General features: G+C 44.8%; 2 protein-coding genes across 11 annotated transcripts; both read left to right on the top strand.

Annotated features, from left to right (window-relative positions):
- The first annotated feature begins 74,398 nt into the window (after positions 1–74,398).
- Positions 74,399–113,910, top strand: LOC128351561 (uncharacterized). 10 transcript variants are annotated; one of them, XM_053311228.1, is made up of 12 exons: positions 81,860–81,978; positions 84,659–84,732; positions 89,015–89,179; positions 90,872–90,989; positions 91,586–91,636; positions 95,645–95,722; positions 97,561–97,617; positions 100,564–100,623; positions 103,039–103,103; positions 108,995–109,073; positions 111,167–111,222; positions 113,610–113,910. In XM_053311228.1, the coding sequence occupies exons 1-12, from the start codon at positions 81,964–81,966 to the stop codon at positions 113,824–113,826; spliced, it is 1,035 nt and encodes a 344-aa protein (XP_053167203.1). In that variant the 5' UTR covers positions 81,860–81,963; the 3' UTR covers positions 113,827–113,910. The 10 variants fall into 10 exon arrangements, with proteins under 10 accessions (XP_053167205.1, XP_053167203.1, XP_053167202.1 ...); XM_053311227.1 differs by having other exon boundaries at positions 88,931–89,179; positions 108,995–109,014; positions 111,167–111,218; XM_053311225.1 differs by having other exon boundaries at positions 88,931–89,179.
- An 18,678-nt stretch (positions 113,911–132,588) lies between these two features.
- A4GNT (alpha-1,4-N-acetylglucosaminyltransferase) lies at positions 132,589–136,205 on the top strand. The gene is made up of 3 exons (XM_053311658.1): positions 132,589–132,708; positions 134,183–134,604; positions 135,184–136,205. The coding sequence occupies exons 2-3, from the start codon at positions 134,200–134,202 to the stop codon at positions 135,793–135,795; spliced, it is 1,017 nt and encodes a 338-aa protein (XP_053167633.1). The 5' UTR covers positions 132,589–132,708; positions 134,183–134,199; the 3' UTR covers positions 135,796–136,205.
- The last annotated feature ends 7,974 nt before the right edge of the window (positions 136,206–144,179 follow it).

The following is a 144,179-nucleotide window of genomic DNA, read 5'->3' as shown; positions in this document are numbered from 1 at the left end:
CAGTCCTACAGAGTGGATAACTTGTCAGGGTCTGGTTTTATTCCCTCTTAGAAGATGACATATCCTAAATATTTGACAGAGAGTTGGAGAAACCTGTCCTTACGAGCTGCCAGCTTCAAACAGACGTGCTGCAGAATTTTAATTTGCCTCTCTTCAATATTTCTCCAGTGCTGCTGAGAATATGTGGATACCTTATAGGAAGCTAAAGGCAGAAAGTACTTCATTAAAGTGACCTAAGGGTACTAGTTGGTATCTCTCTGCTTCCAGGCAGCTAAATGGGAGAGCTGGGTCTGGGTGTAGGACTAGGCCCTGCCAGAGAAAGTCTGAGATGTTCAACATTTTCCAAGGGGGCTTGTTTGAGATATTCTTGGCTCCCCCAAACAGCAGCCTTCTGGGCTACTGGACTGATATTCAGACAACCTCTTCCTGTTTCCCCCATTCATCATCAATAGCAACAACCATTTTTCAAACAAAGAAAAAGTTCCCAAAGGAGTCTTTCCCTGGAAGACACTTTGGATCAAGGATATCAGCAAGAAAGCATAGGGAAGCCACAGTGTCCAGAAAGCGGCCAATCCTATCAGCTGGCAAGAACTAGAAGATAGAAACTTGGGATTTGATTGTTTTCTGTCATAAAAAATAGGTCCATCTGAACTTTAAACCAGTTGCCTGCGGGCCTTGGGGTTCAGTACTACATGCCTATATATTTATTGCCCACCAGCATTTACTATTGTATCTGAGCACAAAGGCACCAGTGAAGTATCATGGATAATATCTGCTGAATGTCTGAGCTGAGCTGCAGGCAGCCATGGAGTAGGAGCCAAGAGGTTAAGCAGAGAGATCATGCCTGGGTAGGTGGAGCCACTCCAATACCCTGGAAGCCTGCAAGAATTATCATGCTTATGTCTCTGGATTTTGTGGGCCTTTGACCATTGTGGTTGGGGATGATGGGAGCTGTAATCCAACAATATCTGGGACCCAAGTTTGAGAACCCTTGCTTTACTCTCTGAGGAGCTGCTCCAGCCTTTACACCTCGTGGCCCACTATGGAAGGCAGCTGTGCACACAATTCTGGGCTCCAGGTTTTAGCCCTTGGAGCTCCTACCAACATCAGATCAGACCACTCCTTCACGAATGCATCTAATTTTTAAAAGTCTTATAAGTTAGTGGCCATCACATAAGTTAAGGACTAAGTGAAAAAGTACTTCTGTCTGTTGGCCCTAAACTGCTACATGAGCAGCTGGTTTAAGAATTTTCCTATGTTGGGAATATATTTGGTGAACCAATGGGAATTTTTTCTCCATTGGGGACTACAGATAACCAGCTCCTCAATAAGTTACTGTTTGACAAATGTCTGTCTGCATTCACCTTGTGTTGTGCATTTTTCCTAATACAATAAAGTTGCTAAACAATGGCAAAGAAGACCCTCTGGGCATTTCTGCATTGCATACTGTTCTATGGCTATAATGATCTGATTGCGCATGCAGGCTGTTCAGTGAATGAGGACGTTGTTCATTAAATATTTTTAACCTCACTGTTCAGTCACTCAGTGCCTTGCCTCATTCGTTGCATCCCATCCAACTTGCAAAATGGATTTTTATATTGAATATTATCAGGCAGCAGCCATATGTGATTTCCCTTTTCTTAATGCTAATGAAACTAATAGTGTGCTATTATCAGGATTCCTTTATAATGTACATTTTATGGATTGGCTGTTGGGCAAATCTTTGTTAATGAAAACCAGGAGATAGGTGTGATAGATATGCCAACCGATGATCTAGCTTAATGTAGCCTTTAATTGTTGGTCAGTAATTAGATAGATGTAATGGAATTGGATGGAATTAAGTTAGCTAGATAAGAGGCGTAAAGCCTCCTTTCTCTAACAGAGCCGGTGAAATGTGGAAATATTTTTGATTCCTTCCCATGCATAACCTTATGCAGCTCTGTGTAAGAATGCAGGTGACATTTTGATCTGCCGATCATTAATGTCACAGGTATTCTCAAGGTTTCACATTGATCCAGGGGTGTGGCAACAAAAGTCACTGGGGCCTAAGAGTTCCAGTTCTATGTGCATTGATTCTTGTTACTGAAGCATCTGTAGGTAAATGCCAACACTTATTTAGAACAAAACTGCATCACACAAAGACTACAAGAAACTCTAGGGTGCAGAAAAAAATGTACACCTGGAATAAAGATGCAACATTCAGACCAGGCCACACCTTTACATCCTCATCTTATTTGTGTTCACAACCGCCATTTGAGGCAGATCATCCCATTACAAATGGAGAAACCAAGAGTGAGAGACAGGGACTTGCCACAGCCTTCTAATGCACTGATCGCTCGCTGCTGAGGTATGAAATGAATGGTGTTCTTCTAGGTCAAACTCTAATAAGCACTGTGCCCTGATCATGATCATCCTCTGCATTGCCTTCTGATGCTTCTGAAGTGCAGCTTTTATTGCGCTCAGTAGACCATTATCAATGCAAATACAGTGCATTTGGGAGGGAGACCCTAAACACCCTCTTGTCATTTTTGTCTTATAAGCAGGGGTGTAGTGGGGGGGATGCACAAGGTCGGAGCAGTGGTACTTCTTAGCTTCTCTGGCTGTTGGGGTGGGCATGGCCATGGGGGCTGTCATGGAGAGCACCTGCACATCTGGATTTGAAACTACATCACTGCTTATATGGTTATGTGAGGCTATATGAAGGCCCCTCTTTGCCCTAATTTTCAAAGAAGAAGTACAGTATTTCTCATCTGTATCAGGATGCCTTCAGCATGGTGGGGTAAGATTCACTCTCCCCAACTGGTCAATTCAACTCCTTGGACAGGGAACGGCTCCTTCTTTTCCTTAGGTGGAAATCCATCTTATTGGCTAGGGACCAAAGGCCCGTGGGTGTGTGCGCCCAGGCAAAGAGCGTATACACATGCACAGGGAAGCATCCAAGGCTCTCTTCTAGTGGCAGCCCTTCATGCTACATCCTTACCTTCCAGAGCAGCCTGGGGGGACACTCAAGTGAGTGTGTTGGGAAAGGGGTCCCTGAAATGTGTCTGTATGCCTTCACTGTTCTGTATACAGTCCTTTGACGCTCAGTCCTTTGTGTACAGTGACCGTATAATAAACCTGCCTGAGATGTATTGTGAAGGCTTCATCATTCATTTGCATTTGTGCTCACTTGCCATCTCAAACAGAATATTTGAGCCATTTTCATTTGGGACCTTGTATATTGACATGGTTCTATCCTACAGTACTCATTAACTCATCTTAAAATTAATTCCTGGTCTTTGTTCAGTATTTCTGAGAACCTGCTAGATCTATCCAACATCTCTCACCTGATGGTGAGGCCATCAAATTCAGAATTCTCAGCCAGCTGCCCTTCTTTCCAGCAGTAGTGAAGTCCCTGCTGTAATCCTGTTTTGTTTCAGAGCTTTGGCAATAAGCAGTCCTATTGCTTCAACGCTGTGCTTTTTTGTGTAAAGGCTGAAATTGCTGGAATGAGGCACCCTGATGCCCCCTATAACCGAGCAGTCACTGCCCTCTTCCATGTCTCTCCCTCTCTCGCTTGCCGTTCAGAAGCTCAACAGCAGTCTTGGATTGGAGAGGTAAAAAATCTAAGTGCAAGAAACGACCCTTTCCCCAAATTTAATCAGTAAGGGTCACCTAAGTGACAAGCCAAAAATAACAATGACAGCCAGTCAGACTGTAACACCTTACAATGGAGCAATGCTGCCATCTAGAGATAAAATAAAGACAGACTTCCCTCACTCCGATCAACTCTTTCACAAGCCACATTAAAAAGACCTAGTCCTGCTATAGCCAGCCTCACAGAAATGATTTTACACATACATGGGTTTGTTTTCTGATTTGCTATTCTTGGTCTAATCCTAACTGAATTCCTTTGTTGTATTCCAAATTTCTTTCAACTTTCTGCCATTCCTGTGATACCAACTGTGACGGATACGTAGCCTCAAATATATTTGTTGCATTTTGCGATTGCTACTTAAATCAGCTTGCTTATGGATTTTTTTGTTCTAGCGATTTCTGCAGAAGTAAGAATTCCCTTGGTTTTCAGTATAGTAGCGCTGTTCTTTGAATGCTGTTCTACTGTAGGATGGTCTTCAAAGCCTCATTGGCTGCTTGATGGATGTACTAGGATTTTACAGGTTCCTTTTAAAGATTTCCCTGAATACTTATGCTTACCTGTATTTACACAAATTGAAGACAACTCTGAATTTAAGACAACCTCTTTTAAAAAAAAGCTTATATCTGTATTTATCTGAAAGGAAGAGGATTCTAAATTTAAGACTATAGTACTCCCCAATTTCTAGCATCAAAAATTTGGAGAAAAACACACCTAGAGGCGGGTCTCACGATCAGTGAGACCCGCTTTTGCCGCCATTGCAGGAGAGCGAGCTAAGCCCACTCTCCCTGCAGACGATTGCGGTGGGAGCCCTGGGTGGCTGGATCGGCCGCTCACACAATTGCTGGCTCTGCGACGGAGCCGGTGGGGGCTGGGGAGCCTGGGGGCCACACGGCCGCTGGAAGTTCCAGTATACCCTGCGCGAGCACGCAGGGCATACTAGGGAGACCCCTGGATCCGGGAGTGGCTTTTCACCTCCTCTCCAGGGGTCTACTCACGAGTAGCCGCAGCGTGGAGCTGTGCCGCGGCTACTCATGACCAGATAGCCCAGGCTAAGGGGAGGACTACAGAAGCGGGTGACCCGCTTGTAAATCACCAAGCTCGCCTGCGAGCCTGGTGGTTTACACGACTGGCAAAAATTGGGCTAGACTCTCCTAGCCTGATTTTTGCTGATCATGAGAATAGCCCCCCTGTCTTGGAGTCAGGTAAAATGGTATAATCTAGTTTATACTTTAAAAAAGAAAGAAAGAAAGAAAACTGAATGGAGTTTAACATTTATTTCTGGATGTATTTTTGGCTAATGTTTCTACTGTCTTTTAATTCAGAGAGTTCTGTAAAGAATACATTGGCCATATCTAGACATAACACAACAAACCATGGTTTATTGTTACAAGAACTTAGGCTTGCATATTACACCCCCCCCCCAAAAAAAAACCCCTTATCTGTGTGCAATGGGAGAAAATTGGAAGCTTCCATTCACAGTTTGTAACAAGTCAGGATTTCCCATATTTGTGGGGAAATAGAGCCAAAATGCAGGACAAAATAGAAGGTTAATATAAGAACATAGGAAGCTACCTTATGCCAAGTCAGACCATTGGTCCATCTAGCTCAGTATTGTCTATACTGACTGGCAGAGACTCTCCATGTTTTCAGGCAGGAGTCTCTAACCTGGAGATGCCAGGGAGCATCTGGGACCTGGGACCTTCTGGGTCCTTGGGACCTTCTGCTCTTTAACCTGGGACCTTCTTCTCTTTAACTGAGCTATGGCCCTCTCACATGTATTTTCCAATACAAATGCTAGGTACCACAAGACCAGCTCTTGTCCTGCCTGTAACGAAATCCTTGTAGCTTTAGCTCCTAGGGTTTGTAACTTCCCTGAGTTTGTGTCTACCAAAAAGTTGCTATCAAAACAGTGGATGCCCTACAGAGCAGAGACACTTTGCAGTGATTGGCTGGGCCTTGCCTCCAAGAGTGCCCATGTCCCATGGAAGTAACTCCAGAGAGTAGTTGTCAGTCTGCCTAGTGGAAGATGGAGACTAAACATGCAGTCAGACTCCTAACTCGCTGCAAGGATCTGCTAGTTATTATTATATATTATTTCAAGCTATTAAGCTGCTTTGTGATGTTACAACTCGCCCCTCCTCCCCCCCACACCTGTTCAAATCCAGGCCCTTATTCCTCCAATAAAACAAAACACCTTTTGATCTCGTAACTGCTGGCGTGTGTTTGGTGTGAGTAGTTGGAAGGCTACTCTACATAAGAGGTGAAGGCCCGTGAGCATAGCGAACAGAGCATAGTGAACAGGGATAGCAAACAGGATGTAGGAGTTTTGCAGGAGTTTAGTGGGAAGTGTGCGGGGGAACCTGGAACAAACCCCTGTGATCACAAGAAGACTGGTGGAGAAGAGAACGTAAGTACAAATCCCTCCCTCATATCCCTCATATTCTTGGGAAAGGCTGTTGGACAGATAAATAGCTGACCATTACAGCTGGGACCTATCCTTCTAATAAACTCTCTAATAAACAGATAATAAACTACTTCTAATAAAATACCTCTAAATACTGTAAACAGCCAACAAAAACAGTATGAAGATAGAAAGTCAGCAGGGGAAGGGGCACTTCCCAGCGTATTGCACAGAGTGCCACATGTATGACTATTTGCCCCATGGGCAGAAGTCATGGGTGTGTGCTCGGTGCAAGGAGCTCCTGGCCCTCAGGGAACAAATTCATTCCCTTTGAGACCAAGGTGGTGGATCTGGAGAAGTTCAGAGAGACAGAGAGGAATGTGGATGAGACCTTCAGGGATGTGACAGAGGCATCCCACTCCAGGGCTAGTAGCTCCTCTGCTGTCAGGGAGAATGAAGGTCTTGGGCAAGGAGGACATCGGTCTGAGGAAGAGGGAAATGCTCTTTTAGAAGGGACCCCTTCCGTGGATGATGAGCCCATATCCTCTCACACAGGGGATACCCCTCTGGAGGGTGGGGGCCTCCTTGTAGTGGGTGATTCAATCATTAGAGGTATAGAGAGATGGGTTTGTGACCCGCGTGTTGACCGCACGGTGACTTGCCTGCCTGGTGCAAAGGTTGTGGACATCATGCAGTGTCTACATAGGCTCTTAGGCAGTGCTGGGGAGGAGACAGATGTCGTGGTACACGTCAGCACCAACAATTTGAGAAACATAGTCAGGAGGTCCTGGAAGCCAAATTTAGGCTGATAGGTAGCATTTTGAAGTCCAGGACCCCCAAGGCAGCATTCTCAGAAATGCTACCTGTTCCACGTGCAGGTACAGTGAGACAGGCAGAGTGGAGGGCTTTCAGTGCGTAGATGAGACGTTGGTGCCGGGAGGATGGGTTTAGATTTGTTAGGCACCGGGATACATTTTGGGACAAGCAAGGCCTGTACAAAAGGGATGGGCTGCACTTGAACCAAGATGGAACCAGACTGCTGGTGGTTAAAATCAAAAAAGTTGCAGAGCAGCTTTTAAAATGATGCCTGGGGAACAGCCGATGGGAGCTGGGCAGTATCCCGTGTGGCAAAAGCCATCCTTTAAAGTGTGAGGGTGCAAAGAATTCAGATAAAACAGAAGGGGACAGAGCAGAACCTCATAAAGAGCAGATGGGAGCCGGTGCCAGCAGGTCAAAGAGTCAAAAGAATAGCATACATAAGGGGAGAGATTCAGCATATAGGTGCTTATATGCCAATGCCAGAAGCCTCCGAGCCAAGATGGGTGAGCTGGAGTGCTTGGTTGCTAATGCAGAAATAGATATAGTGGGCATAACAGAACCATGGTGGAACAGTGAGAACCAGTGGGACACTGTTATCCCTGGGTATAAACTCTACAGAAATGACAGGGAGGGGCGCCTTGGAGGAGGGGTAGTAATGTATGCTAAAGAAGGGATAGAATCTAACAAGCTGAGAAAATCTAGGTGGACTGGAGTCCTCCACAGAAACCGTGTGGGTGACAATACAAGGCCCGAAAGGGAACGTGCTACTGGGGACATGCTATTGCCCTCAGGATCAAAATGCCAACAGTGACTGGGAGTTGCAGGAGGAAATCAGGGAGGCATCAAGGAGAGGCAGGGCTGTAATAATGGGTGACTTCAATTACCCACACATAGACTGGGTAAATTCACAGTCAGGTCATGACAAAGAGGTCAAAATACTAGATATGCTAAATGACTGTGCCCTAGAACAGTTGGTCTTGGAACCAAGCAGAGAGAAGGCGACCTTGGACTTAATTCTGAGGGGCACCCAGGACATGGTGTGTGATGTCAGTGTCATCGACCCTTTAGGGGACAGTGACCATAGTGCCATCAAATTCAGCATACATGCAGGGAGAGAATCACCAAGGAAGTCTAACAGAAGTTTTGAATTTCAGAAGAGGAAACTTCTCCAAAATGAGGAGTATGGTGAAAAGAAGGCTGAAAGGGAAAATCAGGAGAGTCACTTCACTCCAGAATGAATGGAGTTTACTCAAAACCACAATACTAGAAGCCCAGTTAGACTGTATACCCCAAAGGAGGAAAGGTACCACTAAGTCCAGGAAGATGCCAGCATGGCTAATGGGTACCATCAAGGAAGCCATAAAAGGGAAGAAGACTTCCTTCCAAAATTGGAAGGCCTGTCCAAATGAAGAGAACAGAAAGGAACACAAACTCTGCCAAAAGAAATGCAAGGTGACAATAAGGGAGGCAAAAGGAGACTTTAAAGAACATTTAGCCAAAAGTATCAAGGGGAATAACAAAAACTTCTTTAAATGCATCAGAAGCAGGAAACCTGCCAAGGAGGTGGTTGGACCATTAGACAATGAGGGAGTGAAAGGGATTATTAAGGAGGATATGGAGGTTGCAGAGAAGATGAATGAGTTCTTTGCGTCTGTCTTCATGGCAGAGGATACTGAGTACATACCTGTTCCTGCCAGGGATGGAGGCTAGAGAGCTGAGTCAGATAGAAGTGACAAGAGATGATGTTCTAAACTCTCTGGAAAAACTGAAAGCTAACAAATCACCAGGGCTGGATGGCATCCATCCAAGAGTCCTCAAAGAACTCAAATGTGAAATTGCCGACCTCCTTGCTAAACTATATAACTTATCCCTGATATTGGGCTCTGTACCAGAGGACTGGAGGTTAGCAAATGTAACACCGATTTTCAAAAAGGGATCCAGGGGCGATCTGGGAAATGACAGCCCAGTTTGCCTAACGTTCGTTCCAGGCAAATTGATGGAAAGCATCCTCAAGGATAAAATTGTAAAGCACCTAGAAGAACAGGCCCTGAACCAGCATGGCTTCTGCAAAGGTAAATCTTGCCTCACAAACCTTTTCGAGTTCTTTGAGAGAGAGTGTCAACAAGTGTGTGGATCAAGGTGATCCAGTTGACATAGTATACCTGGACTTCCAAAAAGCTTTTGACAAAGTTCCTCATCAAAGACTCCTGAGGAAATTAGCAGTCATGAGATAAGGGGACAAGTACATGTGTGGACTGCTAACTGGTTGAAAGACAGGATATAGAGGGTAGGGATAAATGGAGTTTTCACAATGGAGGGAAGTAAGCAGTGGGGTTCTCCAGGGATCTGTATTGGGACCGGTGCTTTGTAATTTATTCATAAATGATCTAGAAGCAGGGGTAAGCAGCAAGGTGGCCAGATTTGCAGATGATACCAAACTCTTCCTGGTAGTGAAATCCAAAATGGATTGTGAGGAGCTCCAAAAGGATCTCTCCAGACTAGGGGAGTGAGTAACAAAGTGGCAAATGCGGTTCAGTGTTAGCAAGTGTAAGGTGATGTACATTGGGACAAAAACCCCTAACTTCATGCTGATGGGATCTGAGCTGTCGGTGACTGACCGGGAGACGGATCTTGGGGTCGTAGTGGACAGCTCGTTGAAAGTGTCGACTCAATGTGCGGCAGCTGTGAAAAGGGTCAATTCCATGCTAGGGATCATTAGGAAGGGGATTGAAAATAAAACTGCTAATATTATAATGCCCTTATACAAAACTATGGTGCGACCACACTTGGAGTACTGTGTACAATTCTGGTCACCACATCTTAAAAAGGACATTGTCGAACTGGAGAAGGTACAGAAGAGGGCAACCAAGATGATCAGGGGCCTAGAGCACCTTTCTTATGAGGCAAGACTACAACACCTGGGGCTTTTTAGTTTAGAAAAAAGACGACTGCGGGGAGACATGATAGAGGTCTATAAAATCATGCATGGTGTGGAGAAAGTGGAGAGAGAGAAATTCTTTTCCCTCTCACACAACACTAGAACCAGGGGTCACTCCATGAAATTGATTTCCAGGAGGTCAAGGACCAACAAACGGAAGTACTTTTTCCACACAATGTGTGATCCACTTGTGGAACTCTCTGCCACAGGATGTGGTGACAGTCAACAGCCTGGATTGCTTTAAAAGGGGTTTGGATGACTTCATGGAGGAGAGGTCTATCAATGGCTACAAGCTGGAAGGCTGTCGGCCACCTCCAGCCTCAAAGGCAGGGTTCCTCTGAGTACTAGTTGCAGGGGAGTAATGGCAGGAGAGAGGGCAGACCCTGAACTCCTGCCTGTGGTTTCCAGAGGCATCTGGTGGGCCACTGTGCGGAACAGGATGCTGGACTAGATGGGCCTTGGGCCTGATCCAGCAGGGCTCTTCTTATGTTCTTATGTTCAGTGTTAGTCTCCATTTTGTCTCTACAGTGATGGCTGTTTGTTTTGGTTTCTCTCTTCAGCCATAAGCTACAGCTGAAATTAAGCTGCAGGCTTTTTCGCATTTGTTTATAACCTTTTCTTTAAATAAGTCCTTGTAGTTCTTCAATACTAAAGAACTGTCTCAAGACCTCTTGCTTTGCTGCTTTCACACCAAACTGGTTTTGCTTTGCTATTTGGGGACTGAACTGCCATTTGTCCCCTACAAAGGGTCACAAGACCCAGAAGCCCGTAAATAAAAGAGAAAAGCCTAAAGAATTAAATAAAAGCAAAGCAAAAAAGAAAAGCTTTGAAAATGGAGATAGCACAAGGATTCCAGATGACTGAAAAGTTGCAAGTCCTAAGTACGACATCTGGTCTTTCAAGATGAAGTTGCTCCTCAAGAGTCATGGACCTGGCAGTGTTCTCTGAACACCCAGAGTCCTGCAGATGCAGGAAAGGAGAAGAAAGAATGGGACAGAGCAGATGAAAAGGTATCAGGGATGATTTGCTTGGTGGTGAGTGACCCAATCTTAGTGCATCTAAGAGACAAAGAAAATGAAAAGGGTATGTGGGAAACTCTGAAGGGGTTATATAAAAAAAGAATTTTATGGTTTCCAAAGTGCATCTAGTAAGAAAACTGAGCAAGACTCTGAGAAGGAGAACTGAGAAGGAGAAAGTCTGTCCAAGCACATAAACAAAACGTTAGAAATATCTAGGCAACTGCAAGCTCAAGAAGTAATCATGCCAGATGCAGTTCTGATAGGATTGCGGTTGAATAGTTTGCCACATTACTTTGATAGTGTAACCCTTGGAAGTCAAGGAGGATGCAGACATAATTTGTAATTAACCATCTAAAGAGCTATGATTTGCGCATAAGGGATAATAGGCAACCAAAGGAAAGTGAAGAAAATGCATTTAGAACCTTGCAGAGAAATGAGAAATGCTTTATTTGTGGAAGCCCCAAACACTTGCAGAATAACAATAAATAAAATAAAAAAGTGTCCCCAGACAAAAGGCAAGCAAAACAAAGTTGCAAAGAGAGTGAGTCATCTGGGAATACAGAGTGCAGAACTTAGAAGCAATCAGGGACTAAAGCTAATACGCAAAGGATATACCTTGCAAGAACAGGTAAAGTTTTGGAATCTAAGTCTGAGAAGTGCAGCAATGGCATTTGCATTGACTCAGGTGCTACAAGAAACCTGATTAGAGAAAGGGAGAGATTTATAAACCTAGATACAAATTGTAAAATCCCTATATATTTGGCAGATGGAAAACTGATGTATGCAGAAGGGAAAGGATCTGCACAGTTGCTCTGCAAACTGGAGAAAGTAGAAGCCATTGGATGAACAGTTGAAGAAGCTTTGTATGTGCCTACTCTAGAAACAAGTTTGATATTTGTAAAATATGCTACAAAAAGGGGCTAAAAAGTAAAATTTACAAAGGGGGCACTGTTTCATTACTCATAAAGAGGAATTGTTTATGAAAGCAGTTTTACAAGAGAATGATTTGTTTGAAGTAGAATGTGTGACTGAAAAGGCCAAAACTGTGAAGCAATGTACACACAAAGGAAGTCTGAATTTGTGGCAGAGATGTCAAAATGATATGTCAGGCTGAAAAGTTGGATTTGGTAAAGGGTCTAAAAATAGCCCCCTGAAGCACTGAATCAGAGTGTGCATGCTGTATAAGAGCAAAGGCAACACAGCCTGCTTTCCTTCCATGCAAAGAAAAAAAAACCAGCATCCTTTGCATCTGATTCATAGTGATGTTTGTGGACCTATGCAAGTTAATATATCAGGAGGGAATAAATATGTTCTTACTTTCATTGATGACTATTCTAGATACAGATGCGTAACTATAGGGGGGCAGGCAGGGCACGTGCCCTGGGCGCCACTTGGTGGGTCACGTGGGGGGGAGCCAAAAAGTGCCATGACCCCAACCCCCGCTCCCCCCCAGGGCGGCAGCCGGACGCCCTTGCCAGCTCATGCCGCCGCTACCTGCGCCCTGGCCAGCAGCCCGACGGAGTCGTGTGCCCCCTGGGATGGCTTGTGGGGAGTGAGCACCAAGGTCATCAGCCCCCCTATCCTGTAGCGACCGTGCGGCGGTGGCGGGCGGCAGCAGATCGCCGAGTACAGAGTGATGCCGAGGCCTGCCGTCTGGCCCGGCGTCGCTTCCCAACTGCGAGGTGCGCCTGCGCAGTTCATTCTATGAACTGCACAGGCACGCCTGTGCAGTTGGGAAGCGATGCCGGGCCAGACGGCAGGCCTCGGCGTCGCTCTGTACTTGGCGATCTGCCGCCGCCCGCCACCCCCTATCCTTTAGCGACCGCGCGGCGGTGGTGTGCGGTGGTGGCGTGCGGTGGCGGATCGCCGAGTACAGAGCAACGCCGAGGCCTGCCGTCTGGCCTGGTGTCACTTCCCAACTGCACAGGCGCACCTGCGCAGAACTGTGCTTGCCCTAGGTGCTATTTTCCCTAGATATGCCTCTGCTCCTGAATTCTCTTTAAAGTGAATGGGATTTGAGGCTGCCCTCAAAGGGACCCCTGTGTCCTGCTGCATCATCCCATGGAACAATGTAGAACTTGATGCTTCCATGTTCAGAGCTTCAGTGTAGGAGATGATAATATATACACATCAGATGTACAGGTTGCATCAGCCAAAAGGTATTTGCTACCTAAACAAGCAGAAACACTAGAGTCAATTCCTCTACTGTAGATTCTGAGGCACAAAAGACATCCTTCCTGTTGCTCCTTTTAGCAGGGGTGTGGCTATAATTGAGCAGATGGGTTCAAAGAACCCGGGCTCCCCAGCTCCTGTGGGGCCCTCAGCTCCACCCCTCCCTATTTTCTTCATTATCTCCCTCACTCCAAGCGGCCACTGGGGAGAGGGGTGAACATGGGCCCTCTCTCCCTTAGCTACACTCAGTCAGTTTGGGGTGTGTGTGTGTATTTGTGTGTAAGAGAGATTTTCCTCTACCACTACCCAAGACCATCTCAAGGAACCAACTCCTCTGTAATGAGCATGCAATGGAAGTGGCAACACTGGTGGTAGGTTAGTCTGAGAAATACAGACTTGTCCAAGACCAACTGATAGACTTCACAGACGTGTGAGCAATGTTTTATTCACTACCCCACACAGACTTACACACTCTCAATCTGGTGCTCTGGTCCTCTCCTTTTCTGGCCCTCGAGATAGATCTGAAACTGATTAAAATTTAGATGTTAACGTATGCATTTGCAATCAAATTGAAGCTGGGAATTTGGCTGAAGAAAGGTCATTTTCATTATGAAACTTAATCCAAAATCTGTCTCTGAAAGGGACAGGCTGAACTCAGGCCTTTAAATTTAAATTTCTACTCTTTCAGTAGTTTTTAGGACTTTAACACATTGGCATTTTAATTCCAGAAGCACCAGACATGCAACACTTCCATACTGATTAAACTAATCTGAAACATTAAATACTTAACCCCCAACTACTGATGACATAATTTTTGCCTTTGTATGGTTTCATGCAGCAGTACCTGAACATGGCTGAACTGATCAAGGGTAGGGCTAGTGTGAGGTGCTGGGGGATTGTGGGGGCAAAGTGTCAGACTGGGCTCTCAGGCAACTGGAGATGGACTCTCACACTAGGGATTCCAGCAGCCAGATTCCAGCATCTTTCCTCTTGAGCTACTAGAATCACATTTCTCTCACAAATCTTGCATTCTAAACTGTGTTCCTCAAAGTGGCCATCAAGGCTTCAATCCAGACTGAATTAGACAGTGATCCCAGGTCCAATCTGACTCTACCTAGCCTTATAAAGCCCCAGCCTAAGAGCATGATCTTCCTTCTGAGCAACTTGTCCTCTCACTAGAAAGGTTCCTGCTTGGCTTCCTCCACTCTGTTGTCCATAAGCTGAACCATCTTCCTTACAGCATTAAAAATAATAATAATAATCCTGTCTCTAAGAGGCTCTTAAAAACAAACAAACAAAATGAGCTCAGTTCCAACTGTACTGCTGGTGGTGACAGTGTCTCTTGAACTCTCCGCAGAAGAGAGGTTGCCTCTCAGCTCCTAGAATCCTCTTCCTCATCTGTAGCAGCAACACCAACTGCCAATGGCAATGGCTGAAAAATATGTTGCAAAGAGATTGGGCTAGAAAGGGCCAGAGCTCAGTCCTAGGGATGATGGTGAACTCTGCTTCTGATCGTTCTGGCCTTCAGTTGCTACTTAGAGAACTTATCCCCTGCATGCCCTGGACTGTGTAGTATATATGTCCTGTCTCTTTAAGATTAGGTTGTGTTTGGTTGGGTGTGGCTTAGCTTTCTGTTTTCTAGTGCAAAAACTGCTCAGAATTTGTTGCAGTCTTCTCTGAATAAAGAAGGCTTCTAAACCTACTTTGTCTCCTGCTCCTTTAGACAGACTCAAGGTCAGGCCAACAAAGTGATTGGTTGTGAGAATGCTTAACAACCTTACCTAGGGGAAGGTACTACAGACTGTACCATTTGCCTCTGGTCTCATTTCACCATTCTTACTAGCAATTTGAACTGGCATTCTCAGTGTCCATACCCAAACAAATTTGGCGGGAGTGTTTTATTTATTTATTATTTATTTATTGAATTTATATACCACCTCAACCTTTCAAAGAGGAAAAGCCTTTCCCCCCTCTGCTTCCAAAGTATTTTGAGGACTGCATCACACGCATACGTGCATGTGTAATATAAACACACACAAGCACAACTGATTGATGTTAGTTGTGATTGATGTAAGAGAAAGAAAGAAGATACTTGGGGAAATTAAATGCAGCTCATAATGAAATGGAAATAGTGAAATGAGACCTTCTGTTTGTTATCAAAATAGTTTAATAATTATATACATACTATTACTATTGTGCTCCAAACCATTTCAATGCACATTCTGCTCTTGAACTTCTTCAGAGAGTTTCAGTGAATACACTGATTTTCATTTTCAGACAGAACCAGGGGTTTAGTGGAGGGGGGATGTGCAGGGATGGAGTGCCGGTACTTCTCAGCTTCTCTGGCTGTTTGGGGTGACATGGCTGTGGGGGCTGTCATGGAGAGCACTTGCACTTCTGAATTTGCAACTGCATCACTGGACAGGACTCTCAAGATTCATATCTTTCAGTTGGCTCCATAGTTTGTGTTTTTATGGAATTCATGTCAGAAAACACAAGTAGTAAGCTTTGCTACCAACAAACTTTCCAGCTGCTTTTCTTGTAAAGCAGCCTTCTCTCACACAGACACACACACTCACTCACTCTCTTCCCTGGAGTTTCCTTCATAGCACCCTCTGCAGCTGTGTCTGGCAGTGCAGAGTTCTGCTTCTATCATTGATTGTTTGATTAAGTGCCGTCAAGTCGGTGTCTACTCTTAGCGACCACATAGATAGATTCTCTCCAGGATGATCTGTCTTCAACTTGGCCTTTAAGGTCTCTCAGTGGTGCATTCATTGCTGCTGTAATCGAGTGCACCAACCTTGCTGCTGCTTGTCCTCTTCTTCTCTTTCCTTCAACTTTTCCCAGCATTATAGACTTCTCAAGGGAGCTGGGTCTTCGCATAAAGTAAGTAAAGTAAAGTGTGCCATCAAGTCGATTTCGACTCCTGCCACCCACAGAGCCCTGTGGTTTTCTTTTGGTAGAATACAGGAGTAGTTTATCATTGCCTCTTCCCGCGCAGTATGAGATGATGCCTTTCAGCATCTTCCTATATCACTGCTGCCCGATATGTGTTTCCCATAGTCTGGGAAACATCCCAGTGGGGATTAAAACTGGCAACCTTCTGCTTGTTAGTCCAACATTTCCCCGCTGCGCCACTTAAAGTGACTGTGTACAAATCTGTATCTGAGAATTCTGATTTCCTGTGTGCAGCAGGGGTTTTTTTCAAATAGGAAAGTATTCAAAAATGTGATTTTGCATTCGAAGTGGTACTCTCTGAAGCTCTATTCAGGTGCTCAGTCACTCATGGATGCTGTACTCTGGTGCTGGTAAGTCCCGCCCCCTTGCACTGACATGCTGAAACCCAATCTGCCCCCCTTGCTTACCACAAGGACAGCATATTTCTGAAGAGACAAACACTGTAACTGAAAAGAGACCCCATAATTTCAAGCACTGGTGACCTAGCATTCCTCATTGTGGGGAGTCTCTCTCCACACATACAGTGTTTGTCCCTTCAGACAAACTGTCTTCATGATTAGTGGAGGCATGAGGTCTGAAAGCACATCAGTGTGAATGTGAGGCTTACAGGCATGCTCTGTTCTTATGGATGCTTTACCAGGGTACAGTGTCTGAACAGGGCTTCAGAAAGGGCTGTCTCATGTGATAGTGTGTAGTTATTCCATTTGGAATGGTCTACACCACTTTGCAGAGGAAATTTTCAGTGTCAGGCCACTGACATGCCACACTACTACTACTAAAAATATTTATATACCACTTTTCAACAAAAGTTCCCAAAGTGGTTTACAAAGATAGATAGACAGATAGATAGATAAGATGGATCACTATCCCCAAAGGAGACACAATCTAAAAAGAAACATAACTTGTCTCCTTAAGCTAAGCAGGGTTCACCCTGGTTGCATTTGAATGGGAGACCATATGTGAGCACTGTAAGATATTCCCCTCTGGCGATGGAGCCGCTCTGGGAAGAGCAGAAGGTTCCAAGTTCCCTCCCTGGCTTCTCCAAGATAGGGCTGAGAGAGATTCCTGCCTGTAACCTTGGAGAAGCTGCTGCCAGTCTGTGAAGACAATACTGAGCGAGATGGACCTATGGTCTGACTCAGGATATGGCAGCTTCCTATGTGTCTATCTTATGTTTATGGTAACAGTCACTTTAGGGATACTGTGTTTGGTGGATAGGGCCAGTTGCTCTCCCCCTGCTAAATAAAGAGAGTCACCGCTTTTAAAAGGTGCCTCTTTACCCAGTTAGTAGGGAACTTTGCCCGGTTAGCAGGTAACTGGGCACACTACCTTTCTTTTACCCATCTGAAACGATGGTAAAACTATCTTCACCCACCAAAGTATGAATGCTTGTAGCATTAGAATGTGTCCTCACAACCCAAATCAAACTGACATAAACTATCCATTTGGCTGTGTAACTAAATGCAGTCCAAACTGGTCTGCACTGCCAGCATTCCCCTCCGACAGCAGAATATTATTAGTGTTTATTTTCTCTTTTATCTATGGCTCCCAAAATTTCTATCTTTCAAAAGCTATTCCTTGTGTGAAATTTGCACTGGTAAATTATTAAAATGTTATCAAGGCAAGGCAGACATGCTCAGCTTCCTCCCACATCTCCCCCACTGCTGAATAAACTGTTGTATAATTCAGTTTTTGTTCCACTTTCCTCATTGACACTAAGAAAAACCCCATTTTCACTTTTTTGGGAATGGTATTTTTAGGGAGAGTTTGGTTGATCTCTCTTTCTCTGCATTTAGCATAACAAATTAGGTATTTTAAACAAGAGAGAATCATAAATAAGCCCAGGACTCTTATTTTAGAAATATATCTCCTTAGCAAATTATACTGTGACCAGCGCTCTTTAACTTGTTCACAAATGATCTAGAAGTTGGGGTAAGCAGTGAGGTGGCCAAATTTGCAGATGACACTAAACTTTTTAGGGTAGTGAAATCTAAAACAGATTATGAGGAGCTCCAAAAGGATTTATCCAAAATGGGTGAGTCAGTGACAAAATGGCAAATGCAGTTCAATGTAAGCAAGTGTAAAGTGATGCATACTGGGGCAAAAAACCCCAGCATCACATATAAACTGATAGGGTTTGAGCTGTTGGTAATTGACCAGGAGAGAGATCTTGGGGTCATGGTGGAAAGCTCGTTGAAAGTGTCAACTCAGTGTGTGGCAGCTGTGAAAAAGGCAAATTCCATGCTAGGGATCATTAGGAAGGAAATCAAAAATCAAAATGCTAATATCATGATGCCCTTGTACAAATCTATGGTGCAGCCGCATTTGGAGTACTGCGTACAGTTCTGGACACCATATCTTAAGAAAGACATTGTAGAACTGGAAAAGGTGTGGAAGAGGGCGACCAAGATGATCAGGGGCCTGGATCATCTTCCTTATGAGGCAAGGCCACAGCTTCTGGGGCTCTTTAGTTTGGAAAAGAGGCGATTACAGGGAGACATGATAGATGTGTATAAAATTATGCATCATGTAGGAAGAGTGGCCAGAGAGAAATTTTTTCTCCTTCTCTCACAACACTAAGAAACATCCCATGAAACTGATGGCCAGGAAACTGATAGAAGGATGTACTTTTTCACACAGCATGTAATTAATCTATGGAATTCTCTGCCACAGGATGTGGTGATGGTCACTAGCTTGGATGGCTTTAAAAGCTACCCAAGCTTATACACATTCATGGAGGATAGGTCTCTATCAGTGGCTACCAGTCTGGTGGCTGTAGGCCATCTCCATCCTCAAGGACAAGATTCCTCTATACAATTTGCAGGGGAGCAACTGAAGAGGGGCCATGCCCTAATCTCTTGCCAATTGACTTTTCAGAGGCATCAGGTGGGCTACTGTGTGAAACAGGATGCTGGACTAGATAGGCCTTGTGCCTCATCCAGCTGTTCTAGTCTTATGTAAGTAGTTGAATTTGTACAGCATTAGAATTGCTGATTTCGCATCCACTGGATTCTATACCTTGAAGAGCTTATACTGTTGCTCAATAACACTTTGAATCCACAGTCAGGCATAGGATCTTGATGCTATATTGGTAAGGAAGCTATATTGCAGGGGTGTAGCTAGGCAGAGGTGAGGACAAATGTCCCTGGGCCCATGAGGTGAAGCCCTGGCAGAGGTGTAGCAGACCACCTATCCACTCCTCAATTTGGCGACAAGTGTTGTATGGCTGACACCTCCTCCTTGATGTGCTTAACATCCAAGGTCTCTACATGCAAGATGGCCTACCTGGGCTGAAATGTGGTGTGGGACATGCTGGAGCCAGAGGCCACACCACTGGAGGCCCCCTCTCTCTCCAGGCCCCACCAGTGAGCAGTCAGGACCAGGAAAGCAGTGTGCATTCCACTCACACTGTTCCAGGGATCAGTGGTGAAATGCATGCTGGTGCCAGGCAACACTGCATGCAGAGAGGCTGGCACTAGCTCCCTGCACCTTGCATACAGGGAGGGAACCATGGTCCGTCTGAACATAGTTTGCAATGTAGTTACCACCGGTACGTCTGGTGGCGACTCGGAACTGGGCCTTTTCTGTAGCTGCTCCTGGTCTATGGAATACCCGGCAGATATTTGCAGTTTAGGCTCGCTGTCAGCCTTTAAGAGAGCCCTAAAAACCTATTTATTTGGCCTGGCCTTCCAAGGCTTGTAAAGTGGTGTTGTTTTTAAAAGTATTTTAATTGGTTTTAAATAGTTTTAATCATTTTTTGAATTGTTTTTATATTGTTTTTAACATTGTGTTTGCATTGTGGGTTTTATGGCTTTTTAATGCCTCTGGATGGGGCAGTTTATAAATGTAAATAAATAAATAAATAATGGGATCGTGTAGCTGGGTGTGAGCATTTGGATAATCCAGCGGAAGCCAGGGTTCTCAACCACCTGAAAAGGTTGGTCGTCAGTGGCCATCATCTTTCCTGAGGCAGGTGAGGAGATGTGGGTCCACATGACCAGGACACCTCCTGCCCAATGACTGTGTCCACTGCTTGACCAGCAGTGTGCCCTACTTCAAGGAAAACGTCACACAGCCCTTGTTAGTGCTAGTCGCAGGCACACTAGTGCTACCAGCAGAGAAAAGGAGATCCAGGTGACAATACATGTGTCACCACATGGAAGTCATCCCCAGATGCTTAGCATCTTTTCCCCAACTGACCTGTGCCATGAACACAGCAAGCAGTGGCAGGGGCATTTTGAGGGATGTCAAAAAGTCACCAAACACCACTGCTCTGGGTGGGCTCCAACATCGTCGACGCCATCTTGGGCCTCTGGTGATGGTGGCTCTATGGGGACAATCACCCATCCACCATCACCCACCCACCCTTCATCAGCAGGGGCCCACTGAATGGTGAGAGGAGCACTGGGGGGCCAAAAGAGAGAAGGAGGACAGTCTGGCTGCACTCCCAGACATTGAGCCCCTGGCCTCCACCCCCACCATGGAAGCAGATTCCCTGGCAGGAGAACCCCTCACTCAGTGGCAGCAGACTGCACCGGACAGAAGAGCCTTTGTGCCACCACCTTAATTCACCAATGGGGACCTGTGGGACCCCGTGACATCATCTTCTCTACCCCCACCCCGGCCTCCCACACCCTCTGGGACACCCCTCCCACCTCTACCTGCCACCTTGCTACGAGCCTTGCTTGCCACATGGCACTCAGACATCTTCCCAATCCTTGGGGGCTTTAAAAAATAGATTTTTTTTTTAATTGGAGGGGGGATCTAAAACTTTAAAACCTTGATCCAAAACAACCTTAATTACCCACCCACTCCAACAACAACACAATACAATCAGGGGCAACTAAGGGGGACTTGCAGAAACAAGAGACAACCTGTAAGAAAAAAAGGACAGAAAATACCTCCCCCAAACCCAATCAAAGGAGGCCCTATTTAATAAAAACTAAGGACAAAGGAGGCACCAAAAAGCAATGACTTATTCCTCCTCATCATCCTGAAGAGGCTTCTGCCCCACACACTGGTTGGGGGGGGTAATCCTGACTCGTGGCAGGCTGGCAGCACACTCAGCTGTTTGGGGGGGGGCAGATGGGCAAACTTCCAGCTACTTACCTACCCCCCAAAACAAAAGAGAAACACTGATTAAAATAAAATAAAATGCTGGTGGGAAAACAACCAGCAAAAAGGGGGTGTTGGGGAGGATCAAACAAATTGGGCCAGAGGGGCCTCAGACCAAAGGCCTGTGTGCCCCCCCCCCTTACTGGCACTGGCTAGCTGGGCTAAAGAAGGAGGAGACACTCAACTCTGACTGCAGGGGGGCAGGGGAATCCAAAAGATACAGTAGCAAACAGCAGCCAGCCAAATATAGCCAGGAAAATAACATTGGAAAGGAGGGGAGTTTGCTATGGGAAGCCAAAACAGGCATGGCAGGAGCAAGACAGAGACCTCACCACCAGCAAAGACCAGAGGCAGCACCACAAACCACCACAGCCAGAAAAGCAGCAACAGCAGCAATCAGCTGTCTCAGCAAAGAGTGATTTTTCAAGTCCAGAGGCTGGCTTTAAGTAGAAGTTGAATCTTCCTCCTTTGGGAGCCCCCACCCTTGCCAGGACCAATAGGGTGCCGGTTCTGCAGGACTGGCAGCACTGCAGAGCCTACCAGAGAGCCAGGCACATTCAGCCAATCAGGGAAGCAGAATCTCAGCAAGTGACACAGTGTCACAAAATGACCACCAGCACCTAAAATGGAGGTTCAATAGAATCAGGCACTTTTTGGTTCAAACTCAGACTGGCATTGCCATAGGAATACCCCGTTGGGTCCGAGTTCAAAGCTTCGAACCGAACCAGTTCGAATTCAGACCAGGTCGAATTTGAACCTGTTTGCACATCCCTAACTGAAAATGGTTTGTTTTTCACCATTTAGTTCTTTTGATCAAAAATGATGGTGGGGGTGGGGAGGAGATAGAAGACCAGGGGGTTCAGGGACCCATCTTCAGTTCTTGTCCCAGGGCCCACTTCAGTCTTGATAGGCCCCTGCTATTTTCCCACTGCACTAAGCCACCTCCCTCACATGGGACTTGGTGAGGAGCTGATTAAATGAAATTACAATAATGAAGAATTATCAGAATAACATCACACAAATGTGCCAAGAAGAAGAAATCCAAACGAATGGACACAGATTATATACAGTGAACTATCTAGTTCCTTTAAAATATTTATATCTCACATCTTAAGGCAGGTCAGAAAGTCAATAAAACACTACAAATATCATGACCTCCTGAAAGACCAGGCGGAGCAATGGGATAGCTGATTCTGGAACATTTCTCAATAGTGCTTGCTTTGACCTGTGTGCCTGCCCTGGCATGGGAGGGAGAGGCCTTCCTGGAGGAAGGGCTGGCTGGACAAAGAAGGAAACAAGGAGAAAGAGACAAAACACGGAAAGGGAGGGAAAGAAGGAAACTAGGAAAAAGATGCAGAGACTTCAGCTTGAGTGCCAATCTAGGGATGTGCGAACCGGTTCGGATCCGAACCGGTTCGGGTCCGAACCGGTTCCGGTTCGGAGGTTCGGATCGAACCGAACCACCCCTGGTTCGGTTCGAATCCGAACCGAACTGGGGGTGGTTCGTTTCGAACCGGTTCGGACCGGTTCGGATCGGTTCGGAAAGCTGAAAATTGGTCAGATGGTAGCTGGCACCCAGGGGTACCTGTCACCCAAACCCCAAAGCAATCGGACACTCGTACGATTTTTTATGAATTTTTGAAAAATATTTTTATTTTTCTCTCATAGGATATAATGGGACCCAAACCAGGCCATTATTTCTTATTGTGGAGCACTCATGGGTGCCAACAACCATGCAAACCCTGAAGCAATCAGACACCCCTATGATTTTTTATGAATATTTGAAATATTTTTAATTATTTTTCTCATTGAGTATAATGGGACCCAAACCAGTCCATATCCCCTGTTGTGGAGGACCTAGGAGCACAAAAGCAGGGTGGGTGGTAGACAGGCATGGGTGCCTACCACCCAAAAAATCTCAAGGCAATTGGACACTCCTCTGATTATTGGTGAATTGTTAAGTGTTTTTGAATTCCTCATAGAGAATAATTAGGATTGCAGCAAATGTATAGCTTCACGTCGGGGGGAAAGGGGTGTCGTAGAGTGCAGTGTGGTGGGTGGTAGTTCCTAGGGTGGGCAAGGAAGCTATCAGAATTATTTGAAAGGAATTGGGCAAAGAGGTGATTTTTAAGTGATTTTTGAAGTTTACGCGTCTTTAAGGTTTTTCCTCATAATAAGTTATAATGGAGCTTTCAGCAGCCCTATAAGTGCACATGGGGGTGCTGGGGTGGCCCAGAGCAAGTGGTGGTGTAGTGCACATAGGGTGCCAACCACCCCCATGGGTTTCTAACCCATGGGGTACAGGGATCTCTGGTAGGGGCACCCCCATGGGTACAGGGTTCTCTTGTTTCTGAGGTATTGAGTGTGGATTCTATGATAGCAAATGAGATTTTCAATGAGACACCATCAATCCACTCTAATATGCTATCATAGAATCCACACTCCGCCTCCTGCTTCTTCTCTGTGTGTGTGCTTAGTAGGGGTGTGCAATTTGGGATTTCGGGTGATTTGGCTCGGACCCGAACCGAATCACCCCTGTTCTGTTTTGTGCCCGAATCTGGGTCACCCGAATCACCCTTGATTTGGTTCGGATTTGGATTTAATCTGAATCTGAATCCGAATCGATTCGGGGGGGTAAAAAGGGGCCCAGGGGCAAAATTTTGGGGTGGGGTGCTAGTGCCCAATGGGTAGAGTCTACCACCCCAATTTCAGGGGGATTGGGCAAAGGGCTGATTTTTGGTGAATTTTTAAAGTTTTAGTGACTTTGGGGCAGTTCGGGGGCATAGCATGGGATCTGGGCAAAAGGAGTGGGGTGGGGTGGTAGTGCCTAATGGGTGCAGGCTACCACCCCAATTTCAGGGGGATTGGGCAAAGGGCTGATTTTTGGTAAATTTCTGAAAATTTCATATCTTTGGGGCATATTGGGGCATATTGGGGCAGAAAGTGGGGCCTGGGGCAGAATAGTGGGGTGTGATGGTAGTGCCTAATGGGTGGAGGCTACCACCCCAATTTCAGGGGGTTTGGACAAAGGGGTGATTTTTTGAGAATTTTTGAAGTTTTAGTGACTTTGGGGCAGTTTGAGGGCAGAAAGTGGATCTGCCCCAAAAGAGTGGGGTGGGGTGGTAGTGCCTAATGGGTGGAGGCTACCACCCCAATTTCAGAGGGATTGGGCAGAGGGCTGATTTTTTGAGAATTTTTGAAGTTTGGGTGTCTTTGGGGCAGATTGGGGGCAGAAAGTGGATCTGCCCCAAAGGAGTGGGGTGGGCTGGTAGATAGTGCCTAATGGGTGGAGGCTACCACCCATCCCCAATTTAAGAGTGATTGGGCAGAGGGGTGAATTATGGTGAATTTATTTGTATGAGGTTTGTCTTCATAAGGTGAAGTGTGCTAAATTGATTACTTCCTCATATTATTCATAGTAAAGGAAAGTGTGAAAAAGTGAAAGTGGGGTCATGAGAGTTGTTTAATTGAAAAATATCTCATTTGCTATGATAGAATGAGAATTCACACCTTTTCTATTCACCATAATTCACCCCTCTGCCCAATCACTCTTAAATTGGGGATGGGTGGTAGCCTCCACCCATTAGGCACTATCTACCAGCCCACCCCACTCCTTTGGGGCAGATCCACTTTCTGCCCCCAATCTGCCCCAAAGACACCCAAACTTCAAAAATTCTCAAAAAATCAGCCCTCTGCCCAATCCCCCTGAAATTGGGGTGGTAGCCTCCACCCATTAGGCACTACCACCCCACCCCACTATTTTGGGGCAGATCCACTTTCTGCCCCCAAACTGCCCCAAAGTCACTAAAACTTCAAAAATTCTCAAAAAATCAGCCCTTTGTCCAAACCCCCTGAAATTGGGGTGGTAGCCTCCACCCATTAGGCACTACCACCACACCCCACTATTCTGCCCCAGCCCCCACTTTCTGCCCCAATATGCCCCAATCTGCCCCAAAGACATGAAATTTTCAGAAATTTACCAAAAATCAGCCCTTTGCCCAATCCCCCTGAAATTGGGGTGGTAGCCTGCACCCATTAGGCACTACCACCCCACCCCACTCCTTTTGCCCAGATCCCATGCTATGCCCCCGAACTGCCCCAAAGTCACTAAAACTTTAAAAAATCGCCAAAAATCAGAGGAAGGTCCAATCGACTTGAAATTTGGGTGGCAGGTAGAACACAAGGTCCCCTTTCAAACCAGCTATTTTTTGAGATCCGAACCGGTTCGGTTCGGATCCGAACCGGTTCGGATCCGAACCGAACCGGGGGGGTGGTTCGGCAAAACCAAAACCGAACCACCCTGGTCCGGTTCGGACCCGGTTCGGATCCGAACCGAACCGGGAGAACCGGTTTTATGCACATCCCTATGCCAATCTGTGAGGGCTGGTGAAGATCTAATGAGGAGAAGCTGGAGTTGGAGACCCAGAGTAGCAGATCTGAAACAGGTATTTTGGGACTGTTTCTGCATAAGCTGACTGCTGGTTAAGCACTTGAAAAGAGGACCAAATATTTTGCTGAAGCTATGCAGGCCTACTGTTAACTGGCAAGAAGCCTGGTTAAAGACTGAACTGATTACACTTTGAATACAATTCTTAGGTTCCATTCTGAGGTGCTGTCTGCAGGCTTCCCTGTTTTGCCTGTCTATTAAATCATCTGTTGTTATTAGCCACAATGGCTGACTTCCAGAGCAGCCATTTTGGGGCACAGCTGAGCTGCATCCCAGCACAAAGAGGCTGCTCTGAGCTCAACCACAGAGTGTGGGGGTAGCGATTTCTGCTGATCTCCCCTGCCCTGAAAAGTGTTCTTTGCCTTCCAACGAAGTGTCCTTGGCCTTCCACAATCAGCCCTCCCTGGGCAGGGCAGTGCTAGCTCAGGTAGGGCTGGTCCTGAGAAGTGCTGGGATCACTCCCGATCCTGGTGCTCCTCTACTGAGTAGCCCGGGTTTGAAACCTGTGCTAAAATTGAGGTAGGAGGAGGTGTGTGTGCCTCCTACTTCACTCTCTGGTCGTGTGAGTGCTCAGTCTTCTGGCAGCTCCTTTGGGGCTGCCGGCAGCAATCAAGACCATAGAACCAGGGGAAAGGAGCAATCCGGCAGCAAGAAGTTCCCAAATGCTCTGCTCTGCAGTGCATGGCATTGTGGGATTTGTGGTGGCCAGGCTCTGCCTATGGGTCACCGTGCTGCTTTCTGCTTGCCAATCATGTGAACACACAGTGCAGTGGAGCCCAGGAACAGCAGGGGTCCTGTGGGGGTAGGTTGGTAGGCTCCTGCCTTCTCCCCAGTCCCTGTGCTGATGGTCATGTGAATGACCTCAATATGTCCCTGAGGGTTGTGCAGCCCTCACACAAACCCACTGCTGTTCTTGCAGTCCCTTTCTGGTTCCAGCTGCTGTAAAACTTCTTGAGTAGTGCTGAAATGAAGCGTTCTGTCAAAAAGCACTGCTCAGGAAAATGCAGTAAAACACAAGTTTTGCACATCAATAAATTTGCCCCATTCCAACTAGGGGGGTGCATTCCCAGAGCTTGTGTGTCTCTACCTGGATGAGAAACTTCTCTCATCCACTGGCAAAGCACATGTGGCTCTTTCCTGGATCCAGTTCTTAGGCTTACACACACATAGCCCTGGTAGAAAATTAGCAATTGCTGCAAACAGCTTGTAGGGGAGCAGGACTGGATTTAATCCTTGTTGCCTCTGAACAGCTGGTTGGCGTTTTTCCAGTTTACTGACAGGGCCATAAATAAGCAGTCCAGGCTGTATGGACAGAGTTGATTGTAGCTTTTAAACTTTATTGATGGTTCAGGATTGTATCTCAGTGGCAGAGCACATGATTTCCGTATAGGAGGACCCGGGTTCAGTCCCTGGCATCTCTTAGAGCACTCTCTGAAACCCTGGAGAGCTGCTGTCAGTCATTGAACCTCTTCTCACAATCCGAGAGAAGAGCTTCTGTCGGGTCTGTGGGGAGAACTGGCTTAGCCCGCTCTCCCAGCAGACAAACGAGCTCGTAGTCTTGGGCGGCCGGATCAGCCGCCCACATGACTGCTGGCTCCATCACAGACCCAGTGATGGCTGCGGGGGGTTTGGCTCACGTGTTGCCACGCACCGCGGCAACATACGAACAACAAAATGAGGTTAATGGAGCACACACTCCGTTAACCTCATTTAAGGGGAGGGTGTTTTAGGTGGGCTAGCCACCTTGGGAGTGAGCCTGGTGATTCCCACGATCAACAGAAAGCGGGCTAAGGGAGCTTAGCTCGCTTTCTGTTGATTGTGGGAGTAGCCTCATTATCGTTATTTAAGCCAGAGAGCTGACTCAATATAAGGCAGGTTTGTGTGTTTGTACAATGAATTTTAAAGCAATAATAGTCATTTTTACACATTATCTGTATGTACAATGAATCTGCAAGGCGGTTCAGCAATGTACCCCCAGTGAACATATATTAATTATAAGGTCTGAAAAGACCCATAAATGTACAACTGGACACAAAGACTCTTCTCTGTGTATTCAAGATGCTTGCTTTTCCAGGGTTGCCAAATGCATGAAAAGAGTCCTTTGCATATGTTGTTGAACATGCTATGTACATGAATAGTTGAACTACTAATGTACATAGGTTGGGGCGGAGCTGGCTGCTGCAATGCCACCCCCTATGAACGTTGCTTATATAGGAAGTTCTCAGACTTATGACACAACTGGATCCCAAAAGCTGTGACTTAATTTGAAGTGTCAGCTCAGAACTGGATCCTGAAAACTGTGACTTAAATTGAAATGTCAGCTCGGAACCTATTTTTCCCATAGGAAACAATGTTAAAAATGTGGATTTTTCTCGTTGAAATGTGGGGATTTCTTGCAGTCAAATTCAGAGTAGGGGAATTCACTTGAGAATTCCTTGTCTTCCCCTCTTTGATTTCAGAAGGACAAACAAAGTTTGTTGTGTCTCACTGCATGGTAAGTTAGATGGACTGTTCTTCTGAACCAGGAACCCCAGTTGTTTACCCAGAGGTGTGAAGGGACAGAGAGTCCCCCTGGAATGAAGAAAGATATGCCATTCTCTGTTTCAGTGGCCTTGTAAAATACACCCCACAGGAGCCTTCCTCTTCTTTGTCACTAAGCCACCTCTCCTTTAGGAACAAAGCTGTTACACTGAGGCCTGTCATTCTATTCGCTGATCAGACCAATGTTGATTTATTGCTCTGGTCTCCCCCACCTGTAAATCATCGTTTTGTTTACTCTGATGGCTGCTTGGATAAATTGGATAAATGCAGGGGTTCTTCTATATGCAAAGAAAGCCTTGTCAGTAACATTCATTATCGCTGTGATTAACTCAAGGAATCATATACATTTTTCATGGTTCTCTGCTCCTACAGCTCTCCTAATTCACTCTTAAAAGCCCATCTTTTAGAAATGCACTTATAAGGTTTACTGATCAATAGTTTTTATTCCAAGGCTACTGGCAGACTTTGTGTAAGGCAGGCAGTAGGAAGCTGCATGGGAGGCTGGAAGAGAGAAGGAGCACTGGTACTTGGGAGCTGGTCGACAACCTCTGTGCTCATTGGTGAGGGTGCCTCATCTGTGAAGATAAAGGCTTTGACCCTGGGATTGAGCAGGGAGACGGTGGTGTGCAAAATGAGATGCTACAGGCATATGAACAGACTCCTTAAACAGCACTTCATGGCATGGCTCTTTGTGGATTCCTGAGATGGCTGTCCTCACATGGATTGCTCAAACTGCATCCCTCTTTATCCCAGCTGAATATTGTCAGAAGACTGCTGTGCTCAGAGTCAGGCTTGAGAGGAGATAGGAAACTTGTTGCTGCATAGCCAGTGGAAACGAACATAAGGAGTGCTGAAAGCACTTAGCACAAAGTATGTTTTTCCACTGCAAATGGTTCCTTCACCATAACAGACACTCAGCAGCAAGCACAGGTGCTCTAGCAAGAAAGTGTTTACAAAACCAAGCCCCTTTTAAACAGATCACAAGCCGCTAGCACTTACAGTCAAGGAGAGTTTTGTTCTTGGTCATTCAAATGTCTTTATGGATTCAGATGCTCCTGTGTGTCCTTGTCTGTCCTTTAGGAGAGAATCTGAGTGCTATTTGGAGATGCATTGTTTGAATTTCACCTGAGCCAAGGCAACAGAGATTGGACTGTATTTTCTTGGCATTTGAGAGTGTGCTTTGAAGTCTTTTTATTTCCCCTGGAGAAGCTGTCATCCCGATAGCAGCTTATGGTATCTATCTACTTCCCAAGTCCTGGCTGACTCCGTAATCACATTTTGCCTGTGCAACTACTTCCCTGAACAAGGCAAGCTTCTTAGTGGAGAGAGAATGCTAATTTCTAGCCCTGTTTCCCCCTTTTTTAAAGCACCTGACCCTGCAGATCTGACACAGAGATCAGGCCTCTTTCTTTCTCTCTCTCTCTCCCTCACTGAAATGCTTCAAACTGCTTATTGTAATTTAAATTTGATCACTGAGCTGGATTCCTTATGCTGGAGGGTGAGGGTTATTGCTGCAATTCACAACTTCTGAGGCATGTGGATGAAAAAGTCTGTTTGAACTTGCAAAAGAGGCAAGAATTAATCTAATGTGACTACATTTGTAATGAAAACTCACTTATTTTGCCACCCGAAATCTGGGTCTCGTAATAATGTGGGTATTTGAACAGATGTAATTAAATGCCCCTGTAGATAATTCTTTTTTGGCAAAGAAAATCTACATTTTGCAAGAATTTACTTTAAATGATATGAACTTTTTTAAAACTTGGAATGAGAGGAAAGTCTTTTATGCAAATTACCCTACATAATGTTTGGCTAATTTGTTAACTGTTTGGTTTATTTGTCCATTCTAGACCATCATTGTAAATATTTTGCCTTTTCCTCCTGAATTTATTCATTAATGTTGATTTTATTTAGGCTGTCTTTGTGTATTCCGTACTTGTGATTTATGCCTACATTTCTTCTTGAGTTCAGCTTTCCCTTCATTAATTTTGTAAGAATTAATCAGCTTTTCAAAGTAGTGTTTATGTGTTCATGAGAGGTTGTTTTACTCCTTTGTTTGTTTTGTTTGTGCACTGACATGTAAGTACATTCTATCCATGTGCTAATGTGTGTCAAGAGGTTAAGTCGAATGAAAAAAACACCAGAGTGCTGTGACTGACAAATAGATTGTGGCATATGTTCTGGTGAACCATAGTCTTCTTTGGCAAATGTGCTGCACAGTTATGTAACTTATACGTACAATGATGTCCTGTGTTACCTTTTGATCTCACTATGTAAAAACACTCTGCAAACAAGATCCATTTACCTATCTACCTGCCTACTACTTAGCTACTGAGGTGACATCTTTATGTATCTAAACAGGCCTCTGGCCCATGAAAACTTATGATTATATTTGTTAATCTTTCAAGTGCCACAAAACACTTTGGCCGCATTCACATGTAATGTGAAACTGCTGTTAAATGGGGCAGAGGTTGGAATTTATTAACATCCATATACGTGAAACTATGGTTTCACAGCAAAAGCAACTCAAATTTGAACCTTTGGCTTGTAGTGAGTTTTGCCTCCCCAACCTGAGATGTGGGGGTGGCAGTGTCAAGTGTGGATAAGATGCTGCCATAACCATGGGTTCATGCTGTTTCTGGGACTGTATTCATAGAGAGGGCAGCCCAGACCCACCCAGGATCATGCCCTGTGGTGCTTCTTGCTGGCCGCTTCTCTGAGCACTTTCCCTGGCCCCTCTGTCTTCAGTCTACTCAAGCCACTGCCTGGCAACAGCCTCCCATTCTAAGCTTGTAAGACTGTCAAATGGAAAAGTCACATGGGGAGGCATGCCCTCTTCCAACTTTGTCCCTTGTTTGCACCCCCCACCCCAGCAATCAGGAGAGAAAGAGGACAGGGTGGCAAGACAGGCACTATGTACTTTGCTCTCCAAAAATAAAGTGACAGATAAGTATGTTCACAAGCACATGCAGTCACAGTGGCACCATAAACCAGGCAACCCAATTAGATCACTACAAAGATAACATATGGTAGGGCAGCAATACTGGAGTCGGGTTTAAAAGGCAAACCCACCCAGGAACTCTTGAATGGCTGAGCTCTATTTGTTTTATAATAAAGTTGGGAAAGGGGGGGGGCAGCCCCTTCCCCTTTGGTTAACGTGTGTGGTCCCTCGGCTTGCTCATGATGAGAACGGTCCAGCAGGATCAGCATTGCCTCAAGTGAAAGGGGAGATTCCTCCTCTGTGATGGCAATGGATGCTGCTTCGAGTGGACCACTCTCTTTTGGGAGTAGAAGGTCATGAGGATACCCTTTCACAACTCACGAAAAGAAACATCTGGGTGGATAGGAGGATCGGGCTGAATCAAGATGTGGTGACAGTCCTTCTCTCACAGACCTCTCTCTCACAAGAGTGTTAGGCCATGGAAACACATGCCTGGTTGCTTGGCACAAGCAAACCGCAGGGATGGGTACCTTGGCAGCTCCTCTCCGAGTCTTGTCAACTGCTATGAGGAAACAGTCCAAGAGGGCCTTCTGACATTCTGGTGGCCCATTGGGACATATCAATTTTAAGTTTTGCCTGGCGCAGTGACCTCACTCTCCTGGGGTTGCTGGAAATCGGGGCTCCCCTCTCCCACGATTCCCCACAACAGCCAATCTGCATACGGCACAATGCTAGTCCAAACCTGGGAAATTTGAATGAGAGTTGAGATCTGTCTCTGGTCCCAGTGTTTACCCAGTCAGCCCACCTGGTAACACTTGGGCATATGGAGCATCAAATTCTCCTTTGGGTATGTCAAAGGCTTCCCTGGAAAGGAGGGAGTCACTGTGCAAACACTCTATCATTAATACTCCCTTTTTGGATGGCTCAGCTCATGAGAGCTCAGTCCAACAAAGGACTGAAGGTTTTTGATCCTAAGGTCCTCCCCAGTGGACTGGCCCTCTCATGAGAGGGCTAATCCCTGGGTGGCAAGCCAACACAGGGCATGAGTGTGGTTTGGTCTTGATGGACTGCTTTGCCAGGGTGAGCCATCACAAGAATATCCTTAGTCACAGTGGGCCAGACCCCAGGATCCTTTGCCCTCCTTCTTATATATATCCCCTCCTAGGAAGTTATCATGTTCCCTTCTTGGAATAATAGTACCCCTCAGCTCCCCCCACCACCATGCTGCTGCCAAAAATTATGCTTGTATAAGACTATTTTGTTGTGACGCTTCTATGAAGATGGCAGTGTGCTCGCTGTCAGAAGAAGGGCTTGCATGGCATTTAAAGGGATTTAAATACACTTTCCCTGCTGAGGACAGGCGGACTATTCTGAAAAGGAACAGTTGTGCTTGGCACCCCCCCTTGAAGATCATGGTCAATGGTTGCCTCCCTACTTGTGTTCTAACACTTTGCCCACAGTCTGATAATGTGAATGCTATGGAGTTTTCTGGGATGCAGCCTTGGCAGACCAAGAAGAGAGAGTGGCTCTGCTGCTCTGAAACTGGAGGTTGCCATGCTGTGGTTGGACAAATGCCTGTGATGTGATTCACAGTTAGGAAAATTAACCACGGGTTCAGCAACTTCCGTTTTCATGCTGTGTGTGAATGCGGCCTTTGTTTTCACTGCAAGTGACTGTCACAGCTTCCCCCTCTGGTAGAATCCAGTGAAAGATATTTGCACCTGTGTCTCAGTTAAGTAAACTAAAGTACATGGTTAAATTCTTCAGACATGTTGCTTGCTCATAATGGGGTGTCCAAGCTGTCTGATGTCGAACCGAACACTCCCCAGTTTGGTTCGGCACCAGACCAACCAACCCCCACCCCAGCCATTTGGGGGGGTTGCAAACAAATATCCCCCCCCTTTTAGTACTTACACTATCCGGGAGGCCATGGGTGGGGGTCTCTAGAGGTTCCACCTCTCCCTGTTGGCCTCCATTATGCTGCCAATTGCCCTGTTTGGGTGGTCTTCGGCCTGTTCCGGGCCTCACCCCCATCACAGTGGCCATTTGGGGGGCTGCCACACATGTCCAATGGGCCAAACCAAACCAAACCAGGCCAACTGGTTTTGTGCACAACCCTAGCTCATAATGCACCCACTGGAATTCAATTTATTTGGGCATACCTATGACTCAAAGAACGGATCCCACCCACCCCCTCTCCTGCTTGTGTCCTTAAGTCCCTCCCTCCACTTTCAGGAAGTCCTTTATGGAGAGAAGTCAAGGATCAAGCCGAGTTGGGAATTATAGGTTCTGCTGCGAAGCTTTCCTCCAATGAATTGCTGGTGGTTGTGATTACTTGGTGGTGAAGGAAAACCACCCTGCTTATGCTCACAGCCATTCTTCCTCTTATTGCTGCTACATATCTTCCAGTCTCAGAGCTGAGCCCTAGTATTGATAGAAGTGCTGTGCTCCAAGAAACCCTGACAAATGAACCTTCACCTGAATAGTGGGCTCACTCGGACCCGATGAAGCAGGGGGTCCATATTCTGTGTATTCTCAATTATAATGAGATCAATTGCCCTGTGATACTTTATGCCCTCACTCTTTTGAAACTTTTTGTAACTTGCAGTGCACATTCTGATGGTGTTGGGGTCATTTTTACTCCAGTTGCATAGAATGTGAAACTGAAATGGACAGGTGCAAATCAGTTTCAGTTTTGTATGTACCCCCCCCCAAAAAAATCACTATTATTGACCAATTTTTGTTGCTCTTTTATTCCTGAACTGCCAGAGTGAAGTGCATAATGAAGGGTTTATTGCTACTGCCCCCTGCCCCCCACTTTGCAGCTGGCATTATGCTCCAGTTATTGTTTTTATGAATTATTCATATATCTTCAACCCTGACACTGAATTTAGTAAGAGTAAGTGTACATTTTCTCTGGGCAAGATTTAAAACTTTCTTCCAAGGAAGAGTATTGGAGGCGGGGGGGAGGTGGAAAGGGACAATACTCAGAAGAAAAGCAAAAGTGAAAAGCTTAAAATGAGGGAGGAAAGAAAGTGGAGAAAAGGGAAGCACAGAGGAAAGAGGAGGGTTGAAGGACAAGAACATTGTGGGGATAGTAAGAATGGTGAACTGCGAAGGACAGGATGACAAAAGGAACAATTGTGTGGGGGAAAGATACTTGTATTCCAAAGGGATAGAAATGTTGACAGAATAATTGATTGGGGAGTGGGATATTGTCATCTCCTAGCCACTGGGCCCTCTCCAGTTGCCGCTGCTGGTGCTGGGACCCAACTAAGCTAAGAAGTTGTGAGAGAGAAAATGGACAGGCAGTAACTGAGCTCCCACCTCTGCTGCTAGCCAACCTCTACTTCAGCTTGAGAGTGCCATATGTCAAGCTCCACTGAAAGCATGGCAACGCTGGGGGAACTAATTCAGCTCAGAAAAGCATGGAGTTAGGAATAAAGAAGGCAACATAGGAGCATACAGTAGGAAGCTGCCTTATAGTGAGTCAGACCACTGGTCCATCTAGCTCAGTATTGTCTACATTGCCTGGCAGCAGCTTCTCCCAGGTTTCTGGCAGGAGTTTTCCCCAGCCCTACCTGGATATGCCAGGGAGTGGACCTGGGACCCTCTGCATGCAAGCATGCAGGTGCCCCTCCACTGAGCTATGGTCCTATCCCCTAAGGGGGATATCGTATAATGCTCACATGTATCACCCATCCAAATGTGACCCAAGGTGGACCTTGCTTAGCAACGCAGACATTTCATGCTCCTTACTGCAAGACCAGCTCTCCTTCCTAACAGTCACGTCCCACAAACCGAAGCACTCATAGAAGGATAAATCTAAGTTGGGAGCTTATGTTCCAGTCGAGGGTTATGCTGGCACAAGAAGATTAGGGTTGCCATATTCAAGCTTCCCAAATCCGGGTGGCCTAATCTGCATATTATGCAAATTGTGCTGAAACTAATATGCACTTTATTTATTTATTTGAGAGATTTGTATACTCTCCCCTCCTTCTCTGCCCTCCCATGTGATCAGATCCAGGGTAAAATCCGGGCAGCGCATTTGAAATCCATGTAAATCCGGGTGGAATTTAGAAGCCGGGTGTAGGAGCCAAAATCTGGAGGCTATCCTAAATTCCGGGGGACATGGCAACTCTAAACAAGATGCACTTGTGCAACCTGTAGCAGGGAATGATGCAATGCTATCCACTCTCCTTGTTGCACAAGTGCAGCCCTTGCACAAGCAGACCAAGAGTGTAGAGACTGAGCAACTCTGCGTATCTGCCCAGCTACATGATCATGGGTGCATTTTTATCAGCGGCACTAGCGCAGCATTAGTCTGGTTGTCAGGCACCTCGTACCGTTCTAATCCCTTTGGAACAGGAATTGTCCTTTGCTGCTCCAATATAAGTTAAAATGACCTATAGGCCTTTGCCAACCTGGTCCATGAATCATGGATGGGGTGCGAAACCATGCTGGCAGGATAGGCTGACCTTCTAAGATCATTGTGAAGGCGATGTTGTGTATGCGCAATAGATCCCTGCATCTCCCTGTGCATATATCTTTCCATTAAACATAGCCATTTGCATTTGCTTTGCTAGTTCTGTTTGCATCACTCCTCTTGGTTTGATCACAAGGATCGCTCTCCCATGGGGCCTCAAGGCTGCAGTTGCTCTAATTGCTTCTGGTTCCATAGAAGCAGGATAATGGGCTATTGATGTTCACTGTGTTCTCATTCTTTCTGTGCCACCTTTATGTATCCTGTCACCCATTGGCAGCCAATCCTCAAGTGACCTTTTGGAGAAGTACATCTATAGAAACTACTTGATATGCAGAAGCTCCAGAAGTGCATCTAGAATTAGCAACTCCTCCAGGTTGTTCTGATCACTTTGCAATGTGCCACTTCACATCTCTTTAAAGTGTCTGATTTGGGAAGTAAATGGGCTTTGGAGCAGGTGAAACATTAAGTAATTACAAATTATTGGGACACTTCATGGTGTGAGGACTCTTCAAATAATTTTAAATTGCACTGCACTAATTGTGATCAGTACTATATTCACTTCCAAAGCCTCTTCAGATTGATAGCAATGTTATATTTTAGGGTCTGACATACAGGGCCTAGGCTTTTTTTTTTTTTAAGTCTGATTTTCTTCTTTAGTTTTAAAAAGTAAATACTTCTCTTCAAACACAGTGAAAATCATTTCAAAGTTTTAACACACTAACTTTAGTTTTTCCAACAGAATGGTATACGGTCACATTATGTGATTCCAGAAAATCTGTGGTGACTTACTGTGGTGCGCATGACACCATGTGAAAAAGGAACGGATTATCTGTCATGTCTGCAAGTGTGGTGAGGAGATTTATTTACATGTTCCCACCACAGTTTGGAAAGGTGGCGAAGAAGGTGTATGGTAAGAGTCTCCTCTCACTATGCTGGTAGATACTACTGAGGTCTGGCTCTGCGTGTTCGTGTGTGTACCATATGGAAAGTTGCCACAATATGGTAAGATGGTTAAACCATTTCATAACACTAGAACCAGGGGTCATCCCCTGGAAATTTAGGAAGTATTTCTTCACACAGCACGTAATTAACTTATGGAATACTTATGAATAACTTACGGAACTTATGGGATGTGGTGGCAGCCACTAGCTTGGATGGCTTTAAAGGGGACTTAGACAAAGTCATGGAGGACAGGTCTATCAGTGACTACTAGTATGGTGGCTATGGGCCATCTCCAGCCTCAGAGGCATGATTCCGCTAAATACCAGTTGCAGGGGAGCAGCAGCAAGAGAGGGGGCATGTCCTCACCTCTTGCCTGTGGGCTGCTCGGAGGCATCTGGTGGGCCATTTTGTGAAACAGTGCTGGACTAGATGGGCCTTGAGCCTGATCCAGCAGGGCTGTTCTTATGTTCTTAAGTAATGATCTTATCATTTGTATTCACTAATTTTTTTCTAATCCGAAGGGCAGAATGTAATTATTTAAAGGAGAATCGAAAAATGACGTAGATTCACAGAATTTTCATGTTGGAAGGAACCTTAGAGCTCTTCTACAACAAACCCCTGCTCTGTAGAGGAATCTGCTAGGGTTGTCCTGACAGATGGCCACTCAATCTCTGAAATCCTCCCACAAGCGAGAGCCCAACACTGTACGAGGCAAATTGTTCCACTGTCAGACAGCTCATACCATTGGGAAATTGTTCCTAATGTCAAGCCTGGATCTGCTTTCTTTAGATAGCAGTGAAGAACAAGCCTGCTCCATCTTCTGTATGAGAACCTGTCAGAGATTTGCAGATGGCTATCAGATCTTCCGCCTTCTCTTCTTCAGACAAAACATACCCAGCTCCTTTCACTGTTAGGCATAGAACTTAGTTTCCAGACCCCTCACTATCTTTGTTCAGTTGCCCTCCTCTGAACTAGTTCCAGTTTATCAATGTTCTCCTTCAGATGCAAACTGGACAAAGTATTTTGCCTGAGATCTGTCTAAGTCAAACATCCTGAAACACTTACTGTGGAATATGCCCCATTGAACATAGTGGCTGGCATGCTCTTGTGCAGTATGTTGCATTTGTGCAATTTGCATAAATTGGGCATGTTGCGCAAATGCAGCATTTGTACAAATTGTGTTATGCAAGAGTAAGCCTGTTGGAAATAATGGGCTTATTCCTGTGTAACACAATGTGTGCAAATTCTGCATTTGGCCAAATTGTGCAACGGCAGAGTTACTAAGCTGAACTACTCCTGCACAGTATGTCAGACACTGTGATGTAAGCCCTTTTGAGGCATTTGTTGATGTGGAATGAACATATAGTATGTGGGGAGTCTTGACAGACTCCATCTCTGACCTACCTGGGTTCATTAGGAGGTCTGTAGGGAACTCTCACATGTGTAAGGAACTCTCACAAGTATGTGTGAAGGGCTCTCTACACAGTCAGGAACTCTGCAAAGGTGCCTAGGTCAGGGAATAGAACCTGCCCCTACAGCCCATGCTCCCCATTCATTTAATGTAAATCATTGCCAGAAAAAGGATTTTACTTCTGAGTAAGCATGCATAACATTGCTCTCCAAGCGGCACAGCTGGGAGTCTCTGAGAAAATGTGTCAGATTTACAATGGAAGATTCTGACACAGCTGAGATCCATCTATTGTATTTTGCATTGTTTTAGCTTTAAAACATGAGTAGCAGCTTATGTGCTGCACTCTGCACTACGGTTCCCAGCCATTACCACAGATCAGTGGCTGAGGATGGATAGACACATGCATTGATGGCCACCTCTACAGAATGGTGACTGAGGAGAGATGAGGGTATGGTTTATGATGTTCTGTCATTGCCATACTAGTGATGAGGAAAACTTCTCCTTTTATACTCAGAAAAACCTGGTGGCCAACTGCCATCTTGCACAAGATTATCAGAGAAATTTTAAAAACCAAGTGAAATATCCTCCCTGTCTATAATATTTTATTAAAAATCAACCAATTGACCAATCAGCTTCAAATTTAGTTCAAAGAGTACCACTATCCTGTAATAGAACTGTGCCTGGTTTCAAAGCTCCATTGCTAGCCCTTCCAAATTTGCGATGATTTTTTTTCAAATTTTTCATTGACATCTTTGTTATAAAACCTTTGAAACATTTTTCAAGAGACATGTGACAGCCTTGCACAAGACCCATGGAAAATGTTTTGGTTTTTTTAAATGAGTCAAACCTGTAAGATTTTTTTTTTTTAATAGCGAAAGTTTAAAAGAATGCAGGTTCTCCACCACATGTGTTCACATACCTGCTCCTTCTCTACCAGTGCACTTGAACAGGAAGGAGGAGGTGGGACACCCACCTCTTCTGCAACCCCATTGGCCAAAAAAGGATGAGAAGGACAGCAGGGAGAGCATGAGGTATAAACAATCCCTGCTTGGAAAAAGATGTAAGGAACCTTAGCCAAACTTCATAAGATGTAGGAATATGAACAGCCCTAGCTTTACTCTGAATTATGCCTGAAAACATTTATTTCCATTTATTTCCTACATAGGACTACTCTCGTCCTATGCTATCCAGTGTTAGACCACTTCCTCCCACACTCAAGTTGGCAGTCTGGAAAAGCTCCCATCATCCTCAGCCATGGTAGCCTTTGGTAGGGATGATGGGAGTTGTAGTTTAACAGCATCGGGTGACCCAGGTTTGAGAACTTCTGGAGTAAATTATGCATTTGGATTTGCTTTCCAACAAAAATAAAATTGTCTTTTGTGAACTGAGCTTTGTGGACTGCCATTGGCTCCCACTTTCTGAGCTGAAATTTGTGATAATTTTCGATTTCTTTAAAAGACATAAGTATTTATAGTAAAATAGCAGGGTTTGGAGGGGGATGGAATCTGAATGCCATGAATATAAACCATTATGGGTACTTTCATGATATGAAGTGTAAATTTCCCCAACCTGTGATTTAGGTCACCGCCACCATTTTATCTGTATGACTGTAATAATTCATCATGGATTACTATTATTTTCATTGCGTATATTTCACCAGAAAGCAAATCGGTAGCATGAGCGACAGTTTTCTAGGTCCATTCACAGCAGGAGGTGCACTTCATCATCAGTGTTTCCTTTCCCCTTTTTTTGTTTAGATGAATATTGCTCCGTCTTCATTTCTCCATCACTGTCATTCTTGAAAATAGAAAACCACATGTGTGATCCCTGTTGGGTCCATATGTTTGACTTCGAGATACTGACAGCCCATAAGGTCAACAGACAGATGGCTGACGGGCTGAAAAATTGACAGAGCAGAAATTCAGCCGTGATATCCATCATTCAAGCTGACAGGCAAGATAATTATTAACCTTAAAAATCCAAGCAATATCATGCTGCTTTTTGTGCTGCCGGTTTTATTCTCTCTAAGACTGCTCCAAGGGAAGTTGGGGACATGCTTAGTGACAAAAGGCCTTTATTAATTATTTTTATTGTTTTTGTTGTTGTTATTTTGAAAGGCTGATTGTAAGAATCTAAGAAGCTTGGTCTCTCAGATGTCCAGTGAAGAATACTTGTTCTTTATACCCTGAGGAAATCCACCACAAGGAAGCATGATTTGGCTTGGCATGTTTAACATTCATAATTAACCTTCTGTCAACTTCAGCCAGAAGCAATGCCTGTTGCTTGTCTGGCTTGTCCTTTTCCCAGTCTTTAACCATTTCCATGACCTCATTTACACCCAGGTCTTTGGCTGCTTGTTTCCAGATACACCCTCAGAGTACCTGCTGGGAAATTGTTTCCTTATTGAGGGAGGGATATTAATGAATCCTTGATTTCCTGGTTGCCTTGCCACCAGATGTCTTTAATCCAAGCAATTGCGCTTTTTTAATCTACTAGTGTGGTTCTTCAAGGTTGAGTGTTCTTTGTGTTGTATTGCGATCAGCCATTGACTACAGCCCAACTATACACTGATCAGAGGATTCAGCCCATCAGAAGGACCTTCCATTGGGTTGCAGCTGTTGCAGATGGTGGTGTGTTGAGATGACAGCTGCTGCCTAGAATCACAGCCTTGGGAAACAGAACCAAAAGCCAGAGAAATCCTATTCAGATGTTATAAATTAAAAGAATTTGTACTCACATACGCCCTCTGAAAGCATGCCAGAAGTCCCACCTGGCATGTCACTAATTTAGTTTCCCTGGTGCATCACTCATGATTACAGGCGTTCATCTGAAAAGATTTATGCTGTAAGCGTGGTGGTGGGCACTTCCCATGATTGGTGGTGGGCACTTCCCGGAAGTGGTGGTGGGCACTCGAGCCTGCCAATCACTGGAGTGCCCACAATCATGTTATAGCATTCATCCCTTCAGACGAATGCTGCAACCATGAGTGATCCATCAGGCGAGTGAGTGTCGCACCAGGTGGGACTTCTAGCATGCTTTTGGAGGTTGTATGCATTCAGTCTCTTTCTTAGAATGTCCAAATAGGGCTACTGAAAAGTTGGCCTCTGAAAATGGTGGAATTAGATTTTTCTTTCATGCCTTATGCTTGGGTGAGGCAAGATAGGGGGAGGCTAGAAGAGAGTATATAAACAGCCAAGTGGGTAAGAAGACAAATAGAAATGGTAATGGGATGGGTGGATGAGGATCATGAAATAGGTCCATTCAGTTTGTGTCTATGTTGTTGCCTAACTCTCCCACCAACCCACCCCATATAGCAATAGCAATAGCACTTACATTTATATACCGCTCTATAGCCGGAGCTCTCTGAGCGGTTTACAATGATCTAGCATATTGCCCCCAACATTCTGGGTACTCATTTTACCGACCTCGGAAGGATGGAAGGCTGAGTCAACCTTGAGCCCCTGGTCAGGATCGAACTTGTAACCTTCTGGTTACAGGGCGGCAGTTTTACCACTGCGCCACCAGGTGCTCTTCATGCAAGTCCCTGGGCAGTTCACAATCTAAAAACACAACAATGAAAACATTAAGACAAATCAACACAATTTAAAATACTTAACTTTAAGTGAAAAGGTTAAACGTATAACTTTAAAACTATAAACTAAAAGCTTGACTAAACACATATGTTTTCAGGTCTTTCATTAAAACATCCAGAGAAGGGGAGGCTCTAAGCTGGTGGCAACTGCAACTGGACCTCCCCAGTTGATTTTAATAGGTGGCAGGGTTCATGAAGAAGGCATTCTCTTAAATACCTTGGATCCAAGCCATTTAGGGCTTTATAGGTAACAAGTGAATTTTAGCCCGTTGAAAAACGGGCGCTAGTAATGCTTTCGGCCCCCGCCTCCGAACCTCCCAGCTGCCCGATCCCACCATTTGTACAGGAAAGAGGAGCTCGCCAGCAGAGCTCCTCTTTCTGCAAAGGCTCTTCTCAAACTGGTGCTTTGAGCGGAAAGGACGCCCTTTCCGCTCAAAGCGCCTGTTTGAGAAGAGCCTTTGCAGAAAGAGGAGCTCTGCTAGCGAGCTCCTCTTTCCTGTACAAATGGTGGGATCGGGCAGCTGGGAGGGCGGTTCGGCGGCGGCATTTTTCAGGGCCAATTTGGCCCTTAGTAATTTGGCGGGGGGACGGGAATGGTGGGATCGGGCCCCAAGGTTCCCCCCCCGCCCGGCTTTACTGGCGACGCCAGGCCTCGGCGGCGGCTTCGCCGCCACCTCGGCCAGCTTCCCCACCGCCTCTTCCCCCGGTGCCTCTCTCCTTTATTTGTGGCGGCCGCTTCTGGCCCCGCCGCCGCCTCACCCGCACTCCCGCCGCCAGTTGCCCCGTCGCGGCCACCGCCACCTCTGGCCGTGGCCACGGCTGCGCCGCCGCCTCTCCCACACTCTCCTCCTGGCGTAGGCGGCGGCCACTTCTCCTTCTCCCGGCCCCAACATGGCCGCCGGGTCCTGCCGTTCGTGCCTCCCTTGCCCTGTTCTGGGCATGCCCAGAACAGGCCAGGCACGAACGCACGCTTGGTGTCCATCCACGGACGGACACCTAGCGTTTTATTAGAGAGGATAATCAGCACTTTGTATTTTCCCCAGAAACTTATTGGCAGCCAGTGTAGTTCTTTTAAAATGGGTGTAATATGATCTCTTCAGGTATCTCCGGAGACCAGTCTGGCAGTTGCATTCGATACCAGTTGCAGTTTCCAGACTACTTACAAAGGCAGCCCAGCATAGAGCACATTGCAATAGTCAAGTCTGGATGTTACCAGGATATGCACCACTGTTTTAATGTCATTTATCTTCAGAAATTGACATAGCTGGCATATCAGACAAAGCCAATAGAAAGCCCTCCTGGCCACTACCTCAACTAGAGAAACCAGGAAGAGGTTTGGATCCAGAAGTACTCCCAGACTACGTACCTGCTCTTTCCAGGGGAGTGTAACCGCATCAGAACAGGCAGATCTAAGCAGCTTCCTAAGTTCCATCCTCCCACAATGAGTACCTATGTCTTGCTTGAATTTAGCCTCAGTTTGTTCTCCTTCATCCAGCCCATTACCACCTCCAGGCATTTATTTTTTTATTTTTTTATTGTTAAATTTATATACCGCCTTTCATTAAAGCAATCCCAAGGCAGTTTACAGCAAAAAATTTAAACACAAGATGGTAAAAAAGACATAATTGAAATATTAAGTGAAAAAAATATTAAACAAATCTGATTAAAAATTTTAAATCAAAGGCATACAAGCAGTACAGACTATAAAGAGCAGCAGCAGAGAATCAAATAAATTTCTGGGCAAAAAACCAAGATTTTACACTTTTTCTAAAAGCTGTGATGGAGACAGAGGAGCAAATAGCCACTGAGAGAGCATTCCAGAGTCTGGGGGCAGCAACAGAGAAGGCCCTGTCCCACGTGCACAACAATCGAGCCTCCCTTATTGTCGGCACCTGGAGCAGAGCCCCCTCAGATGACCTCGTCAAGCGGGCAGCAACCCTTGGGAGCAGGCGGTCCCTCAGGTATCCCGGCAGAGGCGTATCTAGGGAAAATAGCACCTAGGGCAAGCACTGATATTGCGCCCCCTGTCCAAACATCTGACACACATCTTTCAGATAACTTTACCATAATATCAGCTGAAAAATACAAGTCAATCTCGCTAATCTTTTAATATTTCAAAAACTATTTAGCAGTGGATGTAGCCAGACCAAGAAAATGCTGGGAAACTACAAATTTCAGTATGCTGGAGCTCATGAAATACCCAAATACTATGTGGAGGTGTACTTGGAAAACTAAACACTAAACACTAAAACTAAACTAAATTTCAGTATGCTGGAGCTCATGAAATACCCAAATACTATGTGGAGGTGTACTTGGAAAACTAAACACAAGTGCCTGTCTAATTCTCTGCTATGCATTGTAGCATCACTATTCCATAAGTTTTAAAAATAAATGGAGAATTTGACTTTCCCCAGATACTCTGAACATAATTAAAGGATATGCAGAGTAAACTGTGTCTCTGCTTGGAATATATTCTAGTATTTCAGAAAAAAAATGAGAGAAAGAGAGCAAGAAACTTCCAGTGGGCCTTAATACTAAGGATTTCACACCAATTCAAAGACAAACTCACCATTAATAGCCATATTATTAAGACATCACATTTAACTCACTTATAACAAGAAGCAAAGTAAGAACAAATGAATACAATTCTAGCACATAAGCTTCAGCTCAGTATTCACAAGCCCTGACTCTCTGTACATAGTGCCAAACTGAATATGTGTACAATGACTTCTATTATATTAATTTTTTTTAAAAAAAAATTACCTGCAGCCCCTTCTGGGGGCTTCCTGAAGGCCGTGGGGGGCAAGAAAAGGCTCCCCCTCCCCCTGCGGGCCTCTAGGGCCTCACAGGGACCATTTGAGCATGTGCGATGGCCATTTTTTAAAATATTTTTTTTAAAAAAATGGCAGCTGAAAACAAAATGGCTGCCGCACATGCTCAAATAGCCTGTATGGCCTGGCCTGGCCTAGGGCCTCACAAAGGCCATTTGAGCATGCACAGTGACCATTTTGTTTTCAGCAGCCTTTAAAAAAATTTTTTTTAAAAATTTTAGAAAAATGGCGACCCCTTCAAGTGTCGCCCGGGGCATGTGCCCTGCCTGTCCTACCCTAGATATGCCCCTGTATCCCGGGCCCAAACCGTTAAGGGCTTTAAAGGTCAAAACCAGCACCTTGAATTGGACCCGGAAACAAACTGGCAGCCAGTGCAGCTCTTTCAAAATGGGTGTGATGTGCTCCCACCGGGCAGCTCCAGATAAAACCCTAGCTGCCGCATTTTGCACTAGCTGCAGTTTAGGGAAGTTAAGGAAGTTAGGCTATTTTCTGATAAGTTGACATGAAGAAATAGATTTGGGTGTAATCAGCATATTAATAACATCCTGCACCAAATCCCCTGATCATCTCTCCCACTGGTTTCATGTAGATGTTAAAAAGTACTGGAGATAGAATGGACCCCTGTGGGACCCCATACAATAGATCTCATTTTGAAGAGCAACAATCTCCAAGCGACACCATCTGGAACCTACCTGAGAGGTAGGAGCGGAACCACTGCAAAGCAGTGCCTCCCACTCCCAACCCCTTTAGGTATTGTCAATGGTATCGAAAGCCACCAATAGGGATGTGTGAACTGGCTTGAGGTTGAGCCAGTTTGCCATCAAACTGGTCTGGCTCAAGGGCTCGCCCTTGAGCTGGACAAGGCCCAGTTCAACTTGACCTCGAGCCAAACCCCTTCGGCTGAGTCAGGGTTAGTTCAGGGGTTCTAATGTTTATATACACATAATGACTCACTGGTGGGTCCGGTGGCCTTGAGGGGGTGCTGCTGCAGCCATGGTGGGGTCTTCACAGTCTCACCCCCCCCCCAATTCTCTAAGGGCTGTTATGGACCATTTCCAGGTCCTTCTTGCCCTTTCCTTGGTGGCAGCGGTCATTTTGGAGGCCACCACACATGAGCCCTGGCCATTTGCATGGCTGGATCATGACCCAGGCCACGCAAATGGCCAGGGTGCATGTGTGGCGGCCTCCAAAATGACCGCTGCCACCAAGGAAAGGGCCAAAAGGACCTGGAAATGGGCCATAACAGCCTTTAGAGGACCAGGGGAGGCCAGCGGGGGGAGAGGCAGTCTGTGGAGAACCCCCCATGGCTGCATTAGAACCCCCGCAGTCTTTGTACCTCTAGTGAGTCATTTTAAAATATGGGGTTTTAACATTATAACTCCCAAACCGGCTCAAATTCAGGCTGAACCCTGTGGGGGAGGGGGACGTTGTTTGGTGGCACAAAACTGAACATGCTCGGTTCTGTTCAAGTCCAGTTCGGACTTAAAATGAACTGGGCAAACCGGTTTTGTGCACACCCCTAGCCACCAAGAGATCCAAAAGGATCAATGGAGTCACACTCCCCCTGTCAATTCCTAATTGAAGATCATCTAACAGGCTGACCAAGGCCATCTCAAAATAATGTCAGACAATTGGTCCATCTAGAGTAGCACTGTCTACTCTAGCGGCAACTCTCCAATGCCTCAAACAGGGCTTTCTCAGTCAGTTCTGCTACTTTTAAAGCAGAGATGCAGCCCATGGACTGAACCTGGAACTTTGTGCATGGAAAGCAAGTGCTATTCTGAAGCTGAGCTACAGCTCCTCCCCTATGCCATAGGACTTACTGACCTTTTATTTGGTACAGTATCTGTCTAAGATTAGGAGAAAATGGTCAGATTTGGGGAGTGGTGATCTCAAAAAACCCCAAAACAGTCTCATGGAGGTTTCCAATATATAGGCCATATCAAGTACGGGAGTTTGATTTTAAAACAAACATTATTATAGGGTTGAGTAGAGGAAATGCTTTCCCTGCCCTAAATTCATGACTCAATTTTTCATACCTTGTTGCTAATTGCATGCCGATTGTATTGTACTATGTTATGGATCTGTTTTTTAATGTTGCAATGTAATATATTGATTTTACATGCTGTTCTTAATTGTATTAATGAAAATCTCAAATTCTGTATAGCATAGAAATCTCAAAAATATTTCCCCCTTAAAAGAGCATTCTCTTTTTGTGTGCTCATAAATGTCTGTGCCCATTAATAAACCTGTAGGATGCATGGCTGAGGTATATTGGTTGGACCATAAGATATTTATGGCAGAGCAATACACTTTTTCAAATGGCTTTTTAGAAAGACCAAACATTTTTATAGACCACATTTCTTTGTTTCTAATAGGTAACCAGTACAACACACAGGGAGTATATAAATTCAGATTAATGGTTAACAAGCAGGCTGTAAGTTTCTTCTGACTTCCAAGCAAGGCTGACATTGTTAAGTAACTGCTTGAGCTGATGACAGTGAGAATGCTCAGTGATTGCAGTTTTCACATGTTGACCTTATTACAGTGATTGCTGCAGTTAATAATACTACTTAGCATTTGTATAGTGCTTTTTGGTTATACAAGCATGAGAGGTGAGCGAATTTTCCCAGGATCACCTCACATAGACTAGGAAATGAATAGAACGATTTGCCCCCACCTCAGAAATCACTTGGTTCCTCATCCAAGCTAATCCAAACCTTGAAAAATAAGCCTCCTAGTAAATCAAGGGAGAAACATCACTCTTGCATAGCTGGGAGGCTTGGGCTTTGCTTTAAAAGGAGAAGTAGAGCCAGCATGGTGTAGTGGTTAGAGTGCTGGACTAGGGCCAGGGAGACCCGAGTTCAAATCCCCATTCAGCCATGATACTTGCTGGGTGACTCTGGACCAGTCACTTCTCTCTCAGCCTAACCTACTTCACAGGGTTGTTGTGAGGAGGAACTTGAGTATGTAGTACTTCGCTCTGGGCTCTGGAGGAAGAGTAAGATGTGTTTTAAAAAATTCCCATGGAGGACTCTCTGACCATGTGGAACCTCCATGAGAGGTTGACTTTATTTCCCCTCCGGGGTACAAGCCCTTCAAAACTAATCTCAGAGTCAAGCAGCAGAGATTTTCTCTGATGTTTAGCTCCTAAGCTTATAAAATGCCCTTCCTCGAGTTGGGTTCAGTTACAGCTTTCCTCAGCCTAGTCCTGTACTTAATCCTCCTCTTCCAAGGGTTTCCCTAAGCTTTGTTTCCTAATACGCATATGGCTGGTGCAGCCCACTCCCATCTAGGAGCATCCTCTTACTCCAGAATTTTCTAAGGGAAAAATGAGAAAGACAAAGATAGAAAGGAAGCAGGAAAACTGAGGTGCTTTGTATAGAATGGAAGAAACTAAAGGAAGTTTCTTTTTGTCTGTTTGAGGTTATAAAGATTAAAAGGAAACAGTAAGGTCATTCACACAATGATCAGCACTTGGGGGCTGGTGGGGAGGCAGGAGCCTACCTGTCTTCCCCCACATGATTGTGGGCTGCAAATGTGAGTGGGAAGAGTGGATTTCAATGGCCTGTACTGCCTCTGAAATACAGTGTCACCCAAAAATGTGTCCCTGAGGGCTGTGCAACCCTCAGAGACATATTTTTGAGTGACACAGTGCACTTCTGGAGGAAGCTCAGATATCAAAATCCACCTTCCTCTGCTACATATGCAGGCACAGCAGTAATGGGAAAGCTTTCTGCAGAGCAGACGTGTCTTCCTGGTGCATCTGTGGAGCACTGCTCTAGATATCTGCCAGTATTTATCCCTATTTTCTCCTTCTTTTTTCTTTTCTTCCTCTGTTTCTTTTTAAGAAACAACCTACCTCCTTATTAAACCATATAGGCCCCACTATACAAAAACATAGTTTCCATTGCACAATTACTTTTGCACTGCACAACATGTGTCCAGCGGCATGTTAGAAGAAACCTTGCCATTGTCCTCCTATTTAGCCTTAGGCAGAAAGTGGCTTCCCCATGAGGCAAAGTGAGGCAAGAGCCTCAGTTGGTACCTGCACCATTGTACAATGAGTGTGTGTACTCTGTCCCTCCATGGGCATCACCTCACCTGCCTTCTGCCACTTCCCTGGCTCTTCACCACCCCAGCACCCTCCCTTTGGGTTCCCCCCTCCTTGTATCCTCACCCCGACCCTGATGTGGACACTGGCCTCGCCTCCTTCACCGACACTGCCCTCGTCCCCATTGCCCAGCTGTTTTACCTTCTGGGTGTACCACAGTTTTATATTGTGGCAGAGAAGAGGATGAAGCTTGTAGCAAGGAATGATTGTTGCTCTGCTTTACTAGGGGTGTGTGAGCCGGCTCGAGGTTCAAGGCGAACTGAACTGAGGTTTCCTGTTTTGTGCACACCCCTATGCTTTACTAGGTCGAGTACCTGAATCTCTTTCTCTCTCACTTTCTTCCCCTTACTCCTTCTACCAACAGATGTGTGTCTTGTCTGCTCCATTTTGGGAGCAATGTGCAGTGCACAAGTCTGTTGGTAGAAGACGTGGGGGGAAGACCAAGAGAGAAAGTGGTCCAGCTACCGGAACTAGCAAAACAGTGGCAATGAGCAGAGGCTGCCGCTCTATGCTAGAAGCTCCATTCTTGCGGCCTGCACCACTGATCTGCAAGTTAAAACAGAAGTGCACTTAGAAGGTAAGGCAACTGGGCAGTGGAGAAGAGGACGGCTCCAGTGAGGGAGGTGGGACTGGCATCAGCTTTAGTCTTCTTGGCTTTTGCCTGTAGCAGTGGAAGGACTCGAGCTGGTGCTGCCTAGGGTTGTCATTTCATTGCCAGAATGAGGGACACAAATTGGGGGGGGGGTCTGGGGGCCTGGCTGGGGGGCAGGTATATGCAGTGGTAATCAAGAGCCTGAGTAACATTGACGCATATGTAATCGAATTATATGTTATTGAATAGTTCCAGCAGCATTATTATTTAGAACATATTCAAGTTATACCACTTTTCAACCAAAGCTTCTCAAAATAAGAAACTACTCACCCCGCCACCAAAATGAGCAACAAATGCTGTCCCTATAGGGACCAACATTTCATCCCTGAATGAGGGACATCCCGTGTAATGAGGGACAGTTAGCAACCCTAACACTGCCCCCAGGATAGCCATCCCTTCTACTGATTAATTGATGACATAAGCCCCTTCCTCCAAGGAATTCAGAATTGTACACATGGGGCTTCCAGGTGATCTCCCATGCTATTACTGACCAGAGCCAACTCTGCTTAGCTTCAGAAATTGAATGACATCGGGCAGCTGCGGACCATTCTCTGCGATTTCACAACAGTCCTCTTTTTGCTCGATATGTCCAGCGTCCTCTAACTTGGAGCTCATTTCCATGTTAATTGACTTTCACAAAGCACTTCAATAAAAAATCATGAAGGCCTTTTACCTTTATCTGTTCACAAATGAATAACTATTGAATTCTCAGCCTATCTATGTCTTACTTTCAAGTAGGTACAGGTATAAATCCTCCCTGTGTTATGGTTTTTGTCATTCAAGTGACTTAAGGGAGCACTCTCAGAATGAAAATTGTGAGATAGGTAATACCCCTGAACTGAAACATAAGAGTAGTCCCATTGACTTAAACGGAACTAGTCCCATGCTTAACATTAAATTTAAAGTGCCTGCCTGGATTGAGATTAGAAGGAGAATGTGCTTCACATCAGATTCTCATTGAGTTTGTAATTAAAGGCTCCTGCCACCCGTTATTCTTTCAAGATCAATTTTAATAAGGTACCCATCCAACGCAATGCCCTTGTGGTTTGCAAAGCAATATGAAAATCATGCATGCGCATATTCAATGTACAATCTGATAAATACGTTCGCTCATATGCATGCAGAGTGGTCCCACAAATCAACCATGTTATACTCCTTACTTACTATGAGAATTGGAGATGGTATATGATTCTCAAGTAACCCGACAATAATTACAACTCCACAATATAAAAACATCCACAAATATTTAAGTAGCAAAAATCAGAATAAATTATGAGTCTAATTCTTCCTGCATCAGTACTGGCTTTGTGAAGTTATTTGTATTTGAAAAGGAGTCTTTCAGTTTGTTTTCTGAGCAGGTAGTCTTTGCTCCTTCAAGCTAGCCCGCTGAGCGGGGCACCTCCAAGTCTGTGATATCCTTGCCCCCGCTATAAGGAAAGGTGGGAGGCAAAGTTCCTAATTAAGTCACAGTGGCCACAGAACTGGCCATAACTCAGGGGTAAAGCACATGCAGACAGTCCCAGGTTCAATTACGAGCATTTCCAGGTAGGTCTAAAAAAGACCATTCTCTGAAACCCTGGAGAGTTGCTGCTAGTCCGTGTAGACTATACTGAGCTAGATGGTCCAAAGGACTGATACGGTAGAGGGCAGCTTCATCTATCCATTCAAATATCCCTGGCGAAGACATTCCGTAAGATGGGGGCAATAGCTGAGAAGGCCCTGTTTTATGTGCATGGCAGCCAAGTTTCAGCTGGCACTGGCACACAAAGAATGATTGCCCTCCAACCACCACCCCAAGATGACCTTGTAGAGTGGGTAGAGTCAGCTGGGAGCTGACTCTCCCCTGAGGATAGAGGACCTAGTCTTATGTCACCTATGTTGTACCTATCCAGGGGCACATACTTGTCACAAATCCAGAATACATCTGTTCAACATTTACAGTAGAAGATACTGCCGTTCATCTAAGTTTTCTACGATTGATTAAATTTTTGCTTCCAAGCAGACGTTCCGATTTTTTCATTTTGTCTCCTACTGAAGTGAAGGTTTTGTTGTTGTTTTACCATGAACTGGGATTTTGTCCAAGATTTACACTTTTTATTTTGTTTTATTTGAAAGTCTTGAGAACTTGTACAGAATTTACAGCAGAGTTAGACAGGCAAAAGAACAGCAAATGTAGGAATGGAATATATCATCAGGTTAATAACATATCCTAACACTAGCATAATGAAACATCAATAATTGTTTTGGGGAAACTATTTTCTTGCAGCTTTATAGATTCAAGCTATTTGGATGTCTGCCTATTGAACTGCTTAGTCTGAGAGTGATGAAAGTGTGTTACTCACTTAGAAGATCTAACTAGCTACAGTTAAACAAGTCCTAGACTTGACTGCCAGCGTGGTGTAGTGGTTAGAGTGCTGGACTAGGACCGGGGAGACCTGAGTTCAAATCCCCATTCAGCCATAAAACTAGCTGGGTGACTCTGGGCCAGTCACTTCTCTCAGCCTAACCTACTTCACAGGGTTGTTGTGAAAGAGAAACTCAAATATGTTGTACACCGCTCTGGGCTCCTTGGAGGAAGAGCGGGATATAAATGTAAAATAATAATAATAATAATAATAATAATAATAATAATAATAATATAATAGAGGCTCTACACATGAGTGGTGTGTAGAGCTTGGGAGGGTTCGGTGGGGAGAGCAGGCCCACTCTCCCCGCAGACGATCACCTGCGGAGCCCTGGGTGGCCGGATCGGCTGCCCACACAACTACCGACTCCGTCATGGAGCCGGTAGGGGCTGCAGGAATTGGGGGCCGCCTGGCCCCCGAAGTCCCAGGCTGCCCCGTGCAAGTGTGCGCAGCATCCTGGGGAGACCCCTGAAACCAGGAAGCTTGTTTTAGCCTCCCAGCGGGGATCTTCTCATGAGTCGCCATGGTGCGAAGCCGCTCTGTGGTGACCCACGATCACCAAAATGGGGTTAGAAGAGCACTCACTCCACTAACCTCATTTAAGGGGAGGGCTATTTTGGCGGGCGAGCCCGGTGGTTCTCACAATGGGGGAAAACCAGGCTGGGCTCCTTTAGCCTGGTTCCCCTCCCCCCGCCATTGTGTGAATAGTTTCCTAGTGTGAAAGCAATGGGCATGTGCCAAAGGGGGAAGACGGGTTGGTTTACTTTGCTTTTGTGTTGGGCTGTTGTAGAAGGCAGCCTTCTGCAAAAGCCCAGCAGGGAAAGAAATCACCCCCCCCCCTCAGTCCTGACTGAGTTATCTGCAGCTCACAGAGAATGTAGGGGAGGGGAACTTTGGGCTGACGTGGGACAGGAGCGCCTTCCACAGGAAGGGGGACCAGTTGCTGCAGATAGGCTGCTGACTGGATTTAAGCCAGTCATATTAAATTGTTCCATTGGTCTACAGGAGGAGAGGATGGGGAGGCGGCAGTGTGGGAAGTCCGAGATACCCACACCCAGCACCCAACCATGCCCTCTAGCCTCATCACCCAGAAGGAAATTGCAGCAGACATGCCAGCCCTCGGCTCTAGGCTGGGAGGCTGGCATCATTCATTTTGCAGATAAGAAAAAATACAGCACCCCTTAATCCCATCTCCAGTCCTGTCCTTCCTTGTTACCTGCAGGCAGCAGCAGCTGCTGCTCTACTGCTCCTCCTTTCACTCTGTGTTTTGAAAAGACAGAGGGTGGGAATAGAGTGACAGCAACAACTTCTACTCTGACTTCACCTCCTGCATTTTCAAAGGGCAGAATGGGAGGAGGAGCAGGTGTCTGACAGTCAGGACAAGCCAGATGAGGGGAGGCAGCAGGCCAGAATTGGTGGTTAATTTGCCTCCTGTGTTCATCTGAAGCCTGAGGCAGTTGTCTCACCAGGCCTGATTAGTGGACTCGCCCTGACACACATACATATATTACTGGTGAACATGTGTGCATTGGTGAAAGGCTGCGAAGAAGCAATATTTATGTGAATGTACATACTGTAGACCTGGGGTTTCCAGGTCCAGGTGGTAAAAATAAGAATATAAGAACAGCCCTGCTAGATTAGGCACAAGGCCCATCTAGTCCAGCATCCTATTTCACACAGCGGCCCACTAGATGCCTCTGGGGAGCCCACAGGGAAGAGGTATGTGCATGCCCTCTCTCCTGCTGTTGCTCCCCTGCAACGGGTATTGAGAGGCATCGTGCCTCTGAGGCTGGAGATGGCCCACAACCACCGGACAAGTAGCCATTGATAGACCTGTCCGCCATGAATCTGTCTAAACCCCTTTTAAAGCCATCCAAGCTGATGGCCATCGCCACATCCCGTGGCAAGGAATTCCATAGATTAATTATGTGCTGTGTGAAAAAGTGCTTTCTCTTGTCAGTCCTAAATTTCCCAACCTTCCGTTTCATGGGGTGACCCCTGGTTCCAGTGTTGTGAAAGAGGGAGAAAAATTTATCTCTGTCCACCCTCTCCACTCGATGCGTAATTTTATATACCTTGATCATGTCTCCCCTTAGTTGCCTCTTTTCCAAGGTAAAGAGCCCAAGATGCTGTAGCCTAGCCTCATAAGGAAGGCCCCTGGTCATCTTGGTTGCCCTCTTCCAGTTCTACAATATCCTTCTTAAGGTACGGTGACCAAAGCTGTACACAGTACTCCAGATGTGGCCGCACCATTGATTTGTATAAGGGCATTATAATATTAGCATTTTTATTTTCAACCCCCTTCCTAATGATTCCTATCATGGAATTAGCCTTTTTCACAGCTGCCATGCACTGAGACAACACTTTCAGTGAGCTATCCACCATGACCCTAAGATCTCTCTCTTGGTCAGTCACCAACAGCCCAGATCCCATCAGCGTATTTGTGAAGTTGGTGTTTTTTGCCCCAATGTGCATCACTTTACACTTGCTTACATTGAACCACATTTGCCATTTTGTTGCCTAGTCCCCCAGTTTGGAGATATCTTTTTGGAGTTCCTCAAAATCCATTGTGGGTTTCACTACCCTCAATAGTTTAGTGTCATCTGCAAATTTGGCCACTTCACTGGTCACCCCAACTTCTAGATTGTTTATGAACAAGTTAAAGAGCACTGATCCCAGTACCAATCCCTGGGGGACCCTAGTTCCTACATCCCTCCATTGTGAAAACTGTCCATGTATTCCTACTCTCTGTTTCCTGTCCTTCAACCAGTTACTGATCCACACATGAACCTGTCCCCAGGTTAAATCGTCAAAATCTGTCACCAAAAAAGTGGAAATAGTTTGTGCTGTTCACCAAATGTCTCTAAAAAGTCTCCATTTCGCATTAAACAATTGCATAAAATTTACATAAGCTAATTGGTATAATATATTCATGCTTTGCTAAAAACAAGATAATTTGAGAGTAAATACAACTCACACACCCCTTTCCCCACACAGTTCCATACAGTTATGAACAAGTTAAAGAGCACTGATCCCAGTACCAATCCCGGGGGGACCCCAATGACTCGATCACTCTGGGCCAGGTGTGATGTGCAGAGGTTCAGCTAAAGCTGAATCTTTGCTCAGCCCTACCGCTCATCTGTTTAGGGCCACAGGTGTTGGATCTCAACATTTTCCTCTGCCTCCAGGGTCATGCACAGAACGCCCTTTTTGATGTTGGATCCCTTTTTGATGTTGGATCCCTTTTTGATGTTGGATCCGGGTGGCAGTAAATGGCACTGATGCAGGAGTCTTGGGACTTGTTTTGCTGCTCTGTGGCCCTGATGGTTTCCTGATAAGGTTGGTGCTGTATTCTCCACTGTATTCCTCTCCCCATCCCATTTTTAAGGTTAATGAAATTTCAAAGAATGCACTGAAGACCAAGTCCTGCTCACAATAGGAACCACAGTATATAATGAACATTCTACTGCTGTATGGCAAACAGAGCTCATTAGTATTGAAATTGTCTCATACATAGTTCACTTGCAATTTAGGGTCCAATAAGCTTTCTATTTAGAGCCAGCAATGCTATGAATTTATGTCTTTCTTGACTGAAAGCTGGTGTAGTACTACTGCATAGACATGCAATTTCATACAGAGATAAGATACTGATCGGCTGTACTCTGATGATTCAGAACATAATTTGATATGCTTTTACCATCTCTCTAGGATAAAAAAAAACACCCTTTAATTCAAAGAAGAAAAACACATTTTCACTTCTCTGTTCTATGAAGGCACAAATAGTAAAATGGGTAGATTATACTAGGAAATGGGAGATAGAACCATAGATGAAGGGTGCTTCCAGGGGAATTTTATTCCTTCATGTGACTTGCGGGGTGGGGTGGGGGTAGCCCACTGTCAAAGATGATCTGGAGGGACAACTGGCAGCCTGCACCCCCAGGGTCCTTTTGGACTGCCATCACCTCCTCCCAGGAGGGATCTCTTTTTAGCCCCAAAAGGGGGTAACGGCAAAAATATTTTCAAAAATGGCCTCTTTGGTAGCATGTAGCCTGAGCAGCATGTGAGTAGGGCAGACTGAGTAATCCCAATATAGGTTAGAGCAGGCTTAAAGAGAGAAACAAAACATCTAATTTGTTTAGGTCAGAATTAAAGGAAGAATTTACAGGCAATTAAACATGTAAAGAACAAGGATTCAAGAAGCAAAAGCATTTTACCTATCTTTCTGGCTTGGCGTTGTTAGCCAGGAGGCTGGTTAGTCTTTGTCACAGAGTTGGTTTTTAAAAGTTCTGCCTTGGAGGAACAAAATAACAAACGAACTCTTCATGGTCTCTTCATGGGGAAACAAACTAACTCTTCATGGTCACAGAAACTATGGAGACTGTGAGTTGGACCCTGGAGTCCCCACCCAAGAACCATCAGTATGATTTTGTTTATTATTTATTTAACAGTTTACAATTTATTTAAAAGTTACAGTTACTTTATTTATGGTCATTGACCAAAACAAATTTAACTTATTTATATATCACCCACTACCAAAGTCTCTAGGCAGTTTTCAATAACGAAACAACACAAAAGATTAAACATTTAAAACATATATAAAATTTCAAATTAAAACAATCAATACAATTCAACAAAAAAATCAACTAAAACCATCAAAACTTCAACTAGAAAGTTGAAGTTTCAACGTATAATGTCTCTCTTACTTGTATAAAGAAAGATTTGTGTTTTCTTTTCAAACTCAAAACAAAATGCAAAATGCTTAAAACATTCAGTCGAAACAGAGGCCAAGCTGGTTATTTCAATGAAGCAGACTCGATGTCTGTTGTGAGTGATATCATGCACAAAAATGGCATGGCCCGGGCTTCGTAAAGCCTGTGTGAGCCCTCCAGAGTTCATTTCCAGCCATTGTTTGCTAGCTGGCTCCATTTATTTCCCAATGAGAGAGAGAGAGAGAGAGAGAGAGAGAGAGAAAATAAATGAACCCAGCCAGCAAACACAGGCTCTGGCAATTGGATCATTCCCCTCTTGCACGTGGTGCAATGAACCAGGAAGGCTTGCACGGCCCTTTTGATTGGTGGCCCGGGTTCTCTGAACCCTCCTGCTCAATGGTGGCTCTGCAGAAGCACACAGTAAAAGGGAATCTGTCCCTCCCAACACAGTACACACATTTCAATTAGGATCTAAAAATGGCCAAAAAAGAATCACTGACCCAAAATCCACTGCCAGCCACAGTGCCTGTGCTGCAGTAACATCATTTGCACAAGTTGATCTCTCACACAATTATGACTCCTTATATCCCTAGCTTTGCAACAACTGCCACAGCAGCACCCTTAGCAGCAAGCATAGCCATACACTCAACTAAAACAACTTCAATCACATTTTGACTGAGCACACCATGCACTGTAGACTGCAGAGCAGACCAGTGCAGTGAATGAAACACAAGTTAGAACATACGAACAGCCCTGCTGGATCAGGCCCAAGGCCTATCCAGTCCAGTATCCTGTTTCACAAAGTGGTCCACCAGATGCCTCTGAAAAGCCCACAAGCAAGAGGTGTGAGGGCATGCCCTCTCTCTTACTGTTGATTCCCTGCAACTGGTAGTTGCTCCTCTGCAACTGGTATCTTGCCTCTGAAGCTGGCCTATAGCCAGCAGACCTGAAGCCATTGATTGACTTGTCCTTCATGAATTTGTCTAAGCCCCTTTTAAAGCTATCCAAGCGAGTGGCCATCATCACTTCCCATGGCGGAGAATTCCATAGATTAATAACATGCTGTGTGAAAAAGTACTTCCTTTTGTTGGTTCTAAAATTCTAGGCCTTCAGTTTAATGGGATGACCCCTGGTTCTAGTCTTGTGTGAGAGAGAAAAGAATTTCTCTCTGTCCTCTCTCTCTACTCCATGCATAATTCTATACACCTTTACCATGTCCGTAGTCACTTATTTTCCAAACTAAAAAGCCCTAGATGCTGTAGCCTTGCCTCATAAGGAAGGTGCTCCAGGCCCCTGATCATCTTGGTTGCCCTCTTGTGCACCTTTTCTAGTTCTACAATGTCCTTCTTAAGTTACGGTGACCAGAACTGCACACAATACTCTAAATATGACCGCGCCATATTAATTAGTCTCAAGGCCAGACATGGAGCTCATCAGAGCAATCACCAAGAAACACACACACACACACACACACACACACACAGAGTCCATTTCCCACCAGAACACTATCTCACAAACAAAACAAACCACAACTCAAGAAAGGCAGGCAGGCACCCAAGTTGTGCTTTTGTCAATCAGAGTTCCATCAAAACCAGATAGTTATAGCAGCAATAGCACAGCTATAAACAACTAGCTGACCCAGGCGCAGAGCATCTGTGCCCCTAGTTCTCTCTTCCTCCCCCTCCAATTCAGAGCTCAGCCAGTTCTCCTCCCATCCCTTCAGCCATTCCCCCTCACTGCCCTTTCCGCTGGTAGCTCACATCCTCCTTGCAAGGAGGCCAGCCTAGCGGTCCCATTTTTGCTGCCTGCTCGGTTGCTCGTAGTGGAAGTGGCGCCACTAGCTCCTTGACCTCCCTCCCCCTTCAGCTCTCATCCTCATCATGAGCAGCTCAGAAGCCCATCGTGGCTGTCCTGCACATGAAACTGGGCCTTCTAAGTTGTTGCCCCCAGATTGTGAAATGTGGAGGGCAACAACTCGCTCCCCTCACTCCTAGCCTTTTGTAGGCACTTGAAAGTTTCCTTTTTACATGGGCCTTTGGACATATTAGAGCATTTCCCATCAGAAATCTTTCCCATGAAAAATGTCCCCAGTACTGAAAATAGACTCAATGCAATGTCACATCATTTCAGTATTGCACTGAGCCTATCAGAGGATTGTGGGGTGTGGCATACCTGCAGTGAAGATCTGACATTCCTTCAAGTAAGTAGCTTCCCATAATGGTTCTTATCATTACTTCCTAACATGCAGAGGTGGACCTAGGTGATTTTGGAGCCTAGACCTAAAGGCCTTTGGAGGCCCCCCATCACTGGAGCCCCCCCCCCCCCGTTAAACATCATCACCTAAAGGTCTTTGGAAGCCTAGCCCCAGCTGCAAGTTAAGCATCATCCCCCTACACTCACTTTCTCTCTCTCTCTCTCTCTCTCTCTCTCTCTCTCTCTCTCTCTCTCACACACACACACACACACACACACACACTCACACACACACACACACACCATGACACACACAATATTTTTAACATGGATTCTTTAAGGCACAAACAGCAACTGAACTCACAAGAATGTAAGAATTTAAAACAAGTATATTTATACAAATATGCATTATCAGAAAGAAATAATTCAACACACAAGCTAACATATTCCCATCCAAAGGAAAACATTACCTCCAGTAATGTACAGACAAGGCAGCAAAGTGCAGCCCCTGAGAAACAGTCATCTCACTCCAATCAAGGGTGGGGGGATTAATGCAACTCCAGAGAGAAAACTAAAGGTGTCGCATGGATTGACTACAAGAAAGCCTTCAACTTATTGCCTCACACAAGGATACTAAAATGTTTAGAAACAACTGGTGTCAGCAAAAACATTCAGATTTTTTTTTTTTAAGCAGTGAGCATGTGGAGTACACAGTTAACAATCAATGGCGAGACACTTGGACAGGTTAGCATTAGAAGAGGCATTTTCCAGGGGACTCACTATCCCCTCTGTTCTTTGAAATCACCATGACACAATTTTCACAAATACTAAACAAAACAGGCTTCGGATACCAAACATCAACAGCAAGTAAAATAAACCATCTGCTGTACATGGATGATCTGAAGTTGTATGGAAAGTCCCAGTCAGAAATCGAATCACTGCTAAACACTGTCCGTATATTCAGTAGCGATATAGCAATGGAGTTTGGACTAGACAAGTGTGCTGCATTAATAATGAACAGAGGGAAAATAACAAAAACAGAAGGAATAGAACTGCCCAATTCAATATCAATAACAACATCAAGAACCTGGAAGAGAAAGAACATTACAAATACTTGGGCATTCTCCAGGCGGATAACATCGCACACACTGAAGTTAAAAGAAAAATTGGAAGTGAATACATCAGGAGAGTCGAAAACTCCTCAAGTGCAAACTCAATGGCGGGAACACCACACAAGCCATAAACACCTGGGCTATACCTGTTATCAGATACACTGCAGGAATAATAGACTGGACCTAGGCAGAGCTAGAGATGCTAGATCGTAAGACCAGGAAAATAATGACCATCAATCATGCACTACACCCCCACAGTGATGTAGATAGGCTATACCTCCCTCGTAGCTCAGGTGGAAGAGGAATGCTGCAAGTCCATCAAACAGTACAGGAGGAGAAAAGAGGCCTTGAAGAATATATCAAGGACAGTGAAGAAGGTGCACTTCAAATGCTCAACAACGAGAAACTATTCAACACCAAAGAAACAAAGCAGGTCTACAAGAAAGAACAAGTCAAGAACCGAGCAGAAAAATGGAGAAATAAGGTCAATATTTGCACAATATAAGTGAAAAATCAGACATCACCAAGACCTGGCAATGGCTTAAGAATGGCAACTTGAAGAAAGAAACAGAGGGTTTAATACTGGCTGCACAAGAACAGGCACTAAGAACAAATGCAATAAGAGCAAAAGTAGAAAAGTCAACCACAAACAGCAAGTGCCGCCTTTGTAAAAAAGCAGATGAAACAGTGGACCACCTAATCAGCTGTTGTAAAAAGATCACACAGACTGACTACAAACAAAGGCATGACAAGAGAGCAGGGATGATACACTGGAACATCTGCAAAAAATACAAGTTACCTGTAGCTAAAGATTGGTGGGACCATAAAATTGAAAACGTTGTAGGAAATGAAGATGCAAAAATATTATGGGACTTCCGACTACAAACAGACAAACATCTGCCTCACAATACACCAGATATAACTGTAGTCAAGAAGAAAGAAAAACAAGTTAAAATAATCCGACATAGCAGAATAGAAGAAAAAGAAATAGAAAAAATCACAAAATACAAAGATCTATAAATTGAAATTGAAAGGCTGTGGCAGAAAAAGACCAAAATAATCCCAGTGGTAATTGGCACCCTGGGTGCAATTCCAAAACCACTTGAAGAGCACAGAAATCACCATCGGCCAATTATAAAAAGCAACATTACTAGGAACAGCGTATATTCTGCGACAATATCTATATCAACAGCAACAACATTGACAATAAAATTCAGCCATCCCAGGTCCTTGGGAAGGACTCGATGTCTGGATAAAACAAACCAGTTAATAACACCTGTCTGACTGTGTAAACAACATCAATAATAATAATAATAATATGTAAATATCCTAGTAGACTAGTGCCTCGAGTGCAGCTCAGCGGCTTCAGCTCCCTTATCCATGGAATGAGCAGAGGAGCTTCCTCTCCTAAGCCTTGATTTACAGACTAGCTTGCTCCCCCTCCCTACAGTGCACCTCATCCCTATAGCACTCCATCGTCAGCCCTCGGCACTCCATCAACCAGCCCACTTCTGTCCTCCTAGCTCTCTTGACCTTTCAGTGCCCAGCACAGCCCCACCTCCTCTCCCCTTTGCACCCATTTATTTTCTCTATGGAAAGAGAGCATTCTCTTTCTCCTTCGGAGCCCATCCCTGCCCACCCCATCCATCTCACGCTTTGGTGCTCTGTCTTGATGCCTGGCACTACTCAGCAGGCACACCACATGCTCCTGCCATCATGAAGGGAGGTCCTAAGAGCGCCTCTGCCATCATGAATACTGGGGTGAGAAGATGTAGGGAAAGGCAGCAGTTTGAATTGTTGCCACTGCAGTTGCCTTTTGGGCAGCTGCTTGCTTCAGGGAACGCTGGATCTTCAGAAAAGATAAGCCTCCTCCCCCCATCTCCCTGCTTCATGTATCAAGCCGATACCAAGGTACTGGCCCAGTGTGATCCAGGGGCCCTGCACGAACAGATCAATCCCATCCCACTGATGAGCGCCATGCACAGCTCTACTAGGCAGAACCATTGTAAGTTGTTACTGTTGGTTTACTAAGACACCCTGCTTTACAAGTCAGTGCAGGACATGCTGCTTGAGAGGAAATGAATACAGTGAAGATCTCCACACGAGCAGTGTGGAGAGCCTTAAGGGGTTTGGTGGTGAGAGCGGGCTTGACCTGCTCTCCCCTCAGACAATCAGGCAGCTAGCCCTGGGCAGCCAGATGGGCTGCCCACAAGATTATCGGCTCTCTCACAGAGCTGGTTGGAGTGGCAGGGATCGGGGGCCTCCTGGCCCCCAGAAGTCCCAGAATGTGTGGTCCATTCTGGGGAGCCCCCCAACACCAGGAGACTTGTTGCCTCCCCTTCGGGGGTCTCCTCGTTAGTCGCCATGGAGCTGTACTGTGGTGACACATGGGATTAGCGAACTCCATTAACCTCATTTAAAGGTGTGTGGGGGGGGATTACACGGGCTTGCTGCCAGGAGCTGTGCAGTTCCCGTTGCAGCACACGACCCGCAGAAACTGGGCTGGGCTCCCTTAACCCGGTTTCTGTGGGCCGTGAGAATAGCCGTACTGTGTAATAAATGAAGAAGAGCCTACAGCAGTGTGTAAGTGGAGATGGCAATCTATGGTGTAAGAAGAGGGATATTTCAAGTATATATGGTTTTCCTATTTCCATCAGTGAAATATTGGGAGGGTATGAAACCTCAAGACATAGCCATTCTTACAATCAGCCCTACCCAGGCTAACATTGCCAAACCTGGGTAGGCTTGGTTGTGCGAATTGCTGGGATCGAGCCTGATCCCAGTGCTCCTCCACTGGGTAGGCTGGATTTTCTACTCAGGCTAAAAGTGAGGTAGGAGGGTACACATGTGCCCTTCTACCTCATTGCCCAGTTATGTGGGCACATGGGCTGCTGGCAGCTCCTTTCTGACTGTCATCAGCCATTAATATCATAGAGGCGGGAGGGGAAAGGAGTGGCCACAGTCTCAGGAATTTCCAATGCTCATGCAGTGTATTGTGGGATATCTGGAGGCTGGGTGTCCTTCCCCCAGGCTCTGGATCGATACATCGCTCTCCACAGCACAACTCATGTGGGCACACGAGTGGTGGCACCTGAAGCTGAAAAGATTGGTTGGGGTGGGAGCTAGGTAGGATCCTGCCTTCCCCACAGCCTCCCCAAGCCCAGCCCAAGTGGTCGAGTGAACAACCTTATAGTTTAGTAGTATTCCTGTAATACCATACACTATCTCAACTTCATTTTAGTGTACAGAAACTCTGTTAAAAATTTTAATGAGTATAATGGCAGTGAAATTCACAGATGAAATGCACTGATTGTTAGAAAAATATAATATTGACCAAGAAAGTGCCTAATAGTGCAGTTCTGAGTGGATACAGAATACAAATCACAATTCAGTAGCACATTCAGTTGCTGCTAAAGCAGATGCAAACTCTTGGGTTGGCAAAGAAAGAAAGCAAAGCCAGAGTCTGCAGATTGCTGTGTGCTGTGCGGACTCCCATGGTGCATACTTACAAGCTTGCCTAACGAAGAGCTTTCTATCTGCAGCATCTCAAATGCATGCAAATGTGTAAAAATGCCCTTCTAGCAGTAAAACAATTCTCTCAGTTAGAAAAAAAATAAAGCTCCATTCATTGTTATAAAAGATCATCTCATGCTGCAATTGTCTGAGGCTGTATTTTGCTCCAGGCTACGGCACACTGAAGGGAGGTGAAGATACATAGAAGATGCATATTTGTTGCTGCAAAACTACATGTGACTTTTAAAGCATTATAACTGGCTAGCTTTGTTTTTCTTTAGTCAATGGCATTTTTTGCCAGAACAGCTCTATTTTGTGGTGATACAGAAAGCACCCCGCTGTACAACTGGAATTGTGGGCTCACAGCCTCAATTTTGGACACATCAGTTCATGGGATCATGAACTCTTCACATGCCTACTATTTTGTAAAGACTCACTTCTGGGCACTTGGCATTAGCAAATTATGGGGTAGGGCGCCTGAGATCACAATAGCTAATACTTCAAAGGGCCATCCCCAGCCTTTCTCTCTTTATCTCAAACGACAGCTACGGGCCAGCAAGTAGACCTAATTCAAAAGGTACTCCTCAAGGGCAGAGAATACTCCCTTTTCGCAAGAGAGATAGAATGACCAACACTCTCTGCCGCAACTCAGATAAGAGCATTTCCCAACCTGTCATCAATCCCTTAATTGGCTGTCAGTGCCCAGAACTGAGGCAGCCCATTAAAATCATATTCATTCATATATTTATATTTATATTTATATTTATATTTATATTTATATTTATATTTATATTTATATTTACACCTGGAATGACATCTCCATCTCAAGGTAAGCCTCAAGCCCAGCTATTCACATTTACACATACACTTCCACAAGCTACCCTTGCCTTTTGTTTGGCAAGTCATACCCAAGATGGGCCAGTTCATGCAATTATGAATGTTATTGTTTTATTCAAGTTTACACTCCTACGGAGAGGGAGCATGGATTGGAAATTGCTTCCAGGCATGTTTTGGAGTATAAGTATCCCTGGCCAAGCCACATGGCCTCAGAGTCTGTATAGATCTTTACCCTGCTGGCTCTCAAGCATTCGAATGCTAGCCAATCACTCTTCACCCTTTCTTTTCCCTGCTTTTCTGCCTTTTTCCTGTGAGAAAACCTGCCAGGGCACTAACCCGCCAGGGTACCGAATGCACCACCGGACTAAGGACAGGTAAAAGTAACCTCCTGCATCTCTGAGTCACCTCGCCCCCTTTTCTTCCCTCTACTCCTGCCTTTAAGCATTTCCTACAGCAAGCCTTAACCTGCAATTTGGACCCTAAGATAAATTACCTTCAATAAGGTTCTTGCTGATACTATCAGTTAAGATTTTATTTCCTTGCCTAACTTACCATTGCCTTTCTGTACCCCCATTTATCCTAAATAAATCTGTTGAATCACATTTCTGCCTCCTCTTCATTTCCAATTACCAAAACCTACACAAATTTGATACTGAAGCCAAACTGCTCCCTCTAGCCAAGCTAATTCAGCATGCTAAGCCAGAAGCCCAGTTGGAGTGACTAGCCAGCACTCTGGAGCAGGTCTGGTAACAAATCAGTACTGCCCCCTCCATCAGTCATGGTCATAATGGGCTATGGAGGCTTTAAAGGCCAAGATAAAAATGGGGGGAAGGGTTTTCCTCAAAAATGCTGAATGGATATTAATCAAGTATTTATTCAAATATTGCCTTACATGTTTTGAGCTTGAGGGCTTTCCTCAGAGGCAATTCTATATGCAACATTTTTCTTTGGGCATTGCATCCCACATCAGCAGGAATATCTGTATTCTCATATTTGTGTCTATCCAGTGTTTGACTGACATTGAGGCTGTTCCCACATGCAGCCTAGTCCAAGCTAGGGCAGTCTAGCCTGGCATAGGCTGCTCATGTGGAGCACCAGCACAGAACCTGGCACAGAACCCAGAGCTCCCGCGCCTCCTAACCATACTCCCAAGCTTGGCTCTTAGCTGAGGTTAAGGAAGAAAGCACTCCCTTAACCCAACTGCCAGGATTGTAGCTCAAAGAGACACAGAGATGGGAGCCTAGAGTGCCCATCTGATGGGGAATCCTTCCAATGCACCATGCTCTGGACATCGTGAGATATCTAGAGGCAGCCTCTGGAGAGCCATGCTGCATGGTGTGTTGTGGATCATCTAGGAGCCCATTAAGTGCTCCCAGCAGGATCTATGTGCTCAACTGGGGGGAAAGTGAGTTTGAGCAGCTTCCCACCCCTCACCCACCTGCCTGATTGTGGGAATGGCCCAACTGAATAAAGAACTGAATAATAAACATTCAGCATCTTTGGTAATTCCCCACCCTTTTAATCTAGGAAGGCGTTAACCTTACCCCTTACCACAGTAGTCCCAATCCATGGGGGGATCCCAATATGACTGCTGTTTAGTTTACATTAGAATCAAGCTCCCACAGATGCAAAACTACAAGTGTCGTCTAAAGCGATAGTGATCTTAATCCAGCCCTGCCTTTGACCACAGTTCACCCGTTAAAGGACATGGTAAAGGATCCTGCATTTGCTTAATTTTATTTTATTTATTTAATTTCCACATGTATATCCTGGGGCAGGGAGTGGGGTAGGATGTATTTTTAAAAGTTCAAAATGTGATGTGTTAGGGGTCAGTGTGATATCACAAAGACACAGGTTAGAGCCAGTGTGGTATAGTGGTTAGTGCTGGACTAGGACCGGGGAGACCTGAGTTCAAATCCCCATGCAGCCATGAACTTCACTGGGTGATTCTGGGCCAGTCACTTAGCCTAACCTACTTCACAGGGTTCTTGTGAGGATAAACCTAACCATGGACACTACTCTTCCTCCATGGACACTACTCTTCCTCCATGGTTATGTTTATCCTCACGAGAATCTTGTGAAGTAGGTTAGGCTAAGTGACTGGCCCAGAATCACCCAGTGAAGTTCATGGCTGCATGGGGATTTGAACTCAGGTCTCCCTGGTCCTAGTCCAACACTAACCACTATACCACACTGGCTCTAACCTGTGTCTTTGTGATATCACACTGACCCCTAACACATCACATTTTGAACTTTTAAAAATACACCCTACCCCACTCCCTGCCCCTACACTTTTTTAGTGGACCATTGCTGGAACATAGGAATGGCTTTATGCCAAGTCAGATCATTGGTCCATCTAGCTTAGTATTGTCTACGCTAACTGGCAGCGGCTCTCCAAAGTTTCAGGCAGGAGATGCCAGGGATTGAACCTGGGACCATCTGTATGCAAGTAGATGCACTACCACTGAGCTACACCCCATCCCCTAAGGGGAATATCTTGCCGCAGACAGTGCTCACATGTAGTCACCCATTCAAATGAGATGACGACATGTGATTCAAATAAATGATGCAAATTAGCAAAGAGGCAATAGGCTGTGGAATGCACTCCCATCAGAAATCTGTAGCATGAGTTCATTGTTGGCCTTCAAGAGAGCCCTTAAAACCTATCTGTTTGGCCTGGCCTTCCAGGGTTTTTTAACTGTTTAAAATGTTTTAATTGTTAATAGTTTTTAACTGTTTTCAAGATCAGTTTGTATTGATCATTGTGAGAATGACCAATTTGTGGGTTTTTTTAATTGTTATTGTGCACCACCCAGAGCTGTCTGGATGGGACGGTATAGAAATGAAATGAAATGAAAATAAATGAATGAATGAATGAATGAATGAATGAATGAATGAATGAATGAATAAATAAATAAATAAATGTAAGATAAATGCTTGCTCGCTACAGTAAGGACCGGGTCTCACGATCAGTGAAACCCGGTTTTGTCTGGTGAGCGGGAAGGGAGCCCTGGGCGGCCAGATCGGCTGCCCACACGATGGCCAGCTCTGAGCCGGAGCCGGCGGGGGCTGGGGAGCTCGGGGGCCGCGTGGCCCCCGGAAGCCCCAGTATGCCCTGCGCGAGCACGCAGGGCATACTGGGCAGACCCCCGAGCCAGGACGCTGCTTTTAAGCCTCCCGACTGGGGGTCTACTCATGAGTAGGCATGATGCAAAGGCGTGCCATGGCTACTCACGATCACAAAAAGCAGGTTTGCAGGAGCGCTCGCACCACAAACCTGCTTTTTGCCAGGGGTTCTTGAACGGGTTAGCCGCTCCAGAACCACCAGGCTCAGCTGCGAGCCCGGTGGTTCTGACGACCAACAAAAATCGGGCTAGCCTCTGCTAGCCCGATTTTTGTTGGTCTTCAGAATAGCCCCTAAGACTCACTCCCCACTGATGGAGATGGTACTGTTGAATTGTGAGGGACCTATGGTCCAATACAGAATGTTCATTGGCACCCCAACTTCAATGAACTAAACTGGCTTTAAATCTAAAATCTAAGTATCAGATTTTAAATCTAAGTATTTAGATTTAACTGTGTTGAAATTTGAGCTATGATTTATTTATGTGGAGTTCAACTTGGATTCTCAGCTATTTGATTCAGCTCTACAGATTTAATTTGACCTGTTGTATTTGACACCCATGAGTGTGAGGCCCTATAGTATTAATTCAGCTGAAAAATGAAGATGTGCTTCTCTTTGCTTTTTGTCCCTGTCAAAACAACAGGCAATTTTGTTTCCATATTTCATCTGAAGGAGCTACCCTTTGTTGAGCTAGATAGAGCTGAGATATCAAATGGCTCCTTTTAGCAGCGCATTTACTCTTTCAGAGTGTTTAAGAGAGAAGGAAGCAGCTCATTCAGTGATTCATTTGGACTCTGTGCTGTTAGACACGGATCTTAATGGATAATATTGATTGAGAGAAGCAAAGCACATTCTTTTTTTGATTCCAAAAGGGGAGTTTACGGGGAAGATGAGAATAAAAGGATGTTTGCTGCCTCACTCTCGCGAAAGCAAAGTACTGTTCAACACAATCCCCAGAAGCCCTTGGGTCGGAGTCCCAACAAAGGGAATGTGTTAAGTCTTCAAGCAGTTTGGCATTTCTGGTCCCATAGCAGAGACAGAACCTAGGCTCTTACATTACTTCTGCAATGGGAATTGTGCCTGACTGGCACAAAGTGTCAATGTCATTACCTTTATAGTCTGGTGTACACTTTGGGCAGCTTCATGTCTAATAATAATAATATACTGCTCTTCAACCATAGTTCTCAAAGTAGCTTACATAGAAAAATAAATACAGAAATAAGATGGTCTCCTGTCCCCAAAGGGCTCACAATCGAAAAAGAAATGTAAGGCAAATACCAACAACAGCCACTGGAGGGATGCTGTGCTAGGGTTGGATAGGGCCAGTTGTTCTCTCCCTGCTAAATATAAGAGAATCACCATTCTCTCTGCTCAGCTAGCAGGTGGCAAATAAGGTGCCACCCACCACTGTTTTCCAGTGAGCAAGTGCTCCCTGCACATACTGCATGTTCCACATGTTCTGTCATGTCTGAACAACTTGGAAATGTTGGGTGACCAAGCAGCTCTTTCCTCCACCACCTGACATCTGCTACCTAACTTCAAATCTTGGTTGCAGGTATCAGGTTCAGCTATAACAAAATGCACATTACTTGTGGCTCATACATGTGCTCACCAGCAACCAGCTGTTGGTGGCCCCTTACTTGCCCCTGTTACGTATGAAGCTACTCTTTGTCTGCTCCATGTTTCCATAATTTTGGCCTTTCCACTTACTGGATGGACCCAAACATGCTTGGGCCACAGTTCATCAAGACTTCCATGCAGCAATCCTTTTACTTCCTATTTTTGAACAGAAATAATCTTTCCTTGTGTTTATGCAACCTATCTGGGAATATGAACACATGGATGGGGCAGCAGGGTCACATCTGCTAGTCCCACCTCATCTAGGCATCTAGGCATTCACCCCAAACCTTTGAATAGTCTATGCACAAACTATACAACTTGCACACATGGGCTCTGTACATGCAATTGGGAATCTTTTGCAATGCAGGATCCCCGTTGCACAGAGACTCTCTACAAATTATAGTCGTTTAGGCTTTGTTCAAGGGTGCAGGGGAATGCATGCCTTTGAGAGGCTGGGGTGGCAAATGTGATCTTGCTCCCTTCTCTCCATCCATGTTGTGCTCATATCCCCACCTTTGTAGCAGTAGCAGGAACAGGATTTTGGGATGTACAGGAAATTTCTTTTGAAACCAGCCATGCTCTTGCAGAAACTCAATTCATTTGCAGCTTACAAAAGCCAAGTTCCCACTGGATTGTGCCAGTTAATATTATAAACAACGAAGGGCAGAAAAGGTTTATGAATTGTGAAATGATATGGAGATGTTGGATAGAGAGAGAAAATTCTCCCTCTCATATAATAGAACCTGGGGTCACCCAATAAAATTGATTAGCTTAGGACAAATGATTTCTTCATGCAACACATAACACAACAACACACTGACTAGGGAGGAAGACCCGCTGGATACAGTTGGACTGGCTTTCAAGGAAACATGCATAGGATTGCAACGTAACTTCTGGATTTCACTGCCACAGAACATAGTGATGGCTGACTTTAGATAGCTTTAAAAGAGGATTCAACAAATTCATGGATGATGGCTCTTTTAATGCGATTATTCATGATAGTTAAATATAAGCTCCACAACAGTGATCTTCAGAACAACAGATGCCAGCGACAAGCCACTGCTTGTATGATATCACTGCTTGTAAGTTTCTCAGAAGTATCTGGGTAACTTCTATCGGAAGAATATCAGCCTGGATGGATCTTTGGTCCAATCCAGCAGGGCTTCTCTTAACTGTATGTTCTTCTTCTAAATTGCATTATGAGATTTTATAATGGGCAGTACAAAAATGCAATAAATAAATAAAAATAACATAAAATTCTTGGAGCGGGTGGCTGCACATGACCACCAGCAAGTCTATACATGGGGAAAACATTGGGGATGTGTTTGGAATCAAGAGAGTGTATTCCCAGTGGACATGATGTCCAAACCTGCCCAAGTCTGGTTCCCAAGATTCTCCATCACCATTGCACCAAGATTCTCTGTCCAACTTTGAATCCTGGTAATGGGAGCTGGGCAGAGGAAGTTGGGAGGAAGTTGGACAGAGAATCTTGCGAACTGGACTTGGGTGGGTTTGTATGGTTCTCAACATATTATTGGCATTTCCCCCAGTTACAGTGGTTGTGTGGTTGTGTGCTCGTGGTTGTTTGAAGTAGCCCAAAAATGTCTTTAGATTTGGAATTTGCCTACTTGGTTAGCTTCTCTTTGACATGTTGTATGCCTTGATTTACTTCTGCTTCCTGCTTAATGGTAGTACTTACATGTATTATCTAGTCACATTTTACTTTTGGGTTCATTACATGCAGCATTTTGTTTTAAACATCCCACAGTGCTCAGAAGAGTTCTTGCAAAGTCTATAAAAGCCAGATAGAATGTTGTATCTTGATTATGGTGGTTAGATTTTGCTGTAGCTGATAGAGAGATGGCTTCCTGTGTATATTCAGGTCTGTTCTCATCAGATACTGAATGACCTTTTCACATAACTTCTTTGAGACTGTGCACTATTGTTCTAATAAACATCAACAAAATTTGTCTATAGATCATGACAATGATGTGGCCCAAACTACATTCTTGGGACACTGGGAACTGGTATAAGCGGCCTTTTCAGCCTCTGTCAGTTGGTTGAAGAGTACTTGCAAGCTATGGCACACTGATGCTTTGCAATAGTGGAACCAGGCCCAATTTTGCCTGATATGCTGCTGATTGATTGGCAGTAAGTTCAAGACAGACAAAAGAAAAGGACTTCTTCACACAATTAATGGGAATTCCAGTCTCCCTACCAACATTAACTCCAGTTATCAAATTATAATCCAGTGAGATCTCCCAGTTTTCAAATTAGCCGTCTTCCTGCTGCATTCCTCATTATTTCTTATGTGATATATAAAACAGCCAGGCAACCAAAGCAAATTGGTTCTCTCTGTAGGATGAGAAGGAGGTGCAGTGGTGTTTGTTAGTGACACTGCTATAGTGCTGTGCACCATTTCCCCCCCAGCTGTACAGTGGATAGCTCAGTAGCAGCCTGTGTGCGATGCTTTGTTGCATTCATCTCACTGATTATGTGACAGTCCCAGAGTCGAGAATAAATGTATCTCCCAACTGTGCTCTCACTATAGGGCCGGCAAAGAAACACCTTCTATTGATAAACCACAGCATGCTAGAGAGCATCTGTTTTGTCCAAAGCAGTTGGACTTAGTTATAGCTTCTTTCTCTTCAGAGACATTGCCCGTAATTCATTGATATGCTCCAGCAACTTTGCCCCTCTTTTGTGCTATAAAACAGCCATTAACCTGGTTTAATAAGCTAGCAAGGAGGAGTTAATAATGTGTGCTTTCTTTTGTACATGATACAGTCCTGTAGACACTTTGCATACTGTATGCTGGAGAACACAGCATGGATTCCCTGCAGCAGGAAATGGACTCAAGACTCTCTGTTTTGAACTAATGTTCTTTCTTCTGACACACAGGGATGGGTCTCATGCATTCTTGGCTCTGCTCAGGGCCAGGGCTGGGAGGGACCAGTAGTAGTAATAGGAGCAGCAGCAGCAGCAGTGGATCCCAGCACTGCTCATTCTGCAAAAGCAGCTGTTGGCAATTATGTCCCTATGACTGCCCTGCCTGCTGTGGCATAATCTACTATGCACAGAAGAAGTTACATAGGAACATAGGAAGCTGCCATATACTGTGTCAGACCATTGGTTTATTTAGCTCAGTCTTGTCTACACAGACTGGCTGCAGCTTCTCCAAGGTTGCAGGCAGGAATTTCTCTCAGCCCTATCTTGGAGAAGCCAGGGAGGGAACTTGGAACCTTCTGCTCTTCCCAGGGCAGCTCCATCCCTTGAGGGGAATATCTTACAGTGCTCACACTTCTAGTCTCCCATTCAGATGCAACCAGGGCAGACCCTGCTTAGCTAGGGGAGAAGTCATGCTTGCTACCACAAGACCAGCTCTCTTCTCCTAAGACCAGCAATCCTCTCCTAAGACCAGCTCTCCTCTCCTAGGAGGTTAGTTATGATAGGAACCATTTGGTAGGGAAAAGAGGACTGCTCTGGCTCACTTATGCAGAATACTATAGACCTTTTGGACCAGAGGAACTGCAGAGGCTGGCACAAATATGCTCTAGTTCAGTGTGAGATGAAGAGTCCTTGGAAACAGAGCAAGGTCAACACAACTGCAGAGGTGAAAGTTAACCGTTATGGATTGCACTGTGATAGCCAAAGCTAGTCCATAGGGTGATAGAATCCTAGAATGTTAGAGTTGGAACAGGAGTGTAGGGAGCTCACTGGCAGCCGCCGGACCAGCTCTTAAAACTGGCAGCCCCCTCCCCTGTGTTGCTGTGAGTGCATGCAAGTGCACATGGTCACAACCCCGTAGTATGACATCATCTGCAAGGCGGCATGGCCACCAATCGTAAGACACTGCCCTTTTGCTGCTTTCACTTGGTGCTTTGTTCATATGCCATTTGGGCTGGCTTGGGTTCTCTGCTCTGAGCAGAGAAAGAATGCACCTGACCCAGCCCCAACAGCATGTGAACAAAGCAGCAAGTGAAAGCTGCAAAAGGGAGGTGTGCCCATCATGGCTACAGGCGCAGATAGAGCAGGGATCGATGAGCATCTGGTGGCCTCCCAGAGGTGAGGCATGGGGTCACAGGGGCCTGAAGACACTTGTTCCCACGTGCTCCATGGTAGCCAGTGCCACCCAGCTCCTTCAACTGCTCCTTATAGATTTTGTCTTCCAGACTCCTCACCAACTTTGTTGCCTTCCTCAGAACCCATCAGTCTTTTAGAAGAATAGACGAATACTTCTGAATATTCAGTGGTCAATTGCTTTTGGTGTTGTCCAACAGGATCTTATTAACCAGAACACGGGTGAATGAGGCCTCTAGCAGATCCAGGGGACACATCTTGATGCTTTATATATGTTTTATTTTAAAATCAAGGATTGCATAATATATTGTAATTCTTTGCTCAGGAGATTCCTGGCCAATAGCCCAGGAAGCCAGTTTTTTGTTTTGTTTTTAAGTAGGAGTTTAATGGTTGGGAGATGTACAGATAGTCTGGAATGGGGGAAAGACACCAATGCTGGAAGGGATGCTCCAACCCCAGCTTAGGTGAGGAGCTGACATAAAGGAGGGAGGGAGGGAGGGAGGGAGGGTGTGTGTGTGTGTGAGAGAGAGAGAGAGAGAGAGAGAGAGAGAGAGAGAGAGAGAGCGCAGTTCTACAGTTTCTGAGTGAGACAGACTGAATGAGAGAGACATCAAGCTCTGGGGATATAAGGCAGTAGGGCTGGGCTCTTAGCATTATCCCTCCCTCCACCATGTAGAGGCAGCTATCATGGGGCAATTGCCCCAGGTAGTACAGTGGTGGTGGTGGGGTTTACCTTTAAATTCCAACACAGGACTGGCATGGGGAGGAGAATGCTAGAAGTGTCTGTTGTGAGGGCAAGGAGTTACGCAGGGGAGGTTGGGAAGAAGCACGGGTATGGGGACTGGGTACAGCCTGGGGACTGTAATTTCTCCCAGGGGTTCTCAAGGCATCTCCAAGTTCATTCCCAGCCTCCCCTGCATGATTTCTTACCCTCCTCATGGATGCTACCAGCACTGTCCCCACCCACCAGCCTTTTCCATGCCAGTGCTGGGTCTGGATTTAAAGAACCCCCCTCCCACCAATGTACTTACTACCTGGGGTCATTGCCCCATGATCTGATGCCTTCCCATGGTGGAGGGAGGGAATGGCACCATCAGGGCTTCCGATAGTTCCAATATCACAGACCTATAAGGCAGTGCCCTTGCTGCATGAAAGAGGTGTATAATGTTTGGCTCCACCTGTACAATTTTAAAACAAACAAACAAACAAAAACAAACCCAAATCTTGCAAAGGACACCAGGAGCCTTCAGTGAGCTCTCCTCCAACGGCCACCAGAATCTGGGTAGCACTCTCCCCAGAACTTATCAACACTTAGGGAATAATACGCAATGCGCAATAATATGAATAATGCACAATAATACGAAGGTTGTGGGAAAGGGGCAATGAAAGAGAGCAAGGACTCATCCACATTCTCATAGGTGTTAGCAATGGGACCTTTCTTTTGCAATATGGAACAGCCATATAGTTCTCCAGCTGCTATTAGGGATGTGCACGGAACCGGCTGGTCTTACAAACACACACAGACGTGTGTGTGTGTGTGTGTGTGTGTGTGTGTGTGTGTGTGTGTGTGTAACTTACCCCCTCCAGTGGAGTTGCTGGAGGTGGGGGTGGGCGGTCTGCGGAGGTTCCCCCTCCCCCACCAACCTTCCTTGCAGCCTCTTCGGCCCATTCAGGCTTCTCCCTCTGGAGCAGTGGCCATTTTGGAAGCTGCTGCACCTACAATAGGCCTCTGCGTTACCCAGGCCACGCCCAGGCCTATTGCACAGGTGCGGCGGTCTCCAAAATGGCTGCCGTGCTGGAGGGGGAAGAGCTGGCTGAATGGCCAGTTTGGGCTGCAAGGAAGGCTGGCAGGGGGGGATGGGAAACTTCCGCAGACCGCCCTGCCAGAGGGGGTAAGTGACATTTAAAAAAAATTTAAAAGAAGAAAGAAAAAGAAAAGAAAAAGTCAGAAAACCACAGTTGGGGGTGTTTGGTCCGGGGTCGGACTGAACGGGGGTTGGTTCGGTTTGACTCCGGACCATCAAACCAAACTGGCTCAATGCCAAGCCGGTTTGCACATCCTTACCTGCTATTGGGCTGCAACCCCTATAATTTCTGGGAATGATGGGAGTTGTAGTTCAATAACTGCTGGAGAACCTCAGCTTGGCCACTCATGGCTGAATCCTTTTACTGAGGCGAAAGACCTGTGTCTCAGCAGTAGCCCTTTAGATTATTGGAGATGGCTCTCCTGACTGAATGTTCCTTTATACAAAAAGTAGTCTGTATAGAAGACTAGAATGTCTTCTTTTAACATGGTCTGAGAGAGCTTTAATATGGAGAGCTGGTCTAGCAAGCATCAGTTGTCCCCTTTACTAAGCAGAGTCTGCTCTGGTTTGCATTTGAATGGGAAATGTGTGAGCACTGCAAGATATTCTCCTTAGGGGAGAGGGTCGCTATGCAAAGAGCATCTGAATGCTTGCATACAGAAGGTACCAAGTTCCCTCCCTGGCATCTCCAAGATAGAACTGAGAGAAACTCCTGCCTGCAACTTTGGAGAAGCTGCTGCCAGTCTGTGTAGACAATACTGAGCTAGATGGACCAATGGCCCGACTCAGTATATGGCAGCTTCCTATGTTTCTATGTAACATTGTGTTAAATTTTAAATCATTTTAAAGTTTTAACATTTTAATTGTTTTTATTTGTATTTTTTTATTGCAACTGACCAAAGCTAAGTGTTTTGAGTGGTATATAAATATGTTAAATGGATGGATGGAGAGAGAGAGAGAGAGAGAGAGAGAGAAGGCTATCCTAGAACGCTTCTCTCTGACATCCAGTATTCTGTGCAGAGGGAACTTCTTATATGGAGGAACATTCAGTCATGTGAGTGTCCACCTGCAGAGTGTAGTGGTATAGCCCAGGCAAAGTTTACTAATTCACTGAAAACTAAGCCAACATCTGCATTCTATGCTGCTCTCTTTATTTTTTGCATTATATTTATATCCTGTCTTTTCTTCAGGGAGCTTATCTCCCATCCAGTAACAGACCAGTTCTAGACTTATGAAGGTTGCTTTGTGATGTACATGTAGATCATAAAACCTAAAGGACACTGGCCCAAGATCACCAAGTGAGCAGCAATTCAAACCCAGGTCTTGCTGAGCCATGCCCATCACTCTGTCCATTAGGCCATATGGCTTATTGCTTACCTGCATGTGCAGGCAGCCAACTTTTTCTGGTGCATTCACACCATCCAACCTAAACCAATTTGTAGAGATACATATAGCTGTCATGTGGGGTATTTTATTTCATAGTGTAACTATTCTGTTATTGTTGCAGGGTAAAATCTGAGAAAAATTGTGCTTTAGCCTTGGCTGTTCAATCATTTCTAAGACATCTCCAAAATGTCTCAGTGCCAAGCATCCAAGATGTTTCCAGTATGATGAACCTGAGGAAAAGTGGGTTCTCCAGAATTTTTTTTCCTCCTGGAATAGAGAACAAAAGTGAAACTATTTCCATGCAAACATTAAGAACATATACCAACTGATTTATTTGTTTGGAGCAGTATTGCCATCTAGTGGTTAAAAAACCTCACAGCAGACTCCTATTCAGTATTTTGCATGTTGTGGGGATGCTGAGCCCAGATTCCAAGTTTCCTCCTCTCCCAAGTCCAACATTTGCCTAGAAAACATAATTTCAGCCAGAGTAACTTTACCTATCACAGTCTTGCAGTGATGGGAGAAGTTGCATTTGGTGGACTTTCCCCTTTCATACAATTCTAAAACTACTTCCATATGCCAATGTCTGTGGTCTTCACAATCAGTTCAGAGCAATCCCTGTAAAACAAAGCCTTCATAGGTTGAAACTGAAGCCAAAGAGGCTGTTCTCATGAGCTTGGCTGCCCATGAGAACCACCAAGATCTACGCTGATCCCGGTGGCCCCATGGCGCCAGACCCAGTGCTGAAGCCCGGCTGCTGGCATAGTATATCAATAGCTGATTGTGTGCCCGTAGCTGACACAGAGACAGGCACTCTAGGCTGGGGGGGGGGATCCCCAGTGCTCCTTGCTCAGCATGCAGTGCACTGTGGGATACTTGGAGGCCAAGATAAAGAGTCCTGGCCTCAATAGATCTGCACTGCTGGGAGTAGCACAAATTAGTCTTCCATGCTGCTCCTGGCAGCACAGGTCATGTGGGTGCACAGCTTGCATGCCGCAGGGGCTAAAAGTGATTGTCTGCGGGACGGAAGGTTGAACCCTGCCTTCCCATCCACCAACCTCCCGCAGGGTCATGTGAATAGCTCCATTGTCTAAATCCAGTGAGACCATGGCAGAGGTAGGATCCAAACTTAGGTTTTAGTCTAGCAAATGATCCACTGAAGGTCTGTGCAAGTCTGCATACAGCTGTCTTTGCTTACTAGTGGCAAGGATGTTTTCCCACTTGCATATTCTGGAGAGGGTAGGGGCCACATTATTCCCACACCGTTTGTTTGTTTATTAACACCTCGCTTTTCAGAGAAGGTTATTATTAATCATTTTAGTTATGGGCCAAAGTACACATTACAGTAAGTGCTGAGCTTTGTTCTATAAGTTTGGGGTTCTTGTGCACCATAATCCTGAAATGTGTGGGAATAATGTGAACCTTACCCTTTCCAAAACATGCAAGTGGAAATGCATCCTTGCCTGCACCTGCTATATAGCTAAAAAATAAAATAAACATGCAGAGCCAAACAGCCTCTTTCTGTTATCTCCCATCTCCACCAACAGTCCTGTGTACTATACTCCACACAATTGTGTAGGAGAGCTGGTCTTGTGGTAGCAAGCATGAATTGTCCCCATTGCTAAGCAGGATCTGCCCTGATTACATTTGAATGGGAGACTACATGTATGAGCACTGTAAGATATTCCCCTTAGGGGATGGGGCTGCTCTGGGAAGAGCATCTGCATGCATGCATACAGAAAGTTCCAAATTCCCTCCCTGGTATCTCCAAGGTAGGGCTGGGAGAGAGACCTGTCTGTAACTTTGGAGAAGCCACTGCCAGACTGTGTAGACAAAACTTGAGCTAGATGGACCAAGGGTCTGACTTGGTATATGGCAGCTTCCAATGTTCCTATAATTTCTGAGGGTCTTTCAATCCTCAAAACCTTTCATGAACCCAACCCTAACTAGTGACTCAGAATCTAACTCTAAAGAAGTAAGAACAGCACCAGACCCAGGCCCTGACAGTAGTCCAGAGGCTGTGAGGGCTCCAGAAAGGAAGCCCACCAAGACAGCACTCATAGAACCTGAGCCCTCCAAAGTGACACCCTCGGATCCTGAGACAGCTCCTCCCCTTCCATCACCCTCTCCAATATCTGTACATCACTGCTGGTGACAGGTGAGGAAGGATCAACTGGAGAGGAGGAGGAGTGCCAGACTCCAGGGCAGAGGGCTACCACTTTAAGACTGCTGCTCTCCAGCGGGAAGGCAAAGCTCCGCAGGTGCAGACTGAGCTCAGAGGTATTCAAGAGCACAGTCTATCTTTGCCTGCTGTTGGGTCAACATGTCTCATGGAGCTGTCCATGGTGCTGCCTTACCTGCCAAACCTTGTGGGCTGTGGAATGAGACAGGACATAGTCAGCTTTTTGTGAGATGCTGCAAGCTGCAGGACAGAAGAGAGGGTGTGAAAGCCTCATTCCATGAATAAGGAATCCTGCCCATTTATATAAAGTGCAGTTTGGCCTGATCTTCATGAGAAGGAACCAGCCCTGTGAGAAAATGTGTGAGCCTTTTTAATTTAGAAAAAAGGTAGGTGAGGGGAGCATGACAGAGGTGTAAAAGATTATGCATGGTGTGGGTCAAGTGCTTAAGAGACCGCTCCCTCCCTCCCTCCCCACCCCCTCATATTAGAACCCAGGGTCTACATTCTGGGAGATTCAGGACAGACAAAAGGAAGTACTTCTTTACACAATGTGTAGCTAAACTATGGAATTCACTGCCACCAGATGTGGTGATGGCCACAAATCTGGACGGTTTTAAAAGAGGATTAGACAAATTCATGAAGGATAGGGCTATAAATGACTACTAGCCATTGTTTTGGATGGCATGCCCTTGAACACCAGGTGCTAAGGAACACTATTGGGAGGGAGCAGTTGCCCTCTTTCCCCTTCTTGTGCGTTTCCCAGATGCACAGGGTGGGCCACTGCATGAGGCAGGATACTGAACTGGATGGGCCTTTGGCCCAATCCAGCAGTGCTTTTCTTGTGTTCAACAAATCAGAATGAAGATCTTCATCTCCCTCAAGAGGTGTCTTGGCCTTTCAGGTAACCAGCATGTAGGTGCTCTTCCCAGAGAGGCCCCACCCACTGCAGGGAATGTCTTATACTGCTCAAATGTAGTCTCCCATTCAAATGCAAACCAGTGCAGACCCTGCTTGCAGACCCTAGACAAGACCAGCTCTATTCCCTTAAGACCAGCTCTCTTGTCCTGCATGTAACCCTAACCCTAACCCGATGTTTACTAAGTTATTCCCTGCTGGTGTGATTTACACAAAATAGGTGGCATCTGCCTCCAAATTCAAGGGTGGAGATGAAATTGGAAGATCTGTAAGAGGGGGTGGTTTCAAGAGCAGAGGTGGCCAACCTGGGCTGTTCCTGGACTACAATTCCCATCATCCCCAGATGCGTTAAATTATGCAGCTGGGGAGCCTGAGGTTGGCCACCAGTGGTCTAAAACAGGGGTGGGCAGACTACTCCCACCCACCTTGCACTTTGGAAGCTACCAGAATGAAATAGCAGCTTGGAGAAGCAGCACCAGTCACAAAGTGGCAGGTTGTACCAAATTTTACATTGACAGAATGGGGGGGGGGTTAACATCAAAACAACTGAATCTCCAGAGAATTTTGTTGCCCAACAGGAGGGGAGTAAGAGAGGCTGCTTTGTGGGAGAAGAAATTGGAGAAAAATTAATGGGAGGGAAGCTAACAGCAATCGTGATCACTCAAAGAGAGCGTGAGAAACTAAAAATGGCATGATCATGACCCCACTCAGCTTGCCAGTCAGATTTGTGACATTGTTTAGAAGGGGAGGGATGGAAATGGCCACAACTGAACAGGGAGGGAAGGGACAAATGTCCCTGGGCCCCTGATGAAAGGGGGGCCACCAGATGGGTGACAGCTTGCTCTTTGCTCTCTACTTCACGTCTCTCTGAAGAAGAAGGTGGTGCTGAGGTACATTTTCATTTTTCATTCCAGGGTCCTCTCCAACCTTGCTATGCCCCTGGAGAAGCAAGCCCAATTTCCTGGAGAGCTGCTTCTGTCAAGCCCAGGAGTGACCAATAACTCCAAAGTTATCTAATGCCCAACCCAGCCTAGAGATTTGCCACGTGTCTGGCCCCAGTGTTCACATTAGCAATTCTATGAGACAAATATTACAGAAGGCTACCAGATGGGGAAGAGCCATCACTCAGTGGTAGAGTGCATGCTTTGAATGCAGAAGAGCCTACAGGTTCAATTCCAGACACCTTCAGCTTAAAAAATCTCTGTTAACACTGAGGCTTTGAAAGACCCCCTGGGATCCTGGAGAAGCTTTTCTGGTCATTGCTGACAATTCTGGTCTGGATGGGTGAACAGTCCGACTTTGGTGTACATATGCTTTATATAGCGCATTGATGGTGTTAGAGAAAATGTCTTGGGTTCAAGCTACAGCATCTCTAGTTAAAAGGTCTTAGATAGCAGAGCTTGGAAACATACCCTTGCAGGAGGCCTGAAAGAGCTCCTATGAGTCAGAAATGCTCTACAAAATAAGGCAGATTGAAATAGGAGGAAAATATAACTTAGGTGGAATATTATCTACCTACCTACCTACTTACCTACCTAGCTTCCTATTTATTACATTTATATACCTCCCCATCCAAACAACTCTGGGCAGTGCACAAGGCTAAAAATAAAACCCACACATCAATCCTTTTAAAACAATCATTACACAATCATTACAGAACAATTTAAAAATAGCATAAAACCATTAACAACTGAAACATTTAAAACAGTTTAAAAACCCTGGAAGGCCAGGCCAAACAGATAGGTATTAAGGGCTCTCCTGAAAGCCAACAATGATTTCAAGCTTTGGATTTCTCCTGGGAGTGCATTCCACAGCCCAGGAGCAGCTACAGTCATCACCAGATGTGCCGGTGGTAACTGGAGATGGGCCTCCTCAGATGACCTCAACATGCGGTGGGGATCATGCAGAAGAAGGTGCTCTCTAAGGTAACCTGGACCTAAGCCATTCAGGGCCTTTAAGGTAATAACCAGCATTTTGTATTTTGCCCGGAAACATATTAGCAGCCAGGGCAACTGTACAGTCATAATGTGGTCTCTCTGGGTTACCCCAGAGACCAGTCTGCCACATTTTGAACTAACTGAAGTTTCCGAACTGTGTACAAAGGCAGGCCCACGTAGAACGCATTGCAATAGTCAAGCCTGGAGGTTACCAGCTAATGCACCACTGTTTTGAGGTCATCATCTTCAAGGAATGGACACAGCTGTTGAATCAGCCAAAGCTGCTAGAAAGCACTCCTGGCCATAACCTCCCCCTGAGATACTAAGGTGAGGCCTGGGTCTAGGAGCTGCATACTTGTTCCTTCTGGGGGAGTGTAACCCCATCCAGCACAGGAAGATCTAACTCATCCCTCAAATTCTGGACCCCTGCAATGAGCACCTCTGTCTTGTTTGAATGCAGTTTGAATTTGCTATCCCTCATCTAGCCCAATACTGACTGTAGGCAGGCATTTAGGGAATAAATGCCATTTCCTGATTATGAGGATGACAAGAAGTAGAGTTGGGTGTCATCAGCATACTGATAACACCCAGCACCAAATATCATGATTTCTCTCTCTCTCTCTCTCTCTCTCTCTCTCTCTCTCTCTCTCTCTCTCTCTATATATATATATATATATATATATAACATTGGTGACAGAATTTATAAAGGGGATTCCTTCAAGGATATGCAGTTTTAAACATGGCCTGTGTTTAAACTGTGTTTTTGGGGAGCCCACCAATCAGTGACATGAGAAAATATGCTTGTGTGAATGTAACTGTTCCTGGTTGTGAATACCCTAGGAAGACGTAAAGGCCTCTTGATACTTGGCTGTTGGTATACTGCGAACATAACCATCAACACCTATACTTACAAATACAGTCATGAACACCCCAAGGAAGAGTATTTTCACTTGGGAGGCTGTTATGCCCTTTATGACCTCAAAGGCTGCAGGGATGTTACACACACATGCCCACATATACAAAGAGACAGAGAGAAAGCACACCACTTCAGGATTATACATGGATTCAGCTAAGCTACAGGGGGAATCAAATTAGAAGTATCTGAATATATTTTTGGGGAGAGAATGACATGAGTGAAGCAAAGGTAATGCTAATGCTTATGTGCAAGGGGAGATCTGTGTGTGCCATTTACAGTTTATAAGATTTCATAACCGTGTGACTAGAAGTTCTGTTGTTGTGACTCAATGGGATTCCATCACTCTGCCTCATCCTTTCCTCATAAGATGGGTAATCTTACCAGCAATAGCATGATAGAGAACAAGTAACTCATAGACTTTGTTGGGACTGACACTGAGCCCACTGGGGATACCTGAAGTGCTCACATGACAGTCATGAGTTCCCAAAGAAGCAGCCCCTGATCGAAAGAGCATGCAAGCTGAACAGTTAAAAATGTGACAGGAGCAGGCAAGGCGGCCCAGAAATAGAGTGTGTGTCTACAGCTATTCTCAGCAACTCAGAATCACTGGTGGGGACAACTGCCACTACCAGAAGAACACATAGCCCAAGACAATGGGCTACACTGCCTCTTAGTAAATCTTAGGTTTGTTTTGACCTGCTCGTTCTGATAATTGGAGGATTTGCTGTGTGGGCAAGAGATGCTGTGGCTGGTTATAGAGCTGCTCTCCTCAGCTGTGACTTGGGAAGGTTCAGAAGGCCCACTACCTGTATACGGCTTATCTTGTCCTGCAAGTAGAAACACCATGACTCCTTTGCTGAGGAATCATGGAACTCACCACTCCTTATGCACCCATCATGCCATAACTTTTGAGGTTCTTGGACTGGAAGAGAGAAAAGTTGGCCTGTCTTTCTTGAAGCTGGCAAAAAAGGATTCCTTCAGATGACTGGAGGGAGGGGCATGGTAGGCGCTGTTTTTTCAGTTACTGCCATCCTACTATAAACTGCTACTATGGATATTTATAGACCGTTCTTCAACCAAGGTTCTCAAAGCAGCTTAGATAGATAGATAGATAGATAGATAGATAGATAGATAGATAGATAGATAGATAGATAGATAGATAGTCCCCTGTCCCCAAAGGGCTAACAATCTAAAAAGAAACATAATGTAAACACCACCAGCAGCATCTTAAGAGATGCTGTGCCGGGATTGGATAGGGATAGTTGCTCTCCCCCTGCTAAATATAAGAGAATCACCACTTTAAATGGTGTGCCTTTGCTTTGTTAGCAGAAGTAACGTGCCAGTGCTTTTATAAAGTGACAGGAAAACCTGACTGCTTGCAGTGTTTGTGAGAGGTTGTGCCTTCTCCCTCTCAGGAAGAACACCAGGGCAAGAGGAAGAGCAATGTAGCCTCAGTCATCAGCCAGAGAAGGAGCAAGTGAAGGGAGTTTGCTTTTTCTGCTCCCTGCCAGAAAGATCTTCTCCAACCAACAGTTGCCCTGGGACTGCAGAACTGAAAGGAAGCACACACTGGCCACATTCACACATAACATGGGCAGGGTTATCTCACCATGATGTCCAGATGCGTGCAACTCTGCTTCCATGAGGCAACCTTCCCAAGGTTTGGCTTTTGAAACTGCAATCTGAACCCTCTGGTTGTAGTGAGTTTCATTGCTCCAAGCCAAGGTTCCACACAGCCTGTGTGTCATCTGAATTCTGGGCTGCGTTCACTGTGACCGGAGTTGAGGGAGGAAGCTCCTCCCTCTCTCCAGCCATGATTGGCTGTGCAGGCTGTTCTTCATACCAGAAGAAGCCCACCCTCCTCTCTGCAGTCTCACTGATTGCAGAGAGAGTGCTCTCCATGATATCCTAATTCGGACAGACGAGCCTGGGGTGTGGGGAGTAGCAGAGCCATGGGTCCACTAGACCCACAGTTCTTCATTACGTGTGAATGCGGCCTCTAGCTTTTGCCACCCATAAGCAAAATGAGAACCAAGAAGAATAGATGCTGTCCTCCGTGAAAGGCTGCTTGACACGTTACCCTGGGGGAAAACATTGTTTTCCCACAGAAGTGCATACTGCACAGAGCTGCATCTACTTGGGAGTTCCCTATGGAGCATGTCTGCAGCTCAGCCAAGAACATGTCTTGGAACACAAACATTGTATTTTTGTGTGTACAATATGAGTACACACAATTAAAATATGATGCATGACTGTTAGCAGAATGACACAAGTGTATTTTACTCTAGTATTTGGAGCAGTGACATAGCCAACATTGGGTGAGTGTGTGCAGTGCATCCAGGCCAAAGATGCCCTCAGGTGCCTGGGGGGAGGGCTATGCTTGCCTCCTATGCTCCCAGGGTGCTCACTCCAACTCACACCAGTATGGCCCTGATTCCAGGCAGCCCCTTAAGGAGGCTTATTCTCATTGGCAATTGGGACAAGCGTGGCCCAGTGGGCCAGCAGCAAACAGTGAATAAAGGTGGATGAGTGAAGTGGGCATGGGCAAGTGGTGAGCTAAGGGGCAGGGGCAAGCAAAGGGGAACTGGTGGGCTGCACTTCTGATTCCGACACACACACACACACACACACCCCAGCCATCACTAACCTTGCTACATCACTGCTTTGGAGACAAAGCAAACCATAGGGAAACTGAAGTAAAAGAAAGGGAGCTCAAGGTCTGAGAACAGTGAAAGAGCCCATGTTTAGCTTGCAGGTTTTAGGTTCAGTCCCTGGCCATTCACTTGAATAGGCTACACCTGAAAGTAGCTAAACTTTACAAAATTTGAGCTGTTGAACAGCTGGTGATAATTTGCCTCCAGAAGTAAAAATTCTAAAAATAAAATATATAAATTGTTATTACCACCAGCAGCCTTCTGAAGCTTGTGTAGCTGTTAGTGCTGAAAACAACAATTCCTGTAAGCTGGAAACCAAGAATGCCCGGTAAGTGTTCTTCAGGCTTTAAAATGGGGTTTTGGTTTTGTATGCAACAAATCATTTTGACATTCTTATCTATGTGATTTGGAAAATTCAGTACTAGGGATGTGCATGAAATGCTATTTGGATGCCGAACTGCAGTACGTCCTTTAACACGGAGGGATTACACATCCCCTTTAACATGGAGGAGAGCAGATCCATACCTGCTCCTCTGCCACTCGCTGCCACTTTCTTAATCGTGGTGCCCCCCCCAGCTATCATTACACGCTTCTGGCATGCAATGATAGTTGCGGGGGGTGGGGTGCGATTAAGGATGTGGCAGCAAGTGGACCTGCTCTCCGTGTTAAATGGGATGTGCACATCCCTATTCAGTAGAGGGACTTTCCCTTAAAGATAACAGAGATGCTGAACTTATCACCCAAATCTCAGCAACTTCTCAGTTACATTTACAAATTTATGTGCCACTTTCAGAGCTGCTGTGCACAAGTTAAGGCAGACCACCATATAAAGGCTACTCCATTTGGCATTATGAGATATAGAATCTGAGAACATATATATGATGAGCATATGATACTAATCCATGATGATGACAACAGTGATGATGGTGATGAGCATCACAAAGACACCACAGTATTATGACAAGCATTGGCAGCCCAGGACAAGAAAATCCAGGATTTGAACTATAGTAATAAATGAATGAACGGCAAAGGAGACTTATGTGCAATTTTCCACAGGCACACTTCTCTATTATGGCTTGGCTAATGAAGCAATGTGATCCTATTGCTATTGCTAGGGATACACCCCCCCTCCCAACCTGGGAAATTTCCGTGGTCTTATAGAAACTTGCTTGGCTCCCTTCAAAAATAATCAGATGTTTTGTGTTGATGGGGACAGTGAAATTTGCTTCAGATTTCACACTGGATGAAATTTCAGTACTCAACCCTATCTTGAGTACAGGAACTCCCTGAGTTACAAACATCTGACTTACAAACATCTGTATTGTACATCTGTACAAAGCTCCTTAACATGTTACTTTACAGAAGCCCCAGTTTACAAACACCAACTCGCACATACAAACAGGTTGTCACTCTTGCAACTGTATTTGTTCTGAGTGATGAACATTCAACTTACAAACTTTTGGAACACAACTCATTTGTAAGTTGAGGACTTCCTGTATATGCTTTAAAACATAATGTGAAAAAATAGCCCCTAGGCTAATTGGAATTGAACTTTCTTTGTCATGCCATTAAGCCTGTCTTCCAATTCCTGGATTGGTTTGTGGCATCTCTTCATAACTTGTCTAATATTTTCTCATTCTTTTAAAACTATATACGAGGTAGACTACTAGAGCGCAAGTGGAGGAAGACTCAACTCGAATCTGACAGATTATTACATAGAGAGCATTTGAAGATCTATGCTCAGGCAATATGTGCGGCAAAGAAGCTATTCTTTTCCTCCTGTATTGCCTCCGCAAGTTCACATCCGGCAGAGTTGTTCAGGGTCGTGAAGGGGTAATGTGCACCCCTCCCCCCTTGAATCAGTACTTAGAACCAACAATTACTTGCTGTGATGTTTTTAATGAGTTCTTTGTGGACAAAATCTCTCGTATTTGGGCCGACTTTGATTCAAACTCTACAATTGTTACAGAGTCTAATGCCAAGGTGTCCAGCAGCTCCTCTTATGCAATGACCCTGAATCAGTTTCAGTTTGTTCACTCCTGAGGATTTGGACAAGTTGCTTGGAATGGTATGGCCTACCACCTGCCCTCTTAATCCTTGTCTGACATAGCTTATACTATCTGGCAGGGAGGCTGTTGTAGAGGGCCTGGTAGAGATTATAAATGCTTCTCTGAGGGAGGGCAGGATGCCTCCTTGTCTTAAGGAGGCAATCATTAGACCACTTCTGAAGAAGCCTGCCTTGGATACCTCAGAGTTATATAATTACAGGCCTGTCTCCAACCTTTGATGGTTGGGCAAGGTGATTGAAAAGGTGGTGGCCTCCCAGCTCCAGGTGCTCTTGGAGGAAACTGATTATCATTCTAGACCCATTTCAAACTGGCTTTTGGGCAGGCTATGGGGTGGAGACTGCCTTGGTCGGCCTGATGGATGATCTCCAATTGGGAATTGACAGAGGGAGTGTGACTCTGCTGATCCTTTTGGAACTCCTGGAATGTCTGAGAGGATTGTGGGTGGGAGGCACTGCTTTGCAGTGGTTCCACTCCTACCTCACTGGCAGATTCCAGAAGACTGTAGTTCTTCAAAATCTGAACTTTTGTATGGTGTCCCTTAGGGCTCTGTATTGTCTCCAATGTTGTTTAACATCTAGATGAAACCACTGGGAGAGATCATCAGTGGATTTGGTGCAGGGTTTTATCAATATACTGATGACACCCAAATCTATTTCTCCATGTCAACATCATCAGGAGTAGACCTAACCTCCCTAAATGCCTGTCTGGAGGCAGTGATGGGCTAGATGAAGGATAACAAACTGAGGCTGAATCCAGATAAGACGGAGGTACATATTGTACAGGGTCAAAACTCGGGAGATTATTTTGATCTGCCAGTTCTTGATGGGGTCATGCTCCCCCAGAAGGAACAGGTGCGCAGTCTGGGGGTGCTTCTGGATCTAAAACTCTCCCTATTGTCCCAGGTTGAGGCAGTAGCCAGAGGTGCTTTTTATCAGCTTTGGCTGATATGCCAGCTGCATCTGTTTCTTGTGATGAACGACCTCAAAACAGTAGTACATATGCTGGTAACCTCTAGGCTGGATCACTGCAATGCGCTCTATGTGGGGCTGCCTTTGTACATAGTCCAGAAACTGCAATTGGTTCAGAACGCGGCAGCCAGGTTAGTCTCTGTGTCATCTAGGAGAGACCATATTACTCCTGTCTTGAACGAATTGCACTGGCTACCGATACGTTTCCAGGCAAAATACGTTTGCTGGTCATTACCTATAAAGCCCTAAACAGCTTAGGCCCTGAGTATTTAAGAGAACGTCTTCTTCACCATGAGCCCCACTGCCTGCTAAGATCATCTGGAGAGGTTCACCTGCGGCTGCCACCAACTCATCTGGCAGCTACTCGGGAACGGGCCTTCTCCATTGCAGCCCCTGGACTTTGGAATGTGCTCCCTGTTGAAATAAGAGCCTCCCCATCTCTGGCAACTTTTTAAAAGGCACTGAAGACACATTTATTCACCCAGACTTTTAATTAGATGTATAGTTTTAGATAATTTTAATACTGGGTTTTAAATGTTTTTAATCTTTTAATTGATTTTAATTGTCAATTGATTTAATGTTTTAAATGATTTAAATTGTAAACCGCCCTGTGACACAAGTTTTGGGTGGTATAGAACTGTTTTAAATAAGAATAAATATACCAGCATGCAATTCAGATTGAAATGGCTTTTTCACAGTGATAGCCAACTGAGGCCAGTGACACCCAATTGTTTTTCAAACCTCCGCATCCCATGCTACAGGAAGAACCTGCAAAATATGCTTCCTGACATCCAGAATAATGTTGCAGGCACCCAATTTTCATTGATTCTCCCTTCCTCAGCCCTCAGGGACATATTTTCAGGAGGCATAGAAGGCTGCAAAGGGAAGGAAGATTGACAAAAATGACTCCTTCCTCAATGCTCATCCACAACATTAGTTTTCATGCACAGTATTAGTATGTATCTCAGCCACTAACGGGTGCACTATTCTGCATTTACCTGTGTTAATGTGCATGCTTTTGTTCTATGGCGATGTTATACATTGCTACAAACTCTTTCTGAAAACAAAAACACAGGCTGTGCCTTCCTCTGTTTGTCACTCCACAAATGCAAGTAGCTAATGGAACCATGGAAGCAGATGAGGCAGATGTGTCTGAACCTGATGATGCAGGAAATGAGTGGAATAGCTAGGAGACCTAGAACAAGAATGGCAAAATTGGCTTCGGTTGGCACCAAATTTTTTTTTTTAAAACATTCAAAGTGAATTCTAGGGTTCCTCTCAAGGCAAAACATTTGAGACTATTCAAGGGAAGACAAACACATTTCTTTAAGACATGTGGAATGTCTTTGCCCATCCCTAGATAAATCTATGAAATCTCATAGCTTTTTCCTTGCAGGTAAAACAAGTTCTGAGCATGTTGTTCTGTTCAACCCCTCCAATCATTGATATATTTGATTTGTAAATGTTTAACCATTGCACCTGCCATCAGCAATCCTTTCCTCCAGGCATCCCCAGCAAATTGGCTTCCCAGATACTCAGCAGTAACTACCTCATGTTTTTATAACTCAACAAGGGACACTTGGTTAGCAGCAAAGGGGTCCTCCAACTTCCAGTCCAGGCATATGAACATATGGCTGAGAGAACAAATTAACTGCATCCTCAATGAAGGGAACAACATCAAAGCTAATATTTGGGACGTACAGAGAACTATGAGAAACATGAAGGGAGAGCTGAAAAGGTAAAGATCTATATTTGCTTGTTATATTCATACTCTACTTATTGGCCATAAAGACATATTAGTCAAAAAGCAGTATATTACTACAAGCCACAAAAAGGAACATTGTCAGAACATGTAATAACTATCCAGCGTAACTGGTTTCCAGTTTGTGTCTTGGCTGAATTCAAAGTGCTAGTCTGAACCTTTAAAGTTTTTAACAATTTTGGTCCTGGAGTTTTGATCTCTTCCCCCATGAACCTCACCCACTTTGATAGTCAAGACTGCTCTGTGTCCCATTCCAGCTAAGACAGGTGAGCATGGAAGAGAGGGCCTTTTCAAGGCTGTTGCCCAGCCTTTGGAACTCTGTACCCTACAAAAATTAACAACGGATCTTATAACATCTTGAAGATTGACTCATTCATTCATTCAATTCCTATATTGCCCTTCCATTTAGGTGTAAGCTTTTCACCTGTTATTAGGAACATAGGAAACTGCTATATACTGAGTCAGACCATTGGTCTATCTAGCTCAGTATTGTCTTCACAGACTGGCAGCAGCTTCTCCAAGGTTGCAGGCAGGAATCTCTCTCAGCCCTGTCTTGGAGAAGCCAGGGAGGGAACTTGAAACCTTCTGCTCTTCCCAGAGTGGCTTCATCCCCTGAGGGGAATATCTTGCAGTGCTCACACATCAAGTCTCCCATTCATATACAACCAGGGCAGACCCTGCTTAGCTATGGGGACAAGTCATGCTTGCTACCACAAGACCAGCTCTCCTCTCCTTGATGCAAAGTATCATTGAACTTTCCTTGTGCATTTAACCTCACATAAGAATGATCACTGACTTACCACTTGTGTAGACAGGGCATGCCCTCAGCTCTTGCTTGTGGGCTTCCCAGAGGCATCTGGTGGGCCACTGGGTGAAATAGCATGCTGGACTAGATAGGCCTTGGGCTGATGCAGTTCTTATGTCCCATAGGACTCAATGTTCACAAGCCTGGATCCACCTACTTAGGCTCTAATATTAAACAAACAGGGAACTAATAGGGAACAGGGAACTTCCTTTAACAGAACTAATGCTTTAAATAATTAACTTGGCTTTATCTACTGTGTTACTGCTGTTGTTAATCACTATCATGCATATCTCTTACATTTTAACTACACATAATAATGGTTACTTACTGCACCCCTTCCATTCCATAGCTCTTTGACCATTCCTCCTGCCCCACCTGTGCATATAAGTGCATGTCCTATAAGTGCCTGACAATTGCAGATGGGACCATACATCTGATGAATGGACTGTAGTCATTGAATGCTGGAATAAACTTGATAGTCTTTAAGGTGCCACAAGGGTCTTTGTTGTTTCTGTGGGAACAGATGGCACAACTTCCCTGTTGGAAGCTGTTACCTGGGGAATTTGGTGATCTCCCTTTCAGTGACAACTGAACATGTTCAGAAGATATTTGTTTAGAGCAATCTTTGGAATAAGCTCAAAACTTAGCTTCTTCTGCACATTTTTTTGAGGATGTAACTTTGCTGGTGGTTTAAATCGTGTGTGTGTGTGTGTGTGTGTGTGTGTGTGTGTGTGTGTTATTGACAGATGTTTTATTATTATTGTTATCCACCTGAAGGTCCCATTTTAGGATGGAAAGGCAGGGTACAAATATTTTATTAAACAAAAAAAGTTATTGTTATCATAATCATCCACTGTACACAGGATAAAGCAAGCTGAAGAGACGATCACTTTCTTAGAGTCACAGATCCAAGAAGCAAAGAAAAGTCAAGAACAGGAAAGTGCCACAGCATCTTTAGAGGACCAGTATCTTAAAAAGCTGGTAGGCAAAAATGAAAATAAATAGCCCTGAGCAGTGTGTCTTTATATTCATTACATGGTGCTCTAAATAAAAATAAACCAAGGATTTGTTGTCTGGTTTAGCATTGGCTGATGAGATCATTTGTCATTCCTTAAGGAATCCTTTTGATTCAGGACATCTATTAGAATGGTCTGTTCTCTGGAGACAGATGCCAGGCTGTGATGTCATTATACCAGGACTAGCAAAAAGAAGCAAGCCAGGCCTGCGTTGGCCACTCAGACTGAGGCTTAATGGAGAGGGCTTAGGGGAGCTGCCTCTAAGGCGGCAGCTGACCAGGGGGCCTGCCTGTGGAGAGAGGCAGACAAGTGACCACTGTGTGGTGGTGCTGGGGTGCCAATGTTTTTGAACATGGGCCACTGCCAATGTTGCTTGGCCACTGAAGTACTGTGACCTACAACTGGAGCAGTACTGTGGATGGATTAGAACTCTGAGCTGAATGAGGAGCTTCATCAAAGGTTGTCTTTAGTTCATTGTTAATTGCAGCTGTCTTTCTGTCTGCAATGCACAAGGCGGCGCATAGATCTTTTCATCTAACTGTGATGATCTTTCTCCCACAGGAGAAGGACAATGAAAATGTGCATTTGAGAATCTTTATGCTTTCTGAGAAGGTACGTAGTGAGAGCTGCTCACGTCTTTTGAGAGAGCTTTCCTTTCAGCACAGACCATAAAATAGATGTGAGCATGCACTTATAAGATGCTGCTTCTGTATTGTGACAGTGTTTTGAATGTATCGTGTATGGCAATCAGTACTGCTTTGTTTGAAAAGCTAATGACTGAGACAGGCTAAAGATACTGAATGTCTTGTTTGCATCACAATTCATTTAGAGAAAGAGCGGGAAATCAGTGACCCCTGAAGCGCTTCACAAAATATTGGGAAGCACAACTTGCATTTGAAAAAGGAATTCTAGCCACCAAGTAACATGACCTTAAGCAGATTGTCTTGGAAGTAAGACCCACTGAGGATTTACTTCCGGGAAGGTATGCTTAGGATTATTGTGTCCAGGGTCACATTGATAGTCTGATTATCTGATCATGAGAGCTTCCAATGTGGTCTTTCTTCCTAAATGAGTTATCCACCCCTACTCTATCATACACAGACACTTTGAGCCCTTTCTCATGAGCAGTGAGAAAGGGAAAGAGCCTACCTGAAGGTGACCGACGGCGTCCTCTTCGGTGGGCGGATTGCCTGCCCAGATGACTACTGGATGCTGCCAGTAGCTCAGGGTGCCAGAGTGCTGGGATGCATTGCCCTGTGTTGCCCCTCCCTTCCCATAATGCACTGCATGCCCATAATGCACTGCATGAGTGGCTGCCTAGGCGGGTTTTCTGCCATGGTGGCACTGGGATCAGACCCAATCCTGTGCGCAGGCATAACCAGGCTGGGCTTCCTTAGCCCTGTTTTGCCTGTGCATGTGAATAGCTTCTCTGTAGGCTTACTAGCTTTTATTTCTGTGGATACTGAGGAGAGTCTCACAATCAGGCAAAAGCAGGGTAAGGGAGCCTAGCCTGCTTTTGCCCGATTGTATGCTGCCATGGGAGCCGCGCCGTTCCCGGCAGCAAACTCTCCTAATTCCCCCTCCTCATGATTACTCCTCATGCTGATTCCCTCTCCATTTTCCGATGAGCCATAAAGACCTTCCTTTAGCTGCTGTTTGTTTGTGGGTATTTATGCTGATTTCTGTTGTAGTGCTTTGTATTTGCAATTTTGATTTCTGTCAGCACCCTGGGAGGACTTTCTCTTCGAAGGCTGGGTGAGAATATTTTTAAATGAACAAATAAGTCCCCAACTCTTCCCCCGACAGTGCCAGCCTTGAGGAAAACTGTGGGCTTCTCAGGACTCCACCCTAGCCATTTTCTGTTCATTACCCGCCTTGGATGCCATCATGAAGCAAGCACACCAAAGAGAAGCCGCCAAGGGAAGCAGCAGGCAGCTGAATGGCCAATGCTCCTTTTAGAAATCCTGAGGCCAGCATTTATTTAAATGGCAGGGTGATATTCTTCCGCCTACATGGGTGTCACTGCCAGGGCTAATTGAGCTGCAGAGGACAAAAGCTGCCACTTCTCTTGTGAGCTCTGCCTGCCTGATTAACCTCCCTGCACTGCTGCCTGGAGATCCATCATGGAAGAGATTCCCAGGCAGTCTCTCATCCAGACACTGACCAGACCCACATTTTTGCTTAGCGTCAGCAATGCTGCATCATGGGCCTTCAGTGCATGTCCTGGGACCTCATGCTTTTTGAAGGGAATACTCTGGAGGTTCACAAATGATCCTTCTGCCTCTCTAGCTCTACTTCTGCTTCCTTCATTAAATCCCTATTCACATGTTTTGTTCAAGGCACTTACAATCTGTATACAGTGTATGCATGTCCAGATACAGTGTATACATGTACAGTTGTTCAGTCGTCATGTTTGATGCACATGTTGCAGTGCAGTTCCTAGCTGTACCCTGCTTGTGAAGGGGCTTGTACCCAGGTTTACTTTTAAAATTAATTCATACAAAAATAGGTACATGTTTAAAGACACCTGAATGCATAGTCAACACAATAAGGTCATTCATACGACCATTCCTGCTGGGGCTGGGGGAAAGGCAGGATTGTACCTACTTTCCCCCACATGACTGCCCATTGATTTTGAGCTGTGCCACTCACGCACCCACATGATCACTGCTGTGGTGAGTGGCACAGTGATCTGGAGGCAGATGAGATGAAGAGCAGCCTCCAGGAATCCCACAATGCACAGCATCAGCAGCACCGTGCATTGTGGAAATGCCTGAGGCTGGGTCTCTCCTTCTGCCGGCCTCTATCATTTTAATGACTGCTGGCAGCCCAGTTGACCACATGACTGGGCGGTGAGATAGGAGGGCATGCATGCGCCCTCCTGCCTCACTTCTAGCCCGGGTTCAAAACATGGACTACCCAGCAGAGGAGCATCGGGATCAGCAGTGATCTCAGCGGTTCTTGCGACCAGCTCTACCTGGGCTAGCACTGCCCTACCCAGGTAGGGCTGGTTGTGAGAATGACCTCAATGTCTGTGCAAAGTAGTCCTGTACGGCCTAAAAAATGTCAGTTCTGATCTGACACAACCGAGAAAATGTCGGGAGGGGCAACTTGGTCCTCTAATATTGCTGAGTTTGATGTATTGGATTGGAAATCCTACATTTCCCTGCATTCCTGTCAGACCAAGTTAAGTGGCCTGTGTGGTACCTTTCAGCTGAGAGGTGGTGTACTGGTCATTTAAGCTGGGTATGAGCAGCATGTTGGAATTCTGACAGAGTTCTACCACAAGAGGAGGGATTTTACATGGAGTTCCAGCTGTCAGGGGTCCCTTCTGTTGTGGCAGAACCCCTTCTGATAATACCTATCAGGACATATCAAGTCCAACATGCCTGTCAGACTGACACAGCTGCACAGTCCTAGTGCAACGCCAGTCCGAACATTCACAGTGAGCTTATAACTTAGTTTGCATTTCTGGTCTCTCTGTAAAACCATTAGAAGTGAGTTGAAAATTGGGACATTGAACACAGGCTGAGTAGCAAGTTCGACATGTGGTGATGAAGCATTCACACATTTGCTACATCATCACATGCCAATTCTGCATGGATTTGTTCATCCATCCCTCATTCTCAGCATGCCACTTCAGTCATATACAGCAAGCCAGCTCTTATGCTGTGTTTGGTCCAAAAGAACAGCATTAAGTGTTCAGTCTTAAATGAAACGGGAATTCATTCTGGTTCATCCATCTTTGTTCGGTTATGTCAAAAGAAACGTTACCAAGTGGAATTGCATCGGATGCCTCCTTTGGTGCTCAGCTTTCTTCTTGTATCCTGTGCCTGTGTTGGCACTGAAGTCTTTATACCTTGGTTATGAAACAACATTCATATGATCATGTCTGAATATTTCTGTTGCAGGCTCACTTGTCATAAGAGTCAGTGTGGTGCCTGAAGCATTGGGCTTTGACAGATTGAGGTCTATTCCCCCCTCATCCAGCAAAGTTTTTGTGCTTACTTGCATTTCTACTGAAATAAACAGAGTTATTTGGTAGTCAATAGTCCACTAAATCATTGTGAAACTAATGACACTGAGAGCCAAATCATTTATATAATGGTAGAAATATGATTCTCTCCCCCTCACCACTCTTTTGTTTGTTTATTTTTTTCTCAGCCCCAAGTTGCTGCTTTGAAGATCAGGTATGCAGTGTTCTGGGGGAAAGAGTGTTTAATCTTTTCCCTGATGTAAATCATTATTTCCACTGCCACCCAGCAGCTAATAGCTATGTGGGCAAGAGACAAGAGCAGCATCTATACTTCTCTTTGTTCTCTATTAGCAGAGATAATAGAAGTGGTGGGGGTGGGGTGGAAATGTATACCAGGGAAAGGGCATGGAATAAAAGGGTTAAACACCCCTTTCCAGAACACTGCACTCTCAGTTTTCAAAGCAGACCCATGAGGGGGCTATTCCCAAAGGAGATCCTAATCACAGATCTCCTCCACAGCATCAGGGATCTCCTCCACATCATCTGGTCACTGTGGGCATAACAGGGAAGAGACATGGTGGACTGGCTACTGGCTAGTGGTGAACTTAATTTGGGTCTTTGTGTGTGTTTGTGTCTCAAACCAGAGTTCAGCTTTGGCAGCATCAAGGAAGCTCAACCAACAGAGTTACCTGCAGCTCTGCTGTCACGTCAATAAATTACGTGTGAGTAAATTCAGTACTTGTTCATATGAAGAAATAGGCCTCGAAGAAATCTTCACTAAGGTCAGTTGAAATAGCTGGTCAGTGCTTTCTGTGAGGGACACTGAGTAACAATAGCCCATTGAGTAAACAGTAACCCAATAGAAATCGAATAAACAAACAATTCAGACATTATGCTATACACTTGTCATACACGTGTTTGTGTAAATGACTGTGCCTGTGTTCATTTTAAAAGTGAAATTGGATAAAGGCTCTTCAAGCGCATGGTACAGATAGGAATTGTACTTCTGTACCTGCATACAGCATAACGTGTGAATGACTGTACCTCTGTACAGATCTGTACCTGTATACACTCTACACACACCATACAAGTGTTGAACATAACGCAAGAATGGACCTAGTGTAAATTGGATTTCCATGAAAATGAAAACTGTCCTGAACATTTGAATCAAAGCAGAATTGAATGAAGTAGAAATATCCATGGGAAACATTTGAAAATTTAACACATCCTTACTTTGGTCACCCCAGCTTTTAATGATTTTAAATGGTTTTCATTGGTTTGATTTCTGTCCCACCTTTTAATCCAGAAGGATCCCTGAGACAGCTTAAATAAACTACTACAATACAGTTACATTGTGGCTGCTTCTACTCCCTCCAACTCATAGCATTGGTCAGGGTTAACTTCTTTTCTTCGTCCCTCGTACCCAGTTCTCATTAGGTCAGTTTGGCTGTCCCCATTGTCTCATCGCACACTTCTGTAAGTGCTGGCATTGGAGAGTCCATTGCCCAACTAGTGACCATTACTCCCCCTTCCGAGGACTGGAAGACTCTTTACTACCCCAAGGATGGAGAGGGAGGAGTTAGGCGCAGCACCTGTGCCTCAGATTTGCTGCTGAGCGAGTGGTGGCAATTGGATGTTCTGTTGCCTGGCTAGCACTCCCCTTACCCTGTCTGATAAGCACATCGGTTTGCTGGATCCCTGCTCACTAGTAGCTGGGTATGCCAAGTGCACCAGCCTCCTTGTATTCACTGCTGATTTGGAGCAATTTTGAATTTGAATATCTGTTTTCAAAATACTGTCAGTCCACTTTCATTCTGTGTCACTGGATAGGAGTGTGCACAAAACCTGTTTGCCCAGTTAAGTTTGAGTCCAAATGAAACTTGAACAGAACCAGGCATGTTCAGTTTTGTGCCCCCTGACCCCCGCCCCCCGGGCTGGGCCCCAATTCGAGCTGGTTTGGGGGTTCTAATGTTTAAAAACAAATTAAATCACTCACCTCCTCCGGGGGGCGCTGCCATAGGGGAGGGTCTCCAACGTTTCCCCCTCCCCCCACCAGCCTCCTCCCCCCAGTCTCAAAATGGCCTGGTTCAGGTTGTTTTCAACCTGTTCTGAGCCATTCTGGGCCCATTCTGGGCCTCTTTATGCTGGTGGTGGCCATTTTAGAGGCTGCCACCGAGTTATTTGGAGCTGTTCACACAGCTCTCAAACCTGGGTAGAACACAGTTTTTGATTGTGTGAATGATATCTGTTTCTCATGTCCAGAGTGGAAAGGAAAAGTCTTTAAAAGTGGTGGCTCCCTTATATTTAGCAGAGGGAGAGCAACCTCTCTCTGTTCAGCCCTTCAGTGGCTGTTGCTGTTGCTGGTGTGGTGTGTGTGTTAATTTGATTGTGAGCCCCTTTGGGACAGGGAACCATCTTCTCATCCCTTTTGCTTTATAAACTGCATGGACAAAATTATGTTAAAAACAGTATATAGATATTAATAATCATTGTAATAACAACATACATTTGCTTGAGAAATGGTACCCCAAGAAAGGACATTGTTGTTGTTTTTAAACAGAGAGAACTCCAGGAATGCAAACTGACCTGTGGTGAAGAAGATGAAGCTTTTACAAAGGTAAACATAGTGATCATATCATACAGAGATAGCACAATCCAGTTAAGTTAAGCACTTCAAATCTTCCATCTGTTTCAGTGGAATGGAGGTAGGAATGGGCTTAATTCTCCATTCAGAATCCCAAATGCATACTGGATTATGCCATCATTTATTATTTATTTATTTATTTATTTTATTTTATTTACACAGTCAGACAGGTGTTATTGACTGGTTTGTTTTATCCAGACATCGAGTCCTTCCCAAGGACCTGGGATGGCTGAATTTTATTACCAATATTGTTGCTGTTATTATAGATGTCGTCGCAGAATACAGGCTGTTCCCAGTAAAGCTGCTTTTTGTAATTGGCCGATGGTGATTTTTGTGGCCCCTATGGTGTTGAGGTGTTCTTCAAGTAGTTTTGGAATTGCACCTGGGGCACCAATAACCACTGGGATTATTTTGGTCTTTTTCTGCCACAGCCTTTCAATTTCAATTTGTAGATCTTTGTATTTTGCGATTTTTTCTATTTCTTTTTCTTCTGTTCTGCTATCCTCTGGTATTGCTATGTCAATTATTTTGACTTGTTTTTCTTTCTTCTCGACTACAGTTATATCTGGTGGATTGTGTGGCAGATGTTTGTCTGTTTGTAGTCGGAAGTCCCATAATATTTTTGCATCTTCATTTCCTACCTGGAGCCCCTGGTGGCGCAGTGGTAAAACTGCTGCCCTGTAACCAGAAGGTTACAAGTTCAATCCTGACCAGGGACTCAAGGTTGACTCAGCCTTCCATCCTTCCGAGGTCGGTAAAATGAGTACCCAGAATGTTGGGGGCAATATGCTAAAATCATTGTAAACCGCTTAGAGAGCTTCGGCTATAGAGCGGTATATAAATGTAAGTGCTATTGCTATTGCTACCACTTTTTCAATTTTATGGTCCCATTAGTTTTTGTGCAGTTACTTTCCTAAAAGGACTATCTCCAATATAAGCCATTTCAAAATGTTAATGTAACTAATAGCACAAATGAATGTGTAATTAATGTTTTCACGTGCTGAAAAGCTGTATTCTAGTTTTACCTTTCTCAGTTTTGGTGTTCTTAGGCAACTATCATCCTTAATTCACTGTCAAGAGTTGCTCAGTACTGAGCTGAGTGTCTCTTTGACACTCAGATGTATTTAAGATGACACAAACTTTTGCCCCCACAAAAGTCAGTATGGAGACAATACTGAGCTAGAGGGACCAACGGCCTGACATCATATAAAGCAGCTTCCTATGCCCTTTCCACATACGAGGAGGCAGGATCACACCACAAGTCCCTTCGTCTGATGTCCACACATTCAGCTGGCCCTGATCACAAATATATAGACTGACACATTGAGCAACATAACACAGGCAGATCAGAACCTCCCATGCACTGCAGGTGTCTAAAACACTGTGAGGCTATTCTCACGACCACTGGAAAGTGGGCTAAGGGAGCACAGCCCTCTTCCCAGAGGTCATGAGAACCACCAGGCCCGCGGGCGAACCCGGTAGCTAGCCCACTTAATTCCCTCTCCTCTAAAATGAGGTTAGCGGAATGACTCATGTTTTCCTGATCATGAGTCGCCATGGCAGAGCTCTGCGGCCTGGCAACTCATGAGGAGACTCCCAACCAGGAGGCAGCAACAAGCCTCCTGGCATTGGGAGTCTCCCCAGAATGCCCCATGCACTTGCACAGGGCATCCTGGGACTTCCGGGGGCCAGGCGACCCCCTATCCCCACTGCCTTTATCAGCTCCATGATGGAGCCGGTAATCATGTGGGCAGCCAATTCAGCCGCCCATGGAGGGCAGAGTGCTCATGTGCGGGGAGAGCAGGCCCGTTCACCCCGCCAAACCCTCCCCGACTCTCCACACTGCTCGTGTGGAGAGCCTCGGCCTGTGCTGTTGCAAAATAGGTCTGTTCTGTTACTTCTTAAAATTGCACAATCGTAGCTGCATGATGCTAGAACCAACAGAAATCATAGATGTCATGCCATTCAGTTTTAAGTAGCAGTGGAAGAAAGCTGTTCTGCAACAGCACAGGCAGTGTTTTAGACACCCACAGCAGTGCAAGTGGTTCTGAACCACCTGTTTTCTGCTGCACAACCTGTCTGCCATAATTTGTATGTTCATGGACCCTGCTCAGACTTTTGGCTGAATGCATGCAGTTTGACATCGGAGACAGTGGGCATGGTTGCTGTCCATGCATTCAATGACTACATGATAGTTGTGTGAAAGGAGCTCCTGTGTCATGAGCATGTTTCTTTAATATGCTTGCATATTGTACTTAAGCTGAATTACAACCCTTTGGGAGAAGAATCCACACTGTTTCGACTTACCACAAAATAAACCAAACACACACAACCCACACACATCTATCTTTTCCTGCTAATCTGAAATAAAATGTTATGAATACTACTTGAAAGGAAATATTACTAGACTAGTATAGATGGCAAAAATTAATACAACAAATGGCAACAATCAGTACCAAATTACACACTACGTAAATAAGCATTTGTTAACTTCTAAGATGAGGTTTTTTACAGCAGAAGGATTTTACCACCTGTTCTAAACCTAGGAAATGTATCTATTTGTTTTATAGTGGCCTATATCCCCTGCCATTGTCTCAGGTAGTAGCCACTGAAATACACTCCTTATCATGGATAAAGTAAAGTTATGCCGTCAAGTCAGTGTTGACTCCTGGCGACCACAGAGCCATGTGGTTTTCTATGGTAGAATACAGGAGGGGTTTACCTTTGCCTCCTCCCGTGCAGCAGGAGGTGATGCCTTTCAGCATCTTCCTATATCGCTGCTGCCCGATATTGATGTTTCCCAAAGTCTAGGAAATTCCGATGACTAAATTAGGCAAGAAGTGTAACCCTGCTGGACAAAACTCCTAAGCAAGGAGCATTAGAAGGATGTAGCAAAAATCACATGTGCTTCTTTTGCAGATGAAACACCAAATCCGGGAGCTAGAAGAATACTTGCAAGAATACCAAGTGAAAATACAGGTATCTTTTACTATCATTGGCTGACATGTTGCACAGCCTTGTGAAGGTAGAGCAAGAGCTCCACAAGGAGCGACTAAACTAATGGTGAATGAGGCTTGCTTCAAAACACTGGGCAGGCAGTTTTCACTTCTCTCCCCTCCCCGCAAAACCCCTTTTTGCATCCAGGAATATGTCCATGAGGACTGTACAGGGGAAGGGGGTAGAAGCAAAAATCTCTTCCTTTCCCCCTCCCTGTGTGCTGCGTTGCAAGGCAAGCCTCATGCACAGTTATTTTCCTGGCAGCTTGTGAGGATGGAGCTCTTGCTTCACCCTCATAAGGCTGTGCATCATGACAGACATGCAGCTATTACTATTACTTATAAATTATTATGTATTTATTTACACAGTCAGACAGGTGTTATTGACTGGTTTGTTTTATCCAGACATCGAGTCCTTCCCAAGGACCTGGGATGCCAGAATTTTATTGCCAATGTTGTTGCTGTTATAGATAGCGTCGCAGAATATAGGCTGTTCCCAGTAAAGCTGCTTTTTGGAATTGGCTGATGGTGATTTCTGTGCCCCCTATGGTGTTGAGGTGCTCTTCAAGGTCTTTTGGAACTGCACCCAGGGCGCCAATTACCACTGGGATGATTTTGGTCTTTTTCTGCCACAGCCTTTCAATTTCAATTTGTAGATCTTTGTATTTGGTGATTTTTTCTATTTTTTTTCCTGCTATTCTGCTATCCCCTGGTATTGCTATGTCGATTATTTTAACTTGTTTTTCTTTCTTCTCGACTACAGTTATATCTGGTGTATTGTGTGGCATTATTATTATTATTATTATTATTATTATTATTATTATTAACATCTTATTTATGTAGCATTTATTTTTCTGTGGATAGTTATCTATACTTGTCTACAGTCTTATCCTTATATGCAGTCCTGGCACCCATGGTTTAATGCATTCGTGGTTGTGCCATGTATACCCAACCTCGTTATCCATAGTTCTAAAAATAGTGAAAATTCACTTAGCCGTGGTTCCTAGGTGGCCGGAAATGACTTCCAATTTCATTTCCAGACACCATTTTGCAGAATGGAGCCATTTTGTGGCTTTTTCTTTAAAAAGAAGAAGAAAAAGATTCCTACTATGTTTTGTGGGAAATCGGCTGAATTGGGGTGGGAGGGGCTTTGCTGGATACCTGGAAGGCATAGTACAGTACAATATTGCTCTTATTTCTGCCTCCTCCCCACTTTTTAGCCTTTTTTTAACCTCCAGGAACCTAACCATCCCCACCCCACACACACACAATTCCTGTTGACCCAAGATCTTGTTATCTGCGGTATCATGATCCATGGTTATCAGCAAGAACAGAAGCCCTGTGGATAACAAGGGCTACCTGTAAACTGCTTGAGAACTTTGGTTGAAAAGTGGTATAGAAATATTTGTTGTTGTAGTTGTGTGTGTGTGTGTGTGTGTGTGTGTGACACACATGCCATACACGTGTACACACACACACACACACACACACACACACACACACTCCTGGTCAAAACTGAGGCAGAGACCTTATGTTGTCCATTTCCCCCCTGCTCCCCACCACCACCACCACCACCACTGTGACTGTGGTGTGGGTAGGAATCAAAACCAAGATTAGGGAAACAAAGTGGCCCAATTGGACCTAAAGGTCGTTCACACGCCCTCAGCCAAATGGGGAAGGCAGTGGGGGAGGCAGGATCACAGCTAGCTTGCCCCCACATGATCGTTGTCCTCTTCTAGACTGAAACACTCATATGCCCACATGGGCTGCACTGCTTGGAGCAGCACGGCCAACTGAAGGCCAGGAAATGCAGCCTGGCCTCTAGAACTCCCTCAATGCACCATGCGAAGAACACTGTGTATTGGCGGATTTCCCTGCGAGCCGGGTGCTCTAGGCACCTGGCTCTGTGTCTGCTCAGGCTGCCATCAGCCTGAGCAGACACACGACTGAAGACTGTGGTAAGAAGGCATATGTGCATCCTCTTACCTCAGTAAAAGCCCAGGGACAAAAACCAGGCTACCCAGTGAGGCAGCACCGAGATCAGCCCTGATCCCGGCCCTTCACCCGAGCGGCCCGTCCACAGTAGGGCTGTGCAAGCCTGGGCAGGGCTGCTCATGTGAATAGCCTTAATGTCTCTTAGCTGTGCTAAGCTTAGGCAGATGCTGAATGGAACAAAACTGGTCCTACTTATTACATGTCATTGTTCATCCCAAATCAAATACACATCCCTAGCTGTGGCATGCTTTGGGAATCAGCTCACATTCTTTTTGTAGAGATTATATGGTCAGCATATCACAAAATTGCCGTAGGCCTTAAAATGTGTGAAGAATAGGATATGGCTAGTGGGGAAAGTAAGCAAGAAGGACTGAAGGGGGCCTGCTGAATATTTTGCTTTCAGGTTCTTCAGGACAGAGAGAAAACCCTAAAGAATGAGTTGTCAGCTGTTGAGAAAGACAAGGCTCGGTAAGACACCTCTGTGTGGCTGGACCTTTCTATAGCTACTGTCAGATCTTGAAGCATGTCACATGAATCAACATAATGGAAATTCTTCCAATGTGGGATATGGCCTTGACTGAATCTTTATTGTATGTAACGCTACTCAAAGACCATGATTCCATCAGATCACTCCCTAACACATCCCCATATCATAGAGCCCTACTACTATTTCCATATGCATTGCTATATGTCTCAGGAGCACATTCTATTCAATAAGAAAGCAGTTTGCTTTGTATTGATGAAACAGAATGCCCGCTTAGAAATCATTAGAAGTAATACTGATTGTGCAGACTCCCTCATTCCCTGGTTCAGAATATGAATTTGTCTCACAATGCTTAAGCTAATTACTAAGCAAACATCATTTTCTTAAAAACATATTCTGCAGCTCAAAATGAAAAACATACTTTTAGTCTCAAGGTTTGGAAGCATCCATGGCCTTGCCCACAAGTCCCTGGGACCTTAAACTAGGCCTATGCTATTATTTGGCTCTGCAGGGTCGAAGCTGAATAAACTGCACTGCATGCCTGGACCCAACTGGAGGCAGCTTCTCCCACCACTTACTTCCATGGAGAGTGGTTCCTGTACCTGACAGGGTGCAGAAAGCACTCTCTCAGAGGTAAGAAGTGGGAGCTAGGGGTGTGCACAAAACTGACTTGATCTGTTTGATTTGAATTCAAACCCATTTCAAACCAGGGTGGGTAGGTACAGTCTGGGTTTTGCTCAACCCCCCACCCCCAGTTCAGTTTGAATTCGAACCCAACTCAAACCAGTTCTAAAAGGTTCTACATAGGGTATAATGGGGACTTGAACTGGCCCGTTATTCCTTATGCAGAGCACCTTGGGGCACAAAAACTGGGTTGTGTGGTAGGCACCCAGGGATGTCTACTACCCACCGAATGCAAGGCAATTGGACACTCCTGTGATTTTTAATGATTTTTTGAAGATTTTTTGATTTTTTGCATTTCCCCCATAGGGAATAAGGGGGATTTAATGATGCCCCAACTGCCCCCCTTGGGGGTTCCTGGGCACCAAAGTGGGCTTAGGGGCAAGGCACCTTCTGCCACAACTCCCCCAGTAGCCCCAAGCTGGTGGGGCTCATGGTTTTTGTTTTATAACTTTTAAAAGATTTTTAAAAGATTTTAGCCTGTCTCAATGCAATGAATAGGAATTTCTCCCCCATTCAAAAATATAGAATAGTGTGTGACCTAATGAACTCTTTGTGATCTCAGAATTCATATGGGGGGGGGGGGGGTAAGAGAAATTCCTATTCATTGCATTGAAACAGGCTAAAATATTTAAAATATTGCTTTGGAGTTCAGGGTTGGTAGGCACCCCTGGGTGCCTACCATCCACCCTGACTCTGCATTGGGAGTGATGGGCCATTTCGAATCCCCATTGTACCCTATGGGGAAAATGCAAAAACATTGAAAAATCTTCCCAAAAAATCATTAAATATCACAGGAGTGTCCAATTGCTTTGAGGTTTGGGTGGTAGTTGGCAACCATGGGTGCCTACAATACCAACCCAGTTTTAGAGGCTCAAACCTTCAAACTGGTTCTAACCAGTTTGAATAGTACCAGGTTCTGTTTGGTTTGAACTCTGACCGGCATTGCCAATTCAACGCTCTGTTTGGTTTGAGTTCAAACCTTCAAACTGGGCCAGTTTGAATTCAAACCTGTTTGCACATCCCTAGCAGGAGCAGCTACCTCCAGGCAGGGCCAGGTGCGGAGTGCAATTTATTTGCCTTAGATCCTTCAAAGCCTTATAATTGTGCAGGCCCACTTTAAACATCATCTTTGGGGAATGTTTGCTTAGTTCTGGACTGAAATTAGTTGCCAGGGCTTGGAACTGGTGGGGGGAGATAAAATGTTAAGGCAATGTAATAAGATTCAGCCAATGTTACAAATCAGTGTAGAACTCTTGTGAGGGAGAACAAGTCTTTTTCAAAGTTCTCAAATGATGTTCCTAATTACTGACTCCCCTGTAAATTGAGCTGAGGAGAGTTCTCCCATCTGTAAGAAGTAACTAGAAGAAAGCACTCCACCTCCTTCTGCGGGGGTAAACTATTTGGCTCCTCTTACAGACCACATATGGACTTTGTGGTGATATTAGTGCTCCCAAAAGTGTCCCCAATTTCCCTTGTCACACTCTCCAACCATCCTGACATATTTAGTAATCTAGCTCTTGAAAATTCGTTACAGTTAGAGCAGCCAGCAGTTCGTTTTATTGGCTGATATCCTAAGTTAGCAGCAGTGCACCAGGAAGACATGGCCACACCAAGGAGAGCTTTCTTTGCTCTGCAGTATGTAGCCTGTAGAATAGAAGAGCAATTTTGCCAATCTCTGCTTCCCCCAGAAATGCCCTGCACCCTCAAAATGTGTCTCCCATATTTTTGGAGGGCACATGGCATTTCTGGGGGGAACAGAAGAATTTCCACAACTTCTCTTAGCTGTAGAAATAAGAAAGCTCTCTATAGCACAAGCATGTCATCCTGGTGTGCTGCCTTAGTCAGGATGCCAGTCATGGCTTAAATGTGCAGTTTGAAAGCTTATTTTCCTTTTATACAACATTGCTAACAGTGGGACAATTGCTGGTTAATATGTAAATCATTCCTCCAGTACACAAACTGTAAGAGAAAAGGTAGGGAACCCCCTAATGAAATCCACAGCCTCAGTCTTACTCCCCCCATCTTCCACCAAATCATGGACTTCTTGTAACCTAAACAGAATTCCTAGGGAGGCCATCAAAAATGGTAAGGGTGGCTATAGTCTGAGTACTGAATTCCATCACTCTGTTATTTATTTTATTTATTTTATTTTATTTCTATACCGCCCTTCCAAAAATGGCTCAGGGCAGTTTACACAGAGAAATAATAAATAAATAAGATGGATCCCTGTCACCAAAGGGCTCACAATCTAAAAAGAAAAAGAAACACCAGCAACAGTCACTGGAAGTACTGTGCCGGGGGTGGACAGGGCCAGTTACTCTCCCCTTGCTAAATAAAGAGAATCACCACATAAAAAGGTGCCTCTTTGCCAAGTGAGCAGGGGTTAAACCCTTATATATAGAGGCTGTGCACATGAGCAGCCCTACCAAGGTTAGGGAAGCTCAACCTGGGTAGGGCTGTTCATGTGCAGTGCCAGGATCAATCTCAATCTCGATGCTGCCTCGCCCACAAGCGCAGGTTGTTTACCTGGGCTTATACCTGCGTTAAAGGGCACGAGGTTGCCCTTTACCCAGGGCAGAGCAACCATTGGCCCAACGGGTTCAAGGAACCCGGGCCGTGCCTCGCGGCCTCGACACACACCCCCGCATCTGACATCAGACGTAGGGATGCTGGTTCAGCTCCCAAGCGGGGGTCGCGCGGCCCCTTCAGGAGCTAAACTGGCACTGCGTTCGCAGTGTAGCCAGGAGCAGCTCTTCCCTGCTAAGGCAGGGAAGAGCCACTCCTGGCTGCACTGCGAACGCAGCGCAGCCTTAGTTTAGCTCCCGAGGGGGCCGCACAACCCCTTTGGGAGTTGAACTCCAACTCTCGAACGGAGCCTCAAGGCTCCATTCGGGAGCCAGACCACGACCCCCCCACGTCTGACATCAGACGCAGGGGGTGGGGTCAGCGGGGCTGCGGTAGCAGCCGCACACGGGCTGCCAGCAGGCAGGCTCCACGCCTGACTTTACCCCAGGTATGGATTTGTGTGTATGCTCAGGCTGCATGCAGCCTGAGCATACACAGAGTCAGGCACCTAGAGTACCCAAATCCCAGGGAATCCCCCAATGCATTGTGGTATTCTTGGAAGCCAGGAAAACGCATCCCAGCCTCCAGAGATCCATGCTGCATGGAACAATGCTGATTGTGTGGGTGTGCGGTAGGGGTGTGCATGGTTCTGAGTCCCCCCCCCCGCCGGTCCAGCAGGGGGGGACTGTGACTTTAAGCGGGGGGTGGTAGTACTTAAACCCCCCCCCCCGCCGCTCTACCCCCTCCGGCGCTGGTCAGTTGAAAAATCTTCTTGGGGCGGCAGAGGTCCTCTCTGCCGCCCCTGCCCCCGTCGTTGTTAGTTAAGGCTTTAACAGAGACGAGCGCTAGCGGATGCCGGACCGGTCTGTTCTATTGTGCTGGACCGAACTGTGCACACTCCTAGTGTGCGGTGGTGTGCCAAAGAGGCAATCATCACTCATCTTGGGAGAAAGTAGGGTCAGCCCTGCCTCCCCCCACTTCCTGCCCTCTCCCTCAATCATGAGAATAGCCTTATACAATTGCTCACTAGCATCTCAAGAAAAAGCCTTTCTAATTTTTCCCTTTTCAGCCAACTCTTTGGGTCAAGTAATGTGCTTTGAATCCAGTACCACACACATTCTTTTCATATTAATTCATCAGAAACTCTCCTTTGGTACCAGATTCACAACTGCTAAACCAGATCTGAATCCCCACTGCTCATAATTATGCATTTCAAAGGTTGGGGAAATGTGTTACTTTAACACTCACCAGTATGGTTAGGTTAAAGAGTTAATGAGGCTATTCTCACGATCAGCCAAAACTGGGCTAAGTGAGCCCAGCTTGGTTTCAGCTGGTCGTGTGCTGCCATGGAAGACACATGGCTCTTGATGGCAAGCCCGCATAAACGCACCCCCCCCCAATGAAGTTAGTGGAGCGCACACTGCATTAACCCAATTTCTCTGACCATGTGCCGCTGCAGTGCGGCTCTGCACCACAGAGACTCACGAGTAGCCCTTCGACCGGGAGGCTACAACAAGCCTCCCAGCATTGGGGTTGCTCCACAGAATGCCCTGCACACTTGTCCAGGACATGCTGGGACTTCTGAGGGCCAGGATGACTCCAAACCTTGCTGCCCCAACCAGCTCTGTGACAGAGCCAGTAATCATGTGAGCAGCTGATCTGTCTGCCCAGGGCGGACTCATTTGTGGGGAGAGCGGGTCAAGCCTGCTCTCCCCGCAAACCCCCTGTAGGCTTTTCGCACTGCTCGCGGAGAGCCTTATTGGCTTAGTTATTTCTTTAACAACACTGTGGTAATGGATCTCCAGTAATTCCTCAATTTTGGACCAATATGACAGCCCTCACTCAATGAGGCAGGTCTCACGATCAGTGAGACCCGCTTTTGCCGATACTGCGGGGGAAGCAGGCTAAGCCCACTCTCCCTGAAGACGATCGCGGCAGGAGCTCTGGGCGGCCGGATCAGCCACCCACATGATTGCCGGCTCCATGATGGAGCTGGCAGGGGCTGGGGGGAGCGGTGGCCGATCAGCCCCCGCAAGCTCCAGCATGCCCTGCACGAGCGCGCAGGGCATGCTGGTGAGACCTCTGGAGTCGGGAGGTGGCTTTTCGCCTCCCTTCCAGAGGTCTCTTCATGAGTAGCCACGGTGTGCAGCTGCACTGCGGCTACTCACAATCAGAAAGCCCAGGTTTGCGGAGCGCTCGTTCCGCAAACCCGGGCTTTAGGGAGGGCTACTTGAGCAGGTTACCCGCTTGTAAGCCATTGGGCTTGCCTGCAAGCCCGGTGGTTTACACGATCAACAAAAATTGGGCTACGCTCTCCTAGACCGATTTTTGTTGATCGTGAGAATAGCCCCAACATCTGTCAAGTGAGGTGCCATATAGAATAACTTCATCTCATATATAATGCACAACCTGATCATGTAATATTGACTTGGAGACTTTACAGTCATCCAGAAGGATCCAGAATCAGGTTCATTCATGCATACTGCTACATTTGGTTCTCTGCAGCATGCAAGAACCAGATAAATGTCAACATTGCTTAGGGTTAAGGGCATCTCTTCCTATCAAATATAGAGACAGAACTACTACAAAATTTGCTAATAATCCAGCCCTCTCCTTATTCTTTCAGACGTCGGATCAAGTTCCCAGGCAAGTTTTTGAACATCAACCCAAAGAGCTTGATGTATGAATTAGCCAGGGCTGAACTGGTCAGTAAACTTGTTTTACCCTGTAAAGAGAAAGCTATCTGTCTTATGAACACGGATTTTAGTTCATCAGTATTGAGTTTATATGTTACATAAAGTTGACACAATGCTTGCTGAGTCCAGAAATGCCAGAAGATGGCTGCTGCTTGGTTGCACCTTGTGTTTGGCTGTAGAGGATGGCATGCCTTAGTCACACATTATATTCAACATATGTACAATGTGTGCACAGTGAACACACATACAAATCTGTACATGCATACAGTTATTCACCCATTATGTTCAACACACATACAGTAGTCTGTACCTTGCATTTTGGGGGGTATGTACCAGGACCATAACTATAATTGGGTGGATGTGTTCTTAGAACACATGACCCCCTCTGTCACCCTGAAGAAGGGGGGCTGCCATGGGCCCCCCATCTGACACTCTCCCACCGCCCACTCCCGCCACTTGCCCTCTTCCTGTTGCTCCTTGCCAAGAATAAAGGAGTCTGTGGCTTCTCTCCTTGCTCAAGCAAAGGAGAGACGCCATAAAATCCCTTGCTGCTGTGTGAGCCAGCTGAGAAGTGAAGGACGTCCATGTGCTCTGTGGTTAGGCACCTCAATTTCTCCAGCTCCCTCACTGGTAAGAAGTTGGAATGTTACTTTTCCTCACTCGAGTGAAGAAAAGCAGCTATTTGGCTCCTTACTGCCGAGGGAACCAGCTTCTAAGCAGTGGTGGCAGCAAGTGTGGAGCAGCAGGGTGGTAAGTGAAGGTAGGAGGGTTGGTTAGCATGGGGCAGCAGCATGATCATCGGGGCAGTGGGAAGAGGAGGAGGAGGAGGAGGAGCCGCGGCAAGGCACTGCACTGTGTGTGTGTGTGTGTGTGTGTGCTTTGTGGCACTGGCCAAAAATAAAAAGTTAAAAAAATGGGGGACGGGGAAGTTCATTTATTGGACACAGGCCCCTTCTGACCTCACTATTCCACTGGCCTGTAGTCAGGTTCACTTTTTAAAGGAATGCAAGTACATTCATTCACACAAAAACAGGTACATGTCTACAAACAGCTATGTGCAATATAATCTCTGAATAGGGCCCATGTGTAGGTCAAAGATAGAGCCTAATGCCTCCCCGGAATGACACTCATTGTACAGTTATTCACACAAAAACAAGTACATGTGTACGGAAACCTGTACACATGTACAACATAGTGCCCGAATAGGGCTAGTTTCTGAAGGGAGTGCCAAGAGGCATGTGCAGTCACACCAGAGAGTTTGGTTTATGAACCAAATTCAATGCAGGGGCAGCAGAACACAGGACCTGGTAATAAAGGCTCCAGCACTAGCACAAGGAAACATCTTGTCCCTTTGCTTTTGTGCAGTGACCCAATCTCAACATCTTCACTTCTGCTGGCATTTCAAGAAAGACCCTTTTCCCAAATGTAACACCCAAGATATATTTTAGGTGACAGAGATGTGCAAGAAATGAATGTTTCAACTTGTTTCAAATTCAAATCAATTTCCAAAAATTCATTTCAAAATGAAATCAAATATTAATCTGGTCCAAAAATTAGATTCAATTTTGAATCAAATTTGAATCAATTTGACCCTGTTTGGGTGCCTTTTTAACCAATCAGGGGGCCTGAATAATTTTTTTAAGGTGCCAAATGGCTTTCTAATCGAATTTGAATTGAATTTCAAATATTCAGTTTGAATACGAACTGAATTGCCCATTTAAGGGGTGATGCAATTGAATTCAAATCACTTGAATCACCCAGATTTGACTCAAATTGATTTGAATTGATTTGCACATCCCTATTAGATGGATGTTTTCTTTTACAAGTATTTTTAATGAGTTGTGGATGCTGCTGTGCTCTTGCTTTTACAGTACAGAACTGTGCATGCACCACAACTACAGTAATAATATAAGATCATGGAATAATTTAGCATGGATATTTCATCTTTACAGTGGCAAATAAATTTGTAACCAGTACAGTCACATCAGAGATTGCCACAAATAAGAACTTTTAAAAAGCCATCAGTATTATAATACTTGTGGCCATTTTGTCTATTTATAATTGCAAGTACTAAACATCTTTTAACTTTATTTTCATTACAGGAAGAAAAAATACAAAGAGAAGAAAAACCTATGAACAAGCAGCTTTGTGGTGGTAGGTTAGTGCAGAACATGTTTACTATTTGGTTTTTCTTTCCTTAATCATTCTCACTCCTACAAACAGATAACAGTACAGATATTCCCAACAAGAAAAACCTGGCAAATATATGCGAAGGGCTTTCTTTCACGTGATCAAATTATTGTCTGCAGGTCAGAAGATCAGCTAAGATTTTTCCTTAGGTTTTCAGAACTCCTCTCCATCTATCTGTCTATCTGTCTACCTGTCTATCTGTCTATCTATCTATTTATCTATCTATAATATTTTTATACTACCTGATATTCACATCTCTGACATTATGACACCAAATTTCATAAATAACCAGAACCCAGGATTTGCCATTTCACCATGTCAGTGGGATTCCTCCAAACAACACTGGGTTTACTGAATCCAATGAGATTATATGATAGGTCTGGGCACATCATCAACATGACATGATGTGCCATTTGAAACATATAGCACAGATGTAGCATAATGATATAAAGCTGCATTAACCCAGGGAGGCCTCTTTACTTGCACAATGTAGCCTACAACATTAATGAAGATTTCGTAAGTTAGGTGGGAGAATCCAGTTTCCAGTATATATCAAATTCCAGGAGTCCAGTAGAATCCAGAAGAAATAGTCCCATACTACTGAACTGTTTCTTGAGCACAACCCAGTAGCTGTGGCATTTTTTCATGTAACAGTCTAAAACACAGACTTTGGTATTTTATTTAGACGAGGAAATAATTTAAGGAAACAAAATAACCCCTAAAAGGGAATTCACTTCTATAGTAAACCATAAGGCTGTTCTCATGACCACGTGCAACCGGGGTAAAGGAGGCCCGCCTGGTTCTGCGTGGTTGTGTGCTGCAACGGGAGCCACGTGGCTCCTGGAAGCAAACCTTCAAAAATACCCCTCCCCTTAAACGAGGTTAGCGGACAGAGCGCTCTGCTAACCCAATTTTTCTGATTGTGAGATACCTCAGGGCAACTTGGGGAGACGCCCAACTGGGAGGCTCTAACAAGCCTCCTGGCCTCAGGGGTCTCCCCAGGATGCCTGGAACACTTGCGCAGGGCATCCTGGGACTGCCAGGGGCCAGGTGGCCCCCGATCCCCACTACTGCTACTGGCTCCATGATGGATCTGGTAATCGTGTGGGTGGCCGATCCGGCTGCCCAGGGAAGGCTCCCTGCTCATGAGCGGCTCATATGCAGTGCCAGGATCGAGGCTGATCCTAACACTGCCTCCCTCAGAAGCCAGGGGTTTTAACCCTGAGTTAGAAGGCATGAGCCATATTGTGTGTGCAGCCTGCATGCTCAGGCTGCATGCAGCCCAAGAATACACTGAGTCAGGTGCCTAGAGCTTGTGTGGTGCGTTTTGGGATTCCTGGATTCTGGGACTCAGTTTCCTGGCCTCCAGTGATCCATGCTGCTGGGAGCAGCACAGATCGTGTGGGTGCACGACGATGTGCAAAGAGGAGCTGTTTTATCATCTGCGTGGGAGGTAGGTTCATCCTTCCCCATCACTCTCATGGTCATGTGCACGACCATGGGGGATCTCTTGGGGGATATGTGCATGGAGATATCATGTGACTGAACATAGAGGATGTAATGATGGATGGAGCAGAGAAAAACATTATTATTGATCATTTCCATTCAGAGGAAAACCTGGGTAGAAATGATTGTGTGGAAACAAGGTAGGAGGAAATCCTGGGTAGCCTTTCCTCCTACCTTGCTTCCACACAATCACTTCTACCCAGGTTTTCCTCTTACCTTGCTTCCACACAATCAAATATTGGGCGCGCACACAACTCCCAGACCTGGGTAGAACACAGTTTTTGGTTGTGTGAATGACCTCATTGACTTGTCCAAAGCCATTAATGAGGTTCATAGCCAAGTGGGGATTTGAACATGTTTCTTCATCCATATTCACTCTAGCCTCTGCACCATAAGGGATAGGAAGGTGCCAAATGGTCCACTGCCTTCTGCATATTAGGTCATTTTGACACCTGGCACTTAATCTGGTTTGGTTACTTTTCCTGCCCTTATCTGTAATAGGAATACAATGCCTATATTCATTGGCCTGGACTCTTTTTCAATCAAAACAAATCTCTTGGACTTTAATGCATTAACAACGGTGGATCATCAAAATAAAAACAGCCATTGTACCTGTGCTCAAATGGCTCTCCAAGATGCTTTTTGTGTCATGTACTGAACACCTCTGAGGTCTACTCACCGTTTCTAAGTGCACACAGTAAATATTCACAGGATGGAATAGTGTCTTTTTCCAAGTCACTTATGGACTCATTTTTCTCTGTCATCAAGTTGTCAATCAAGCCTGTGAGTGGATTATTTGAAGCTGCCTTATCTTTATAAAAGGTCAGCCTTGTCTTTCTGATCTCACAGGGTGAAAGTAGCCTGGATCTTAATGGTTTTGTGGCACTTTGCTGGCATCCTTCTGGTGATTCTCCTGACTGTGCTGCTCGTCACCCTCTTCATTCTCGGCATCTGTCTTTCGAATCACACAGTGACTGAAGCATATCAGCGGCCCAGGTGGCAGTTCTTGGACTATTATTTCCAACCATACATGCAGCTCTACAGTCCTGGCATCTTACCAAAGTGATCTTAGGGTCTGAAGGAGCAGTGCCTGGAGAGATCCTATCATTATTATGTACAGTATCTGAGTGTGGATAAAGCTGATATCCTATCAAGATTTTCCAGTGTCTAGTGCTTTGGGTTGCAACCTCACAATTACCACTTCCCCATTAGTGCTGGCCAACAGAACTTGTGATCCACCTGGGTGAATGCAGCATTGCAGCCACATATGGTAATGGCTCTATTAACACCATATTGCTACATGCCTGGACTTCAGAAAGGGAGTCCTTAAAAACCTGACATGCCACAATACAGGGCTGGTAATTCTTTATATTTCATTAATTTACATTTTTATACCACCCTTCGTCCTGAGACCCTGGTAGGCTTTGTTTGTCCTGGGTGGGACACAAGTTATGCAGATCTGCCTCCATGAATTATATAAGGAAATCAGAGAGTGAGGGCAGAGGGGCAGCTAAACACATATTGATGGGGCAATCAGATGCTTTCATATTGATCAGCATATTGTTAGATAAAAGGGATGTGAACTTTCACCAATAATATCTCTTCTTACATATTTCCCTATTATTAAACAAATGAAACCAATAAACCTGCCAGACAATACAAGGTAAGAGATACAGCCTGCAGCTTTGCTGGCTATTCCTTTCAGTGCAGCTGCACTGTGTTTACTGATTGGATTAACAATGGACCAGATAGGAACATAAGAACTGCCATACTGAATCAGATCTTAGAGATCTGTCTAGTTCAGCATTCTGCTTTCAACAGTGTCCTGCAAGATGCTGCTGAAAACAAACAAGCAGGACATGATGCAGAGGATATTTTTCCTCCGCATCTAGTATTTATTGTAGCTGAATGTGGCTATTCTAATCCAGTTCAATAACTGATAATGTTTAATGGCTGTCTTAGATTCTCAGCTTTAGCCACACAACAGTCAAAAAAGATTAATTGTGCCGAATAGCATCCTGCTTTTTCTCTGTGGAGGTCCCTGGTTTACCAAGGAGCCTGTGCCTTATCTTAGATTTAATTTGCTTTGGGATATCTGGCCGTAGCTTACGTAGAACATTTACTATGCATGCAGAAGGTCCCAGGTTCAATCCCCAGCATCTTCATGTAGGGCTGGGAAACATGCCAACCTGAACCCTGGAGAGCTTCTGCCAGTCAGTGTAGGTAATGCTGAGCTAGAGGGAACTCTAGAGAGCTCTAGAGAGCTCTGAGCTAGAGAGACCTTATACTTAGGCTTGGTATAAGGCAGCTTCCTATGTTCTTTTGTGCCTAAAATGTTCTACTTGTAATTGTGACTTCATTTACAAGGTGCATACAGAACCACAATCCTTTCAATGTAAGATGGGCCAGCCCAGGAGGACATCAACTGTTGCCAAAGGAGAAGCAAGCTCCTTCTTGATCACCCATCCATATTTTGATCACAGTGTGTCACAGAGAGGGCCATGTGTCTTCCCATCTGTGCTGAGTAAAATATTTTTAGAAAAATTATATACTGCTTTTCAACAAACAAACAATAACAACCAAGTTCTCAAAGCAGTTTACATAGCAAAAGGAACAAGAAGATCGTTCCCTGTTCTAAAGGGGCTCACAGTCTAAACTCAGACTTTGGAAAATACACTATTCTGGGCTGAACAGGGACAGTTGTTTCCCCCTGCTAAATATAAGAGAGCTACCATTGTAAAAGGTGCCCCTTTGCCCAATTAGTAGGGGTGAATACTAATAGTACCAGGAGATAATGAAGGTGCACTTTTGCAGGATCTCCTTTTTAAAACAAAGCACCCCAAAAGAAAGAATAAATAAATTGCTTTTGTGCCTGCTAGCCAGTGAGCAGAGGCAGGCTTCTCTTCAGAGGGAAGGGAGGGTGTTCCATAGCCTTGGTCCTATAGCAGAGGAATCCCTGCTCCTCATGTTCACTCACTACATTTCTAGCAGTGGAAAGACATAGAGCAGGGCCTCCAAAGTTTTGTCTTAATCACACTTGGGGAGAGCCAGCCCACTTCTTTCCTTGACTTAGAGCAGGGCCAGCACTAGTGTTTTTGGCTCCCTAGGTGAAGATTGATTTTGAACCCACCCCCCCACCCCCCATCGAGAAGTGCAGAGATTCAGCTTTATCTTAAGCCACATGGGCTGCTTGTTTGCATAGCCAAATGACTGGCCCGGTCGTTCTCTAGAATGACCAGAGAATGACTGGTTTAAGGATACAGTTTATTATGTGGGCAAAATTCTAACACTTCCAAGATGACAATACACCGCTGTTAATTTGGAAATCCAGTCTGAGACCATTTATTTTTTGAAATGAACACCATTTATATTCAAGAGAGGGAGTGTCGCTTATGAGACTAGCTGTTTATTGGGGGCTGAAGTGCACTGAGCAAAGAAGAGGCTCTCCACATGAGCAGTGTGAAGAGCCGGGTGGGGTTAGGCAGGGAGAGCGGGTCAAGCCCGCTCTCCTTTCACACAAGTGGCTAGCCTGCCCTGGGTGGTCGGATCGGTCAGAGCAGCCACCCACATGATTACGGGCTCCATCACGGCGCTGGCAGGGGTGGTGGGGATCAGGGCCCCCTGGCCCCCGGAAGTCTCAAGATTCCCTGCGTACAAGCGCGGGGCATTCTGGAGAGACCCCCGAGGCCAGGAGGCTTGTAGGAGCCTCCCAGTCAGGGATCTCCTTGTGAGTCACCATGGTGTGGAGCCGCACCATGGCAACTCACAATCAGGTAAACAGGGTTAGCAGAAAGCTCGCTCCGCTAACTTTGTTTAAGTGAGGGTATTTCTGCAGTTTGCTGCCAGAAGCCATGTGCATACGACCACTGGAACGTGGGCTCAGCTCCCTTAGCCCGCTTTCCAGTGGTTGTGAGAATAGCCCCCAAGACTGTGTGTTTTGGTGCACATTCAGGAAGTGCAGAACGGTTCTATTTAAACATGTTTTGAATAGAACTGGGCTGGTTCAACCAGTTCAAACTCAAACTGAACCGGCCCTCCAAAAAGGGGTGCTGGTCTGTGTTCCCCTTTGAACTGAAGTGAAATTAAATGAACCCCCGGTTCTAATGGAACAAGTTCAGAACTAGTTCTGTGGTTCAAGAGATATGCTTGTAAAGAAGAATCCTGTGAGGGCCGCACTGAAGCCAGTCCAGACTTTAGAGGAGTCCGGACTGAATTTCAGTTCGAAATTCAGATCAGGATGTGGTATTACATATTACATTCTAACACCACTGTGAAATACTTCAGGGGTACGACACAAAAGGGAGAGAGATACTAATTGGCAGTGCTATATTCTGTTGCTTATGCACCACCACCCCAGTAATTGGTACCTTAGGCAACTACCTACTTCTGCCTAATGGATAAGCCAACCCTACTTGCTGTGTCAAGGCATCAGAGTATCCTATAAAGTTTCCTACAGAAATAATGGCATAACATATAACAATGTTGCACTTGTTGAAGCAGTTTATATCAAAACATGATATTAACTTAAGCAATCTTTGTTTTTATCCCTGTGCCATTATTACTGATCAAGAGTGAAATTTCTAGATATCATATCACAGTATATGTTTGCTTTGCTCTGCTATGGCAGCATTAAGAAGTCCTACATCCTTTCAAAACAGGATATGCCATGAGTTGAAAGCAAACACAGGCGCATTCTGCAATACTTGTTTTTCCGGAAGAAATAGATCTCTGGAAATTTAGCCAGGTTTTGGCACCTGAATTCCCTGGAAACAGCCAGAGTTGCCAACAAGCTAATGAGGCACTACACACGATCAACATGTGGAGCCTAACCAGCCTTGGGGGCGAGAGCGGGCTTAGCCCATTCTCCCTGCACATGAGCAGGGAGCTGTCCCTGGGTGGCCAGACTGGCCGCCCACACAATTACTGGCTCCATCACAGAGCCGGTAGGAGTGGTGGGGATCAGGGGCCGCTTGGCCCCCAGAATGCTGGAACTGAATTTTAAAAATTGAATTTAAAAAGATTAAAAAATCGTAATTTGGAGGCTCCTATGACAGCACATTTTGTAAATAAGGGACATTCCCCTGAAGACTTTAAAGTCTGCATCTTATTTAAATACAGATCAAGACCATTTAAGAGAGAGGATGTACGGAAAATTCTCTTGCAAAAAGAAGCAGAATATATAGCAATAGGAATAGCACTTACATTTATATACCGCTCTATAGCCGGAGCTCTCTAAGCGGTTTACAATGATTTTAGCATATTGCCCCCAACATTCTGGGTACTCATTTTACCTACCTCAGAAGGATGGAAGGCTGAGTCAACCTTGAGCCCCTGGTCAGGATCGAACTTGTAACCTTCTGGTTACAGGGCGGCAGTTTTACCACTGTGCCACCAGGGGCTCATATATAGGTTCAGATCAATGGAAAGTGGAGGTTTAAATACCCACCTGGGCTTATCTTGTTTTCTGTAGGTTTTGTTTTATGAACTATTTTGACAGTCCATTTTTGTTATTTATAGGGGGTACTTGCATCTGTTGCACTGACAGAGCTCCTACCAACATTTTGCCAATTGTCTGGGGGGAAGGTGAGTAAAGCCAAGCCTTCCCCCCACCTGCCCCCCCACCCCCTGCATATGCCCAGTTGTGTGAATGACCTCATTGACTTACCCAAATGAAGTAAAGGCTATTAGAAATCAGAGGTCCAGCCTCCCAGGCCCTGTTCCAATACTTCAGCCCGGGAAACCCATTCCATCGTGGACAGCGTGGTACTGAGAGGTATCCTGTCCATTGTAGTGAAAATCCTGAGCACCAAAACCTGATGGCAGCACCTATCAACCTCTATAGAGTTTAGCATCTTAGAGCCTCATATTGGCTCTTGCATGTTAGATGCTAACATTTAGGAATGTAATGGGGGGGATCCAGCTGTGTCAGTGGCTGTAGTTGTTCCAAGCAGGTGTATAAAATGGTGTTATTAAAAAGCAAACTGTTCTAAACAGTGTGATTGAGACCATAAAGAGCAGAGTATAAGAGTCTGGTGTCAGATGCCTTTCCGTGTTACAGCAGATGCTGCCAAGCCACAAAAGATGTAACAATAATTTATTAGAGGAAACCTGAAGTCATTTTCAATTTCAATTCAGTTTATTACGATCAACAATCAGCACATAGATCAAATCCAGATATAAGAGTCCCAAAAAGTGAACATCAATAACAGTGCATGCATATAAACATACACATAAAATATACAATTAAGAACTATTACATAAAATATAAAATGGAATTAGATAACAAAATAAAAATAAAATGAATTAAGAGCCTGTTTTAACCATCTCCGACACACCATGGGCAGGTCTTAATTGCAGCTGTACAGAATTTGGCCACTAGATGCGAGACATCGGTATATGTATCAGAAAAAAATTAGTTTATATAAAACTCATCAGAATTATTTGGATATCTAAAAACTAGAGGGGCAATAAGTCTAAGACACAGATCATAATAGAATGAGCAATACAAAATAAAAACAAAATAAAAACATGACCTACCATTTCAACATCACCATTCCCACAAGGACACAATCTCTCCAAAAAAGGAACCCTCCTAAATCTACCCTCTAATACCACAGAAGGCAACACATCCATCTGAGCTAGCGTCAAGCTCAGAGGGCAACACATCCATCTGGGCTAGCGTCAAGCTCTTCTGTGAGTTGGATATGTCAGATTATACAGGTAGTTGGCCGGTTTTTGCAAGGGCTTAACTACTCCAAACCACCTGTAGCTTGATGCCCGACCTAAATCTATCTGGTATCCCATATCGATAATACGCTGCTTAAGGATCACTCTGGCATTATCATAGCCCAGGGGGAGAAGAAATTCTATTGACAGTCCATATACTTGTAATTTTTCAATGATTAAGAGTGTTCAGTCAGAGGGGTGATTATCCTTAAAGATTAAGGAGCTAAACCAGAAGCGAGGGGGAATCAATTTCAGCCAGAAGTTGGAAAATATAAATCCAGGCAGAGGACTCCAAGTTTAACAAACCAGCTTCCAATTGCAGCTTGACATTTGATACACAACAGGGGGTTGAAAAAATAGCCCTGAGAAATTTGGACTGGACACTTTCAAGTGGACAAAAGTCACAATATATGCAAATCTGGGAGCCATAAAGAAGCTGCGAGATTACCTTAGTTTGAAAACCTTAATGGTAGCTGGAACATATCTGCCCCCTGCCAAAATTACGCTGCGCGCCGCTCGGATGAGCAGCGCAGCGCTCTTGCCTGGCCCCCTTTGAGAAGCATGAGGCTTCTCTTGACCTGATTGGTCAGGGGGCCCGTGCAGGGGGCGGGGCTTCAGCTCCGCATCCTGCTCCGGGCCTGGGAGAGCTCAGTTCGCTCTCGACAGGCACCCACCCTCCCTTCCCTAGGTACAGTCTGGGTCTTTGCTGGTCGCCATTTGCGGCCGAGCAGGAATTTTTTGGGTGTCCGCTTGATTGGCTGGAAGTGTGCACCTTTTTTCGCCTGCTCCTGACTGTACTACCCCTTAGCTAGTCAGTTTACTCTTGGTCACAATTTGGCAGGTGCAGTGCGGTTGGAGAAAATAATTTTAGGCTGGTGAACACCTTCGGGTAAGCGTTTGGCTATGGGTTGAGAAAGGCATCTCCCTAGAGACTGCACGGCTCAGAGAGATCTGCCCTTGTTGACCTACCCTGGCAGGCTAAGCCCTTAGGAATCGCTGAACGGCTACCTTGGGGTGGTGCTAGCCAGGGGCCCGGCACTAGGCCGGCTAGGATAGGCAGCCCCGGATTTGGGAACATTTGGGGTTGCCTGGAGCCAAGGTGTATAGCCCTATGCCATAGGTTAGGCATGCCCTGGGGGCACATGCCTATAGTTACGCACTGCCAAGAAGGAAGCCATCCCTGCTCTTCAAGTTCTTGTTAAAGTTAAATAAATTGTGGCCCAATTTTACACCAAAACCTTGTGTCTCGTGTCTTCTTGAGTGTCGGGCAAAGAAGAATCTCAAAATCGCAGTAGTAGACCTCAGGGCGTTAGGAAACATGAAGTAAGGTACAAAGGTAACAGAGCATCCATTTCTGATGGATCTGTTCTTTCAATAGTTTTACACAGCCTTTGTCAACTTTACTACTGCACTTCATAATTTTAACCAAGTTAATTAGTGCCCATCTTAACTTCTGCACCATATAAGCTGTAAGACTTTGTACAGTTTGGTATATGATGATGGCTTTAGAAATGCACCCACACTTTGCCTTGGTCTTTCAGTCAAACATTGGGCTGGGGATGGATGCATCCAGGCATACATTTTTAACAGGTGCATTTTCCTCAGTCATTTCCTAGAGATGCCCCTGATGAATTTCTGCCTGATGCATCTCTGATCAAGGCAAAGTGAGGGTTCATGGAGCCTCATTTCTAAAGCCATCATCATATACCAGACTGTACAAAGCCTTTACAGCTTATATGGGGTGGAAGTTAAGATGTGCACCTTAACTTGCAATTTCCATTCTTTTTGGAGCACAAGTGAAAATATAAAGCAAGCATCTTCTCTCTCATCTTAAGCCAAAGGTTTTTGGATTACTGATTAAACTAGTATAGTTTAATAAGCACTTTGCATTCCTGACAAGGTAAATTTTGGAATGACTGATATGCACACAGATATGCACAGGTGTACCCATGTCAACATTTTTCTTCAGAACACGTCATCTACACACCTTACTAGTAATCATCCCCATGAACAGCAACAATCTAGTAACTTAGCCTTGATTGATTGATTAAGTGCCATCAAATCGGTGTTGACTCTTAGCGACTACATAGATAGATTCTCTCCAGGATGATCTATCTTCAACTTGGCCTTTAGAGCACATCCACCTTGCTGCTGGTCATCCTCTTCTCTTTCCTTCAACTTTCCCCAGCATTATAGACTTCTCAAGGGAGCAGGGTCTTCGCATAATGTGTCTGAAGTATGAAAGTTTGAGCCTGGTCATTTGTACTTTGAGTGAAAAATCTGGATTGATTTGTTCTAGGATCCATTTGTTTGTTTTCCTGGCTGTCCATGGTATCCTCAAAAGTCTTCTCCAGCACCAAAGTTCAAAAGCATCAATGCTTTTTCTATCTTGTTTCTTCAAAGTCCAGCTTTCACATCCATAGAGTGTCATGGGGAAAACCATTGTCCAAATGATTCTTAGCCATAGTTAAGGAAATTATATCTATAAGGATGCTCTATTTTAATGAAATGTTTTCACATGTAGGTACCAGGGCAAATAATTCAAAGAGCTGTACAACAGATGCACATTGTTTCACTGGAACTGGTGTGTGTGTGTGTATGTATGTGTGTGTGTGTTTAGGAAAGGAAATATTTCCCCTTGATTTTTTTCAACAACAGCATCCATCTAAGGAATCAGCAAGTGAATATTATCTCTGAGCACAAGTAAGTACGGCAGCATCATTCTGCAAGGCATTATCTGAGGAGGGTTAAGCAAGAATCCACACTAAAGGATCTCTCTGTACAACGAATTCAACAAACAGGACTGGTGACGAAGAGGTGACATATGTATACCACTTCTAAGCATCTACTCTAGAACCTTGAAGAAAATTAACTGTGTGTATCTCCATCTCACTGATCAGGTTATCTGTACTGAACCCTTATGCTATTTTGGGCACATTGCTAGTGTACTATTCTTATTATCCCTTCAAAATATTTATCTGCTCCACAAGCAAAATATTTATCTGCTCCACAAACTCTTTCTTCTGTTCTGCACTTCACAGATCTTGGCTGTTATTTTGTATCCCTACTTGTGGTGTTCTCCTATTAGGAAATTAAAAGGAGAATGTTTCTGCTTGTTGTTCCCCTTTCCCCCTCTTATCTCAGGGCAAGTAAAGCACAGATATCAGCCTGAGGAAACATTGTTGTGCTAAATGTTAGAACCAGCAGTGCATGCCCTGGATAGGAAAGGTTCTCCAGAGACTTCTGCATTTACATTTACCCAAATCTAGTGACATAATTAATCTTCCATTTTTCCAGTGTGAGGGTGGTTCTCTCCAGAGTGCAGGCCTTGCCCATCTTTTCTCTCACAGAAGGTAAGTTCTGGTTTATTTTTAAATGGGGATATGGGAGTAATTTAAAAAACCACAATAGGAAATATGAAAAAGAAAGCAGTTCCTTGTAGTTCTTAAAATAGAAGCTGAATAGATTAATCATTATAAGCATGTGTGATATAACTTTTGAAGATTATACGGTGTCTTTAAATCTGACCAGCCAGTGCATGCTTCCTTTGTGGGGCTAATAACTAATGTGATGATTTCAAGAGGGTATTTTTAAAAGCTACACACTGCTGAGTACATTAACAACAAGCAAACCTGGTAAATTTTAAACCTGCTTCTTAGATAAATCACAGTAGCACAGAGTATTTTTAATAGTCATAAATAGTATTCAAAGGCAGCAAAGTTTTGTTCCAGTCCTTCCAATTAGGTGGAGGTGGATATACTTTTATGGCTTTCCCACACTGGGGGAGGTCTTTGCAGAACCTTCAACCATTAATCCCATATTAAGAATATAACAAGGGTCCTGCTGGATCAGACCAGAAGTCCATCTAGTCCAGCATTCTACATCCCCCAGTAGCCAGCCAAATATCTCTAGGAAGCCCAAAAGTGGGCGTGTAGGCAGGTAGTCCTCTCCCATTATTCCTTTCCAGAAACTGGCATTCAGAGTTATACTGTTTCTGAACCTGGATATAGCCTACGGTTCATCTCTATTGACAAACTTTTCCTCCATGAATTGATCTATTCCCCTTTGAAAGCTATCTAGGTTAGTGGCCACCACCCACATCTTGTGGCAGGGAATTCCATAAATTAACTATGTCTTTTGTGAAGAAGTCCTTCCTTTTATCTGCCCTGAAGGTCCTGCTAAGCAGTTTCATGGGATGACCCAATCTTCTAGTGTTACAGAAGAGAAAGAGAAACTTCTCTCTATCCACTTTCTCTATACCATGCATAATTTTATGAACCTATCATATCCCCCTTAGCTGCCCCGGCATCCCAAACCCCAGGAAGGTACCGTGCAAGTGTGCGGTGCTTTCCTGGGGTTCCCCCTCCCCTCTCTCCCCCACCCTGAGTGTGTCAGCCACAGCTGCAGGTAGCCACGGCTGACACACATTCAAAAGAACAAGGTTAACAGAACACTCACTCTGTTAACTTTGTTTAGGGGTAGGGTTTTTTAGGTGGGCTAGCCGCCAGAGAACCACCAGGCTTGCCTGCAATTTCGGTGATTCTCACAATTGCTCAGAACCAGGCAATTAGAATGATAGTCTCAGGTTTCATTCTTTCACCTGAGAGAGACTTCCTTCTTCTCCCTTCCTTCTTCCTGCATGTAGCTAGCAGCAAGGTCTGTAGGTCTTATTCTATCTACCTGATGGATTTCCTTAATTATTTTATTTAGAACACTAACTCCATATCCCTAGAAAATATTAATTAGCAGTGGTCCCCTTAGCTCTGCATGTCAGCTGTAGCTGGGGTAGATCAAGCAATCTCCCCTCTGAGCTCTCTAACAGGGTTATGGGCCCAGTGAACCCAGAGAAAGTAAACAAAGTGGCACAGTAAGTAAGTGGAAAGCCTGTTTGATTGGAAAGGAGTTCCAGAGAAATGGCAGGGAACTTTTTTTGCCCTGGAGACTGCAGCACAGGGACAGGCCAATCTTGAGGCTGGATAGATGTAATTTTGAAACATGGTCATTCAGGATGGAGTCATGGCTCAAGTACTGGAAAGCATCTTGCAAGAGGACAGACCTGAAGCAGCTGGTGAACAAGCCATGAGGAATGCCAAAGACTGAAAAGGACTCATCTGCTTGCAAGTAAGTGACTCAATCATTGTGCATTTGAGAAAGACCAGGATAGCTACGGAAGCTTGGGAGAGTGGGAGACTTTAAAATGCCTGTGTGCTAGAAAGACAACTAATATTAGCACTGATCTGATTGTCAGACTGTGTAACCAGACATTCAGAGAAGGACAGAATTTAACTGAGAATGTTAATAAAACATCCTAGACATTGCAAAGAGATGTGCACAAGAAAATGTTAGGCTCTCAGATGAAACAATTGTAGGATTTATTTTGAATAGTCTGCCTGAGAGATTTCAAGTGATATGTTTTGGATTTTTAATTGGTTTTTTTTAAAAGGAGATTGTTTGGATTTTGTGATTTCTAGACTTCAGAATCTTGATCTGAGATCAGGTGTAATCCCTAGTGAGCTCTCTGACCAAAAGAGTCAGGTTACATTATTTCAAAACAAACCAAAAAACAAGCCGTGTTGTCTGTGCAAGAAGCCAGGTAATTTGCAAGTGAATTGTCCTCAGAACAAAGGTCCTTGCCACAGTAGCCCTGCTGAGACAAATAAATTCCAAGAGGGATGACTCATTACCCATAATCTCTCCAAACCAGAAAAACAGAGCTTTCACAGATTCAAAGTGGGGGGAAAGCAGAACAGGGGTATGGAATAAACTTAGAAATTTTTGAAATTCCTGAACTTTCTGAATGTGATGTTGAAAGTAATTGCGAAAATGACTATGGGAATCTTCTTGTTGTTGTTGTTAATAATAATATTATTTATTCAAGTTCTATACCGCTCTTCCAAAAATGCCTCGGGGCGGTTACACAGAGCAATAACAAATAAATAAATAAGATGGATCCCTGTCCCCAGAGGGCTCACTATCTAAAAGAAACATAAGATAGACACCAGCAACAGTCACTGGAGGTACTGTACTGGGGCTGGATAGGTCCAGTTACTCTCCCCCTGCTAAATAAAGAGAATCACCATGTTAAAATGTGCTTCTTTGCCAAGTTAGCAGAGGTGTTGTTGATAGTGGCACAACTGCAAATCTGGTTAAAGATAAGGATCTGTTTAGTGAGTTGGACTTGAATTATAAAATCCTAATAAGCCTGGCAGATGGCAGAAAGAAAAGGTGCTGCGACTTTTTCTCTTCCACCTGCTGGAAGGAAGTCAGTAGGACACAAATGGGTCTTTAAAACCAAATACAATGCAGAAGGAGCATTCATCGAGTGCTACAAAGCCAGATTAGTAGCCAAGAGATATTCTCAAAAATATGGTGAAAACTATGATGAGACATTTGCGTCTGTCATGAAGCATACTTTAGTAAGAACATTTCTCAGCATAGCAGCAGTAAGAAAGATGCAAGTTGATCACCTAGATGTGAAAACTGTATTTCTGCATAGAGAAATAGAGGGAGATATCTACATGGAGCCGCCACCAAGATTTGAAGAACCTGGAAAAAAGAAGATTGTATGCAAATTCCAGAAAAGGATCTATGGCTTGAAGCTAACTGCTAGAGCATGGAATGAGAAGCTGAACCAGATGTTACTCAAGGAGCGGTTCATGCAAGGAATGACTGACCCCTGCCTATACAAGATTCAAAAATGACAGATGGACTCACACAAAGGGGTGGCTGTCAGATGGTGTTCTTTTCAAAAAGCCCACGTGATGGCTAGAGAGAGAGAAAATAGAACATCATGTTCATTTTCCAGCAGTATTTTGCGTTTACCATGATTATAAATTGAGATCCTTCCATGATTCATCAATAGCTGAACAATTCCTGTCTACTTTGAGCCATGTTGGACAATGAATAATTTGTTTAGACTAACTCCTACTATTTGAACATCTGTCAAGGCTTCTTATCTTCTTTCTCTTCCCTTCAAGGCTCTATGCTAAAGTTAGTTATTATCCTGACTTTAATTGCTTTCACAGGGGGCCACGGCAGTTCACTTTGAGCCAAGAACACCACGTTAGAACTGGAAGTGCAAATTGATTACTTTAACATTTTATGCTTACATTGAAGCACATTTGCCATTTTGTTGTTTATTCATCCATTTCAGAGAGATCCTTTTGGAGCTCTTCACAAGGTGTTTCTCATCACCTTGAATAATTTTGTTGCTCTCACAAACTTGGCTGCCTTAAATGTTCACCTTTAACTCCAGGTCATTTATGGATCTGGACATACTTAATCTTGGACCTGCGCATACTAAACCTTGGGATCCAGGGATTTATTCCTACTCTCTGCTTCTTGTTCTTCAGCCAGTTAAGCAAACAAAAGGAGGGCCTGTCCCCTCACATGGCTGTTAAGTTTACTCAAGAACCTTTGGTGAGGGACTTGGTCAAAAGCTTTTCGAAATTCCAATTATGACTGTTGGGTCATCCCACCCACGTGTTAGTATCATAACCACTATCATCTATATATTTAATTCTCTGAGGCATACTCATGGCTAATCCCATGTGTGGCAGCTCTCTGGCCGGCTAGCCAGCTGGTCTGCGGGGGGAGGGGGGAAACAGTGCCGAGAAAATGGTGGTGGCGATGGGCGGAAAGAGGCAGCAGGGATGGGTGGCAGTGGGGAAGAAGGAGGTGGCAACAGATGGGTGGAGGAAGGAGGAGGCTGGAGTGGGAAGAAGGAGGCTGGAGCAGGAAGAACAAGGCGGAAATGGGCAGGCAGAGGAAGGAGGAGGCAGAATGGGTGGGTGGGGAAAGAAGCAGGTGGGAACTGGCCGGCAACAAAATGGCGACAGCAGCGGGGTAGGCGACAAGCGACAAACTAGAGGCACAGATGCTCTGCACCCAGCCCAGATAGTTGCTATTGTTATTATTATTGTTGTTGTTAGTAGTAGTAGTAGTGCTACTGCTACTGTTTGGTATCTTACTGCCATTTCCGGGTTTGTTTGTTTTTTACCCTTGTTCTATGAACCACAATAAATCCATCAATTGATTGATTGATTGTTGTTTTATTAATTTAAATGCATTGTTGTATGCAAAATCAGTATTTTTACAACATAGAGACCTATTCTCATGAAATGAGCTGCCTCAGTTACCCCAAGCAGCTTGTGTCATCTAGAACAACGTAAGCCCTCCACTCCTGGCTGCTCCAGACATGTGGAACCCGACTTTTATACCTGGCCCTTTACTGAGGTAGAACAAAGCAATGGTTTGTTCTACCTCAGCAGGAGATCATGTCATGTGTGCAATGGCCACAGGGTAGCTGAGCTTCCCCATGGCCTACTGCCATTTTAGGCAGCGAGCTGGGGTGAAAGAGCAGAGCAGCTGCAATAATGATAGCTTCTGCTCTGATGCTCACACAACACACACTGAGATGCAGGAGGACTTCCTCCTCCCAATTCCAGTTCGAGACTCCATCACCACACCAACTGTGTGGGTGTGCAGCATGGCGGAACCCAAGACGGTCATTGCTTCTCTGGGGGGAAGGCAGGAGATTACCTGCCTCCCCCCCCCACCAGTCCAGTGGCTAAGGTCATGTGAATGACCTTACAGTAAAATAAAACACAAAATTTAATAACCATTTAAAACAGTTTTTAAAAGGCTGATACTCTCAAAGAGCTCTAGAACAGGCTTCCCCAACCTGTGGCCCTCCAGATGTTGCCAAACTACAATTCCCATCACCCCAGCTACAACTTATTGTGGCTGGGATAATGGCAATTGTATTTTAGCAACATCTGGAGGGCCACAGGTTGGGGAAGCCTACTCTGGAAGATTAGTGAGGCAGGGCTAACCTTTGCAGAAATTCTTCTTCAGCGGGGTTTGCTCTTCCACATGCTTGATCATTTTACTTTTATCAGTGCTTTCCCCCAATTGGTCCAGAACAAATGCTCAGCTGACTCCCTTGAATTTAGTCTTGGAACCATCAGTTACTCACTGTGGCATTTTAAATGACTTTTTTGCAGGTAAAATCTCTCATATTTGGGCTAAGCTGGATTCCACAGTTACTGTACAGTCTACTGTGGAGGTGTCCAGCAACTCTTCTTATGGGATTAGATTGGATCATTTTCAGTTTGTGACTGCAGAGGAAGTGGACAAACTGCTTCAGACTGTGCGTCCTACAACCTGTTCTCTCGACCCTTGCCCAACTTGGCTTATCACAACTGATAATTATATTATCAGAGAGGGTCTGGTAAATATTATAAATGCTTCTCTGAGGGAGGCCAAGATGCCTCCTTGTCTTAAGGAGGCCATTATTAGACCACTTTTGAAGAAAGCTACACTGGATCCCTCAGAGTTAGCTAATTACAGACCTGTTTCCAGTGTCACTTTGAGACTCTTGTTCTGCTCAGCGAGAACTACGGTGTGGAATTCCACAAGGCTCCATACTGTCTCCAATGCTCTTTAACATCTACATGTTTAAATCAGTCTGTTCTGGATGGGGTTACACTCCCCGTGAAAGATCAGGTACGTAGCTTGGGAGTGCTCCTGAACCCCAAGCTCTCCCTGGTATCTCAGGTTGAGGCAGTGGCTAGAAGCGCTTTTTATCAGCTTCAGCTGATAAATCAGCTACGTCCATTTCTAGAGGTGAATGACCTTAAAACAGTGGTACATATGCTAGAAACCTCCAGGCTTGACTACTGTAATACACTCTATGTGGGTCTGCCTTTGTACGTAATCCAGAAAGTACAATTGGTACAGAATGCAGCAGCCAGATTGGTCTCTGAAACAACATGAAGGGACCACATAACACTGGTTTTAAAAGAGCTGCACTGGCTGCCGATATGTGTATGGGTGAAATACAAATGCTGGTTATTACCTATAAAGCCCTTGATGGCTTCAGTCCAGGCTATTTAACAAAGCACCTTCTTTGTCATTAATCCTGCCACAATCTTCTGGAGAGGTCTGGTTATGGTTGCCACCAGCTCGTTTGGTGGTGACCCAGGACTGGGCCTTCTCTGAGGCTGCCCCATGACTTTGGAATATGATTCCTGCTGAAATAAGAGCATCTCCTTCTGTGCTTGTTTTCAGGGAGACCTTCAAGACTCTCCTGTTCTCACAGGCTTTTAATTAGAATTAATTTTAATAATTTTAACTGTAACTGTTAAAATTACTGTTTTATGCTATTGTTTATATTGTGTCATATATTTTAATCTGCTTACTTTAAAATATTTTAAATTTTTACACTGCCTAGAGATGTACATATCAGGCGGTATAAAATATAAATAGATAGATAGATGTGAGTTGGAAGATGCGCAATCTCACATTTGGATTACTTAGGAACTCTTGGGAGGATGCTGTCTAAATCTGGTGATTTGTTAATTTTTAATTTATCAATAAATTCTAGACTTTCATCTTTGTTACCTCCATTTGATTCAGTTCATCCAGCTCTGTCCCTGAAAAGACCTTTATTTTCTGAAAGAAAAATTCTAGCCTTTTTTTTTTTTTTTTTTTTTGGCTTTCTTGACTGTGCCACTTAACATGCTGGCATCTTTTGATATTTGATGGTTCTTTTCCTAATCTGTGATATACACTCTTGCTGAGCTTATATTATTATGGATTTAAATAACCTCCAAAACTTTAGGAAACCTCTGACCCTCTTGACCTTTCCTTTCAGTTTCTCTTTACTAGTCTCTTTTTTTTTTTTTTTTAAGTTTCATCCTTCATCATATGCTGGAAGTTCTTTGTAATTTTCCACTTGAATATATGTTGAATTTAATCTCACTGTGGTCAGTGTTCTGGGTTCCCAGTTGGTTCAACAAAACTTGCATCTTCAATGCCATTTAGAATTAGTCCACAGTAGCGCAGTTTCAAAAATCCCAATGCCTTCACATAATTATGTGATCTTCTTGTGTTAGAGATCCTTTGCCTATTCCACAAGAGGAGCAGTGTTAGTCAGTAGAGTGGGGAAGCTGAGAGAGGGAAGTCAGCCAAAGCTGCTAAACTTGTACAGGTGCTTAGCTTTCCCAATTGCTTCCTGTTTCCCTTCGTGCGTCATTGCTGGGGCTTTCTCTATGCTTGCAGAGTTGACTCCCTTGCAAGCTGGTCCGAAAATTTACCCCCAAGTAGTTCCTCACAATTTCCTGTTGTGGCCAATTAGATTAGGAGGGCATGATTTAAAAGAAGTGTGTGTGACTCAGCGTAACTATGAAATCTCACCATACTGTACTGATTGGTAATTTGATGTGAAATAAGCATTTCCAGTCTCTGAGAGCTGTGATTTTCTAAGAGAAGTGTACATTGAGTGCTGATTAAAGGGGGCATTAGTGCAGTTTCTTCCTCCAGGAATGCAAAAGTCTGATTCACCTGCCTAACAATTGCCATTTTCTAAATCTACATTCTAGTGGTTAAACTGACCTAAAAACTGCATTTTAAAACTGAACTGAGATCTAAACCTAGAGCTTTAGCTACATCAGAGATGAAAAACTGAAACCAACAAAAGGAACAAAAAAAAATGATTCAGAAATTTCCTGGCCATTGATCCAGAAGTACTCCCAGACTGTGAACCTAGGTTTGAAGTTGAAATCCTACAAATTTAAAACTCTTCTTTTACTTCCCTTCTGCAAGCACATTAATAAAAAGAATTCTATTAGATATATTTAATTTCTTGATCATTCCTATCAGTGTACTCTATGCAAAATGATTTTGCCTGATCAACAAAAGATCTCACCTACTAGTTTCTAAAGAAAGCTAATCTGTTCATCCGAAGTAGATAACTACTACTCAGGCATCACAGAGCAGAATATTTTCTCCTATGCATGCATACACTGAAAAGTGAGGATTTCTATTCACTCTTTATCTCCCCAGTTGTGAATATATCAGAGTAGTTTATGTTCTCTAAGAGGTGATTAATCTGAAAGAAGTGGTCCTAATGTACCTTTAGAACAGACCACTTTCTTTACCATTCCCAGAATACTTCTGGAGTGACAGAAAATCGAATGCTTGATGAAATATTCAATTATTCATGTCTCATTGAGTTTGCAGCCTTGCTTCCACAGCACATTGCTTGAAATGACTCCAACATCATTGGCTAAAGCATTGTAACTAGAAATTCCTACTGAAAAGGAGAGGATAACTTTTTAGCAGCTAACACTCTTTAGCATCCAGCATCTCGCTGAGAAGAGACCTGGAAAAGCTGCTCAGCTGCTTGGCCTGCAATGAGTAGGTATTTTTCCAGAAAAAGCTGCAGAAACAATGTCTTCATTTTATTAATTACAGCTCTTTTTGCTGCAATAAAGATCTTCCCGATACACTAAAAAAGTATTGTGGGGAAGATTGAACTATTAGCTCTACCTTCAAAATGGTACAACAGAATGCTCAGTGGTGCCATATAAAAAGGATGCAGCCTTTTAATAGCATCAGCTAGATACCTGGTTAGGTTTGGAAAGATTGTAATTGGGTTCATTACAGACTTTTCTGTGAGTTTATATTAGAAGTAAATCATGAAGCAAAGGCTGGAATGTGAACTGATAGAAATCCCAGCTGTGGGATCCCCCTGGAAAGTCTTCTGCGAGGACAACTGACATGAAGTCCTAAAATCTCTACTGAAGAAGATCTCAGTTTGGTTCCTCTAGCAGCTCATGATCTATGGCTCATGAATCAGGCTATTCCCTGAACAGCAACAAGGGCCAGCTAAGGTGCAGACATCAGCTCAGTATGCCGTGCCTTGGGAAGGAAGAGTTGTTCATTTTCTATTGAAAACTCCATCTTGCCCCCAAAAAGGGGAATGATATTTTATTTTTGTATTTGAACAACTACCAAAGAGCCTCAAGAAACTACAGCCTGTCTCTGAAATCTCTAGTCTGCACCAGATTGACCCAGGCTTCCTCATGGGCTCATATATGCTTCCATAATATGACAGAAACACATATCATCAGGAGAGAACAAACAGCTCCCAATAGAGAGCTTTAGCCTGTCATCTTGTCTGCAACAGAAGAGAAAGCCAGCCACTTGGCAGAGAAATCTATTCTAATTGACTAGTGGAATTCATAAGAACTTAAGAACATAAGAACAGCCCTGCTGGATCAGGCCCAAGGACCATCTAGTCCAGCATCCTGTTTCACTTGCAGTATTCAGTTCTGAAGAGAAGACTTCAACAACAAGTCCATCCCCTGCAAATGAAATAAATATGCAGTAAATGGTGGCTCAGGAAAAGCAACTGACGAATCTCTTCCAGGAAAAGGTGGGGAGGAATTTATTTTGTTGCTTTTTGTTTGTTTGCAAATCAGTGATGTTGCATTCTGGAGTGTTAGCAAAGTATCTCATCAATATGCCAACAATATACAAGATTTTGCTGAACTTCAGACCTTTTGCTATGGCTGGAGGTAGTGATGCCAAGGTCTTTGCACCTTCATAGTATGTGGATGCCTTGAATTGAAGCTTGGAGGCAGTGATGGGCTGGATAGATGTGGGCTGAGGTTGAGACTAAGTAGACAAAGCAGGTGCTTTTAGTTTGTAGGAAACCTGATTAGGATGTGATATTCAACCTGTTCTGGATATGGCAATGCTCTCTGTTTCCTTCAAAATGGGTACAGTGCACAGTCTGGGGATGCTTCTGGACCCAGCCTTGCACCTTGAATTCAGGTGGTGGCTGTGGCCAGAAGCACCTTGTTATCTATTGTCAGCTCTATCATTTGGACCAGCCTATCATTTGGACCGGCTACTATCATTTGGTCATATCACAGTTAGACTATTGCAATGTGCTTTACATGGATCCGCCCTTGAAAAGTATTTAGAAACTTCAAGAGGACCAGAATGCTGCAGCTGGACTGATTTCAGAAACCTCTTGTATGGGGAATTTTTCTCTCGTGTTGTATGAATTGTAATGTCTTGACTATTTGTTTCTGGCTCCAATTCAAGTGGGGTTTATCATCTAACTGGCTTGAGGCCAGGGTACCTTCAGGACTGATTCCACTGCTCAAGAGGTTCTGCCTGACTTGTTGACACCACTGGAAATTTGGATGAGAAGCACACAGAATAGGGGCTTTTCTGTAGGGGCAACAGGGCTTTGGAACTGCCTCCCTGGATGATTTGAGCTGTCTCCTTTTTTGCTTCCAGCAGCTATTTAAAGACATAGCTATATTGTTGGGCATTGTATTCTGCAGATTGATGGACTCCCTCTATGGCCAACATGTTGTGTAGGTTTTCAAATGGCCCAAGCTGCTGTGGGCATCTAAGTAAACAGTGGTATTGTCCAAGAGCACAGCTGCACAAATACTTACTTCATTATTATATTACATTATTTTCAGTGTAAGTTGTGCTCCTCAAGTGTATGCTTGCGAGTTAAGGTATTTGTGCAAAAGTGATCTTGCACTAGACCAGCGACAATTACTTAGATGCCCACAGCAATGTAGGCTGATTGAAAACATTGGCATAAGATGTCAGCCTATGCATTTTGTTTTGTATTTTTATATTGTTTTTAACATACTGTAGTGTGTTTGCACTGGGCTTTGTTAATTGACTGTGAGCCACTTTGATGGTTTTATTATCTGGCATAAAAATGCTCAAGTTAATAAAATAAATGAATAGGAATTAAGCCAAACCAGCAACAGCAAGAAAGTGAGAACATTACAAAATAATTTGGGTGTATGTGGGTGAGGGGGGGGAGAAGAGAAAATGTATTACTATCATACATTTTGTTTTTATTAAAATTAAAGGTTCAAGAACAGTCAATATGCTGAAGGAGATCCAGATGTACCTGTGCATCATCTTTCTTTTTGCATTTGGGATATTTTATGAACTCTCTCTGGAACCAGACTGCTTCTTTTTCTGCAAACCTATTTCCAAGCAGCTCCTGATTCCCAAAGATGTCATGTCACAGGGCAGAAGTATCATATTTTTGGAGACAACTGACCGGTTAATTCCTCCTCCACTGGTTTTATGTTCTGTGGAATCTGCTGCCAGAATGTATCCAGATAGGCCAATCATTTTCTTTTTGAAAGGCTTGGGCAACAACACAATGGTGGATTCCAGGATTCCAGCGCTATCTTCCTTGTCTGCTCTGAAGAATGTTTTCCTTTTCCCCCTTCAGATGGATATTTTGTTCCAGGACACACCTCTACTCCCATGGTACCTCCAGGTGAGAGCAAAAGTGGAACAGCCTTTTTGGTGGGGTTGGAGAAATTGGCATCAATATTTATGATAGATCTTTCTGAGAAATGTTATTCTCCCACGGTGGTGGGGGCGCGGGGGATACTTGTTGCATTTATCTGTTTCAAAAACATAGAAAATGTTCCTGCCTTTTTCCATTAAAGGTTTGACCTACAAATGGGCTGAAATGTCACCTTATACACAAGTTCAGCACAGACAGACATTTTCCAGCTGAGGCCTGGTGCCAACATAACTTTAACCAGAGTTCTCAAACCATGTTTTGAAATATCCCCCACAAATTCAGACAGAGGAAAGTAGTGGGTGATTCACAAGCAAGAGCAGAGGGTGCACCATCCCATAATCCAGTCCCTAACCCTGGTTAATACTGGACTCAAGATTTCAACTTGAGCATTTCTGCTTTTCATATGATTAATTTTATTTAAAATAGATAAAATAGTAAAACAAAACCCTAATGAACTATCTGTGGAGAAACTGTTCTGAGTATTGAAAAGATCTCTTAGGAATCCGAACTGACTCCTTGATTCTGTGTCCATTTTGAACCTTGCAGGTCAACACAACAGAGGAGAAGGACTGGCCCTACATTAGCTCTGATGCATGTAGGCTTGCAATGATATGGAAATATGGTGGGATCTATATGGACACAGATGTCATTTCCATCAGACCCATCCCAGAAGCTAACTTCCTGGCAGCACAGTCCTCCCAGTTCTCCAGCAATGGAATCTTGGGCTTTCAACAACATCAGCAGTTCCTCTGGGATTGTATGGTAGATTTTGTTCAGAACTACAATGGATCTATTTGGGGGAACCAGGGTCCTCTCTTAATCACTCGGATGCTAAAGAAGCTGTGCAAACTCTCAGATTTTGAGAATATGGTGGATCAGAGATGTCACAACATTTCCTTCCTGCACCCCCAACGCTTCTATCCTATCTCCTACCAAAAATGGGAGAAGTACTATGAAGTGTGGGACTCTGAACCAGACTTCAATAACTCCTATGCTCTGCATCTATGGAACTTCATGAACCAGAAAAAGAAAAATGTGACCACTGGAAGTAATACACTAGCAGAAAACCTGTTCAAAACTTATTGCCCTGCTACTTACAGTACCCTTGTTCAAACTGCTCAAGGAAGTTATCAGATGCCTCTAAATAAAACTAGTTGAGTTTAAGGAAACTAGATGGTTTCATGCTTTACAATTATAAAGGCTGATGTGCAGACTAAGTTACTCAATAGTACAACCCAGGAGCTACTCTATAAAACTACTTAATTTAATAGAACTACTCAGACTTAATCTGCATGCCAGCAGATGATTCTAAGAATATATTATAGATCATAACATTTTAACCTTTTACTCTCAAACACTTACACAGACTACCATTTAGAATCTCTAATGTGATCAGAATGTATGAAATGAATTGAGAATGACTGAATTCACAAATATAACTTGTTTTTAGGATTTCTTTCAGAGGCTAAATTACCCAATACTTTTTTTCTTAGCACTAGCTCATGCTGGTAGTACTGCAATGGCAGTAGTCTGATAGTCAACCACCGTGTTACAGAGGAAAGCATGTTTGGGTTATGTGGATGATAGCTTTGGGGGTGTGAAGGTGGGTGGGGAGGTAGTCCATATGTCCTTTTGCTGCTTTAAAAAGATTTTATTTTTAAATTGGAAGTTATTGTCACTTTCTTAGCTTGATTGTCACTTTGTCTGTTGGAGAAATGGGATGAAAATAGTGTGCTCTTGACCCCTAGTAGCAAAATAGTATTCTGGGAGGTCCACTCTGAGCAAAGGCCAGAGGGTGGCAAGGCAGGGCCTCATGCTACCCTGCAAAGTATATTGCCAGCAAGCAAAGGTGCTCTTACCCCTGGACTTTGGGGCCAAGGTCCAGGCCTCCACAGCCCCTGGGGGCCCCCAAATCCTCTTTAGTCTGTCCTGGGTGGTTTGGTCACTCAGTGGAGCATGATAATGCTTAATATGCAGGGGAAAGGGGGGGGGCTCCAAAGGCCTTTAGGTCCAGGCTCCAAAATTACCTAGGTGCACCTCTGCCAGCAAATCTTATTGGCATAGCTATCCACCTGTCCCTCCACACACCCTGTTGTGCCTCTGAATTGGCAATATTATTATTATTATTATTATATCCTCCTCTTTCTCCAAGGAGCCCAGAGTACTACATATTTGAGTTTCTCTTTCACAACAACCCTGTGAAGTAGGTTAGGCTGAGAGAGAAGTGACTGACCCAGAGTTACCCAGCTAGTTTCATGGCTGAATGGGGATTTGAACTCAGATCTCCCCGGTCCTAGTCCAGCACTCTAACCACTACACCACGCTGGCTTGTCCAAATCTTACTTCTTAGGGATGGGAGGAAAGTTGTTCCAAATGTACCTTCCCCCCAGACAAGTGCTATCTTCCTCTTTGGAAGAGGAAGCCAACATGATCCACGCTGCTGCTGGCAGCATGGATCTCTGGATGCTGGGACAATGCATCCTGGCCTCCGGGAATCCCACAATGCACTGCATGATGAGCATGGTGCATTGGGGGATTCCAATGCATTCTAGGCACCCGTCTCTGTGCCTCCGTGGGCTGTGTGCAGACCGAGCAGACACATGATCCCAACAGTCGGGTTAAGGATGCACTTATGCTGTTAACCTTGGCTAGAAGCCGCGCTTTAGAGTAGGGGTAGGCTGTGAGGGAACACCAGGATTGGGCGTGATCCCAGCACTCCACACAAGCAGCCTAAATGTCTGTACAGGGTTACTGTGAGGAAGGATTGGACTTTCTAGCCACAGAATAGTGCTGCTTGAACGCTGGGGAAAAGTGGAGCTTACTGGAAGATAGATAGCTAAATACCACCCACCCACACACACACACACACACAAGCACACACACAATAAATGAGTAGCACCTGTGCATTTAATGATGAAAAAAACATAGTACAAAAAAGGTTTCTTTAAAAAAAAATTGTAATCCCCTTAGGATGGAATAAGAGTTTTCACTTGCTATACAACTATCCTGGTCGCTATTGCTGTCGCTGCTAAAATTGGGCACAAAAAGCTTGTTAAAAGTAATGTTTCGTATATTTTTAACATACTGGCAATTGATAATGTTCTATGTTTACCAAATAACAAATGATCAGTTACCTGAGTATCCTTTAAGATTTTTTACCTGAGTATCCTTTAAGATTTTTTAAAAAATCTAAAATATGTGGTAGATAAAGATGATGCTGAAATGATTATCAACTTATTAACTGCTGCATATGTCTCCATAGCAGCATGTTGTGAAAGGAATATAAATCCTCCTCAGTCTGATTGGGTTTTTTAGGATATGGGATATAGCTCTGATGACAACACTTACTCATTATGTAAAACTGAGAGACAATCAGACATATGACCGAAATTGTCACTTTTTGTATCTTTTTGGAATGATAAATTTAGTGATAATCTATGCCCCTATTCGTTCTTGTGTCTAATATGAAATATGCACTTACCACTGTGAGTTCTTTTTGGTTATAATTTTGGTTGGCTGGGTTAATACTTTAGAATTTGTTTTTCAATTGATCTATATAATTGATGGTTTGAGCTTAGTTTCATCTCTCTGTATGGTTGTTGTTTTTAGAAAACTAATTAAAAAATTTAAAGCTATGTTTACTATAATAGTTATACACATCAGCGGGAAGAAGCATTTATATCTTTCTCACAGCAATATTATTTTTCTGCATATATTTTGAATTAGCTTTTCTTGCCTTGCTGTTGATAATTGTTGTGAAAGCCTTTGGCTAAGTATTCATCAAAATATTGGGTACCAGGCGCGGCTCGTGAACTCTCCTCCGGGGTGGGGGGCGGCTTCTTTAAGGTAAACGGAGCCGGTGCCTCCACCACTCACCTGGCTCCTGCGGAGGCGAGCCCCCACCAGCGGCCAGGTGAGTGGCGTAGGTGATTCCCCACCTCAGGTGCTGCTGGGCAGCATGGAGGACCGGCTCCGATTACCTTAAAGAAGCCGCCTGCCACCCTCCCAGAGGAGAGTTCATGAGCCGCCCCTGTTGGGTCCTGACATAATGAAAGGTGATCAAAACTCCTCTATCCTCATGTATGGTGTTGTTTTCTTGTATAACTGGTGAGCTATGATAATGGCAATTTCATTACATGCAAAAATAAAAATATCTACGAGCTTCTGTATGTAACTTTATATATGCTATACACAATTTGTAAAAAGTTTTAAAACTGTTTTTTTATTGTGTGTGTGTGTGTGTGTGTGCTGTGATATGATGTGTTTTATGTGTTTTTAGTCTATTTTCCTTAAGGAAAGTAGTTTACTGCTAGTTGTCTTTGGTAGTCTGCTAGTAGGCTACTACTAGTAGTAGTCCTTAGTCTATCTTCCTTAAGGAAAATAAGCTTATGATCACCCAACATTCTGTATGTGTGTCTGTGTGTGTCCCCTACAATCAGCTTCCCAATGCCTGGACCAATATGATCCACATTTGGTACAGTTGTAGTGAGTGACACATGGCATTGTTTGTGATGTCATCCACCCTGATTCAAGATGGTGAACACATTAACGTTTGAGACGCAAGTGGACTAACTTGTGAACTGCCTAACCGATTTGAACCAAATTTGCTACAGCTATAGGGACACATAGGGACACCTTAATGGCATAGTTTGTAATGATGTCATCCACCCCAATACAAGATGGCAGGTACATGAATGTTTGAAGTGCAAGTGGGCTAACATGTGGACCTTCTAAATGATCTGAACCAAATTTGGTGCTGCTGTTGTAATGAGTGACACAAAGGGATACCTCAGTGGCATAGTTTGTGGTGATGTCATCCTCCCAGTTCAAGATGGTGGACACATGAAAATTTGAGTCACAAGTGAACTGCCTAACCAATTTGAATCAAATTCGCTAGAGCTGTAGGGACACATATGGATGGCTCAAGTATTTTGTTTGTAATGATGGCATCCACCCTGCTTCAAGATGGCAGATGTGTGAGTGCCTGAGGCACTAGTGGGCTAATTTGTAGACCATCTAACCAAATAGAACCAAATTTGGTACAGTTGTAGTGAATGACACATAGGGACATCTCAATGGCGTAGTTTGTGATGATGTCATCCACCCAGATTCAAGATAGTGGACGTGTGAATGGCTGAGGCACAAGTGGGCTAATTTGTGAAGAAGGTAATAAGATTAATAATTAATTAATTAATTAATAATTAAGATTATAGTGAAAGGAAAGTAGGCAGATTAGTTCTTACCAGAACAACTTGTTACTCAATGAAGCTATTCACATGAGCAGGAAAAACTGGGCTAAGGAAGCCCAGACTGGTTTTGCCTGCACATGAGTACTGCTGGGATTGGGCCCGATCCCAGCACTGACTTGGCAGCAAACGCGTCTCCATTGCCACTCTCTAAAATGATGTGTTAGGAGAGTGAGCACTTTCCTAACCCTGTTTTTGTGATTATCTGCTAGCCGTGGCTGCTTGCAGCCAGGGCTGGCAGACTGCAGGACTCCCAGCCAGCTTCGGGAGGAGAGGGGGAATCCCCATAATGCACTGCACACTTGCACAATGCATTATGGGAGCTCCTGGGGGTGGGCCAACATGGGGCAGTGCATCCCTGCACCCCAACCCTCCAAGCTACCAGCAGGAGCCGGTAATAATCTGGGTGGCTGATCTGCCCAACAAAGAAGGAGCCCTTGGTCATCTGCAGGGAGATAAGCTTTTTAAGGCTTACTCCCCACTTGCCCTCTTGCCCTTTCTCACTGCTCATGAAAAAGGGCTCAGTGCTTTAATGCTGTGTTGTGAGCCTCTCAGAGAACAATTTGTCATGGTGCAGCTAACAAATAAAGTGTCTTTACTACTAGTAGTAGTAGTATTACTATTACCATTATGTATTACTATTATTTCTTGTTTACACAGACAGGTGTTATTGACTGGTTTGTTTTATCCAGACATCGAGTCCTTCCCATGGACCTGGGATGGCTGAATTATATTATCAATGTTGCTGCTGTTATTATAGATATCGTTGCAGAATATAGGCTGTTCCTAGTAAAGTTGCTTTTTGTAATTGGCTGATGGTGATTTCTTACCACTGGGATTATTTTGGTCATTTTCTGCCACAGCCTTTCAATTTCAATTTGTAGATCTTTGTATTTTGTTGTTTTTTTTTCTATTTCTTTTTCTTCTATTCTGCTATCCCCTGGTATTGCTATGTCGAAAGCTCATTTTATATTCTCCTGGCACCAAGCTAAGAACTATGAAGAACTTGAACTCTATGATCACTCTACTCACCACTCCACTTATCAGGCATAAGTTGCTCCTTTAGCTACAGCAGCAGCACAAGTCACAATTTGTGTTGCTGCAGCTACAATTGATTTTTAGTAATATAGCTGACTGAAATGTCCTGAGTCCTTTATTGTCCCAATACAAAGTTCTGTTTCATTTTATCAATTGCACAGTTTGAGCAAAGGGGTATCATGCCTCATGGCCAAATGAATGGAGCAAAACAAACTCAAATAAGCAGCATTATGCCTTAAGCATAGCGTAAGTGTGGTTGATAATTAATTACGTCCCCAAATTCTTATTGGAGTAGGATCTTTGTCTTGGGAAGATGAAGGGGGTGTGCTTGCTCAGGATCTAACTACTCACCTTATTTGGAGACATGGTGGAAATTTTCCCCATGTCAGCTTTGCTACTGTGCCTGAAGACTCTTTTTCCTTCCTCAGCAGTGCTGGAAGTTAAGGACTATGCGCTGTCTCTTGTCTCAAAGACAGTGGAGGACAGACTAGTGAGTCAGAGGGCTAAAGGGTCAAGACATTGGTCATCCCTTCTCTACTGCTCTGACACTATCCCTTTGAAATGTAGATTGGTACTCTTAGGGATTAACTTCCTCCCTCTCTTCTCTTCCTGTTCCTACTATCTTGCAACATGTCAAGCTCCTCTCCCTGCACCATGTGTGCAGAGAAGATGCAGAATCCATCTGCATCTAGCTAGCTAGCTAGATTAGAGATCCTAACTCTTCACTTTCCTATCTAGAATGGAATTCTCTAATAAATGCCTTATATATTGATTTGAAACTATGAATTGGCTCCAGGTTACTTTACTCTCAGCATACACGCATGCCTAAGCAAATTCCGCTGTGTTGTGCCTCTGTGCACTCTGCTATAATGAAAAAGGGATTCTCTTACCACAGAGAATTCCCAACAAGCAGCACATGGCTTTGCTCACTTTCACCATCATCCCTATTTGTTCTGTAAGGGATTTGGCTGTAAAAAGCCCCACAGAAATGATGTAAAACGGTCTTTGCCTCATGCCAAAAGACATTGGATACTGTACCAAGCGAGCCTCTTCGGGGAGAGTGTTCTACCTCAGAGAAGTCAGTTTTCCAGGAGGCCAAACACTTGCTTCACCTTTGAAGATGAATCAGTTTCAGGCGAGGGGGGTTCTTTAGATTAGAATGTGTGCTAATGCCAGAAGTTCAAGGTCCAGTTAAAAGGAGCAAGAGCTAGGGGGGCAGGGCGGGGCAGGAGAGAGTTGACAAGCATTCCTATACTACACTCCTTAGACACTGCTGTTCTCACAAGCAGCCTAGCCTGGGCTAGGTTGCTAGTGTGGAGGGCCAGGATCTGTGCAGATCCTGGTGCTCCTGCCCAGGGCTGCCCAGAGTGGGTTTGGGCCCCGGTGGGGAAAAATTGGGCCCCCATTGCAGGGCACCCCTGACACCACCGCGAGGTCGCTGCTGAGAGGGCCCTCACACTGCTGCTGCCACAAGGCTGAACCACCCATCTTTAAAATAATTCTAGCTACCATGTGCATGACCGGGGTGTGCGGGGGGAGTCAAGGACACCCCCCTGTGCTGGCGGTGGGCAGGGCAGGAATGCCCGCTGAGCCTGACCGTCCAGCCCAGCAGCCCTTGAGAACTGTGAGGCACTTCCGTGCCCCTGCACAGTTTGAATTGAGCATAGATGCTGGAGCGCCTCACAGTTCTCAAGGGCCACTGGGCAGAATGGCAGGCATGGGGTGATGGCAGAAGGCAAGACAAAAACATATGCAACATAGTCGGGACCCTGGGACCCTTCTGGACCCCGGTAATTTGTACCGGCTTTCTCCCCCCCCCCCATCAGCCCAGCCTAATGCTGCTCCCAAGCCTGGTTCTTAGCCAAGGTTAAGGGATCTAGTGCTCTCTTAACCCAGCTGCTGGGCTTGTGTGTCCCCTTGGCTCCATGGAGCTGAGGAGTCACAGAGACAGGCGCCTAGAGCGTCTGTCTGGCAGGGGAGTCCCGCAAGGCATCGTGTTTGTCTTGTAGTGCCTTGTGGGGTATGCGGAGGCTGGGAAAATGAGTCCCAGCCTCTGTTGCTCCATGCTGCTGGGAGCAGAGTGGGTAGTCATCTGTGCTGCTCCCAGCAGTGCAGGTCGTGTGGGTGTGCAGCTTGCATGCCGAACGAAGCAAGAGGGATCATCTGGGGAAGGTAAGTTGAACCCTGCCTTCACCCACCCCATCATGTGAAAGGGTTCATTATGCTGTATGAGCATATAGATGTTTGTAAGCATGTACATGTTTTTGTGTGAATGGCTTTACATGCATTCAGTTTAAAAGTGAAGCTGGATACAGACACCATCCAAAGCAGCATACAGATAGGAAGTGTACTACTGTATGTGTGGTGAACATCATATGTGAATAACTGTACATATGTACACCTCTGCACATGCAGTTATTGTCCTCAGATTGTACATGAATAGAACATAATGAATGAATAGCATTTTTGTTGTTGTTTATTTTTGTTGGTTTTGTTGATTATTTTTGTTTTGTTTTGTTTTGTTGTTGATTATTTTTGTATTTCTTCTTCACCATGACCCCCACCGCCCTTTGAGATCATCTGGAGAGGTTTGTCTGCAGTTGCCTGACTGTCTGATGGCTACTCAAGAATGGGCCTTCTCCATCACTGTCCCAAGGCTTTGGAATGTGCTCCCTGCTGAAATAAGAGCCTCCCCATCTCTGACAACTTTTAAAAAGTTGTACATTTGTTCACCCTGGCTTTTAATTAGAGCTTTTAAAACAGCTTTTTAACAGTTTTTATCAGTTTTTAACATTCTGTTAAATTTCAAATTGTTTGTACCGTTTCTATTGTAAACCTCCCAGCTGCATCAGTTTTGGAAGGTATAGTTAAATAAATAAAACGCCTACTTCCTCCCACCCAACTGTGGACCTGTCAGCTGGAAAAATGGACCTGCCATTTTGTCGATTTTAGTTTGCTTGTTTTAAACAAAAATCTGTAGGGGCTGCGTGCTTCTCCCCTCCCTCATGTTCCAGAATACAGCAAGGCCAGTTTGAAGTTGGTGTGTGTGTGTGTGAAACAGCAGCATAGCTAACCAACCCGACTAAACATTATGTGCAAACACAATGTAATATATTACTGTCAGTGTCCCACAGAATGTTAAAAGGAGTATTAGGCCACTGGCAAAATGCAATTCAGACACACATATGCAGAAAGCAGGTCCACCTCCTCTCCACAGAGGCATGTCAGGGTACAATTATAACTACAGGGAGGAAACTT

This window comes from Hemicordylus capensis, chromosome 3, assembly GCF_027244095.1.
Source record: "Hemicordylus capensis ecotype Gifberg chromosome 3, rHemCap1.1.pri, whole genome shotgun sequence".
NCBI lineage: Eukaryota > Metazoa > Chordata > Lepidosauria > Squamata > Cordylidae > Hemicordylus > Hemicordylus capensis.
The sequence above is the reverse complement of the archived record's forward strand: the minus strand, read 5'-3'. Positions and strand labels throughout refer to the sequence as shown.

Bases quoted from the DNA above. Each gene is read 5' to 3' on its own strand.
- A4GNT (XM_053311658.1), top strand. From the start codon at position 134,200: ATGCTGAAGGAGATCCAGATGTACCTGTGCATCATCTTTCTTTTTGCA. The intron at 134,605-135,183 runs GTGAGAGCAAAA...TGAACCTTGCAG, and splicing joins TACTCCCATGGTACCTCCAG to GTCAACACAACAGAGGAGAA.
- LOC128351561 (XM_053311225.1), top strand. The intron at 95,723-97,560 runs GTGAGTAAATTC...GTTTTTAAACAG, and splicing joins GTCACGTCAATAAATTACGT to AGAGAACTCCAGGAATGCAA. The intron at 103,104-108,994 runs GTAAGACACCTC...TTATTCTTTCAG, and splicing joins GTTGAGAAAGACAAGGCTCG to ACGTCGGATCAAGTTCCCAG.